Genomic DNA, 101219 nt, shown 5'->3' with positions numbered 1-101219 from the left:
AGATTGTAGAGATAAAAGCAATTTCAATAAGTAATACTCACTAGTATCTGTAACCATATCTCCTTCATACAATTCACCGGCTTCAGTTAAACATAATTCAACACCATAAAGAATGAGGAAAATATAGACTAATTTCATATTGGATACTTATTTTAAGTGTCCTCAGAAAAGCTGTGGGAAAGCACAAGTGGATTATATTTATAAATTAAGTAAACTAATTTATAGAATAATTAATGTTGCTTTTCAATAAAACAGAAGATGATAGATGAAACAATGATAGTTATATGTAATGAAAATTTCTTACACTCTAATTTCAAGCACGAAAAATCAAGGACAATGGCCCAATGTTAGCTAATGATCTCATGTTGGAACATGTTTTTAGTTTTCTAAATCCTGAGTATAAAAAGTTAATTTGCAACTAAGAAAAGGCACTAAGTGAATTACCTCAATAGAAATGTATTGCAATGTTTAATTAGTAAATGACTTATGCACTTCCAATTTTAGTAAAATTTTGATTTTTCGTCCCTGCCTTGTATTAACGTTATACATTTTTAGGCTATTAACACAAAAAAAGTATAATTTGTAAGAAATGGTACTTTAAAGTAGTTTTAAAACGCTGACGAAATATTTAATTGCTCTATATCTTACATATTAGTTTCTAATTACATGCTATTTTACAATGTTACAATTTTGGAACATTGGTCTGTAACGTATAGTGTATTATTTAAGATGAGGTCTCTAATATTATATGTATTATTATTTCATAAAATTCTGTTATTTACGCTTGCTATGCACATTTTAGTTTTCCAAGCTACCACTGGCATGACTGATAGATCTGCAGAATACAAATATTACCAATTTTCTATCTTTGAAAATAAAGTATTTAGGCGTGTTACGTTTTTTCGTTATATATGTCGTATCAACGATCTTTTATTTTTCTTGCTTTTCTATTACTGGAAAACATTTTTCTATTTTGGTTATGGGTAAGTACTCACCACTCCCATTAGTCAATTCAGTTAGTACTATTTCGAAGAATTTCAAAGGCAACAGTAGAAAAGGTGATCTATGCTCTTTACTTATAAAAAATACAACGAGAGAATGGGAGGTGTAGATGTGTTAAATTGAATTCTTGCTGTGTACAGATCGCATTTGAGAAGTAAAAATAGGTGGTAGAATTTGTTAGCAAATGCTCTACATATCTCTGTGGTGGCAAACTGATTGCTTCATACAGAAGTTCATGACAATGATACCAGTATATGACACACCTAGAGTTCGGAAGAGACACAACGTTATATTTTCTTTACCAGAAACCGAAAGTTCCCTCAAGGCCAGGATCAAGAAACCACCTTTCCAAGGAACTAAGGATTTCCGAGAACGGTTATTAGATGATAGGGACTCAAGAACGATGTGCCTTTTGCAAGAAGAGGACTACTAAATTTTGCAATGAGTGTGCTAAGAGACTACATGAAGGAATTTTCCCTCTATACCATGGAGACGTGCAGTGAAGTTTGGAAAGAATGTTTACAGACCACAACAAGAAAAATTGTTTGTGTTTTGTAGTATTATATTTTGTGTATTATTGCAAATATTTTACTTGTTTTGTATATACCTTTGACATGAATCCTGTATAAACCATAATTGTAATCCTGTATAATGAAATGTGTATGTTATTGCATTGAAACCATATGCATAAAAAAATAAATTATATCATTTGAATAAAAATTCTGTACCTGATAGGATTACTTTATTTGGATCTCTGGCCTTAATTATAACATCATTTGTAACATTAATTAGCGATTAGTAAATAAAAATATATTCGTAATCAATAAATTAGATGTTCTCAAGGTACCAGAGTATGTATACTGTAAGAGGCCACAGCGAATATATCGTGTAACAAGCCAATGTTCCAATATTTGAACTACTCAAAAACTACCTTCGAATTATCATCGCATTGTTTTTATAATGATCAATAATATATCCAAAACAGTGACATACGCAAAAATTAGCTACAAATATCAACTGGAACAAAATTCGACTTGACCATATCATCTCAGGTTGCAAGTCACAAGATTTAGTTCTCAATTTATTCTATAGATGTTAATATAATCAAATAAATTCAAAGAAAAATATTTAATCATAAATTGAAAATATAATACAACTATTTAAAAGGAAGATATATTCTTTTCGTTATACTTCACGATTATGTTCATGAGAGAAATAAAGACTATTTAGCCACTTTCATATATCCAAAATATGTACCAAACAGAATCACTTGACCAAACGACCCAATTTATGGGTCTTAGCCGCTCCAATCCATCTGTTAGCAACTGGTGGAACTACGTCCAGGTTAGCGACCAACGCGTGGTCAGTGCGCTGCGTCGCCCTATCGCTAGATGGCGTATCGGAAGCTTTCCAGACCTAGCGGCATTCACAACTTTTATTCAGGTGGCTCCGCAGTATGCCTCACGACGTTGAGTGGACGATGAAAATTGGTAAAACACAAGCCGGGAATCGAAGGTGACTAGGAAATCAAAACTTTACTTTATTCAAAGAAGAAAAGTCTTGATAAGTGTCACATTGAGTAGCATATGTTGTGTTCAATAGACACAAGAGTAATAATGCCGTTTACAGTGATTCAATATATCAAACCTTTTGAGAGATACGAAAACGATAGTAAAGTGATGCTATATTACATAAATTGGTGTATTTTACAGTATTTTGATTATTGATATACAATGACATTGCATTTTTCTCGATTACTTTTATTTCACTTTTCAAAATATATACATTCTCTAAACATACTGTAAACAACTATTCACTTAGTTACATCCACTTCCCTAACTTTTCTCTGTTTAAAACCTTACATATTTTCTTTTTATAAACTCTCAACTATCAACAACTAACTTATTATATTGCGAAGTCCATTATCAACTAGCTTGATATCCTCCAAAATACATAGCAACCATTTTCGCTTTTTCTTGTATTTGTCACTTTTGCGGTACAGTTCTAACACTAAAATACGTACATTTCGCCTTAAAGAATTACCCAAGCCTAGCCTTCTTCCCTACTCTAAGTCTCATTGTATCTCATACTCCTAATATCCTCTCCGGGTATCAACAAAAACAAACTTAAAACTTATACATATAACTACTTTACACTTCCCGGAATTCAAATCCTTGCCATTCCCTACCCGCTGTTCCTTGTTCTCATGTCTAGATTTTGTTTTGCTTCTCTTGGTATCTGATAGCACTTAATAACCTTTCGTTGCCAAATCAAAAGACGTTCTTAAAAAAAACTCCACTAACTCTTGTTTCAACGACCAAAAGAAGGGTACATTTATTAGAGAGGGAGTTCATGTTGAAATAAAACACATAAAAATGTTTTTAATATCCATGAAATTGACTTTATTTGACAGCATATTTTATGGCGTTAATGTGTGAATATGATTTGGAGCATGTGGACACTGCAGCTGACGTGTACCTGGCGTAATATAGTGGTACAATTTTCACACTTTCTTCGCAGTATAGTAGGATCTATTTCATCAATAACGCTTGGAGTGTTGGTTACCAAGTGCTCAAATATTTCTGGTTTCTGGGCGTAAACATGTGACTTTACATATCCCCAGACAGAATAATCTAATGGGGTCAAATTGCACGAATGAGGTTGCCAGTTAACAGGCCCATTTCCTTGAAATTAATCGTTCGTGAAATGTTTCTTTCAGTAAATTAATTGTAGCGTGCGCAGTGTGGCATGTGCCGCCGTCGTGATGAAACTATATGTCTGTACATGTGTGACATCGTTCGATTGAAGTTTGGAAAGTTAGTAATCATGTCTCTGTACCACTTACTGTTGATGAATTGGCACATTTGGATTATCGTCAACACTACACTACACACCATCAATCGCTTGTTATATCCGCACTCTACGACGTCTTACGTCATACGTTTTGTCATTTACAGTAAACTTATTGCAAAAACGATCCATAGTCTCTCGAATTAACCGTTCTGATGGACGATTATGAGCAGCGTACAATGCGCCTAATGCTCGATGAGTTTGTCCAAGTGAACCATGATTTTCAACATAAATTTGCACAATTTGCAAACGTTGCTCCGGCCTGAGTCTATTCATGATGAATTGTTAAACCAAACTAACCTCAAAACAACCGAGAGCTGTAATATCAGCTATCACAGAAAACAGTATTGCCACCCGACTCTAAAAGAAACATCCTTCTTATTCTGTAACATCCTCTATTTTTTTTATCTTTGTGAGTCTGGTACCGCTTTTAGGTATTCCTTAACTTTAGTGATTTCTGATGCATAGAGACAGATTGATAGTAAGTTATCACAAAGAAACTATAGTTCATAGTACGCTTAAAAATTAGAAATTTCAGCTATAATAATTTTCCCTTGGCTGACTTCATAACAACTACATTTTGTTTTCCATTGTTGCTCAATAACGACCACATGGTAGAAATACTTGAAACGTTCCCTTAATGTTTTTGTACCTCACTTGTTTACCTTAGTACAATATGGATTTCTCTATTATCCACCGAAGCTGTGGGGGAGCAAGCATATTAGAATTGTTATTGCTATTGCTCTGCTTTTGAGTAGATACGTACCCTCATGTCCAAAATGATGTCGCATATCTATAACTGTCCTTTTATAAGAATATAATTTGATAATGATTTTGGAGAGTATTTCTAATACTGATACTGTGTGTATAGTGGGAAATGTGTATTTGTGGTAAATATGATAGGAAAAAATTACAAATACGACAATTAGAGTTAGTACAATAAAATGTTGATAAATGGACAAGAAAGTTTTATTTTCGTTGTATCGTTCTTATTTACTGCTCTTTTGGCATGAAATTTGCCACATCCATGTCTTTGGCGATTATACACATACTAACATTTTAAGAAATACCGGGTGAATTCGTTATCAAATTATATTCGTAGAACAACACATTTATAGATATGCGACAATAATTTTGGAAATAAGTGTACATTAAAGAAGAAATCATAACAGATGTTACCTTATTAATATGTTACGATTCTTAACAAATTAAAATCTTAAAGGTATCCTACTACTCTAAGAGAAATGAAAAAGAAAATGAAAAGCAATATACACAAACAAAAATGCCTGGGACTCGAAACGGTGTCTAACTATTTGGAAGCTTATAGCATTTTAATCTATTCATCTACTTATCGTAACTCCCTTGAAAGAGCTTTCTAAAATTTACATATATTGAGCTTTGCAAGTGGTAGCAATTTGCTTCTAGTCAGCGAGAACATTTTATTTACTTTGGTTGTCGTATCTATGTGAGAAATATTCATTAAAGAAGCTATAAGCTGATATGTTTGGCACAGAATCAAGACACTAATAATACGTTTATATCATAGATTGGACATTTACGCCATTACCTTCTTTTCTTCCGCCCTTTAGTCAGATCCTTTACTGGAAATAAGTGAATTTAGCTCGGTACTAAAATATCCCTCAAATGTATGATTGTCAAGGTAGACGCAATTGAGCTTAATTTTGTTTTCTAGAGTTTTAATTTTGTACTAGCATCAATTACACGCTTCGATGAGTTAAATTAAGAGAAAATAGTAATGTGTTCTCTCTCAGTCATTTTTTTACTATTACTAAACCTCTCTATGATATCGGTTATATTTCTCTCCTTCTTACCATGTTGCGTGTCTGAATTAAGATTGAAACGGCATTAGAAGTGTCACGTTTTATCATAGTGATACCATAAACTATGGATTTGGCACTAATATCGGTCATTTTCGATGATTTTTATATATCTCCCCTCCCCGTCCCCCCAATTGCGGGGCTGAATTTGGACGTAAACCGGATCGAAAGTGCCACTGTTCATCTCAGCGACCTGAAAACTATAGATTCGACATTTTCGATAATATCTTCCCTTTACTTCCTCTCCTAAGTTGCACAGTCAAACTAAAATAATAAAAGTTATATCAGTCTCCAACCTCATCTATGTTGAAAACTTAATTGAGATCGGCCGGGTAGTTCAAGTTTTATAAAGTTTCATTTATTCTTATATATCTTTCACCTCTCCTTCCCGTCTCCTAAGTTCAAACGTCAAACAGATATGACAGAAACCATCTTATGCCCGAAGCTTATCTGCATTAAAACTTGATCGTGTTCGGTCGTCCGTCCCCTAAATTGCACCTTCAAAGTAAAATAACAAACATCATTCCCAGTCAGAACCTCATCAATATTGAAAATTTGTTCTGAATCGATTGGGTGGTTCAAGAGTTATTAAGTATTATTTATTTTTATATATTTCTCCCCTCTCCTTGTGCACCCTTAACTTCTACAATCAAACTGACATGACAAAAAACATCCCATGTTCAAACCTCCACTATGTTTAAAATTTGATTGAGACCGGTTGGGTGGTCCAAGAGTGATGAAGTCTAAAATACGGCCACTTCATTTTTTGTACTTTTGCACATATACATTGTGGCCAAAAAATATGCATGAACACCCACATAGGTGAAGTATAACATTCCAGTTTATTGATTTATTTGCTTCAGCTGTTCCAAGCTTAAGGTATAAGTAAAAAGACATTAAAACAAATAAGAAAGGAACTAAGTCTTCTGATGGTTAACAATAAGAAATAAATAAAATGCAATAAGCTGATCAGTACGGTACTGCATACCTATTTTTGGGCCACCCTGTGTATCTCCCCTCCACCTCCCGTATATTGTACTACCAAGAAAATAACAAAAATGACAAAACTGGAACGAAAGTCATCAATGTTGACATTTTGATCGAGATTTGTAAAGTGGTTCAACAGTTATTAGGTTTTATTTATTTTTATATCCCCCCTCTCGCCCCCATTCATATGTTCTACTATAAAAATGATATGACGGAAACCATTCCACGTTGAAACCTCACCTATGTAGAAAATTTCATTGAGATTAGTCGGGGAGTTCAAGAGTGATGAAGTCACAAAAACAGTTACTTTCATTTTTATTTTTGTGTATATTTATCTCTCCTCCCGCTCCCTTATTGTACCGTCTAGTAAAATGACAAAAAATGTACCATTCCTAAACGTTATCTATGTTGAAAATTTGATCGAGGTCACATTTGGTGGTTTAAGACTTATTAAGTTTTATTTATTATTATTATTATTTAAATCTCCCATCTCATTCCCCTCCCTTACGTTCCACCGTCAAGATGAAATTACAAAAGGTTTTACAGTTCCGAACCTCATCCATGTTGAAACTTTGATTGAGATCAGTGGGGTTTTTAAATATTTATCAAGTCTCAAATGTAGTTACTTATATTTTAATTATGTTGTTTTTTGTATATGTTCCCTGTACATTGCTCGGCCAATGTGAAATGATAAAGAAAAACTTCCCAGTGAAAATTTGATCGATATTGGTTGTTTGGTTCAAGAGTTATTAAGTTTATTTATTTTTTATAATTTCTTTTCCTCCCGCAATTGGAGCTCCACATTCACAATGAAATGACAAAAACTCTCTCAGGCCCGAACACCTGAATGTTGAAAATTTGATGAAGATCGGTCCAGTGGTTGAAGAGATTAAGAGTCCACAAACATAGTCACTTTCAATCTATATTTATAATATAGATTAATATATTTATTGACAGCATTTTCATACATGGAATGTTTTCTATCATCTTCATAAACTAATCTCTCAACTTTCGGCAAAGCGAAAAGTGCAATAAATGTGAGATATCATGAATTTCAGTGTATGCACAGAATTTGATACTATGAAATGTGCACTCTTATAACATCTAAAATCTAATATACTGATACAAAACATATTAATCCTACCAAAATCAGAAGGTTGTTAATATAATAAACAACCTTCTGAGAGACACAGTATATGAAAGATACACTAAAGCCAAGTGACTATTATCAAACCATTTTCTATCAAAACACAGCACATGGCTATCATGAGGTCTTTACCTTTAATATTGGCTCAAACATAGTTTCGTATTGGAGACACAATATATCAAGATAAGCTAGAAATATATATTAAACAATATGAGGTGGAATAATCCAGCAGGTTCCACAGTTACTGGATTCAGTTCTTGTTTATTGGCCAGGGCTATTACAAAGAAACAGAAGGGAAAAAGTAATGGCAGCTCTCAAAAGAAAAAAGCATCGATTCTCTTCCTATGCATCAAATTTATCTCGAAAGTATGTAAAACATATTTTGTGTAAACTATAGGAGAAACAAAATTACTGTGAAAAGATATTCCTCGACTACAGCGGAGACTCTGTTTTTTATGTGCTGAATATGCTCGTATAAAAGCTAGAAATACGCATGATGTAATGATTTTAACATATTGTGAAAATGCATCAATTATAATTATTCACAATTATATACCACAACTATTACAGAATTATAACTCAATAGAGTGTATAAGTACCTTTATAATAAATTATTTATAAATGTTTTGATATTGGTCAATTGGTTAATTTTTACTAGCGCAATGTGTTGAGAGATTTGAGTACATTCGTATAATGACTAATCTGTAGCTCAAGAACATTAAGGGGATGATCAGGAAAAGCTGACAAACCTAGATTTAGAGCAAACTATTGCAATGTAACTGACTTCTCTGCGAAATGGAACAAACACTCATAAAACAGTAAAGAACAGGAAATGTTACATTGTAAATGTTGGAGATCAATACCGATACTTTTGGGGAAAAATCAAAATCTATTTTGCCACTAATAACCAGGTAAAATCTCATCTTAGCATCGCTCTCAGACCTCTGACTTCATGTTCTATCTTTTAGAAATGCTTCTTTTGATCATCACTTTCTTTGAATACCAAACAAAGTATGCGACAGTCATTCATTACAACAGATGCCATTCAAACTGACGAGTACCGCTGTAATTTGCTTGTACAAAAAGAAGACACGCGTTGGCACATGTATTATATTGGGTTAAATGAAACTCTTATAATGTCTATTGCCAATAGTTGCGTATATGTTTATGAGAGCTTTAAGAAGTTTGTCTAGATTTTCCGTTGTCAGACCAATCTACAACTGACACAATGTCTTGAAAACAAAATAACTTTGTTATCTTCTTAATTTGGTCGTTCATAGCATTGAAAATGAGCTGATTTAGTTTAGTTTAGTATATTAATATTTTTTAGTAAGAGAAACAGAAATAAGAAAAATAAACTACTACAGCTAAAATTATAATTGTGTGCCAGTAAGCCATTGTCAATGAAGTAGAAAACAAATCAAGTTAAGGCGCCTATTCTTCATATACAAGCACGCATCTTACCTTCTTCCAGATTTGTGTGCTAGATATTTTGTTAGGTTTTCAAGTCAATAAAAAATATGTCGTCAATAGTTACTAACGGTAAGAGAATGTTGATCATGGTAATGTGTTTAGTAAAGTATCTGAAGAGACCAAAGCTCAAGTGTACAGCCAGGAAGAGGTGCCACAAGGCACACCATATAGAATTAGTTTCAGAAATATAGAAGTGGAATAAGTCCTAAACTAACAACAAACTAACCAGTTATTCCATCACTAACCAGAGGCGGAAAATGCACTGTCCTCTGTATGAACTTATGAGATTCATACATAACGTTAATCTTTTGTTCCAAGTCTCGTATCACGTTGCTGCTGAAAGGCAGCTACAACTCTACTAAATGAAATCAAAAAACATTCTTTCGAAACGCCGCTCAATGAGAGTTTGATCCAAGTAGGGCCAGAACTACGAATGAATGAAGATTTGAAACTCAACTAACTGCACTAAAAATAGTCCAAGTCTGATTGAAAGAAAGATTGATTCGTTTAAAACTTTTGTTCTTCCTCTGTCAGTGTTGCACGAAGAATTGTATTTTTAGGTAAAGATAAACGTATAACTTTGAATGCCCGTTAAAATATTTCAAATTGAATTCAAGTACATGTTATTTATCATTTCCTTGTTATGCTTTATGAAATGCTATAAATAGAAATGTTTCGACTTCATATATTAAATCAGTGTATTGTTTTGAATTTAATGTTGGGTTTATGCGACGTTGGCCTTTCGCCTTCACTTAATAATTTGGTCCGACCTCTGTACAAAAGGATAAAGCACTTTGATGTATTGTCTCTGGGACATGTAACGTACACGTCGTACTTTCACTAAACTCATAATCAAGGAGTATATACAGGAGAAGGACAAAAATTTTAAAAACATTTTATACAGGACAGAAGTATGGCTCTCCACTGTACAACACGTGTTGCGGTTGCCAATCGTTTTTTGTTTTCAAAGTGTCATGTTGACCTTCCCCTTCCGTCGGCACTAACCTCTTCACCTGTGAGTGTCGTGGTGTGAAAGTAGTGCGGTAAAATGGGAGACCTGACAGACTTATAAAGAGGAATGGTCGTTGATGCCAGTCTGGTTGGAGCTTCAGTGGCTATTGTGGCACATATTGTGGGTGTATCGGAAGGAACTGTGTCACGACGCATACAGAATTCATGGGGAAACGACGTCTGCAAAATACAACACAGGTCGAAAGACAATCCTGTCAGATAGTGACCGGAGGGCATTAAAACGGATTGTAGGAGGTAAAAGAAAGACCATTCCAATGAAAATTACGTCTGAACTCAATTCCGGTATACAGAGAAGGGTTTCATTGAAAACAGTGGAACCAGAAGTTCATAAAATGAAAATTCATGGCAGGGTGCTGTCGCCAAACCACTCGTCACAGAAGTAAATGCGAAGAGGCGTATAAAGTGGTACAAGAACCACAAGGCGTGGACTCATGAGCAGTGGAAACATGTAATGTGGTCCGATGAATCGACCTTCACCTTTTTTCGAACAGCCGGTCGTGTCTACGTATGGAGAACACCGTCGGAGGCCTATGATACAGACTGTCTGCTCCCAACTGAAAAGCCTGGGGGTAGTTCTGTTACAGTATTGGCAGTGATATTGTCATTTTCTGCCGGTCTCATCATAGTCCTGCGTGGAATGATCAATACTAAGGCTTATGAGTCCATTTTGGGGGAGAATAGTTTACCCATGGCCCAAATATTGTTCCCTGATGGTGATGGCATCTACCAAGTTGATTTGGTACTCCGTCACACTGCAAAAATGGTGAAATTATGGTTTGAAGAGCATGATTAAGAACTACCACGCTTCCCCTGGGTCCAACAATCACCTGATCTGAACATCATTCAGCCATTGTGGTCTAGGTTAGAAGGGCGTTATTGATCTCATTACCTTCCTACAGCATCCCTTAAGGAACGGGAGCATGTTTTGGAGGTACAATGATACAAAATTCCACACACCGCGATTGCGGATCTATATACGTCCAGTCCACATCGGATCCAAGCTGTTCTGAACACAAAAGGAGGCCCCACACCATACTAGGTATGATTTTCACACTTTTGCAAAGTTTTAGATTTATTGTCCATCCCCAGTATCTTTGTTACAACAGAAAAAGAAGACGAAGAAGTAGCAGAAGAAGAAACTATGTTAAGGGTGCATCAATCATTCGGCGAAGATATGAATTATAGCTGAGATTTGCCAGCTTCGAAAAGTATATATACTGTAAGGTAAATAGCGTAAACTTTCACTGAATTTTAGTATCAAAAGTAATCAATAATACATATTCGGTATTATATACAAAAATGTGTGTAAATATATTCTCATTGATTTTCATCTTATAACATTGTTTACTATATTGTTAAATATTTTTTTATTTATTTATTTATTTTTTTTTTTGCAAATTAAAACACAGATAATAAAGTATATTTAAGTCACATTACGGATTTTAAAATTTTCTAATGAAATATATAATATAGTTGAAAATTACAAAAGAGAAATAAACTTATCACAATGAAGTAGTTGTTACTATGTACAAAACTTTGAGAAATTCAGATTTCAGTGTTACTGTTCGTGACGTGTGTCTATTGTAATTGTTTTGATTAAAGAGGAGTCATGTTTCAGGTTAGTTATGAAGTATTTTTTAAAAATACATTTTAAATAAAATTAAATTATAATTCAGTGTATTATGTCTGGCAGAAATTTTTGTAGTAAGTTTTATATTTGTTTGCTCTTCTGTAGATTTCTAAAATTATTTTTATTTTTTCAAGGCTGACTCTATTTTTACTTTTGTGACTTATTTAAGTAATATGCATTTAATATATATATATATATATATATATATATATATATATATATATATATATATATATATATATATATATTCTAGATGTACATGGTGAAGAAATTACTGTCCCTTGGGGAAATAATTTAGGCTGTCGACAAAGATGTCCGAGAGGAAGGTACAAATACCATTTTCTTTCAACCGGATATCGATTCTCTAACAGATCTGAAAGCAGTTCATGAAAATTGGAAGCCCAACGATCGATGAAATAAACTTACCAAACAATATGTCAGCACACTTGAGCGTCATTCCTACTGATGGGTAAATTCCCGGGAAGATGTTTTTCAGGAATATTCCCTGGGAATATCCCCAGAAGATTCTCCAAAATGGGAATTTTCCGGGAATGTATGTACAATCAGAAAGAAAATTGCATTCATTTACCATATTACAATTTCAAAGATAAATTCGTTTTTATATCACAGTATATTATTACTGTTGTCCCCAGGGGAGTCTTTAGAATGTATATTCTGACCGATTTTATGTTATTTTATTAATATTTTATTATATTTAGAGAGTACGTAAAATGGATATTTATTTACAATATGTCTTATGAAAGTAAATATGTTTCAAAAATGGTATAGTAAGTTCACATACTTTTAAACCGCAAAACAGTCTAAATGTACGTAAGTGGATTTTCTAAACTTCTACTACTAATATCATAAACATATTAAATTTTTAAACGTTTTAAACAAATTAGGTCTGTAATATGGTAGGTGCTAGAACACACATGTCCCACCATTTTGTCAACATTTGGGCATAAATATGTATGTTCACAATATTTGCAAGATACTTTCCTGTCTTTATAATTTTACATGTAACATCGCCACACACGACTTTTCTTCATGTCCATTTCTCGAAATTCCATGCGCTAATTAATATGTAAAAGAAGTTCCAGTATCTCTTCTGAAATTCGAGGCAGGGAGAGGAGACAGACAGACGTCTATTACTAACGGTGGTTCAGGGTTTATTAATAGTACTTCGTTTCTATTTCTACAAAATTCTACATTACTTTACAAAATGGTTTCTTTTCATTAATTTTAAATTAGTACTTTGCTACTTTTGGCGATTGTTTAGCTTTGGCGGTTCAGATTTTGCACCTACTTTTTTGAGATATTCTATTCCGATGCGGTTTGTTTTATGGTTTCATACTTTAAATTGCGTTACCGACATTAAATTCAGACAGCATTGCAGGGCGAGCGTTAGTCAGTGAAGGCAAGTTAAAGTCCCGCACGGCACGTTGGTTTCTATCTTCGTTTCCAACAATTCACTTTCTTTTCTCACATAAATCACTTCGACTTACCTTTACGGTTTGTACAAATCCCCTACTACCCTAACAAAATTGTGTTCGATACTTTCTTGACTACTTGAACACCACTATCAACTCATTTCTTCCGTAAATCATCACACCTATTTGCTAGTTTTGGCCCCCTAATACTAAACAATTACTCTACTTTTTAGTGCAAATGGAAATGGATCTTAAAAATATCATATTATTAGTTATATCAAGTAATGTAAAGGAATCTTAATTTTTTAAACTTCCAAATTCTTTAAAACCTAGAAGTAAGTCATAACATATTAAAATAAAGTAATTAGTCATATAGTTCTTATAATTTGGAAGATAAAGTAAAGAAATGGAAATAAATTCCTTCCCGGGAATGTATAGGCCAGGGGAAGACACCCGGGAATATTCCCATTTTTTAAATTCCTTCCCACCGGGAATATTCCCACTGCCCGTCACTAGTCATTCCTTTCAAACGAGTCAGATAATACAGAAATAGGTCATGTATCTGAAACGTCAGCTGGTGAAAGAACGACACATGAAATAAAGAGGAAGGAAATTCATGAACCTCACTGATTAAAGATGAAACCTAGATACGTAAATGCCTGTTCTAATAAAGAGCGAGAAGTAGTTGAAGATATGCAAGCAGAGTGACGGAATGGATTCCTTTCAATTTTCAAGTTTTGTTTGATAAGGACGTGACTAATTGCATTATTAAAGTATCTGAGAACTATGCTAAAGATAATAATCGAGATGATTTTAATCTTACAACTTCTGTTCTCCAAAAATTATTATATTGACAGACTATCACACTATTCCTAGCATCACTCATTATTTGAGGAAAAACTATGGTAAAGAAGTACCTCTGGTACAGAAAACTATGCTGAGAAATAAATATCGATCTATTAAACAAAATCTCCATCTTGCTGACAATGCAAACCTTGATAAATCTGATAAGTTTGCCAAAGTTATGTTTCGTCTGAATATTGTCAACAAAAATTTCATCAGTTCGGGGTGTTCGGAGTGTCTCTAGATGAGAAGATGATTCCCTATTTCGGACGACATCTGTGAAAATGTTCATAAGATGAAAACCTGGTCATTTCGAATTTAAGACACGGTGCCTAGCATCTTTATCCGGCTATCTCTTTCAGGTTATTGCATACGGAGGTAAGTCAGGAATAGAGAATGACAAAGGTTTGGGTCTTTCAGCGAAGTTGGTCTGGACTTATTAGCTACAGTAAAACACCATGCCAATCGTAGAAAATGATTCGACAACTTTTTCACCTCTTATGACTTACTATCAGTGTTATGTGAAGGGGTATACTTATGCACCAGGTACGATTCAAGATAATAGATTGCAATCTTGCCCTATTACCCTTTGAAGGACCTTGCGAAGAAAGAAAGAGGGGCATTCGGTTATGAAGTTTGAATGGAAGAGTAAAACTTTTTCTTGTGATACAGAATGGCATTCCTATAGTCACATTAGCTACAAATTGTGAAACTGTTAATAGTTTAGCAACAGCTAGCAGATATAGCCGAAAACAAAACAAACGTGTCTTAATACAAAAACCAAAAGTTGTACAGGTTCATAATCAAGTAATGGGAGCAGTCGATCTTCACGCCCGTGGTGTTATCAACTACAGAATTGCAGTAAGAAGAAAATATGATAGTAGCCTTTATTGAAAGAATTGTTCACAGTAACGCTAGGAAGTTTTATAATCTACTAAGTGAAAAAGTGTCGCAATTAGAATGTATATCCGCAATAGTTATATTGCTTGTGTTTCGTAAATCCGAAGCACCACTGTCTGAAGCTAGACCAGCCGAAGAATTGCAATTAGAAGAAACTCACGTACCTTATACAAGAAGGGCCATCTTGTATAAGGTTGGCTTCTTCTATACAGTACGGTTATAATGGACACGTTGTAATCTCTCACCCACGGGATAAAGAAGATGAGGAGCTTGGTACACTCAGACAATTTATCTTTGCACAAATGTAATGTTCCTCCACATTCAAATTGCTTTCTGTCATTTCGTGAAAAGTTATTATGTGTAATTTCTGCAGTCCCATCAGTTTGTTCTGTACATTTTAGGTTTGTTACAGGACTCCAGTACAATGGAAATTAACTCGGAACAAGACAAAGTAGCATTACAGTAAAGTGAAAACAAATGGTGTACTTTACTCATTAGTAGAGTAACCCAAAAGCATAAGAAGTATAACAGTAATTTACACATATGGTTGGTACCTTGAACATAATTGTGGTTGCCTAAGGATCCAGAAGAAACTACTTTTAAAAGCTTAATAAAGCATAAATTTAGAAAATAAAGCATAAAGAACATTTTAAAATATATAGCACAATTCTTGGAAAATTCTGTTTGTCTGCAATGGAACAATGTAAACTTATTTTTAATTACGTACTTTTCGGTGTAATCCTTTGAAATCGAGAAAAGGAAAACGAAAAAGAAGAAAACTTTTCGCCAACAATGAATAAACAAGGTCTTTTTTCTAAGTGATACTGAGCAGTTATGTATGATGATTCAAAATGTACAAAAAGTTTACAAGAACTTCACACTATTGTTATGTGTACCTCTGGAACTTTTTGGTGGCATCTTTTACTTTCCCTTTCTGTATATATGCACCTCTAAGGCGCACACAAGTGATAAAAGAAAGTTACTCGAGTAGAATATATCTCTTTGCAGTGCATTAAGTAGAAAGTACATTAAATATGAAAGAAACTGGTTGCATAAGATATTTTAAAAAATAGATCAACATATTTAGAATGTTTAGTTTATAGTATATATTATACATTATACACGATTAATGTAAAGCAACGATTGAAACTAACAACAAAGCATAATAAAGCATAATTTAGAAAAATAAAGCATAATGTGGGTTGCTTTACTCATTAGAGTTATATATATATATATATATATATATATATATATATATATATATATATATATATATATATATATATATATATATATATATATTGTCAGTTTATTAAAGATATGTAGTCAATCATGGTCGTTGTCAAATAAATACATCTACCACTGGAAATAAAATGTTGCAGTGCTAAACATATGTAAAAAATTTATAATGTGTTTTACATTTCTATAATGAAGATTTTTATAGAAAGGTAGTGCTCAGACAAAGACAACACGAAGCACGAACGTTGCATAAAAATAATATTTTCCCCCAACAAGCAGTAGGACATGTTTCTTTATTATAATTCCTATTTAAAGAAGATCCAGCAGATTACAAAACTACCATTTGTTTCGAGTCTTCGTTATTATTTCTATTATTGGACTCTAATGAGTTTAAGTTATTAAGGTATAAAGCTGATCTTCCGTACTTGCATAATTGTGATTACTGAAAAATCAAGGAAAATACTGCGGCATAAAACGTTACCAAATAACTAAACTAGTATACGGATGTTGTTTTCTATAAATATAATCTTAAATTCTCTCATTGTGGCATAATTATTGCATTTAAGATATATTTCTTTTAATATTAAATTATGTCTAATTATTCAAGTTTTTCCCAATGTAATAGTAAATTTTCATAATTATGAATATTATATATTGGCCTTAAATAGAAATTGTTATACTAGGGATTTTTTCTTGTAATTTAGAATCTGCTAGTTTCATTATTAACTGCAGAAAACAATATAATTACTAACCTGCATTCGCATTCGAATATGAACTTCTTAGTTCATGTATCCAGATCTTTTATAGTATTTACTTGTCTAAGACAATAAATATAACATCTCAGTATTTGACAATATTGAATCATTTTGAACACAATCAAAGAGATAACAGGACTTTTGTATTTTATTTACGAACATGTTTTATTATATTCCTTCCGTATGTCATTTTGTATCTTTGCAACGAGAGTATTGTGAAAGTCATGCGCAAACATTGTGTTGTATTGTACTTTGGAGAGAAATGTCTTATTCTGTTACGTGATAATTCATCAACCAAAAATCCTATTCATCTCTCTGTTTTGATTCTTTTAAATAATTTACATTCTTTGAATAAGACGATTGCACAGAAAGTTATTTTTACACAATACATTTTGAGAACAATATTTGCAATGTCCATTGTCTGATAATGGTCAAGAATTGATATTACTGTGGCGATGATTCGTTTTCTCTCAACTAGAATCAACGTAAACAACTGACTGTATGCACTTGATTTATCGTTGGTTCTGCCTGAAATATAAAGATATTTAAAAATATCTTACTTTCTGTTAAAATTCTTAGGGAAATCACCTATATTCACAAAGACATCAAGGTTACACACCACACTACTAAAATGTTGGAACATTTTGATGTATCTAAATAATCAAATACGTAAACAGACCGTAATCCAATAATTCCCTATCCCTTTTAACTTAATCTTAGCCTTCCATGTAGTAATATCTTTCATTATATATATGAAACAGATTGCAAAGAGGCTTGATAGCATTTAATTCCCTCGCTTACTATTCTCAGGTGTGCAGCCACGGGGAAAAGGTGACCCTATATTTCCAAACTATTTCCAGCCCCGAAATTAGGTTTGTGTGGTACATGTATTTAATTAACTTATTTAATAGTTAATGGAAGTGAGGAACATTTATAATAAAATATGAAAATTTTATGACTACCAAGGTGATTTGAGGGTACTTGTCCCAGGAGGCCATAAATTTCATCTTACCTTTGGCTCGATTATGGACAGTTATATTACATTTTTGCCGTGAAATTTTGTTTCTCCCGAAAATGTACCAATGAAAGCCAAGCACCTTATGTGATTCTCATTGCCTCACAGTAATTTGTGACAAGGAGCATCATATATGATGCTCAAGAACCTGGATAATTCAGTAATTTGTGATATCAAGGATGAGCATCATATATGGTGCCCATGACCTCAGATAAAAATAAGGTGAGCATCATATATGATGCTCATTGCAGTCAACCTGTAGGTATGAAACAACTAAAATTTATCATATGCTTTATATTCACATTTCTCTAAATGGGTTCACATTGTGTGAATACACTACTCCTGTATATTTTTGCATAATAATATCCGAGTTGATATTTTTCGGGTTTTTGTCTTCACTATTTTCACCCACATAATTATCTTGTTACAAAGCATTTCACATTCCTAAATATAATGGAAATTTACCTTCAGAACAGTTGAACATAGTTGCTTTCCTTTCAAGGTGAAGAAGAGCTAGTGGTGCACTGTGAGACAACTCAAAATTGGAAAGGTTGCAACGTATACAAATATTAATTTTTATAGAATTTTATGTAATCATTAAAGTGCAGTCTTGGGCTAATTGTACAGTCTTCGGCTAATTGAATCGTTAAATTATAAAAGCCGTCATCTCCATCGAAGCTAATTTGAGGGGAGTGACAAACTAAACTAAATTAATTATAATATATGTCATATATGTTTATTTCCATTTTTATGAAGATGAAAAATGTCAGTTCTGCGGCCCAAAAATGAAAACAGCCCTATATGTCAGATGCATATTTACTAATTTAGTTTTGATTGTCGCTCCTCTCAAATTTGCTTCCATGAAGATGACCACTCTTCGAATTCAACGGTTGAATTGAAGTTATGTGCTTCAGCAATGCGGCTGTTGGTGATTTGTCTGTTATCTCTGCACTACAATTTAGTGCAATTTTGTTATATTACTTTTCTTTGGGATACGCATGATTTCAGGGAACAAAATATCACCTATATACAATGCACGAAATTGTGAATTGGTGCTCCTACATATACAATTGGAATGAACCAACAGAAACTATCACAGATTATCTGACTTGAAAACACTGGGAACTTTCTTCTCTTTTGATCTACCTGTAAATCGAAATCGGGTTCTTTGTCTTCCAACCAGGTGCTCTGCAATTTTGATCTACTAGAGACAAGTGCTAGCAATAATTTTATTCCTGAGGGATTGAATATTATAGATGTTAAGAATAAAAAAATAAGTTTAAATCTGATGTAAACTCAAGCTATTTGATCAAAAATAGTTAACAATTGACATTTTTAACCCTTGACCAGAAGTAACTCACTTAAGTCATCGGTATAAAATTTAGTTGGGGAACTAACTTTTGGGTTTCAATTCGGAGTGTAATGACAAAAATCAGATATTTCTCTCTGTCACCTTCCTCAAGATTACGAAGATATGATAGCGTCCATTAGCAGAACTTTCCTAACAATTACATAGTCACGCCCAGAAGAAAGATTATCATTGGACCTTTGTCGTCAGTGATAATAGGGTTCGCTACACTACCTTCTCCGTCACAAAATCAAACAGCTATGGAATAGAATTTAGGATTTAGAATTCTGGGCTTTTGGCATCTATGGCCATTTAGCCCGTCATGTATTAGGGATGCGAGCACACTATCCAGGGAAAGGGAAGAAAGAAAGGATTGTGGAAGGAGACAAGCGACCTGTAACCTATAAGTTATGTATCGCTGCGGTATTAGCCTGGTGTGAATAAGGGAAACGTCATTCAGGATGGCTGGCCTGAAAAAGGCTTTTACCACTTTTTTGACCAAATGCCTCCACAAGGACTTCCACCCGGGACCGTGCGCACCGGATGCGAGAGCGTTAGCAACTGCATTACGCAGAACTACAGGCCTAGAATAGTCGTGAACTACAGCAGAAAGAAGAACGAATTAACATAATAAGAAATTATCATTATGAATCAAGATGCTGCAAATTTTATAACGTTTTTGTATATTTTCAAGTATTTTTTGTTTTATATACTTTATACAGACACAAAATAAACGGAAAAGTCAGGTCACATACAGGTCAGGATGGATTTTTGAAGATCATACTCAAACTGAAGAAAATGTTCGCTGAATATTTTTTCTGACACCCTCACTGATCACCTGCCTGTCCTGCAGCAATATTGGTAACTGTCAAGACAGACAAAGAACATGCAAATGAATAGATGACAAAATATCGATAAATGAGACTATCTTCTCAGAGCCATCTGTTGTAGAAATTGGAGGACACCTGCAAGAAGAGGGATTACGAAATCCCGATAAACTTTATAGTACTTTCAAAACTTAAATATCAATTCATTCCCTCCTTATTTCCATTGTTTCGTATCTTGTCTATTAAAGTCGGACTACAACTTAAAATTAAGTAATGGAAATTGTTAGTTAAGTAACTTAACTTATTTGCATGCATCTAAATAAATTAGGTAATTCCTTTGTATTGTTGTTTAATTCTTTAGTTTTACTCAAAATCACCAGTTAACATTTGGTTTTCTAAAAGGTATCCCGTTCGCTTCTGATTCCTTTTTAAACTAAATTACTGTTCATCATTCGGGTAATTGTGTTATTGTCTATTGCAGTGCGCAACAAATTTTATCTTTTTTCGTGCTTCAAAAATGAAAAGTGCATTTTCTTATGAAATGAGGGTGCTAATTAAGAAAAAGACAACAAAATGCTGTATTAGTTCAGGTTTAAGTGTAATAACAGAAATATGTGTTAAAATGACTATTTTCAAATGTATCAACTCCCAGTAAGGATACAGACACCGAAATATAATATACCTTGAAAACTACTGTGGTTCAAAATAATGATTGTGCCAACTTTCATTGTAATATCTATGATGATTATGAGAGAAAATATTTTTAGTCCTTAAAAATACCAAATTTCATGTTGGGGAAAGTAAGATGCAAAACATATAAAGTGGTGTTGGTTCGTAAGGAGTTGAAAATTCATTTTGTTACAACGTTACATCTTCTAGACATGAAACAAAAATAATTTTAAGCAAGGATATAGTTCCTATGTGTTTTTAACAGAGTGTTTGTTCGAAAGAATGTTGAAGGGTTAATGAGAAATTAAAACTATATGAGCTGGAAGTGATAAACCATAACTTGCATGGATATAATAAAAGGAGCCGTGTTGCGTACTTTTTGTATTGTGGTTCTGGAACATGCGTAACGAGTGTGAAACAACAATCAGCAGGCATATACTTGCTCCAGATCCTGATTTTTTTTCTCGAGTGTAGATCTTCCTTTTGTAGATGTCCCTAATGTTCACAGTTTACTACTCCGCAATGTTTTGTTAAGAAATCTCTGTAGGAGTACAACATGTGTTTATTAATGACAAATAAGCCCCCATTTCTTGGTAGGAACATGTTAAATGTTCCACTAGTTCCTTATAGTTCTGAGACGGCTCGCTCTCGCTCCCCAAGAAAATTCGTCAACTCGTTTGAGAAAGAAACTCATCCAGTCTTGTCATCCTCTATCACTGCATCAAATTCAGGATCATTAAGGAGTTGTCGAATTTGAGTGGCAATAAATATTTTCTCTCTGATTATAGATTCAGTAATTTGTGAAAATTTACCACAATATATTTCAACGCATTACCTCTCTGCCTCATACAGTTAATATTTTTCCCATGAAGTTATCACTTACAACGTATAACATTTTTTTGGTATGTGGTTAAATAATATAGAAAATATTCCCTTCTTTTTCTCACAGCTGGAGTTAGCTGAAGTGCTGCACATTAGCTTATTTCTAAATTGTTTATATTCGGCTTTTCGTCCTATTAACATGACGAGCTCGCGAGATAATTGTTTTGTTAATACAGTTTGAAATCAATAACCCTTTTGCAAGCATATTCGTACCAAACTGACATAAGCGGCACTATATGAAACTTGGACCTAGAGGGTAACTTGGGATTCGAACCACTTCACTGAAATTAAACCTAAAACTCCCACGGAAAAGGGATGTTGCCTATTTGCACATCTACGAGGGAGCTCTGGGTGAGTAAATGGGTCAACTTCCTTTATAGAATAAAAAATCCCATTAGTACTTATATGCATATTCCCGTTATTAAATATGTATTTATTTCCAACTTGGCATTACATGACATTGATTACTTATATAAGATGTAAAGGAAAATAAAATATATATTAGACGTTATGCTGGAAGAATTGTTGTTTTAACGTCAATGATTGAAAAACAAAACTTGTCTTATCCACATCAAAGTGCGTAAGACGCATATCGATGATTTCATTTAGTTTACCTTCAGCTCTGTTATACTCTAACATAAGGTAAGTTTATTGCGTCATGAAACTTTGCAGTAAATGTAGGGGGTAAATACGTTTTCACTTTGTTTCTTAAAAGGTTTAACATTTTGACAAAATATGAGTTGTTTCTCCCCCCAATTATCTTCTATACTTCTTCGTATTAACTGTTACATACGATTCTCTTGACTGCAGACAAGGTTTGTATTATTCTTCTTTCTTCCCCATGGAACATTATTTCCTTGATTTCTGACTAAACTTCTGTGAACTAATGTTTCTATTATAACGTTACGACTGGCAACGATGTTTTCCAATTCGAATTGGTCATTCTACCTGCGTAGCTCCAAACTGACTTTTTTGATTTAAAAAATTTTAACACGTTGAACTGAAAATTTATAATTTTCTGCAACTAAGTTCACAAGTATATATATATGCGCTTCTAATAAATGTTGACTATAGCAGGGCACTTCTGTTACAAATTGTAATGACAAGTCCAAAAGTGCATTACCACCTGTAATTCTCCCTTTCCTGTAATAGTAGCCAACCCAAATACACTCTCGTTAGGGTGGTGGAGAATTAGAAAGCCGACGGACCAAATCTTAACTTTGTTAAAAATATGGCAGTGTGACAACTGCAAATAAGAGAATAAAATAAATTGTAAAGAATGATGCGCTTTTTTATAGTGAGGAAAATGGATGACATAAAAAGTTACATAATGTTCTTACTTAAGTAGTTCAAACAAGTCAAATGGTACGAAATAGCTATCAGACGAAAGCAGTTTTCCTACTTTTCCCGAAAAAAAAGTTATCGAAAGAAAATAAAAAGGTTACTTAATGTAAAGGATTAACACAAAAACCTAACAGCAAAATAATAAACATCAACACTAAGCGGAAAAAGGGACAAGCATAGAATAAGGTACAAAAGTGGCTTTGCAGACTTGCGACCCTGACATGCAAAATAGACAGATAAAATCCTAGTTGTATACCCAATTGTTATAATAATCCTAATAGTATAACAACAACAACCACTACTACTACTACTTCTACTACTAGTAATAATAATAATAATAATAATAATAATAATAATAATAATAATAATAATAATAATAATAATAATAAACTACTTTTTTTCAAGATCTCTGATTCTGGCAATGAGCATTTATGCATAAAGTCGGCATATGTGCATATTTTGACAATGAGCGATCCCAAAGGGCAAAAGTGGATGGGTGAGGAACACAATTTTTTTTTTACAAATTTTAGGTCAAAATTTGAAGTAGTTGGTTTTGGCAGGTGAACTTTTGTTTCTCTTTTTTCTAGAACAGAAAAATTCTGATGGCAAAGAAGTTCTATTATTTCAAATTTGAAAGTGGAATTATTTACATTGCAATTTGTGATTATAAAAAAATTGTCATTAGAAGACATTGTAAAAATCAAGTTGTATTTCTTTATCCATCGCAATTCTTAGGGACAACTGTACCTCGCTCCCCGAATATGAAAAATTACAATGTTGATATATTGATGTTACTCGCGATATCTAAAGTTGATATATGTCAATATCAATATGGACGATATCGATATATCGACATATCGCACATACCAAGATCCGAGATATGATGCAAAATGATAATAATAATAATAAATAATAATAATAATAATAATAATAATAATAATAATAATAAGAAGAAGAAGAAGAAGAAGAAGAAGAAGAAGGATATAGAGATGATATTTGAAACATTCATGAAGTCACTCTCAAAATGAATACGAAACTTGATGGTCAAATAAAATACTCAACTTCCAATAGAACTGTAGATCTCCAAGACACATTTAGCATACTGTCAAACGTTTAACACATGCTTTGTTTCAATGAGGTTCGGTTGCAAATTGGGTAGTGTTCATTCGACGTACTGATCCGAAATACATTCTAAAAAACTCAGTATGTAGCATATGTTATATCTTCCTTCCAGAATACTAATAAGAACTGAACGAAAAGAAAGAAAGAACGGAAGAAAAGAAACAAGAAAAAAGAAAGAGAAAATGAATTAGTGCTAGTTTACTGCTAAATTGTTATAAGAAGCACTGATATGTTCATATTCCAAACTGTATCATAATGATAAGTTACAATTGTTAAAAAGCAAAATTGGATGTTCCTTATAGATGAGGAAGACATTGCACGTTTCAAATTTCGAATGTGAATTAAACACATTAAGTAATAGCATGGAAATAAATTTTGTGTCAAACTAATAGAAATAATACTTTGTTTTGAAATAACCAAAGAGGGGACAATTTTCTAGTCGTCTGCGAAGATTTATCTGCTTCGAACATCCAGTTCCGAATGATTTAATCTCTTGCGAGTATAACGTATTTCACAAAGTTGGAGTCATTATTTTATGGGAAAAATTATATTACCTGGCAGGGAATCGAACCGAGATTTACCACGTTCAAGTCTTGTACGATAACAACTAATCCAACTATTGCTCTACCCAAACTTTCCTTAACAAGTGGTGTGGCGTTTTTGTCTGAGAAGGATAACATGAAAAGTGCTGCAGATCAATGAATTGTTTCGAAGTCCTGGTAATTTCCTTTCAAAACCATCAGTGCTAAATCGTCTCCATAATGATATAGGTATTCGCTTCCAAATTCTTCAGGATTGCTCGTGTAATAGAGACATGGGTTCTTTACGATCCCTTTAAAAAAAAAAGACTTGGTCCTGAACAAGATTTAAACATAGGTGGGATAACTGTACTGCTTGTCAACGTTACCTCTACACTATCATTCCGCATTAAACTAAAACCCAAATATTACTAACTTCAGCTTTGGCACGTACCAGCATCTTTCTGAAAGGTTACTTACACCAAAATGTATCGTGCGGGGCGCAATTTTAGGATCCCAAACGTATTCGCGCGCTACCCTCTATTATTTTCGGGAACTACTCTAGCCAGCAGTTTAACGGTGGTCATGTAAAATCTACAGAAAACATTGTGTGAGTTCCTAATTTTCCCAATTTGATGTTAACCCAAGCAACCCCTGTTGGGATTCTAACCAGTTCCTACTACTACTGCTACTTGTACTGTGGTTCGTATAATAAAACTGTAAGTTTATTTTAAAGAAAAATTGTTATAAAACTTTCAAAAACTTGTTATAAAAATAAAAAGTAAATCACTTTTTGAGTATTATTTTAAAGACAAATGTTTAAGAAAATTTTAAAGAATAAAACACAACTTTCCTTGGGCCGGTTTTGAAGCCATTCCAGAAACAAATTTTCATTAGTAGCATGCTGTGCTAGAGCGGTCGGCATTTAGCGTTTATTATTTGCTATATATAGGTCATGCATCTTGATATTATATATGCATCGACCAATAACATCAAAGGATAAATGATACCTTTGGTATCTGCAAATATGCGTGCCGGACATAAGTCCTTGTCCAGGTAATGGCGACTGCTTCGGATGCAAATGCAGAGTATAAGAATTAAATACATCATATATATAGTTTGTTGTGGAGAAGAAACTAAATTGGAAACCAAAGTTTTAAGAACAACTCAATATATTAATATAAACTGTAAAAGATAGATATAAAAATTACAAAATAAAAGAAATACAAAAGACGTTTTAAAACGAAGAAAGATAATGTACCATTTTGTAAGCGGATGCAAAGATACTTAACGTAAACCCTGTAAAGACGAATCGTTCATTGCATAGTGATCGTGGTTCACTGGTCAAGGCGCCTTGCCAGTAATAGCGAAGTTCTCGGATCGGATCCACGTCAAGACGTATTTTTTTCATTAGAAATTTACGGTGGATATTGATTGGCGATGAAACCTTTTATTATCTTCAGATATTAGAATACTCGGATGTTTCAATACTTTCAATATTTTTTCACGAATAATAATATTAACAATTATATCGTAGACGATTAAAAGTTAGGACTTTATTATCGTTTAGTTCATACCACTAGGAGCAGAAAAGTGACTTTTTGGCAAGAATAGTTCGTTTTTGTTTAATGTTGCCTTCGAGAATAGGCATTTTCCATCTGGTGGTAAAGCAAGACAAGCGAAATCGAGACGAGAATTGACATTTTATGACGGGACAAAGCTAACTGAAATTATCGTCTCGCTTTCAGATGAGAATCGAGATGAGACGAAAGGTATCTTAAATATTTCTCGTTTTATCTCGATTCTCGAAATAGTGTATGTCCATTCTTTAAGTAACAAATTCTTTGTAAACTGAATCTCATACTCTATTTTTGTTACTTCATATCTCGGAGTTCATCGACGTAGGGTGTGAGTAGGTATTTTTGTTGCAAAATTAACTTTGCATCTTCGAAAAGTTCTATTATTATATGCATTACTGTTTAGGGATAGTCAGTTAATTTTATTACAAAAAATTTTCTTAAAACGTACAGTAGAACACTTTCTATATGAAACGTAACTAGGACGCTTTGGTTTAAAATTTTTATAGTTGCAGAGGTGTATCTTGGTGATATGGACGTCCCGACTTTTCTGTAAGTTTTGACTAATTTTAGGTCAATTTTATAAAATGTACTACCATTATTGTTATTATTATTATTATTATTATTATTATTATTATTATTATTATTATTATTATTATTATTATGCACTATTATAATTACTGACGTTTTGTGAATTTAATGGTTCACGCTGTTCTACCAAATCCCACCCAGTGCACAAAGTGCTGCTAAACGCAGTGCGTGTAAGTTATCTCAGGGTTCTGTTTCATCACAAATGTTTATTCCACTATTTCTTTCATTCTTGTTATCGACGTTTCCTTTAGGTTACCCGTAACCACAGAACCTAAAACAGAAAAAAAAGTTTCTTACGGCTCTTGTGAGTTCAGTATCCCTTTTTTCTACATGAAATTTGCCTGGAAACCGTTCGTTTAATATTTAGCTAGTTGTAGGTTCTTACACAGAGGGTGGTCCGGACACTTTTTCCAAATCCAACAATTTTGTAGCTTTTGGCTAATGCTACTGGTAATTTTACAGATTGTAATACAGTTTGTCCTCATACAGAATTTGTCTTTTATATTATTATTATTATTATTATTCGCCTACATTTGAACTTGCACGGCGAAATTACCTTATGCTATTATTTCAGTATTTTCCTGGATTGTATGTTATTATCCTTATTAGTGGGCACTAATTTGTCTTTAGGTCGTCAAATAAGTGAATTCCGTTTTGCATATTGCTGTAAATAACCGTACAAGAAGAAGCTTGTTCGTTGGAAAGGTGAGGTTAGTAATATTCAGGTTTAGTTTTACGCGGCATGTTAGTGTATTCCTAACGTAGTAGAGGCACCAGAAGTACAGGAATCAAACGTTGGTTCGAGTCATATTCACGCCCAACTTGCCTTCCTGAAGAATCGACTTCTCATACTAGACGAGCAATCGTTAAGCATGTGGAAGCAAATACTTGTATCATGATAGAGGCAATTTACGAATGTGTGTTGGAAAAGGAAATTACCAGACCTAAGAAACAACTTATTGATCTGCATCACTTTTCATTAGAGATGCAAAAAAGCCGGCTTTCTTGAATCGATGGTCTTTTGCACATAAAGAGCCGGCTTTTTTGGGAAAAAACGAGAATTTTGGAAATTTTGGCTTTTTTCATTTTCATGATTTTTCTGTTTAAATAGCTTTCTTATGGTATACTCTAAAGTTAAATAAGATTCCATGACTTGAATGCCATATTTCGCTCTGGAATTCACCATCATGATGGATGGAGCACAGGGTTTATTAATTAAAGTAAACATAAAGTTCGTAGTATTTGAGAGCAATTTTAGAAGCTATTTAACTTTATTTTAACTTCTGAATTATAGACATTTTTCTTCTCTAGATCATTTCTTTCTAGTCATCCGTGTTTCACTTCTTAGAGCTTAGTACTCTAGCTTCTAGCACATAATTAAACTTATGTTTTTCAATATATCCATCAGAGCGTACGTTTTTCAATATGTCTGTTAGAGCGTACTTCCACATTTCCTTTATACTATAGCTGTCCAATGATTTAAAATAATCTTCCGGACACAACCTTGAATACCATTTGATAGAGATAATCAGTATCGGATTTAGAAAAGTATTTGGGAGGGATTTTTCTGAATAATGTTTGTTTTTTCTAAAAATTTCTAACTTTTATTTAAGAGGAGCTTAAGTTTATGAGTACAGACATAACAAATATTTCGTTTCGTTTGTATATTGAGCTATAATCTTCCAGATACAACCTTGAATACCATTTTATACTAATAATCAGTGGCGGATTTAGAAAAGTATTTTGGGAGGAGCTTTTCTTATTAATGCTTAGTTTTTCTGAAAATTCCTATTTTTTATTTGAGGACAACTTGAAGTTTATGAGTAAAGGCAAAACTAATATTTAGTTTGTTTTAGAAATTCCCTAATTTCGGGGTAGAGGTTTCAATCCGAAAGACATCCCCACCCTAATCCTCTTCGCAAACCCATCACTGCTGGAAATTAATAACAACAAAGATTTAAAAACGATTAGAAAGTAAGTCGGCCAGGACTCACAGTACACGCACTATCTCTACATTTACAGATGGAATTAAGAAAAACTTTTGTCAAAATGGTGGAATGCGGGGTTGAATCCCGGACTTCACGATAGAAGCGCGAAAGCTAACCACTCACTCATGTTTGTTGTGCAGTTGTGCTTAACATAAATGTATTATCTCTCTCTCTCTTTCTCTGTGGCCACAGAAGCTCTCCATTGACTTCTGTCCTTATCCAATTCAATCCAATTTCTACTCTGTATTCCTATTACTCCTAGATCCATCTTAATATTGTCCTTCCATCTGGGCCTAGGTTTTCCAAATGGACGTTTCCTGATTAGATTTCCAGTTAAAACTTTGAAAGCGTTCCTACTTTCTTCCATTCTGGGTACATGACCTGCTCACCTGAGCCTCCTAGACTTGATGACTCTAACGATGTTTGGTAAACCGTATAAATTATGTAGTTCCTCCTTATGAAGTTTCCGCCAATCCTCATTCCCGTTCCTCTTGGGTCCAAATATTCGTCTCAGAATTTTATTCTCAAACAATTTAAGTCTGCGTTCTTCCCTCAGCGTAAGCGGCCATGTTTCACAACCATAAAGCATAACAGGCATGATTATCATTTTATATATTTTAAGCTTTAAATTCCTTGACAGAATTCGCGACGACAAAATATTTTGAACTGAATAATAACAAGAATTTCCTGATTTCAGTTGACATTTAATTTCTTTGTGGGTATGATTTTGGTCTGGTAATACTGATCCAAGATATTTGAAAGTATCCACTGTGTCGAAAGTATTAATTGATATTTTAACTCATTTATAATTTGCCGTAACTTCCTTGTGAACTTCCTTGTATTTAGATTTCTCTGCATTTACTCATGTCCCCGCAAGCGTTTAATACGGCCTCTGCATTTCTTTCGATCGTTCTATCAGATTTACATCATCAGCATACACCATAACCTGGTGAATACCATTCAACTCTAGGCCCTGGTTCCTATCTTTTATTTTTCTTATAGAGTACTCCGGAACAAAGCTGAATAATAACGGCGATAACGTATATCCTTGTTTCAAACCAATCTCGACGTGAAAGCTCGCAGTTTTATACTCGGACTTTTTCTCTGAGATTAATTTAAACACTTTTTCGGTATTCCAAATTCTGTAAGAATGTTGTACAATGTTTCCCTCCTTACCGAGTTGTAAGCCTTTCTAAAATCAATAAACAGTTGATGTACTGGGTAATATATGCCAATGTCTTTTCGAGTATTTGTCGAATGGTAAATATCTGGTCGATTTCGACTAAATTCACACTGATAATCTCCAATAATTTCATCTGCGTATGGGGTCAATCTTATTAATAGAATGTTAAGAGAAATGCCTCAATAATTATTACAATCAAATTTGTCGTCTTTCTTGTGAATTGGAACAGTGATTGAGTCTTTCACTCATTTTAAATGTATTCCATAGTTTTTCTTTTTTATAAAAAAAGTTTCGTAACTATATGTTGAATTTTCTTGTTAAAAATTCAAAAACCTTCAGCATTGGGTAAACCGTGATGGTGGTTATATATTCTACAGCCTACAGCCTAAAATCTTTTTGAAATTCATGTTTATTTTCGAGGTTTCATATTATTATCTGCATCAACCACTATTTAAATGAGTTTTTTGTTGTAGAGAAGCGAAACAAAGTCTGCTTTATCAGTTTAAAGCAAAAGTTTCAAAAAAGCCCAAAATTTCCCAAGCAAAAAGGCGAAGCAGAAAAAACCGAGTTTTTTTTTCAAAAAAGCCGGTTTTTTACGAGCCTTTGCATCTCTACTTTTCATGTTATCCTTCTCAGAAAGAAACACCACACCACTTATTAACGAAAGTTCGGATAGAGCAGTCATTGGAGTAGTGGTTATAGTACAAGAAAAGTGGGTGCCGTGGCTCAGTGGAAGAGCGTTCACCTCTGGTGCTTGGGGTCCCTGGTTTGATATCAGCTCTCGCCATGTGGATTTTGTGGTCGACAAATAACTTGTTCGTGGATTTTCTCATTATCACCGTCACCTTTAGCCTAACCGGCATAATCGTCGGACTTTAAACTTAAGAATTTTTATTTTTCCACGTGCAAAATCTAGGTACGATTCCCCTCCAGGTAATATAGTTTCTTCACATAACATAATGACTCTAACTGTAAGAATTACAACATTATATCCGCAAGAGATGAAATCGTTCTGTAGTGTAGGTTCGAACCAGATAAATCTTCGGAGATGACTAGAAGATGGTCCCCTCTTTGGTTATTTCAAATCGACATTTTATTTCTATTAGTTTGACACAAAATTTGTTTCCATCACAAAATTTAATGTTTTATTCACATTTGAAATAGGCAAGATTTGCTTCATATATATGGTACATCTAATTTTCCTTATGAACATTTGTAACTTTTCATTGTGATACAGTTTGTTCTTTTAATATATAGGATGATTCTGATAGAAATTTAGCAGTAAACTAGTAAGTATAGATATTTGCTTCTTTCTTCATTTCTTTCTTTCTTTTCTTTTAGTTTGTGTTAATAGTGTGGTATCCAAGGTATGACCTACTGGCCTTATTAGCATGTATGTCAGATTAGTACATCCAATGAACAGTACCGGATTTTTAACACAACAATGCGGAAACAAAGCATGTGTTAAATTTTTGACTTTATGCAAGGTGTGTCTCGGAGATCTATAGTTCTACTGGAAGTTGAGTATTTTATTTGACCATCAAATATCGCAGTTATCTTGAAAGTGACTTAATGAATGTTTCAGCCATTATCTGTATATTCGTATTATTATTATTATTATTATTATTATTATTATTATTATTATTAGTAGTAGTAGTAGTAGTAGTATTGTTATTATTATTATTCCATCATGTCTTGGATCTAGACTTTTCCGATATTTCGATATAACGATATAGATATTGATGTATATTAACATTCGGTATCGCGGATATACCGACATCGATATATCAACATCCTATATTTTCGATATCGTTATTTGGGGAGTGAGGGATATGGGGCTCTAGACTTGCGATGGATGAAGAAATAAAACTTAATTTTTGCAATAATGTCTTCTAATGAAAATTTATTTATGACGACAAATTGCAATGTAAATAAATCCACTTGAAAATTTTCAATACTATATACTGGAACTTCTTTCCCGCCAGAATTTTTTTGTTCCAGAAAAGAGAGAAACAAAAAATTACATAGCAAGTGCATAAAACTTAGACATAAAGTTTATGTTAAGAAAATTTTTGTATCTTTTTCTCTGAGATTTCTACCCCTTTTGGTGTTTAGGCCGCTCATTGACAAAAATTGCACACATGATCGCTATATACCCACACGATCTTAGGCAAAGTCAGAAATTTTGAAGAGGAAATGGGTTTTTGATCATAATAATAATTATTACTATTATCGAGTTTACAACTAGAGTCACATATCTTTATCTTGCATGAGATGTCCGTAAGTCTGTATGCCATTGGCGTCTCTTATTTTGTATTTGTTTGCGTTCCGTGTGGATGTTTGTTTTTGTGCTATTAAGCATTTATATTAATCCTTTAGAGTATGTAACCTTTTTCTTTTTTTGCGAGATTTTTTTTTGAATAAGAAGAGAAAATGCTTTTCTTTTATATCTATTTCTCTCCTTTTTTGTTTGAACTGCTTAGGTAAGATCATTTTTAACTTTTTATGCCATCCATTGCCCTCACGATAAAAAAAGGACATCATTCTTAACAATTTATTTTATTCTTTTCTTTGTAGTTTGCCACCACAGTGTTTTTCGGGTTGTCTACTATTGCAGAAAGGGAGAATTGTAGGTGATAATGCACTTTTGGTTATATATATATATATATATATATATATATATATATATATGAGTGTGTGTGTGTATATGAGGAGTTTCGCACTACGTTGTGTCCCAGTCGATGACAAGAAATTAATATAAAATTTATAATGTTCCTAAGTTTCAGACATTTGCTGTGTTCGAAAAACACCTTTCTATGGAAGTGTTAGGCTATCGGAAAAGATATTGATTGTGAAAAATCGTACAAGGTGTTAGAAAATCGTAGTAACAAAAGAAAGGCGTTACTATGAATATAAATAATGAATAATTGTGTTGTTTCAGGAATGTAAGCCATAAGTGGCTGATGTTATGCGTATGTTTAAGAGAAGCTAGAGCCAAATGTTGGCGTTGATATTTGGGATTGAGTAGCTAGTGATATCATGTTAAAGAGCCAAGTGTGTCTTCTGATATTTTTAGGTATATGGTAAAGCCAGGTTTGGCTTATGTTATTGAAATAGTTTTGGGGATACAGAAAGGTTTCTCTATTAAATATAGTGGCATAAGTCAATTAAAGGTAGACTGTAAACAACAAGCGGTATAGTCGTTCATTGATAGACTCTGGTAGATTTTGAAATTTAATTAAAATAAATATTTTGGGCTTGTAAACAAATTAAACAATATCCTAACAGGAAGGTATGATCTGAACATACTGTTTCGTAGATTCAAACAGTTTACAAAAGTAAAGCAAACTGGATTTCTAAATTACAACTTTTTGTGCGCTAGAAATGGCTGTTGATTCATTTTTACTAGTATTTTGGACGTATATGTTACTTATTTTTCTGATATTCCATATTTTATAATTTTGTGTATCACAATGGATAATAAGTCGTTGGAATAATTAAATATTACATAGATGATAAAGATAAATGTGTATTTGTAATGGCATGCTTTTGTCGTATTCATAAGTAAGTGATTATTATTATTCCATACCTATTTTGTAATTTATGCTGTAAACGATAACAGGAATATATTAAACGTAGACAAATAGTGCTATTCTTAGCAACAAATCGTTTTCTTCTGATAGAGAAAATAAATTTAAATGTAAAACAATGCACATTGTTTTGATAATTCTTAATTAAGCATTTGATACAAATATTAGGTGAAAATATGTTGCATTCTCTACACCTCTCTCTACACCTCTATGTCAACCTGATCAATATACTTTTAAAAAAAATCCTTCTGCCTATGGTGTTTTTTCCGCTAGAAAAACCATATTATCTTGCTGATTAAGCTTTAAGTGAAATATTTGTAAAAGTTTCTTACATCATTGTTTCGGTCAATAGCAAAAATCTTTGATCAGTTCTGCGAGAGGCGAATTATGCATGAGGTCTTTTAAGTACCTTCATTGCTAGAACCATTTACATAACTGTTGAAACGTTATTAATATGAACTACGCAATGAAAGGAATTACTATGGATGCAATGAAAGGAAGCAAACTACTACCGCCAAAATTGATTTGTCTACAGGAGACAATGATAGAGACGAAGCTGATTATCTTTTGTTAGTAACGTATATTAGAAAGACAACATATATTAGAAATATATAGCAGTGGATGGAACAAATCAGAGATCCCTACTATCGGAACGTCCGTGATCACTTACTAAGGCGACTTCGTTGTGTAAGACTAAAGCTGTGAAAACGCAACGCCTTGTTCTCCCTAGATAACTATCCTTGTCCTTGTTCGACAGCAGTTGCAGTGGTAGTTTCACGACATTTTTTACATCCAAATGCTCGCCGATTCTATCTATTCCATGAGTTTTATTCCTACAAAATATTTTCGTATTCTTCAAACTCATCTTCAACTTTGTTGACATCAGCAATAGTTGTGGAAACTTAAGTTCAACCTTTCGTATTCATATTTTTATGTTATTGGTGAACGTAGCGTTCACTGATATGATTACTGAGTAAGAATCATTAAGAGAATGATCATATATTACTGCGTAATAATCATATAATCTATTATAATGAAAATTAGGATTACTTGATACTTCTTTTTACGCAATGTTTCTGTTTTTATTTATTGTATTTGGTAGTTTGAAGTGTCCTCCCAGTGGGTATATCACTAATCTTCTGTCAATACTTCTGTTTCGGAGTATACGGAAAGTTGTTAAAATATTAAATTTATTAGCATAAACTCTAGCTCAATGTTAAGGTACAGTAATTTCATGCAGATCATTTTCGTTCCAAATATTTTTTCTTTCAGATGCGTTTACATCAACAGAAAACATACTGTTTGTGAATTCTGACACTTTATCGTCGGAATGCACCCCCAATTACAATTACGCCACAATAATTTACTAGTAGTACAGCAAAATTAAAGTTGTTCTTTTTCAGCGTATATTCATAAAAATATGACAATGTTCACATCGTTTGAGAGACCTCTCGAGTGCTTAGAGTAATAGCTGTTCCAGGTTCGATTCCCGACGGAAGCTTTTGTGGATTAGATTTGACGTTAAGCAGTAGGTTTATGTCTCATACAGCATCGCTGCTAAAAGTGGCGCTAAACTCAAAAAGGAAAGTATCGAATCAAGTTAATATCGGGGGAAACGTAACAGAATATGCATTCCCGGAATAATCACGGTAAATTGAACACAATATTGTCTCACTGACTATTAATCACATTCCTAAAGAACGTTAGAATACTCAGAGGTAGGAGAATGTTCAGGACAAATAAAACAGTATTTTTATTACTCAGCATATTCTCACATGTTTCGTGTGATTTGTGTTATCAATGTATCAATGAATTATCAATGCTCTTAAGGGTAAATTTTAAGGCTTCTTGTGTCATGTGTTATATATATTTCTTTTAAAACTTTTTTTGCGATATTGGCTGCTCATTATTATTATTTACAATTTAAAACTTCCCTATTCTCAGTTGCATGTTTTGTGTAGTGTTATATTTTCTTTTTACACATATATACTACATCGTCCCTAATAGCACTGTAGAGTTTTAATAGTCTTAATCGATCCTTTAAGGCCAAGTCTCTAGACTAGCAAAAGTTTGCATTTACATGGTTGCAGACCTAACCAAGGCTTTAGCAAACTTGCTAGTTCCTTGATTTCAAACATGTCTCAGAACTGACGATAATACAAAATATAAGATTAACCTAAAAATTCCTTTAAATTTTCACACCTTCCAAGCATGACTCAAAATTTATAAATGGGAAACCCATATACAGAGAAAACCATTGAGGCTGAGATTAACACACATGCATTCTTGGGCAGCCTTCATTTTTACATCTGTTCTAAGCGAACACAGATTTATGATTCCATGTCAGAAGGGCCCGGACATAAGGGCGAGGACAGAAAGGCCCGAGTCAAAACTGCCCCGCGTCAAAAGAGCCCCGGTCAAAAGGACCCTGCGTCAAAAGGGAACAGTCAAAACGGCCCCGCGTCAAAAGGACCCCGGTCAAAAGGGCCCTGCGACATAAAGGCCCGGGTCAAAAGGGCACCGCAACAAAAGGGTCTGAGTCTAAACAGCCCCGCCTCAAAACGGTCCCGCGAGAAAAGGGCCCGAGTCAAAAGAGCCTCATGTCAAAAGGGTCCCGCGAAAAAGGGCTTGAGTGGAGAGAGCCCGGGTAAAAATAGTCCCACGGCCAGAAAGCCTGAAATCAAAACAGAAGTGGAAATCAAACATTCACGAGTGGATAGTGCCACCTTAGTAAGTAGAAGTGATTGTCTAATAGAAGGAAGAATATCAGTGGTTATTAGAGACAAAAACGAAACTTGAATGGTGGTCTTAATTTTGTTTGGTTGCTGTTTGTTCTGCAACAATCCCTATCGCTTAAGTCGTTTCTCGATGAAAGTTTGCTTTCAACCGCGTCTCTCTGAGTTTGTAGACGTGGAAGACCCTGGTTCGATTCCCGGCGGGATCACATGTGGTTCGAATTCCACCTTAATCACTAGGTCCACATATCATACAGCCTCCCTGCTGAAAGTTATGCTAAAGTGGAAATCATATCATATCATATCTCTAAGTTTGTATTCTCGAGACCTAGCCCAATCAGACTATCTATTAATGACTGTTCCCTTAGTTCTAAAATTCAATTTCTGCCCCTGAATCAAAGTAGAAAAATACGTATTATATGAATAATATTATCTTGAAAACGTTTCTTTAATTTTGGTGTAAGAACATCCATGTGGATCTTCATACAGGGTTAGTCAAAAGTATTGGTACAGAATAATAATAACGGCACGCGTGGACGGGGGAAAATCGAATGTTGCAATTGGTGTTATTGCAAAACTGCATTGGCTTGGAGTGTGGTCACCGTGGAAGCCATTTTGAATTACACTATATTGCGGATCGTACGCTTTTTAATGGAAAAGGCTATGATCTTACACTTCAGTTTAGGCTTTATATTTCCACAAATGTGAAGGTGAACTCATTTTTGACACATTACCATTTGTTTATGAGACAGGGTGTTTGACATATGTATCTAATAGAAAAAAGTATCATGACAGGGCAGTAACAAAGAGACAAATGGACAAAGGAAAAGTAAATGTTACAGATTGGTATTGGTGTTAAAACTGCGTTAAATGATCATGGCACCCAACTTGAATTCCGCATATTATATACCATAAAATATTTTCAAATAGACAGGGGTACTTGTGTCACATAAATTTAGGCTAGAATCTTGCTACAAACGATAATCTGAATTAGAGATGCGCACGAGACAAGATTCGAGGCTGTCTCGTCTCAAAAATGTACTGTAAATGTAATGTCTCGACTCGGATATTCTCAGGAAAATTCTGTCTCGACTCGTCTCGTGCGCATCCCTTACTGAGTCGACTTTTGACTGATCTCTATTCATTTACGCGATAGTGTGTGCTAAGTTTGACATTTGTTTCTAGTAGAAGAAAGTATTTAGACAGGTAACTAATAAATAGTACTTCATTGTGTTCTTAACGTTTCTGTTCGTTTGCTTACGTTTGTAAAATATTGAGAAGTTACCACATATGTATAACATATTTTAATAGTAAGTATATTTGTGATTAATTGTTACTTTACGACTATAAAGCAATAGAATGCTTTTAATGTGCAGTTTCGAATATTTGGTAGAGCTCAACAACGTCGTTCAAATAGTAGTGGGTGATAAAGATGTTTCTTCTGGTCAGTGTACTGTATCATGTAGAGTTAATAAGGAAGGATATAATGGTAGAATTGCTAGAAAGAAACCGTGTATTACCCAAATTAAGAAATATAGAACTTCCAGTCTGCTTTAAAATACAGAAGAAATATATCTTAACGTTCTTAGAAGGACTTCTAAATTTATCAAGATATTGATCCCAAACAAAGTATATGTTGTAAAGAAAAGATTGTTTAAAACTGCCCAAAAGTTCGTTAAACCCCACCACACAGTACCGGCTTTAATCCCATTGAGAATCCTTGGAACGAATTGCAACGTGAGGTCAATATATACGAGTTACGGTAAAAGAAGGTTTGAGAAAAGCATTACGTACAGATTGGAACAATATTTCCCCACACTACACCAGGAAAATTGTAACAACGATGCCGAAATGCTTAAAGAAAGTTATAAATCATTGTGTGTTTGCTATTAAATACTAACTGTATTAACTTGGAGGGATAAAATAATTTTAGAGGACATTTTATAGTAGTTTTTTTTTAAATAATATCTGAATATTTATGTGATCAACAGTGTCCACATCCCCATTCAATGTAGTTTTTGCAACAACACACACTTGCAACATTTGCTTTTCCTCCGCCACATTATTATTTTATTATCCTGATACTTTTCTCTACTACACACTAATGTCAAAAATAGCACACTTTCCTCGTAAAAGAATGAGGATTGGTAAAGAATGAATCATATTCTCGTTTGTAGGAAAATTCAATCCTAAATTGATGTGCTAAATATACTGATTTCCATTCAAAAAGATTGTGATATCCAATATGGCGAATCTAGGATGGTTGTCATTATGTCCACGCCCTCACTCAGTGTAGTTTTCGCATCAACCTGCAACCTTTTACTTTTCTACCTCTACGTGTCTCTTTGCTTGTCCAGATACTTTGGTCTAGTAGATACAAATTTCAAACGTAGCATCCTATCTCGCAAACGAATGAAGATAGATTTTTAAAAATGAGTTCTTCTCATCTGTGGGAACATTTTAGCCTAAATTGATGTGTCAAACCCACCTCTTTCCATTCAAAAGATATTGTGTGATATCAAATATCGCAGAATCCACCATCTGCAATATTTACTTTACCTCCGTCCACGCGTATCGTTATTACTGGTCTGTCGTAACATTTTTACTAACCTTATATTTTTTCGACATGTATATTCTTTCAACACAAATAAACAGGTACGCCCACGTAATATTTTTCATCTAATAAGTATTTTTATACCACTGAAGTTTTGCAGGCTATATCTCAGATTTCTTGACGTGGGGCCTTTTTGTTAGGGAGCCCTTTTGACCGGGGCCCTTCTGACCAGCTTTTGACTCAGGCCCTTATGACTGGAGCACTTTTGACTAAGGCCTTTCTGTCCTCGCCCTTTTGTTCGGGCCCTTCTGACGTGACACCGGTTATAGGATAGGAAGAGATCATATACAGAGGTACAACAGATATTTAGTGCTACATTTTCCGACCATAACCCAATTTCGAAGTCAACTGCCTAAGAGACCATTAAATGTTTTGCAGAAAGGTACCGCATGCGATCAGGAAGGCCGAAACAATGTAGCAATTTGGCAGTTTCTTTTAATTTACAATCTTTTGTGGAAATTGGGCATTCATTCATAACTAGAGTTGCTAACAAGCTAGATGTTTCCCAGAGTTCAGCGCAATGAATTTTTGTACACTATGTTCTTTATGTAAAGTCATTCTGAAGTATGATTAGTACCATACTAAAGAGTTCGATTAGCATATGTTAATTGCAGTAGTCAAACTTTTAGTATGACGCTAATCATAAGTCAAAACGACTCTGCATAAGGCGGTATAAGTTGAAACCCTAGGAGAATGCGTTTAGTGCATGAAATAACGGAAGACGACCTTGATCACCGCATTGAGTTTTGCGAAGTAATGGTATGAAATATCGATGACAGCAATATTGTCGTAAATGACATGGTATTCTCTGGTAACTTTCAGACTGTCAGTTTAACGTCCCACATTATGCCCTTCAGGATGACGATGATTGAAAAAAGTGAATGATGATGAAAGAACGGGTGAAATCAAAAGGAAACGAGGGTTCCCCGGAAAAACTCACGTATACAATATTGTCCACCACAACCTTATTTGGCCGGGAATCGAACCAGTAGTCCAACACACCAGAGCTAAGCGATCTACCACTGAACAACCGTGCCCCTCTCCCCCGTATTCTTTGATGAAGTGATATTTACCTTATATGGTCTGGTGAACCGAAAAAATTATCACTATTGGAGCGATGAAAACCCACATTGATGGGATGTTATTTCCAAGAACAGAAGTGCAGAAGCTACTGACAGAAATAAACTACATTCTTAATTAGAAATATTACGAATGATATAAGAGATATGTTAAATTAAATGTAGGAATGCAAAATATTTTTTTGAATACGAACTATCGTTTAATTAGGAATACAGCTGGTAAATAATAATATTGGACTACAAAGGTATTCAGAAGTCTTGCTAGAGGAAATATAAATATATTGAGTATACTATTATTATTATTATTATTATTATTATTATTATTATTATTATTATTATTATTATTATTATTATTATTATCGAATTGAAAATTCAATGGTGTATCTGAAATCAGGTAAAAGATCACAAAAAGTACGAGTAGCCAACAAGCGGTAAGAAATGTGTGAAGTATTAAGGGCTTCCATTGAGGGTGCCAGGTAAACATGATTGGGAGCCACTGATATACGATATTGCATTGAGGACGACCCCTTCTGTACACGTCGTTCTTTGTCTAGGGCTTACTGACATGGAATCAAATAAAAAATAATGAAACAAGAAGTATATTATAAACAAAAAATCCTTACTAAAAACTATTATATATATTTTCTCCACTAAATCTCATCAAATTATATATATATAGATATTTATAATATTAACAACTTGACTTCGGTGAACATTACATTATATATTATCGGTGCTAACCTAACACGAAGCCTTATAATAAGGATTTAAAAACAGCTGAAAGACCAATGACAAACATTACAAACAAATAGCAATTGTTTGTATTTCCTGTTGCATCTGATCAGATTTTATACGTATATAATTATTTTACATTACAGTATATTTTTTGAACAACTTTACTTTGATTAACATTACACTATGATCATTATATTTTAGAAGTACCAATCTTGCATAAAGCCTTACAATAAGATAAAAAGAGTGAAAAAGACATTACTAACAAAAAGTATTTTTGAGATAAACATATTACATTTATTATATTTGAAAAGTACTTACATACCATGAATCCTTAGAAAGAAAAATCTTCATATCTTGTCGATTAAATTGGGTCTAAAAGGGCCAGTGTCACTTTTTGGCAAAAAAATGAGATGTTCGTCAAATTTTAACGAATATAAATGGATATTTTCTTTTGCAAGAAAAGCAAATGTTAATATGAATAGTATATATACTCCAAACTACTTCCTGTTGACATTAGCCCGTTTAGTCCCAAGTCGCAGATATATAAAGTATGTGAACTTACATTGAAAAAATTCTGGCTACTTTAATCTGTTTTGAAATTCTTCCAACTTATATTGGACATAAGATTATTATCATTTTTGCTTAACTTTCCAAATGCCAAATACGATTGACATTTGTCTCAAACTGCTTGCGTGGATTGCAAATTAAAATTGTGAACCAAGCCACGAAGATAGTTCTCTAAAGGTCTTTGAGCATACTCCTGTACAATAGTACGTACTCGACTTGCAGTTACTCTGTATTTTTTTCTGCCGGTGGTCAATACTTGTCTAGCAACTACTATTAATTTGATCAACAGAGTGCTCCTTTAACCGTGCATATTCGACGATAACCGTTTACGATAAGATAAAATTCGTTGCGCCATATAATTTTATGATAAAATTACACGCATCTCTTTACTTTATTTCATAGTTCTACCATATTCACTTTTTAATATTCGGCAACAGTTGCCATCGAAATTCATAGTTATACGCAAAATAATAATAATAATAATAATAATAATAATAATAATAATAATAATAATAATAATAATAATAATAAAAGAATTACAATATCAATTACATAAACAATACCTTCGAATAAAGAAAAAATAACTGTCACGCTGGGATTCGAACCCGAGTCACTGAAATGGCAGTTCTCTGCTTTCACACTTGATACACATATAAGAAAATAAACTAGTAGCTATGTTACATAAACATAACACACACTATTTCTACACTTGTTGATGCAATTCAAAGAATGCGAAAATAATATCTGCCGGCTTTTCTTCTTTAGAAATTAGAAGTCACGGTGAGGAAGAATTGGAGTAATATAAATCGGGACCAGTTAAAAACAATGAGGTAACCTCATCTTGAAGAACGCTTCGCGATATTTTCCTCATTGACGAAGGTCTATATCACTTGTTTTTGAGTTAAAGAAGGAAACCTCGAGTAAGTCATTGTGACACTCATAAGGAATATCTCCTTATACGAGTGTTAGTACGAGTATTTTGTGTATAGTCTTACATGCAATGCTTTTAACTAGCTAATAGTTTAGGTGGAAGATGAAGTGACGAGGTGGGTAAGTTTTTAGCGCATTGAACTTATATTCGTCGGTCCCGCGTTCAAATCCCGGTCAGGTTCTAACTTTTTCAAATGTTTCAATTTCAATTTCAATACATAGTCAGTGTGACAACCAAGATTTTCTCTCCTCCAGAAAGAAAGAAATGTTGGAATGAGGAGAATTGGGAAAGGTCTCTCAATGAAGGCAATCATTTACTAACTTATTTCCAGCAGTTGTTCTAGATTTGATATTTTCGTCTACTTTCAAGCATTTTCTGATTTATGTGTGATCAGTGTTTTTATTTCTTTGTGTGGAGAGACTTTTGTTGTTGGGTGTACATAGATTTTCCTAACACGAGTAACACTATCTGCTATTGATCTAAAATATTCCAAGTATTTTTTCCTCTTTCTCTTTCTTTCCTTCTTTCCTTTTATTTCTTACTCCCGAATTTTGCGCCACCTTACTTCGGCAGCCAGGGTCGTTGCCCTGCTCAGCCGCACCATGACACGGCACTAATCAATACCTACCTGCAACACTTTTCTCTGTTCACATGAATCGTAACTGGGCTGTCGTAACAACTTTGACTAACACTGTATACAGATCCACATGTACGTTCTTTCAACACAAAGCAGGTGATGTCCACTGAATACTTTTAATCTAATAAGCATTTTTATATTTCTCATGCCTTTCAGGCTATATCTCAGGCTTTTTTGACGTGAGGCCCTTTGATCGCGGGGTCCTTTTGACTCGGGGCCCCTTTTGGATCAGGGCCTTTTTGACTCGCGCCCTTTTGCCGGGGACCCTTTTGACCAGGCATGTTTGGACGCAGGGCCCTTTTGACTCGGGCCCTTATAACCGGGGCCCTTTTGACCCGAACCCTTTTGACCCGGGCCCTTTTGACCGGGGCCTTTTGACCCGGGCCCTTTTGACGCGGGGCCCTTTTGACTCGGGCCCTTATAACCAGGACCCTTTTAACGCGGGGCCCTTTTGACGTGGGGCCCTTTTGACTCGGGCCCTTATGACCGGGGCCCTTTTGACGCGGGGCCGTTTTGACTAGGGACTTTTTGTCCCCGCCCTTTTGTCCGGGCCCTTCTGACGTGACACCCAGATTTATATGTCAAAGCTATCTGGACTCCAAGCGTAACTTGAAATTTACACTTGTCAAAGCCATACACAGCCTTAGGATTTCTAAAGTCAAGTCTATCGAGGAAAATCTAGGGCAAACTTACACTTATTGAAGACGTGCTTGCTTGGTGTATTAACTTCTTTATTAATTTGATGCTCAATTTCTAATGAGGAACATGTGGCTGCCTTTCGTATTATCTTAAAGGGTACAAATAACAAGTTTGCTGATCTTCCGATCAAACTCCTATTACTCTATCTACTAATATTGAGCTAAGTAATTTATTTTATTACTTATGTAAGTTTTATCAGAAAATATTGAAATATGTAAGTACTTTAAATACAATGAACTAAACTTCGATAAGAAACGCATCCTGAAAGTAAGAAGGCACAAATTAATATGATTTGCGGGTAAATGTGATTATCCATATTAGCCAAAAAAGATCGCATTGGCAACACGTGTCTGCTAGATGAGCATATAATTATACTTTAGTATTAATATGGACCAAATAAAAAGTAAAATGATTTCTTAACAATATAATTTATTACTGTATTATTAATATACACCTACTAAAAAGTAAAATGAACTCTTAACAATATAATTTATAGTTAAAACTGTTCTTTCTATTTATCATCTTCAGGACAAAGCGTTACTGTACATATATCTGTTTTGTTCTCACGACAGTAGCAAACATTGCAGGCATCAAGTCGACAAGGAGATTCTGTACAGGGATCTCCACACAAAGGAAGATCTGAAAAATAGATAAACAATCAATTATAACACTCATCTACCAACCTCTTGATGACGCCTTGGCTATTTAAAAGACAGTTCCTGGTTTCATCTACAGGTGACACTACTTTGAGTACAAGTAGTTTAGTTTCTTTTTGTTGAGATTTAGTTTTCAGTGTCAAGAGGTGAAAAACTGTCCCTAAACAAACAATTGAGGAGCACTATAACTCGACGGCTACCTAATGGAAGTTTCTACATTTATATTTCCAAGATGGCGTCGTTGAAATTTGACATGATGAGAAGGTGTGCGCGAAATGCCCCTTTTACCACTCACAAAAGATGAGTGTCTGTAATTTAAGTATTACTTTGTTTTTAGTCATGTATCAATTATTGCTAATATTTAATCTCTAGATCACAAACCTAAACTCTGATATATTTTACAGTCAGTTGACTTTCCGCTGTCACATACAGAGAGTAACAAAGTAACTTTGTTACTTAAGAATGTACAAATTACTACTATAGTGAAACCTGAGTTGAGTTGATTTTGAGTTTAACGTCCCGTTCAGCAGCGAGGCTATATGAGACGTGGACCTACTGATTAACGTGGAATCCGAACCACATGAGCTCCCGCCGGGAATCGAACCCGGTAGTGAAACCTGAAATACTGTTATGTATGTTTACGTGTATATGTGTAATTGTATATGTACGAATCCGCTTGTGGAGATCAAAAGTGTAAAAACACTGCCTACATTATATACTATTGACTGTAGGATGGGGTAGATAGAGTTGGGCTACTTGTTTTAGAATAATAAACTATAGGAAGTCAAGATAGCTATTTGGTTATATTTTCTTCCTTGTGCAGAAGAAAACACACAATTATTTACGTTATACATATGGTGGGAAAATTTTAGTCACACTTGCGGGTAATAAAACTAATAATTTCTCATTAGGCGAAGAATTATTTTTCTAGGAATACATACATTTAAGGCTGTCATTGCATTTAGTTTACATGATTTTGCTTTCATATATTCTCAACCAAAAGAGAGCTTAGCAAGTCCCACTCTCACTCATATACAATGGATATCTGCGAGTCCAAAGCAGTAAAAGCTTGCTTCTGAACACATATTTTGCTAATGCTTCAGTCGAGAAAACTTCTATCCCTCAGGCCTTCCCTGCCACATTAGAGTTTTAGATAACCGAATTTGTCTTACATATTTTTTTTTGAAAATAGATACTGTTTATGTTACGTACGTACACTTATGTTCGAGATTACCTTACTGAAAAAATATTTCCATATTTCAGCTTGAAATTCCATGAAATTTGGAAGAAAACGAATCCGATCTTGATTTACAAGAAATAGTTCTAGTTCCAACGGACGATGACTATAACACTGAAGAAGACAGGGGAGCTGACAATGAGACTGACATGAATCGACTACCGCCAAGAGTATTGAGATCTACTGTTGAAGTAAGCATTATTTCATAAGAATTTGAAGATGAAAACATGAAAGATACTGACAGGAAGAAAAGTATTTATAATAGTGGTGAACTTCCTTACGAAAAAGGTAAAAAAATAAGTCAGTGGCTAGGCATACAAATTTTATCTCTGAACGTGGAGTGTGGTCTGGGAGACATGATGTATTCACAAACAAATCTCGAGGGGGAGACAGAGATGAAGTTGTTTCCCAGAACAAATACTTGATGCTTTATCCTACAGAGTGCCAACATTTTTCTGATGACGTTATTGAGCACTTTTGTAAATGTCAAATAGATATGTTACACACACAAATCGTACAGTCGACGAAACAACAGATGCGAATAGAGTATATACAAGGTCTGTATGATAAGTAATGAGACTCGCCGCGCCGCGGCGCGCGTGTCGCTGGAGCGGGTTTGTCGGTGATGGAGGATGTAGGGGGGGTCCGAGCAAAGCAACGCACCGCGCGTCAGTTGGCTCCGAGCCTTAGTGGAGCGCGGACAAGCCTTGGACAAAGCCCTTGTGAACATTCTTGTCACGGCGGAAAATCAACAAACATGGAGGGTTCCATCGAACAGCGTTATGCGATCAAATTTTGCGTTCGCCTGGGGAAAACGGCTACTCAGACGCTTTCTCTCATCACGGAGGCCTACAAAGAGGAAGCCCTATCCAAAGCCCAGGTGTTTCGTTGGCACAGTGCGTTCCGGAACGGCCGGGAAAGCGTTGAGGATCTGGAGAGGGCTGGACGCCCGACAACAGTGACTACGGACGAAACTGTGGCAAAAGTGAGGGATCTCCTGAACTCAGACCGTCGATTATCGTTGAGATTGATTGCTGATGAACTCGATATGAACCACACAACAGTGCACAAGATTGTGACGGAACAATTGGGAATGAGAAAAATCTGTGCGAAACTGGTGCCGCGAGTGTTGACTGACGAACAAAAGCAACGACGTGTTGATTGTTGTCAGGAACTGTTGAACCTCATGAACAGTGACCCTAACTTTGAAGATGACGTCATAACAGGTGACGAGTCGTGGGTGTTCCAGTACGACCCTGAAACGAAACGTCAAAGCGCGGAGTGGCACACTCCTGCGTCCCCGCGCCCCAAGAAGGCCAGAATGTCGAAGTCAAAGGTGAAAACAATGTTGATTGTTTTTTTTGACAATGTGGGGGTGGTCCACAAGGAGTTTGTACCCCAAGGACAAGCCGTCAACGCCGCCTTCTACAAACAAGTCCTTGAGAGACTGCACAGGAGCGTCAAGCGGAAAACACCGGCGATCGCTAGCCGGTGGAAGTTGCATCACGACAATGCCCCTGCCCACACCGCCTTCTTAGTGACCTCCTTTTTGACCCGGATTGGGGTGGAAGTCCTTCCACAACCACCCTACAGCCCAGATGTGAGCCCGGCCGACTTCTTCCTCTTCCCGAAGCTGAAGCCACGCTTGAAAGGAACCCGTTTTGCAGACGTCACAGCCATCCAAGCAGCCGTGACCACATTTCTAAAGGACATGCCGGCTGCTGACTTCCAGGGGGCGTTTGCAGCGTGGAAACATCGATTGCAGAAGTGCATCGACGCAAGAGGAGAGTACTTCGAAAGCTTTTAAGTCCCTGTACAGATCAGATCAATAAAACAATGTTTCCAGACCTGGTCTCATTACTTATCATACAAACCCTGTATTGTGGTTCTGCTTTTAACAGGGTATCTGACACAAACATTCTTAAGCATGTTGTTGGAAAACAAGGCTGATACCCACAATAAGATTTTGCAAATACTGTAGTATGCGAAGAAATCGATTTTATGAAAAGTAGGTTCATATGTCAGACAATCTAAAGCTTCCAGAAAATAAAAAAGTGTGGCAAAGTTAGGACATATATTTCTCTTCTAAATAGGAAATTTACTGAGTTTAATAAAAATAAGTTACCTGAAATATCTATAGATTAAACCATGAGTCCTTATTTTGTCGTCATATCAACAAACAGCATACCCACGGTATGCCTTTGCAATTGGTTACAAAGTGTGGTCTGCTGCTACACGCGAGATATACCTGATGACATTTGAGCCTTACCAAGTATCTAAATCTGTTCATTTACAAGAAAAAGACGCATTCCGTTTGGGAGCTGTTGTGCTCGAGATGGGATCACGTCTGCCTCGTGAATTAGCTCCTCATAATTTGTATTTTGACAACCTTCCACTAAAACTTTCAAACTGTAATACTAGTGGAACACATTAGGGAAAATAGAACTCAGAAATGCCCATGTAGAAGACACAAATCAGATGAAGAAAATGAATCGAGAGTCGATGTTTCTCAAGTGCATCAAATACACTACGACTGTCAAGTGGAATGGTAATAGTGTTGTGGCTATTGCTTTTAAGTGTTACTTCTCACTGACGCTTCGAAAGTTGATAGAATAGGAAAAATATCAAATTGAATGCCCATCAGTTGTACAAAAATATAACAGATATATGGGAGGGTAGATAGGTTGGCAAACCTTTTCACAGTAAGCGCGTAGGTTACATTGGTAAAAGGTGATGGATCCTTCTGGTTGTGTTTGGAATTAATGCGGCGTGCAAAAATGAATGGCTAATATTTAGAACTACAGTCACTGGCCGTAGATTTTCGTATTGTGATTTCAGGAGAACAGTAGTGCTAACCTACTGCAAATAATTTGGTAACCTGCCAAAAGAAGTATTATGTGGGGGCATCACGTGTTTCTTTCTAGCAACGAAATAGTGCAACTGTTGACGATCACGATCGTGTGGATTGTCCCCAAACAAGATGCGATTTCTTCCATAAGACGACTAGAATAGTATGGGTAGGGTGTGAGGTTGGATTACATCAGCTTTACTGGTATAAGTTCCATTATGCCAATCGCTGAAATTGTTCAAAATCCGAACGCAAGGTTGTCAGAAAAGGCAAACAAAGTATCAGCTTCATACCTTAAGGTATTTTATGAACTGTTTTTGTTTGTGACCTTAATTTATGCAAGATGTATCCTGTAATGTGTGTCCAATCTCTTCCGTAGATTGATTTGTAATTGTATTCGCAATATATACATGAGGAGTATATATACTTACAATAAAATTTCATTGACATTAAGTTTACATATGGCATAAGTTTGTACTTGTAATGCCCAGTCTAACCTGTAAATCAAACCACGGTACCGGTGTCCCGGGGTATGAGTTTATCCAAAATAAAATTAAATATGTATTAATGAGTAAATTAAATAAAAACTTTTATTTGAGATAACTTTCTATCTTTATATATAACACCATGAGAAATGCTGGGTTAATAACAATCGTGGGTATTTTAACACGTATTGCTTTTTTATCAAAAAACAAAAATAAAAAAAACAATATTCATAAGTCAGAATATAGCAACGGTTATTTGTCCATATCTTTTGAGAAAGACTAGTATAACAATGATCTAATACTATTTCCAACAACACAAGTGTCCGGAAAGTATTATGATGGCTGTCAATGTAACCACTTTTTCAGATTTCTACTTACATCAATCGAACAAATCTTGCAATAGATAATAGAGAGTTGTTCACATAAATTTACGTTTATTCCTTTCATTAATTGCCAAACAAAAACTAATGATATTTGTGTTGCTGCGGAACAGCTATTGGAGATTAATTATGCAGTTGCTGAATGTTTTCTATGTCTGATTTCAAAGATATGTGGAAAAGGTTTGAGAACATTTTTACGAAAACGCAAATGAGATAACTTTATTTCACACTGTGTCATACATCTCGTTTATCTTAATCGATTCAACAAATTATTTCGATTGACCTAGTGTAGAACTCAGTTGTCAGAACGTTCGGGTAAAAGGTACATGATATAAGAAACCATTCTCTCATCCCGATATATTCCAACAATGAATGTGTCCAATTTGATTATTGAAGTATGATGTAATCACATTATAACTTTATGTAAGTGACACTATTGAAACCAGCAGCTACTATTGATATCGTAGTGTATTATTGGAAAGAATTTGACAAAGTTTACATAACTTTTACAATCTCCTAGATATTTAATAGCGAGGCACAAATAGGGGAAGATATGAAGTATCTATCCTCTTACTTAAAGGTATACAATATTAATAAATTATTGCTCAGCTTTTAACTTCCTTTATATATTAATGTATATTGACATCTTTCTAATATTTTACCTATTGGTTAAATAAAGTTATTTCTGACTTAAGGCAGAGTGCACAGTGTTTCAGTGGACGAATTCTTATATCCGATTCAAAGGTTTATAGTTCGATCATATACATGAGAGTGTTTAATGAACATAATTTTGCCTGCGGCTTTTCTCGGAGCTGTTGCTTTCCCTCACTCTTCCCCTGGTTCCATGTGAACAAAGAGCATAATTGTCACGAAAAGAAAAGAAATGTATTTTATTTCATGACCATTTCGAACCATTAGTTTAGTTTGTCCCCTAGTTGAAGTTTCAGTATTAGTTATATTAAAATATTATTGCTGATTTCATATAAAATATTATTGCTCTCAATGTAATTCTAAATAATATATTTGATGTGGCGATGTCGACATTAATAAAGAAGTATACCTAATTGCGTAATTTTGTATATTTTTTCTTACTCGTTAATCCATTGTTATTTCCTTCTTCTTTCCTGTATGCACTTTCATCTGTAACATTAGGCGAATTCTTTTCAATATTTTCAAGCATTTCGGCAATTCTTTGATTCGTATTTCTCATTCGTGGTGCTTGTTTCGATGTAACTCCAATCAGAATTATACAGATTGGGAAGAACACTTTCTTCAACTGAGTCATTCTGAAACAGAGAAAATATATTGGCAATTATGTATTAACAACATAAATTATATTGTATTCTAATTAAATTGCAAAGAGAAGTGGCGAAATATGTACTCACATTAGAACTAACAGTTATGAAGTAAAATAGTTTTTTGTTCACTTAAAAATATTTCAATGTCCCTACGTACATATGAATAACATTTATACATATTTAGTGAACCCAATAAAGCAAGTAGGTTAAGTCTGTATTTTTAAATTTAAAACGAGTGTTAACAAATCTTAATCGATTGTCCGAACATACCCTTCAATAAGTTTGGCAATTTTTGAATTTCGAGTAATAATTATAATAGTATTTCAGACTCCGGTATAGTACATTTTTCCACAAGTGAAGACTGGAAACAAATGCAAGTACTAACACAAGTATTTTATATTATTTAAATTATTTAAAATATTTATCAGTTTATTTTCTTATAAACATGTTTCCAACTCACATTTGAAATTAGAAACGAATGATATATAAATAATAATTAGATGTTATGTTACATAATAGTAAAATGGTTCTATATCTGTAACATAAACATTTAATGATTATGCATATACTTTTTGAATTTACTATGAAATCAAAGTTTAACAAATTAAATTTGCAATAAAATTTGATTTTAAAACAATTTCTTACCAACAACATTACTACCTTTATCTCGTTAAAAATCACCACAAAAACATATTTAAATTAATTTCTTGTATATGCTTTCTTAGTGTGTACTATTGTTAAATTTAGAGGACAGGAAGAAACACGAATTCGAAACAGAATCACTTTAAGATAACATAACCAATATTTTCACACTTGCATATTACTTTTAGTAAGGATTTTCTGGTTTCATATAGAGAACAATTAACGTGTTGAAATATTAAGGGATAAATCAGCTTTATTTGCAGTTCACTAAATGACGATTTTACCAAAGTATTTTCTATATAGGATCACATATTTAAAGATCACTGGAATTACCGCGCACCATATTTTCTCAGTTGTAATGCTACGAAATTGATCCAGGTTAGTGCTGTTATCTAGTTTAGATTATGAAAGACATACCGTATCAGCGAGGCACTAGTTGCTGCTAGATGTGGTTCATGGCATGGCGAAATGCTGTTTTGCTGTAATTTCTTCTAATTTATTTCGTTCGCAGATTTCGAGGTATATATCGAAACACTTAGTGCATTTTTATATTGTGTATACAGTGTTTTAGCGTAGTGTGTTAGTAGTAAGTTCATGATAAATCTCTTTATATGAAACGGCGTGAAACTGTTGAAGGTTCACTTTTTCTTTCTCGGCGTGGAATGGGGTAATTGCATGCATGTCATCTATTGTGGGTGGTATTGTCCCTTCAAGAAGCAGTTATCAAAAAACCTTATGCTGCGTTTCTTTTTCTTTTTTAAGTTTATTGCAAGTGCCATCACACTATATTAGGCAAACAGAGAAGTGCAAATGGACATTGGAACAGCTGCAAAACGCCATAGAAACAACAAATGGCGGAAGAAAATTAAAGAAGCAGCAAAAGATTTTGGGATACATGAAGCTACATTAAGAACAAAACTGAAAGCTACAACTGTCTGTTTTAAGAAAATGAGAAGAAAATCTGTTTTCAGCTTTACACAAAAAGTGCAACTTGCTAGCCACGCTTTACATTTAGCCTGTTTCTTTTGCGGAATGTCTCCAATTGAACTACGCAGAATCTAATAATAGCAAGCACTATTTTAATAAAGAAAATCGACTTGCTGGGAAGGATTGGTTGGAATTGTTTTTAAAGAAAATTTCCCCGCTAAGTTTAAGGAAACCTGAAGCAATTAGTATTAACAAGGTCGATGAATTCATTGAAGAAGAGGTGAAGAGGTATTTTAAGAACCTGACAGAAGTAACCGAAAATATTACCAGGACTTTTTTTTTATCCAAACGGAGTGAAAGAGCTCGGAGCAGTTATATCATGGGAAAACGGCAAAACCGTTACAAAGCTGCCAGGTCTTACATACTCCTATGTTTGTCTACCCAAGAAAATGCATGTCACGTCAGCTGCAGAAAGGATGACCTACTGGATATACCTACACAATATTCGTGAAGGAGGACCGACGCAATATTCGTGGGTGGACCAATGAAAAATGTTTCTTCGAGTGGCTGTAACATTTTGATCTTATTGCGAAACCAACCAAGAGATAATTCAGTCCTACATATTTTGGACGATCACACGAGCCATATTTCATTAGAAATTTAAAATTTTTGTAAAGAGAAAGGAATTGTTATGGTCACAATACCACCGCATAGCTCACATAAACTTCAGCCGCTAGACCTCACCATTTTTGATCACCTTAAAACATATTTAGCCAAGAATGCACACTGTTTGTGAGAGGCTACGTTAGTGAAAAATTTCTCCATATGACTTAGCCGAGATCATTAATAGAGCTTATCTGAAAGCAGAAAATATGGCTAAAGCTGTTAAAGATTAAAAAACGCGTGTATTTGTCCTTTGGAGCCGAACACTTTTAGAAAAGAAGATTTTGAAGTTGCTCAGCAAGTCCAAGCCGTAGAACTTGAAGATGAAAGAGACTTCTGAAGAAGTGAATTCGCAATTGCTTTCCGATGCCCAAACTATTATAGGCCTGCGCCAAAATGAAAAACCATCATCGACGAAAATAGGGCTAAATCGAGAAGAACATCAACTACCTGGAACATCATCACAACTTGTCCAACCGTCTTCTTTACAAAATCAGAATTTGAACGTCTCAAAGATTTCTCCTATCCCATCCTGGCAACTCGTCGAAATAACAAAAAACATTCAGAAACAAACAAAAAACAAACTTCTACTTCAACCAAACGAATATTGAAAGATACTGAATACACAAAGATCACTAAGCGAAGAAATCACCAAGAAAGCAAAGTTGAGAAGAAAACATGAAATTCAATGTTGGTGGAAAACGTGGAGACAACCTGAAGAAACAAATTAGAGGTAGGCCTAAACGTACAGATCTGAATTGTATAGACTTTTACTAATGTGTAAATGAATCGCGCAGGTCTGTACAGTCAAAAAAAGTTTTTGGAAAGTGATTCTGGTGCTAGTAACTAATGTGTGCCAATACCCAATGAAATGTGTGGAATTACCCGATGTAGTGGGAAATACCACGCGTTTCCCGTTTTCCACAGAATTTATTTTTACAAAACCTATGGAAATCACGGAGCACTACCAACGACCGAATATGAACCTAGAATGATTAAGTTACAACATACATTTTCTTCGTGTTAATTTGTTTGATTTGTAGTGAGATATTAGAAAATGTACCTTAAGTGCGTGGTATTACCCCACTTTCCCCTACCATTACTGGGTTAGCTTATATTTTCATCGTTAAAAACGTTGTCTTTTATGGAACTAGCAAGGAGAAGAATTAGTTACCCTCAGCGGCTCAGTGTTCTGTTGGTGCTAAACTGATGTCCGAGTACCTAATCTCATAAAATTATAGATGTAATGTGGAAAGGATCGTAAATCAACCTACCACTGAAAATGTTAACAACGCAAATATCTTTATTTCTCTAGTTAGGTGTCATAATAATAAACGGCAAACACTTTGATATGTATCGCGCTAATATTGAAAATAAAAACAGAAAAAAATGTTGTCACTACCTTTGCAAATACTAGCCTGTAGGACGTTAATAGATATTTCTACATACACTATTGTCTGTGATACTCTCGACGTACTTGGCAGAGTAACAGCATTGTGGAAATTTAATTCCAACTTCAAAATGAAATTAATAATACAGAATTACACAACCTTATTTAGAAATGAAAATTAATATTTTCCATAAGCTTAGCCACGCACTATACGATCTATTGGAATTGCATATATATTTTTACATACATAGTGTGTCCAGTGGGAAAGGTTCACGCCTCACACAGCCACACAAATAAAAGTTCCGTGTACCGGACCCAGGGTATGAATTCGATGTATATTGTTACATAGAATCAAAATTTAGAAACATCAGAACGATTGAAAGTGTATATTTTTATGGGGGGAAAACTTGAGTGATTTTAGATAGGGAAGAAACAGGTAACACAGCCATACAAAATAGTAAGTTCTGTGTGGCAACAATCAGGGTATGGATTCAATGATTCGATATGGATTCGACATAATCTAACTTTCGGAAACTCAGGATAATGGACTGTGTAATTTTTTATGTGTGAAACGTTTAACTATTTTTGGATAAGAAAGACAAAAGATTATCGCCCATAAAAAATATTACACAGTCAGTCGTGCTGGGGTTTCGAAATTTTGATTCTGTACATCAAATTACAACGAGTCCGGTGCACAGAACTTTTATTTCTTTGCTGTTTTGGCTTTGTTATTATTCCAAAGAAAAAAACGCGGGACCGAAACCAAGTTTCAATATTAAATAAGTAATTATTCATTATATTTAGTATATGCTCATAATTTGGTAGTGCAGTCTACTAACGACGCAAGCTTCAATTTCTTAAGGGGAGGCAATTGGAGGAGCAACTTTTTCTTTTCTTGTAAATCAAATATAATAGATTTACATTACTTAATCTACATTACATGACATGTCTGGGGCACATCCATAATTACACGGTTTCAGGCAATCAAAATTTAGGCGTACTCTCCAAATGAAAAAAACAGCTCAAATTGCTTGATATGATTTATGTTAGCTTTAGTAGTTTAGAAATATGCATGTCGATCGCTGTTAGTTTTAGTAATTTCCAGACTCAAATAGGACAATGTTGAAACAACAGTATTCTTGGGGAACACAATAGAATTAAAAATTAAATAAAAAAAAAAACATGATCACACAATCTGAACATTATTCACTGTTATTTAAAAGTTAGACTGACAAAAGGCTTTAGAATAAATTATGTTATTTATTACATCAATACAGTATATACTCTAAATTAAATCATTGCATATTTTGTCACCTCTCCTTTCGAAACTCATTATATTTCACTGAACATGAAAAACATGTTTTTGATGAAATCTGTTATATTAATAAATGAAATGTGCCATTTCTCAACCACGCTTAAGATCGTACTTTGATTTATGCATAAAATAGTAACATTGTTTTTTTTTTTTTTTTTTTTTTTGTTATTACTTAACATTTCTATTCTGAGCTCTGATGTTTTATGAGTGGTTCATTACTAGAGGTACCATTCTTCATCATCTCTAACAATACTGTACTTAAATCTTGGAACTACATAAGCGGTTTGTTTTATATCTGCAGTGTTGCACTCTGGTAAGCTTTTTCTCCCAATTTGCGCATGTACGTGTGTGGCCTCTATTTTGCTAAACTTTCAGTTAGAATGAGATGGACACTGGAAATCCTCGATGAGCTTTCCAGATACACAAACTCTGCCATAGTTTGGATGATTTCGTCCGTTCGTTCAGTAACTGCTGTTCCTGATGCTAGATCGTTTTCAACGCTCTGCCGAATACGACGAGTTGTTGCACACCAATTAAACACGTTCTTGCGATTCAATACCAGTCTACCGCAAAAATTTTGAATAATCTAAAATGTCTCTGTTACATGTTTGCCAACTTCAAACATAATTTGAGGTGAGTACGCTTCCCCATAGGTCCCTTTGCGACAGATCTTTAGTAGCTGCTGTCCGTGGAAAGCTCCGTACATAACGACTTCTCTGGTAGACATGACGAAAGATGTTTCTAATGATTCTGTGGCAAAAAAATAATAATCAGCTTCCCTACTGACTAGATTATGCTTATAGTGGATTTAATACAGCAACCCGCTTTTATTCATAGACGCTCACTAAACATGTAAGTCACCCTATATTGCAATGTCGCTGATTTATTATACACATGCGTCAGACTTGGCAGGGTAAGCTGTTGTAATTAAAGAAATATAGTCGTGGTGAGTACCATGACTCACATTAGTACCAATAAGGATTTGTTCTTTTTTTATTACACAAAGACAAATTAATCTGAAAACTATGAAACCACACGATAAAAGTAGAAACTAAAAATGAAACTCAGATGGATATGATAATCAACTTTAATGAGTTGATTATAGTTTTACGTCCCTTCCTGCAGCGAGACTATATGAGAAGTGAACCAACTGATTAACGTGGAATCCGAACCACCTGAGCTTCCGCCGTGAATTGAACTCGGGTCTCCCACGCCTAAGGCGCTTATGCTAACCGCTTAACCACAAAGGAGCTCGATAATTAATTTTAAGGGATTTGAATTATTACTTGGTGCTTAAGTAGAAGCATGTAGTCTACTGAATGCCAATCGAGGAGAATTAATGTTGCTAATTTCCAAATGGCAAAAGGGATGAGATTAACTTATATCGTTACGATGCTAGTACATAGTTGAAATTGCCCGGATGAGGAGTAACGTGTGTAGAGGACTGCTCTTAATATAATCTTAGGTTTATAAATTCAAGTTGCTGGATTTCCAGGAATTAATGATGAAATATATGAAAGAAAAGAGACCTCCTACATTGAAATTCTATTCGATTCTTATTGTGTTATCACCTCGTTAAAACCAGCATACTCTATTACATAAGCATATTGGATTACAGTCATAGTACACTGCATTATAAAACAACCAAGCGCATGTTCGTGAGCTCAATGAATGATGATTATGTTTAGGTTGAATTCTGTCAAGTTCTTTACAGAGAGAAATGATGCGGAAGTTCGAGGTTGTTGGAAATATTTCGCTTATAGGGAAACAAAATAGAATGTAAACAGCATAATAAGCAGGGATTGGAAAAATGAACAGAGTCGATAAGAATATTGTGTGACAACAGGGTATCAATACCTCTTTAAGATATTTTTTAAACTAAGTAATAAATGTTTACGGAATCGCTCCTGTTTCTCACAACTATCAGTGATGCTGCCACTTTCTTCTTTTACACCTACATAAGACAAGAAAATGAAAGCAATTTCGGCGTTCAATATAATAAGAGGACATCAAACATTAAACGTTTAAATTTAAAAAATAAGACATTTCCAAGCATTGATAAATATCTATTTAAGAGTTATTGAAAAATATGCAATTCCAATAAAGTGTATATTTTTTTTTTTTTTTGTATATCGGTATACCTTGAAAACATTATAAGGGTATTTCCAATAGCGATGAACAAATGGTGATGCTATCTTACATCTTTAAATATAAACTCATTTTGAATACTGCTGGGCAGTTTCTGTGTTTGTTGTTTCTATTACACAAGAGATTTTTAAAATATCTGAAAATACCTTGTTGTTTAACGTTGTTTAGCAGTTAACTACTACAAGCGTCATCCAAAAACACCTAAGGAACATATAGAAAAAAACTAACGAAAAACTAAGGGAAAAAACGAAGGTACAACAGAAACGACATATGGTATTTGTAAAAGATCTTTAACACGGGAACTCTTACTTTTCAATATATTCGACATACACATTCGAGCATCTCCCATTGCTTAATTCAATTTTCTTATAACGTCATTGTACATTGTGGCAGTCAGTTTATTCAATCATGAAAGACAACGCAATTTAGTTGATCTGTAATGGGAGAAATGCTTTACTGAATGAGTAAACATTCTTCTGTATGCAGAAAAATAATTCCTATAAGACTCTTGAGTTTGAACCAAAACGGCAAGACGTTGTAAAGGACATGAATGCTACTGATCTCTGAAATCTCCATATGTAAGTGAAAATCACAAATGTAGTAGGTGATTGATTGTATAAGGTGAGAAGTACATATGGTAACTATGATTATGCTTAATAGTGAATATCTCCTACATAGCAGATCTTTTACACCACATCGTATGTTTTACAACTATAAATACTTTTATTCCTGAAAAGTATCGTATTTTGAAGAATTAAAGAAATATGTGTTAATATCCTCTAAATGAGTTAAAGCTTGCTACTAGAAAATATAAATTCTCCAAATTTTCTTTCATGAATACCTGAAATGTAAACAGCGAAAGAATACAGCAATACACCTAATTTCTTTGTGAAGATACAACAATTTTCCTAAAACGAAAACTACATTACACCTTTCTTAAATTTATAACTTACTTTACCGTATACGATTATCAGGATTTCACAGACACAGGCAATGTAGTTAACAATATGAATACAGAATAACTAATATTTATTTCAAATGAAATCAAACTTCTATGATTGACGTTTTATTTATCCACTCTTTCACATTTGTTTAAGTAATTTCTTTTATTATTTCCTTCCAAGTTACACAGTAGAAACTCTTAAAACCTCTGATAGTCTTAAATATTTTAAAGAAAATATTATTAAGTCATAAATGTGATTTTACTTTTTTATTGATAGTTAAGGATTCCTTATGAATACTCGAATACATTTGATATATAACCCTACACTTGAAAATTCAAAATATGTATTTTGATCACGTGTAACAAATTTTAAATACCCATGAAGATAACTCTTTTATTACTTGAAGCTGTATATAACTTGCAGTCCTTTCTTCGAGTAGATTTTTTAAAAAAGCTTTCCTTCATTTTACACTTACTTTTACTGTCTGCTATATTAAAAATTTATAGATTTACAATATATTTATTGGAAATATAATAAATTTTCTTCTCACGATGCTTTCAAAGATAAACTAAATTAAATATCGAGTAAAATAAGAAATAACTTATACCTAAGGACATGTGCAATTAACAGTGGTGCTATTTCATTTTCTAGTGCCTTGTTATTCCAAATGTTAAAGTCGTAACTGGTTGAGAGATGACAAAAAAGAAACAAGAATCAACTTTCAAGCAGAATGAAAATAACATGCCATTACTTGTGTTCGTCGCTTGCATTACTATTTCCAAAACTTCTATCCAACTTATATATTTCAGCTTAGTTAAAGTTGTATTATGACGCAAATCGTCTTAATTTACTACTTATAAAAAGGGTAGTACAAAAGTCATTTGCATAGACAAAATTTGTTAGAACTGGATAGTCGCACACACACACACTGTATATATAAAGATAACAAAAATGCTGGTAATGATAGATCTTCAATATACAGTGTTGATTTTTTTTTCAAATTAGACCTGCTGTTTTGATTCAACAGGTTCAACATTGGTGTCTCAATTATACTTCAAAATCAAATTTGCCAGTGCAAGTGTTAAAAAGTAAGAGTCAGTTCACGCAATAATTGCTTAGAAGCCTAGCAAAAAGTACACCGTAGGAAATATATATATCACTATTCTCGGTTGCAGTAACTAGGATCATGTAGTCCAATGCAGGATAAATTACGGGGATAAAATCGTGGCAAGTTGAACGCTGGTTGTGGAAGTCGCTCAAGATGAGAAAAGTAAAATGCAATTATGCTACGTCTCTACATATCCAGAAGCAAAATTCCTGGGCACTACTGGAACAAGTGTTCAAATTGATATATCTCTTACTGGCAGCACTTTTGGATTTGGTGTGGTACACTACCACAAAATCAACAGTTCTTATGCAATGTCTACGTAAATGTCTGATATTCTTCTACAGGTAATGTGATCCTGAGTCTGGTTTGGAACACAGTTAGCTTTAGATACTCCCTCTTGTGAAAGTCTAATAGCACTAAGTCAGGTGACCAATGTTACCATGCATTCACCAGGAAGCGCAGCGTTTAGCAACTGACGTGTTTTATGACCGCACTATGAGGATCAATACTAATACTGAAAATACAATCAACGCTTTAATATCAAGAAAACGTCATCCAGATACGGCTAGAGTGTATTTTTCAGATTATGTAGGTATTGCTCTGATGTTAACCTGTTAGACAGAAAAATTCGACCTAATGAAACATTAGGTGAGAAACACTGCTTTACACTCCACACAATCACTCGAGTACGAGTTTGATATTAAGGTTTCACAACTATACGGGAACTACCAACATACTAGTCTTCAGTGTTGCACATGCTGACTCCACTTTTCATATCGAAACTAGGCTACACTCTGAATACGTTGCCAGTCTCTTGGTTAAGATGCTGTATTCGTGTCTTCTGAAGCCATTAACATATGACAAAGTCCTGAAGACAAACTTACAAATCACGTCAGCGTCTTGTGCAACCTTCTGTGTTGATTGTTTCGGATTAACTGTTACCTTCGAAGATATATCAATACTCATGAAGCACGAAGTTGCAATTTGCGGTCTTTCGTCTTTTAACATTTGAGTTATGCAATGAGCATCAAAATGTGTTGTTGGAACGTTGCTACCTGATTTATATGACGCCTGTGGTGCTCTTCTTCTGCTTCATTTTGAGAAATTTTAGCTGCATAAAGGGGTATCATTTAAACATGTTCTTGCATTGAATACATTTCACTTCCCGAGAACACAGAGGAAATAAATGGAACAAAATTACACTAAATTGCGCCACAGAAATAGCGTTAGAGACGATAGAGTGACTTGAGCCACGTTGCATACTCACGCAGCTGCAAGTGGCACATTAATTGCGAAAGCATTGCACTCTAGAGATAATAATTAAATTTAATGAGACGTGTAACAGTTGTATACTGTACACGTAGGACGTTTCCAATTATTTTCAGTTGTCTCACAGGTCTAGATACGTACTATTTGTTTTTGATCTTGAAAAAGCAAGTACGATCCACTAGTCTGATGAGAACTTTCCAGTACATTCAAAAAGGTTAACGTTTCTCAATGAAAGGATGACCAGTAGTACAACTGAACGTATCCTTCTCGCAAGGTTCCATGTTATGAAATGGTGTTCAGTGTTATGAGAATATTTAGCTATACAATTCCATATTAGAAGTGGGTTTCAACACAAAGACAAGGACTTTTTTCTGTCTCAGAGTTATTAAAGGTTCGTACATTATCTCGAGGTTGTGTGTTCCGCACAACAACTAGGTTCGGAGACGATAGAAAACTAATCTCGAGGTGACCACAACAAAATCGAACATGTGTCACCGTGTTGCAACCAGATGCCTTACTCCTATGGCGATTGAGGGCAGTATTGAAAGCATATTTATTCTTGATTGTGTTACAGTTCTAAATGTATGATAAGATAAGTTAGTTTGTATTATATACAAGCTCTAAAATTTAACTAATAATCATATATCTCATTGGAAACAGGAACGAACCGCGTATTTCTGTTTATCATTCTTCTCAAGGTAGTGGCCAAGTGACAGACAGGGAATGTGTGTCAGCAAACAACTGGGCAAGGGCAATAATGCCATTTAAGGAAAGTTAATAAAAATAACATAATCTCCCGACGGAGGAGTCTTTTACGATTAAAAGATGACATTTGCAGAAATAAGCACTTTAGATATCAGTACATTATTTCTTGTTTAGCGACGTTCCAGTACAGGAAGTAATAACTCAACATAATACTTTTTATGTTTGTATTAGTTAAAGTAATATTATTAGTAATAATACGTATCAAGGGAGGGTATAATTCTAGTATTACGTAAAACAGCTGCGTTGTTTTTCTTAGATTATGGATTATTTTTTCCGAACCATTTGTTATCTTGTTTCGAATTCTATGCTTTCTATCACCGCCCGCCTGTGTACCTCACCATCGAGATTTATGATATTCTTGTTTCTTCAAACTCGTGCAATTCATGCTTGCCTTCCATTCAATTGTGAACATAGTACAGGCAGCGCTTTTCTTTTAATTACAATTGGGCCGACCATCAGTGTATGGCCAAAACTGCTAGTCTAATTTGGAAAATTCCATCAGTTTTAATTGATAACCTAACATTTCATTTAATTTTATTGTAAACACATTTTCTCATTCCTGTAACCGTAGCAAAGTGTGCCTATGACAAAGGACTTTTGTCAAGTTCTGTACCATTTTTTTTAAAATCTTGTATTCATATGCTGAAACTAAAATGTAATTCAGGGGTATAGAAGCAAAACCTGTTAAATCTATTTATCAATTTTGTCATGGAGCGAAGAAAAAGTGACGCCCTTATGTTTCAGAACTGTTGAACATTTTTTTTTGTTTAGATTTCACTCATTTGCATTAAGTAATGACCACTAAACAGAAAACGTTCTTCAACAATTCTGAAACATTAGAGCACCAGCTTTTCTTCGTTTCCTGACAAAATCGAAAAATAGATTTAGAAGGTTTTGCTTCTATGCCCCTGAAGTCTTCTGTCTAAATGTTTAAATCATGTTTTATGTGATTTCTGCATTGAATATTTATAAAAACAAGATGCTATACGCTAATAAGTCCCTTGATCTACAATTTAATTTTTCGTGTGTGTCATACGATGTAGAACACATCTATCAGCGTTTTAATCTTAGATTTTATAATTCTTTAGACTGTTTCAAAATCACACCTACAGAGTGTCTCAAAAGTCCCCTGACATAGAGAGCTCTGTTATTATCAGAGTTATAACGTGTAAGAGCGGAAACCGTCTTCAAATATGGTATTTTCAATGTAAATGAAAGATTATTTTTAAATTGTAGAAGCAGTTGGGAGTGTACCTCTTTATGCACCCAATGTTGAATGAAAATGCAACGTTCCTCTTTAACTAGACACAAAATAAAAGTGAATGAAGTTACTGTTATTTACTCTAATGTGTCGTTTTCCACAATTTAATTTTATACGTGCCTCACACGATGTAGAACATCATCTAAATACAATACGAGTTGGTACACATTAAATTGAAGAATTAGTAGATAAACGAGATTTGAATAAAAAATAATCTGTATCTCTGAGTCGACACATCCTTCAAGACTATATGACTAAAATTTCATAATTGTCCTCTGAGTGTAAGACACACAATGATGTTAATAATTTAGGGACTGAAACTTGGAATGAATAAAATGGTAGGAAACTAAATATTATCTACAAGACACACATACGTGCTGTCTCTTCAACATAATACCAACTAGAAAACATCTGGTAATATCAATAGAGTAATGATCCCTTCCAGTATAAGCAAAGAATAGTGAGAGAAATACATTCCACAATGTCCATGAAAGGTATGATAAATAGATTAAATTATATTTATAATAAACGTTTACTTTGCAATGGCTTTTGTATCTTTAAAAATTGTAACGCTAGGTATCTCAAGCTGTTTAAAGAACATGTCATCTCAAAAGGAAGGTATTCGTAGAAACCGCTCAGTAATGTATTATATATAAATACATCACGGAGCCCTTTCCACTAAAGTAATAATAATTAAAGCGAATTGATTTTTTTAAAATTTTTTAAGCCATAAGTGTATATGTACCCGCGTACAAAAAACTTGTAAGATCTATTCCTACCTATTTTTCTACAGGGAGCTACTATTTCTTTGTTAACTACTATATCTCATAAAACAGACAGCTGCCATCAATAATATCAAGTTTTTTTTATTTTTTCATGGATGGTAGTTTGTACTATTTTTGATACTTTACGTCCTAGCGTCATCTTATGGTCACAGTATTTAGCGTTCTTTATTTCAAAGTGTAGGTGAATTTCTTTGTTTTTATGAATCTTATACCTTTACCTAGCATTCAAGGACATATGAATAGGAGTCCTGGCAAGTATTGAATCACCACTACAGCAGGGTCCTTCAGTGGATGTAATTGCACGTTTGAATTGTTTCACCATCTCTGGAAATGACATCCCACAAAAAATACATCCTGTTATTTTTCTCTATTTTTAAAGTTATATTTTACCCTGTCAACTGCTATACTAGAAGAAAAAGTTTTAGTCCTTTCTCTCTGTTTGATTGCTTTTTTATATTACCATAATAAAGAGGAGTTAATATTTAATGTGACATCATAGTCATGCTAGGCGCTCACTAGCGCATTTGTTCATTACCCCAGGCATCGGTACACTGATGTTTTTAAAGTTGCATAGTTTCTCGAAGATTTCACGGTCCATAAATGAACACTTTGGAAAACTAATAAAACCTTAATTTATTTTCATTGAAACAACTAAATACAGTACCAGTAAAATAATTACCCTTTAAAATTTGCTTTTATAATTTGTTTACTATCGTAAACTGACTGATTTATTCGAACAGTAACAGACACAACTGCTACTTTATGAGAAAATTGTATCCCAAAAGGCTGTCCTGTTATTAATACAAGCTAAAAAAAGAGAAAAAGGAAACTCTCAAGGAACGTTCACAATATAAGTGACGACAAATGCTAAGTTTTAGTCTTCAAATCGATAGACAACTAACCAATTAAGATAGCATCAACTGATTGTTCAGTATTCCGCGCAGCTGAAATAAATGTTAATACAATTTAAAACATGAATATGTCAAAGCAAGACATAAAAAGATAATTGGACAATGTAACGAAGGAGAGCACAACCTATGTATTAATGAGCAGAACTGAGTAATACTATTATATGAATGTTTTCTTCTATGGAAGTGATATCCGTAGAGAAAAATTTAGTGTTTTCTTCTAATTATATGACTTGAAATGCATTAATAAACAATGATTTGACATTTGTGAATTGTCTAATAGGCACATTCTATCACTCAATATTTAAAAACACATTGTTTAAACGTACCTTCTAAAGTACCAGACACTTGATCAATCAAAATATGACGTAGAAGTGATAAGGGATATTAACACAACATCACCGTTCATTTTGTACAGAGTGAAAGATGGAAAATAAGATGTATTGTCCAGACTTGCACCAGTATTCGCATTAAACAATGCAAAAAATAATATGTCTATCTGTGTGTTCCGTACTCTTTTCTCTACCATATTGCTTAAAGCGTATTAAGGGTAAACAAAATACATTGGATAGAATGTAAATAGTTAGAGGATCCATTTTATTAATTGTTTCAAGTTGAGAAAAGTATCGTTTGAAAAACAGGTATAGGTATAGGACGTACGTTTTGTATTAGATAAAAGAACACAGCAGGATTAAAATACCCTATTAAGTTGATTTATATACTTGACTTGAACTCGTAAATGACTAGTGCGAACATATAGTAACACTCTGTTATGCAAATAATAAATGGTCCAGGGCAAATTATAGTGGCTCTATTTTATTTCTTTTTTAAGTGTCTCAAAAACAGTCAAAAGTTTTGTTTTCTCAAACAGAAAACTTCAGTCTGTAATGATTTAATTCAGGGATATTCTAAATAAAATTGCCAGACAGAAGATCTCTATAACTTAACCACCACAAACCACCATACCTTTTATCACTATTTCTTTTTAAGATATTTCATACATATTAACAATTTAAAATAAAAATGTAATTTCTTTCCTCCTCTCTTAGTTAGAACTATCAGACCGGGAACTTATCTCTAATAATTTATTACAGACAAGTACCAGTTCTCATAGTTTGTAATAACTAAGGCCTGGGACATTATGCCCTATAAAACTGTAAAATATGTATGTAAATATGTCATAAAAACTTGACAAATGTCAGAATAGTTAAAAAAGTAAAACAAAAATGTCATCTCCCCGAAACACAGGAAAAAATTAGAATATCAGTACTTAATTTACAAACTCATTTTTAGGAAAAATTCTGTGGTTTCATTTTGTGGTATCTTTCAAAATGTTTTATTTGAACGTAGTTGACAGCTACATAAGGAACATTTTCCACTTGTGTTTATAAACAGATTTCTTAAGAAAAGTTCTGTCGAATTATTTAATGTTTTATTTTACTAAGGTTACGGTTACAAAAGGAACATTTTTCAATAAAACAATTATAGAAGGGTTTTGAACAGCAGTCGTCTTAACTTGAACAGCTTGTAACGAATGTTTGGATCTTGTGATTTCAGTCTGTTTTGGTTGAACACACACACACACACACGCGCACATAAAAGTGGAGAGAATGTATATATATATTTGAATGTCATACTATGCTATACACTTGAAAATGAAATATAAAGACCGGAAAAATCAATAGGCAAAAGTAATTTTAAGTATTGCATTGTGACAGGAAGACCTACTCTTCTGTGTAACTTCATCTATCATCTACAAGCAGCGACTTGTAGCGTAAGAATGTACTTTCCACATAGCATGAACTAAAAGGAGCAAACCTCAAACATACTGTATCTGCAAGTGTTAAATCTTCTTCATCATTTTTAAGAATTAATTCTCCGTCACCACTCAGAACAGCAACAATGTTGGTGAAAGGGCCATATATATATAATTATTGTTCAGGAACTTGTCTTTCACACTGAACTTGCCTTTGACCAAATCTGCTGTTGGTCACTTTGCTGTTGACAACTTTGCTCTAACATATTCTACGGTTTCAAGACAGTCTTTCACACTGACAAGGAAACCGATTCAAGTGTGACTAAAATTGTGGACGTGTTCATGCGCAATCGAAGTGTTTTTTGTGGACAATGAATTCCATCAAAGAGAGAAACCCTCGATCTCAACCGTTCCATAGATCAAGACGGGTAAGGAGAAAGCTGATGCTCTTATATTTCGTGAATTTTCGGCTATGTTGCGATTGAATACGTTTGAATATTTCGTTTCAACTTTAAGGCAGATGCACCAGAGCGAATAAAAGTGGTGTTGAATGTTGAGATGAGTGGCATAGCTTTTACCCAGGGCCGGGAAAAGAAGGGATTATGAGGAATTACAAACGGCATTCACATGGAGAACAAGATTGTATGATATTGCTTGGCTAATATATATATATCATATTTTAGTTCGTAGAAAATTATATATATATATATATATATATATATATATATATATATATGAAAATTTGTTATCTGTATTGCGAAAGGAAAGAATATGTTATTATATGAACAACAATACAAGCAGATCTTCGACACAAGGCTCCAAGAGACAAGTAAACCTTTTTTAATTACAAACGACTGCCAGTTTGAAACTTTATCGGTGAATTATGCTAATGTTCCTAATCGTTAATGTACTGCAAACACCAATTTTTGTTCCAATTTTGATTCGTATCGGTTGATAATTCCAGATATTACGATTATTTGGAAACTTTAAACGGCTATCATTTTCAATTTTTTTCAACGGATTGTTCCGATTTTCATCCTTGACTATTATATTCTAAAACACATTTTGGGCCATTTTTGTTCTGATCTGTTAATAATTCTACAACGTATAAATGTTTGGAAAGTTTGGACGGCCACCATTTTTAAAATGTTTCATCCTTATTGACCTGATGATGCATTTATTCGATTCAGCGTACCAAGAAACTTATACATAGACACCTTAGACGCCTATTTCAGGCAACAATGCAACTCCATTATTTTCGCCTTCCCTCTGCAAAATATTCTTCCCAAAGAATTTTTATGGACTCTTCGGTTTTGTAACCATTATGTCTAAGGCGACGTATTATTAAAGTTTCGTGGATGAAGGCATTGTTCATTTTTAAAAGACACATTTACTACGTCTACAAATTCAAAAATTCGAAAAATATCGGACCACCAGCTTTCTTCTTATTCCTCTATATCTCCAGGACGATTCTGATCGAGGATTTTTTCCTCTAATTTGCTTAATGCAGCACAAAAACACTTCGTTTGAGCTTAAACTCGTTCACAATTTCGTGTCACACTTGAATCGGTTACCTCGTGAGACCATTTGTCTCCAATCGCTCAAAGGGTGACACCAGAAACCAAAAATTTGCAGAAATGTATACAATATCATATCTTAATTTAATATTATTAACCAATTCCTGAACAATACTAATACGTGCTGCATCTTCAGTTTGAAATCAAACAAATATTTCGGCAAGAATAGGCAGATTGGCACAGTAATATTGAATTACTTTAAGCCATATTCCCCACCGTGTCACCATGTCCCACGTGGTGGCAAAGTATTATCCGGGACAGCCTCCTTTAGGGCCTGGCGTGATGATGGACACTTCAAGAAAATTTTCTTCATATTTGATACAATGCGATCTATGTTAGGGTATTTTGCTCTAATTTCTTTACATAGTCTATGGACTCCGTGCACCAGACAGATAATGTGGATCATTTTGGTATATAGAACTTCCAATCTTTTCCTGCTTTTACCATATACCTTGCTGCATCCGTTACAAATACGAGAACCCTGTCATGAGGAATTCGTTCTGGAAAAACCACCTGCATTCCTTTTTCAATTCAGCCAGTGATTCTAGAATGGTTAACCTTCTCCAACTGCTCAACATGCACATGGAACATTTCTTCAGACTGTTCCTTTTCCAAAATACCAAGCACAACATTGGCTATATATCGTCTGCAACAGTCTGCCGTTTCGTTCACTGATAACTAGAAATTTTTATTTTTCATTTTCTACCGGATATTTCACATAGTTTTACACTAGGCACTTTCCAGATAGGCCTTCTTAGTGTGGATTCGCGAGGATTTCCTTGTCACAGTATTTCTCAAAAAAGTCACGAAGATTAGGAGTTCCCAACTTTTACAGAGATATGTCAGTTACTACAAATGCTTTACACAGGTCCTTGGAGAAACACGACATTCGGTTGTCAGGGACGATGTGACATGTTGAAGTAGCGTTTGTGATTTCGCTTTCTCCTTACATTTTTTTATGCTCCGTCGTATCTAAATGTTGCAATACAGAAAATATTTTCGAATATCCCACACTGGATTCACAGAGTTTACAGACCAATATCTTTGTCATCTGTAGAGAACACATTGCTACAAAATTCTGCAACATATGCTCTCAACTTCAACGAAACAGATTGCTTCACAAGAGGCACTTTCTACACTTGCTCCGCTATACGCCTGGCTAAAACTGCAGATTATTTTGATTCAGGTAAAAATAGCTATTTTACAGCACAAAATGCTAGTTTGTTTGTTTTTGTTAAAGAGGAAAAATTTATAGAGGAAAGAACAGTTGTAATTGTCGTGCATACGTTCAACAATGACCAGAGAACTTTCTGCGTTAAACTATTTTAGGCGTTATTACGCAAGGATGTATTATTTTTTATGTATTATATTTTAAACTAGTAGAAAGCCAAATTCGTTTCGCATAGTCTGATGCAAGTTCAATCGACCACAGAGAGAATCCGGATTTTATTACTTTCGCAGAAGGCCTATTAGAAAAGTTAAGAAGTTATCGATTTGTTTGTGTAAGTATATTGTAAAATGTATATAGAAATATGTCCTAGAAAAGTGAAAAATATGTTTTCAGATTGGAAAATGTGGAAGATATGTCAAAATATGTCCTATCAACTTTGCTTATTTCAGCCGGTTTTTGCCTGATACGTGAAGATCTCACCCCATTATCCGATTTCCATTTAAAATAAATATACGTTATAACATAAACTCCTGGGCTTTAGTGATAACCTATTACAAACTAATAAGTAGAGGAAAGATATTTCAAACATATTTAATGTTTTATCTGTGTGATAGACTATTGTAATCGCTAGTGAAGACAATTGAAGATCTGCGTTTTTTGTTTATATCTTGCATCTTGTATTCATTGTTTCATTTTTCTCATTGTTATACCGTTCATTACTCACTTGTTTACCCAGGTATCTCGTGTTCATAACATATTTTCTTTTTTTATTATACTACTATTACAAGTTTTAGATTAATATTTCCTTTTGTAACAATAAGGAAATGTAGTAAGTTGCATTATAATATATTTAGAGATGCTTTTCCGACAACGTTTAAAAACAATATAAACATTGTCTCGAAAATGTTGAAAATATTAACTGGTGCCTGGAACTTTGTCGAGAGCGGATTGTAAAGGAAACTGAATGTTCATATTTTATAACGAAAACATACTCCCCTATACTTTGCTAATACACTTAAATGATTATAAATGAAACTATTTCCGTTGGATTTTATACAAATAATGTGATTTTTTTACTTTTTATAAACCATTCTTCCTCATTAAAATGTATCTTCATAATCTGCTTCATTTACAGATCTTTGTTATGAGCACTATTTACAGTACTACATATATAATGCTTCTTTTTAAGGTTAAAATTACAACTTATGAAATGAATTATTTGAAAATATGTTTGAATTTCTTCCCGGTTTAGGTATACGGATAGCCTTCCCACATGCACTGGAAGGACCATTATTACCTTGCATATTTTTTTTTTAATCTTATTTAAGTACAGGAGACACCTATCTTCTGCTACTTATTTCCCTTGAGCATACACCTATATAGGCCTACCTGAGGAACTTGCAGGAACGTATAATTAAACTAGATATCTAAGGTACAAAGGATTCTCCATTAAACCGGTTTAATAGTTAATATATACGCTAAGACAAACATCAAGTTACTTAATAAAACAATTCAACGAGTGCATTCAAGAGTAAGGAAAAGAACAAAGTTTAACTTGTGTGTGCTCAAATGTTTCAGATCAAAAAGTTGTCTTGAACCATGGACAGATATATGTTGATGCATCGTTCTCACGAATATAACTGTACATTTGATAATCATTCACATCGGTATGAAATTTACTCATATTGATCAATATTGTCGACCAATTTGAGCTCATTTTTACAATTGCACTAAAGATGTTTGTCGTCCTATCTCGCCCAATCTGTAAAAACGATAGGGGCCATTCCATTTTTCCATTTTCCCTATATCGACATAAATATCTTTGTTACGGGCATATTTAGGGCATCAAGTGTTCTTAAAGTATGCAACATGTAAACAAAATAGTTACTTTTTTGTTACGTTATTCAGGGGCTTGTCATGCAAATCAATCAAGAAAATATATATTTGACAATACGTCTCTGTTTCAGGTAATAAATTGTCATTGTAAGATATATCTTTAAATTTAGAATGAAAATGCATAATCGGTTTAAGAGAATTGATTTATTATACTCATTTTTCATCTAATTCTTCAGTACATTTTACCTTCGTACATGATTCAATCTTCCGGTCTTCACAGAAGCAAACGTTACAGGTGTCAGGTCTGCAGGGAGATGCTGTACAAGGATCTTCACAAAGTGGAAAACCTGAAATGGATACAAAAAATAATAAAATATTAATTAGGTTTAAATACATTTTTAATATAAGTATATTTAGTAGGTATCTATATTAATGATTGAGTGTTATTATTTAGTTCAAATATCTAACAGATTGTATAGAACACGTATTATACAAATCCAAAGTATGGTGAAGCAATGTCATATAAACATCCTTACATTTAGGTAGAGATCTATTCCTGAAAAATTTGTCCATCCTTTTTGCATAGATAATACTGGTTACTGGTTAAATAGATTACTTTCTCAGAATTAATGACTGACAAATTTTTGATAACTCATGTGCATTTATGGTGCAATTTTACTTGATAAGCGTATGAAAGAAGACAATATCTTCTTAAGAGTATCTTATACCTCTTCGCTTAGGTTTCTAACTCGCCATTTAATAACACGTAAATTTTGATATGGTAATTTCTAACAAAGTATTGCAGGTAATGTCTTTAAATTTTTAATAGAAAAACACAAGAGCTCTACTAATCCATCCACCGTCTCCAACTTTCGTTACATGAGTTAGATTAATTTGCAATATGTTCTTCAGTAAGTTTCGTAACAGAGAATAAAAACTATGCTGCAAAGGGTTAGACAGGGATTGCTGACCATATGTTTGTTTGTTAGCGGCTTTAAACGGGCGATCTTACCAGTAAAATCATGTTGTAATGTTAAATTGTCAGTGATTAGAATGGTCTGGACTGGGAGAACTCAAAACCATTTATTTCTATCTTTGACGGGTTGTTTGTTTCTTCCACCCTCTACAGCCACAAGAAGAAAACTTGTTTGGGTAAGCATTTTGAATTAGTAACGAAAAGCAAGAAGCAAAGATCAGAATGACACCACGGACGGATTAAAGGGAGGTGCAGTCACTCCTTCCGAGAACATTTCAATACTTTTAATAATCGGACTAAAAAACGAAAAATTGCGTAATTTAGTAAGGAAAGTTTGTTAAAGTATACAAATCAATAGGCGTTCCAAGTGACACAGCATTGTACTCCCTCCCCTCCCCTCCCAAGCTTCCTTCTGAAGAAGTTCTCTTTTGTTTCCCTGTTTGATATTAGCCTTTACACTTACACTTTCACTTTCACTATCCAGTATTCATCTTGACCATCCCATCTGCACAGCAAGGCGAGTAAGGTTTACGAGTACTCCCTGCCCCCTTTCATTTAAATGTTAATTATAATGAAATTTATCGAAATCAGTTAATCTCAACGAAGTTATTGGTACTAAAGGAAAGAAAGGCTTATACATATTCATTATTGCAATCTTGTCGCCTATGATAGCGACGTAATATCTACGAATACATGAAAAGTTAGTTTGAAGCTTTATGTATTTTTTCTGTAAATAAATGCGAATTTCATAATTATTGCATTGTCAAAAGTGAGTACCAAATCGTTTTAGGCTCGTTGTTCTTTACGAGGTTCCTAAAGATGTACGATTCTGCGCAGTCGCTCACCCCTTGAGATGCCTTTGCACCCGCACACATTCCTTCATCGTCAAGAAAATCTCCTCCCCTTCCGCTTCGTCAATAATGGTGAATTTGTTCCTCGAGTATTTGCTTATTATTGTAAGAGAAGTTCAAATCAGAATACTAAAATTTGTTTGTTCTCCTGGGTAATATGAGTAATCCGAATTAAGAAAGAAACGCGTAGTTGAGAAACGTGATATAAATTTGAAACGACGTTTCTACATAATGTTTATTTTACAAATGATAACATTTTACAAATATTTCGAGGAATCTGAAATCAGTTAATCAAAAATTTATAAGTATATGTGGCTTGAAAATTACTACCATTTATATCAATATTGAATTAGACCAATTTGTAAAACGATAACCATAGTTGGAAATAGTATGTATATATTTTTATAGGAGGAAACCTGTAACGAATCCTAGGTGATAATAATAACAACAATAATAATAATAATAATAATAATAATAATAATAATAATAATAATAATAATAAGAAGAAGAAGAAGAAGAAGAAGAAGAATTTTCCTCCCCTCAACCATAGGTTGATGGCAAACATGGAAATGTTAAAACTTTTCTCTCCCTAGGGAGAGCTGTTTTATAATTTGATAACGTCTCTTGCATCCAGATTCTATCTTTGGTGGGGCCACGGTGGCTCAGTGGTAGAGATTTCACCTCTAGTCATGGGGTCCTGGAATCGATCTCAGCTGGCACCAAGTCAACTTTATGGAAGATAAACAGTGTGTGTGGAGATTTTCTCGGCGTTCTCCCGTTTCCTTTCATTTTCTGCATTCCATCATTTCCTTCATTTCTCAACATCACGAACTCCTTTAACTTAGCCGGCATAATCGTCGGATGTAAACCTCAAAGTTTTTTCTATCATTGGTCTTCCTCTTCCTGGTTTTTCTCATGCTTTCTCTCTATCAACATAGTGATCCAATAGGAGTGCCGCATAAGATAACTAAACATGTGTTTCTTCTTTTTTCTATAATCTTCATGATCTGTCGTCCGTAATAACTTCCCTTACTATGTCTGCATTCGTTTCCCTTATTATTATTATTATTATTATTATTATTATTATTATTATTATTATTATTATTATTATTATTATTATTATTATTAATCTTTCTACGCGTACATCTCGCTTTTGTAGCAAGATTTTAAACTTTCGTTCTTGATTATAAAAATACATTATACATTATAAAAGTCTATACAAAGAAATGTATACTTCTTATAAATAGCATACACACATCCTACCATTGTAAAAATAGTACACATCTTACAAAAAAGAAATTATCAACGAAGTACGTTACTACTGTCACAGAACATTTGTACTGTGTATACATTGATATTAGTTATATAGACGGTCATGTCTTTTAATCACCTGGCTCCGCAGATTGTCTCACCACGATAGGCATACGCCAATAATTTGAGTATTATATCAGGGAATCAAACCTAGAACCACGCTAACAGGAGTGGAACGCTCTATCCACTAAATTATAGAACCTCTTTGAATGACCATATGTTTAAAATTCAAATGATCCTACAAAAAGCAATAATTAACGAAATATTTAACTACATTTCTAACACTAATTACACTTATACTGTGCATGTATTTATTTTAATTAAGTGATGGAAACAAGTAGAATGACTATAGGTCTGAAATTGTAAAGATCTTACTCAAAGCATTTTTGTCAACGAAATTCATTACTATTGCCAAACGACATTTATACTCTATGTACACATTTATATTAATTGCATTATAGAAAGGAGTAGAAAGATTATATGCATGAAGTTAACTCATCCAATACGCAATTACTAATAAAATATCTTAACATTGTACACTGATTACATGTACAGTACACTTTGTATATTACTAATACACTAATACTGAAAACTGAATAAAAATATTGTATGTATAAAATATAAAATTGATCCCTCAAAACCAATTTTTGCGAGTTCTAATACCATCTTTTAAGGAGATTACTTTTAGTTTTGTTACAGAGTAGAGAATCTTATACGAGAAGAATATATCATGATAAAGTGACATTTAACATCTGTTAATCCAAATAATTACTGCTCTTGTCTGTCTTCGAGTTTATTTTTGTTTCTCCATTCTAACACTGAGATTCAAGGACAGGAAGTGACCGTTCCAACCAAGAATCAACAATTTCCGGGATTATACCTGCTATTTCTATAGAGACAGCCCACAAAAGACCGAAGCTGTCCAAACCAAGTTTTTGAAAAAGAAATAAAGAAAGGAAGGAAATTAGAAGGAAATTAAGAGAGCGAACATTGTTTTTCTAGCCAGGAGCGCTCATAAATAACTAACTCATGTGGCGAAGACTAGTAGGGGTTCAGAAGGTTCGCAATTTCTGGAAAAAGATGTATCCATATACTGTACGTTGCCAAGAGTAAACGGAAATATATTTTGTAATTAATTTAAATTGATCAGAGCGTTAAAAAAATAGAACTCTCAGTTATTGTTGTTGAAAAATATCAGAAAAATTTGGGTTGGTACGAACGATATCTTGTTAAATATCCACATAGAAATATCTACGTGTTATCTTATTGGGATTCTGAAACACTTGCAAGTGGATAGACATTCCATTAATATTGTAATTCTTACACTTGTTTATTATGGTCGTTTGAGATCTACACTACTAGTTTTCTTTTTTTAAAGCTCAGAAGATCACTTGAACACAAGCATATAATTTTAGTCTTATTTTTGCCAATCTGATTTGTTTTTGTTAAAAGAAATCACTTGTCAAACACTTTCTTTTACTTGAAATAATCGTGCAAATTACATTCACGTAACATCAGATGAATACAACATGGTATTATTTGATATCATGATTTCAATATTGCTTCAAATTTCCCCCAGTTTCAAATGTCATGCATCTCAGCTTATGTATGCAAATAACAAAATATAGACTCTAGTATCTCTCGGCTAATAAATGATCGATTTTGATTGTTGCCAGATATGTCTGTGTTTCACCTCGGCAACTTATATTATTGTACAAGTATTTATCGATAAACTAAAGGCCCTAATCTTCAGTGTATAACCCAGTATATAATCCTGTCATTTTGAAAATAGTTTTTACACTAGTGTAAAAATCCCTTATCCATATGTATCCAATAGATGATGGTTATTGTTTCGTATATTATATTGTTGTTATGCCTATATATATCATTAATCGGGTTATATTGACTCAAGAAACACTACCACTATCAATTGATTTTCTTTTACCAATTGGCCTTCCACGGTGTTGTAAGTTATTATATTTACAATCAAGGGCTCGGGGCAACAAGTAGACAAGCCACACTTTTGTGAAAATCCTTTTATTTGTTTAAATGGTGTATTGTAAGTATATCTACATTTTTAAAAATATATTTCGTCAGATTCCGACACGATGGCAGCATTATCGTGACAGTCACGTTGTTGCCCAAAAGGTTTTTATTTCTTTTTTGATAAAAACAATGACATGCCACAGAGAAAGATGGCCTCCTGCAGCTGGGATAATGCTGCAAGCAGAAGAAAATTGTTCAATTATGATGATTTGGAGAGCAAAAGTAGTGGAGATTTGAGCGTGTTTGATGACATAACTGATCAAGACTCAGATTACAAACCGTCAGCAGACAATGCGTCAGCATCGAGCCAGGTAATTAAATCATATTATAAATTGTGGCATGTCATAGTATTATATCAAAACTTTTTGAGTTTTATTTTGCTTTCGGCTTATATTATAATGTTGCTATGATAGCTACAGAGATCAATGACGTGTTCATTTTCTTTTAAGTTTACTGGGCTAGTGAATGATTTGGTTAAGAAAAGTGGAATGTCTGAAGTAAAGAAAAAATTTCTTCTACTCATAACTCCTTGTACTTCTAAATACTCGCATTAAACAATTAAAAAATGCAAATCACGTGGCAAAGTTTTTCTTTACTCTAGGCACTCCTCTTTAATCAGGAAGTGGTACTAGTGTTCTGATTAATAATTACTCAAGATGACGTTCGCCTGCTGCATGATACGAATGAAACATTATTTAAAGCCTTCAATACAGCCCCCACTTTGTCATTTATTTGGAAACAGAATTATCACAGGTCGGAACATGTTTATCTTGTCACTATGATTCTTGTTAAGGGATTCTTGTAAATGCAACAGAGTAAATTCCATTTTTTCGCATCAGAAGTAGGGGAAAGAAGCCATAACATAAAATGTGTATATGCCTAATTAGTATACTATACAAAGATAAGGAGTGTGTACTTAGCAGCCTTGATCCAAAAATAAGAGTTCTTGGTCTCTAGCCGAGTTCTTGGTCCCCCATGTTCTTGCAAAAAATTATGCAGATCTAAACTGTCAGGTAAAGAGGTAGACATTTTTAATGGATTTTGGGATCTTGGTTCCTATGAGATACAAAATGCTTACTTATTTGGATGCATTAAAGTAAACCCTAAGAAGAGATCATATCCTTAAAAAAACACATTTCTTCACGAAAATTTACAGCCGAATACACAGTTAAAGTAAGTGGTGAGGAAATCAAAATTTGCAAAAGTGAGGTTTTGAGTGTTCATGGATTGCATAATTCAAAAGGAAGAATAAATTCTATTGTTTCTTAAGTTCCAAGTGGAGTTACAACACCCAAAGCGGATAGCAGAGGCAAGCATAAGAACAGGCCAAACAGAATAGACGAAAATCGACTTCAGTCTGTTAGGGATCACATAAACAGCATACCAAAGTACCAAAGCCATTACAGCAGATCGAATAATCAGGAAAAATTATTTTTTGACTGTGATTTATCAGTTTCCCGGTTGTACGAAGATTTTTACTTACCATGGTGCGCGGAAAAGGGCATTCAGAATCCAGTCAGTCAAGATGCATATCGTAGAATTTTTTTTGCACCGAATATAATATTAGTTTTAAATTGCCTAAGTCAGATACTTACAAAGTATGTGATATGTCGAGGTCAAAATTGCTGCTTTAAGATCAGAATGCAAAGAAGATGAAGTAAAAACTATCAAAAATGATCTGAAGTTGCACCAGAGGCGAGCTGAAGCCATGCACTACATTCTAGAAAGGGAAACTCTGAGCAAAGATAATAAGAAACTCGTGATTAGCATGGACTTGCAACAGGCCTTACCAGTCCCTAAACTCACTGCCAGTATTGCCTTTTACTATCGGAAACTTTGGCTATTATATTTCAATATTTATGATTGTACGAACGGAAAAGGTTACATGTTCGTGTGGAGCGAAGAAATGTGCAGTACTCTCATAAAATTTATAGCCACGAAGCCCGAAGTGGAGAAGCTTGTTCTTTTCAGTGATAATTGTCCAGGCCAGAATATGAACTGGACTATGATGGCTCTTTAGTTCCATCTTATTAGGGAGAGACACTTCAAGCAAATAACTCGTTACTTTCTAATATCAGGACACACCATTCTACCATCTGATAGAGATTTTGCTCTTATTGAGAACTTTCTGCGGAAACATCAGCAAATTTATAATCCTAGTATGTGGATGGACATCATTTCCAAAGTTAATAATAAGAATCCTTTTCACGTAACACGAATGACTCAACAGGACATATTAAATGTTGAAGCATTATTACAAAATGTGGAGAAGACAAAGAAAACGAAGTGTAGACGCCCAGTTGATTTCTCAGCAGCAGTTGCATTCAAATTTAATGCTGATTATCATTGCAGCTTTTTCATCAAGCAGCTGTTAACGAAGAGTACAAAGAGGTGTAATTCCTCAGAGTTGGTCGACTACTTTCAATTTCATTGGATAAACTGAAACCAAAATAAAATGCGCCACTAAGGATAAATAAGAAGAAACTTGAATATGTAAAAAGTCTTTTACCATTCATTCCTCCCATCTAAAACACCTACTTCCAAACGCTTATGCCAAATGATGATGATTATGAGAGCAATGTGGAACTTATTTAATATCTATAGGGCATGCAAAATTGAGTTTGTCTCTAATGTCATACAAACATGAAAAAAGTAAATTTAACTATAAGTGTAAAAAGAAAAAAACAATGTCTAATACTTTGTTTTGACTGCATATAGTTACTTCAATGTTTGGTTTTAGTGTTACAAAACTGCCCAAATAAACATTTTTCGTCCAGAAAAAAAATGGTTTTGAAAATTTATTTCATGAAGCATGTCATAGTCTTGCCCCAAAACTTTCATTTCATGTGTTATCTCTAAGCAAGAAAGTGACAAGCCACAAATGTTAACATTTTCTGCCCCAAAATAGCGATTTTTACAAAAATTTATTAGTAAATCAGACTTTAACTTGCAGTAACGTATTCATGATATATTGATGCATAAAGTAACAAATAGTGGCACATATATAATCAATAACAAGAATTATGGAGTTTTTTAAAACTTAAAAATCGCTGTACTGTAAAATTTGTATATTGTGGCTTGTCCACTTGTTGCCCCAAGCCCTTGAATTTTTCTAGTGCCAGCTAGTAAAAAGTTCATTTATACTACTGTAAAATACGTACTGATTATAATTGTATATACTGGCAGTGTGCATTTTCTTTGGCTAACAACTTCACCATTTAGCATATACTCATATAACTTAGAAACTTAGACATGCAGTTAATTTATTTCTGTTTAATTTGCTTTGTTTTCTACCTTTACCAAAACTTTTGGAATATACTCTAAGAAAAATAAACATTGCAACTTTTAAAAATTGCAAACTCAAGAATACCGTCGATAATCAGTCCTAAAACACAAAGCTTGTTAAGGCTATGGAATGCGATATTCCAGGTTTTATTTTCAATGATATAACGTATAAGTAAGATTAGTACTTCTTTATACATTGGGAAGGGTATTAATTAAAAATGAAAACTTGTCCAGCTAAACAACATTTCATTTTTCAAAGTTTAATGTTAGTTCATCTGACAGTAAATTACCAACCAAATCTCTAATGCTCGTAAGTATCTTGAGACTTGAAATTAAATATATGTCCAGAATTGTGCCAAAACCTTTTCTTTCTTATCTATTATGGCACCTTATTTATACTTCGAAGATCAACAAAGAGAGATGAATTTTTTTCTTTAGGGTCTTTAAAATACAAGTTTGTAAACGTATTTCTGAGTATCGTGATTATTCATCATTATGCTTCATATACCGTTAAGAGTTAGGAGAATACAATTTGTGACTATAAAGATGTTTTTATTAGTACACTACTTTATATAAAATAAACAACTCAGATTAGTGAAACTCAAAATATAATTAATAATACATGTACAACTCTAATGGTTCTAAATCTAAAAGAAAACTATACAATCTTACTTATCGAATCCGGATTTGATACTGGCTTTACTATTATACCCCTTGCGCTTTCACTACCAGTGCGACCAGGCACAATATCTTTTTTAATCCTTCCGATCACATATTTTACTTTCTTCTCTAGGTCCCTCGTTTTTGGCGGTTCCAAGGACGATGTAATTAAAATTAGAGTTGTACAGAATATGAGCGTCACTTCGCTCACGTGTGTCATTCTGAAATAGAAAGAAACGTTTGATTGACGAGATTCTTTTTGTTTTACGTTACGTTAGGTCACGTTATCCCAAATTTAAACTAACGAAAAAGAATATTACTAGTTTTCCTCCGAACAAACGCATATTCTACATTCACATGTAGCCTGCTCGACTACGAGCGTGTTGACAGAATTTTAAACTATACATACTAAATAATGTTTCTCTCACGGTAAATTGTACTAAAAGGAAATGTACTAACTAGGGAAGTACATGAAGTGGTATGCGGGGATCTGCATGTGTTATATATCGTTGGAAAGGCCGCACATGTGAAATATCTCGCTTCAATGCGGACTGTAGGGAGCGTGGCGGTCCTTGAAAGATCAGAACAAGGCTTGCTCCGAAACACCAGAAAACGTGGATAAAATAAGAAGCTATGACGTAATTGTTTTGAGACGTGGTATATATAGGTTTGGAAGGAGGCTGAATGCGAATGTGATATCAAATGTTTACAAATCAAAATGGCGGATCAAACAGGACGGACACAAATACAAAGAAACATGCTATGAACCTTAAATCAGGTAGGTATATGGAGATATTCGACATGGCTGTGTATGAATCGGATGCTAAAATGTAAAATTCAATATGGCAGACAAAACGTAAAACACTGTTGGAACTGAAAGCCGGTAGGTAGGGGTTTTCGTGGTCGCTGAATACGAATTCAATGTTAAAAGTGCAAAGTGCAATAAGACGCATCTAATACGGTGGACAAAAGGTGCAAAGCTACATAATGGACGTATGAGTATCAAGGCGAGCCTGGGCTCCGTCTCGATCTCCTCTCGATTTGGATCGCTCTCGAAATTACTCTCTGTATCAGTACCATCCCTACTACGGAGAGTGGACATTTATCATACATATTGCGCACAAGTGTACACGACATAATGTGAAACCGGAAAGACAGTTATGGAAGTATAATGATACCCTAACGCTTACTTTCCACTGCCATTGTTCGAATCTTCAGATAGTATATGAAAATAAGTGCAACATGCAATACAGAGGCCATTCAAGCGAGATATTATAGATGTGAAGATTAGTCGATGCAGTTTTTCACGGATTTATGACACATGCTGATCCCTGCGCATCTCTTCGGTGGCGGGGAAGGAAGTTGGTAGTGAAATAATTATTGTCTATGATTATCTGTTCATATCATAAAACTTTCATGCGCACTACAAAGACTGCTCTGCATTCTGTACCTCAATGTTGTCATGATTGTATATAGTAAAACACGTTCCATTTATTGTAAAACATCATCTACGTGCCCACTTATGCACTATAGGTATTTTTCTACTACATGTGTAAGAATAACATATGTCCGTTCTGTACATATCTTTTGTGCGTTTTGCGTCCGCCACATTCGATCCGTCATATTGCATTTTGTATGTTTAACATTGAATTCGTATTCAGCGACCACGAAAACCTCTATGTACCTGCTTTCAGTTCCATAGCAGTATTTTATATTTTGACCGCCATCTTGTATCCGCCGTTTTGAATTTTACACTTTTAGCATCCGATTCATACACAGCCATGCCGAATATTTCCATATACCTGATTTGAGATTCATAGCATGTTTTGTTTGTAATTTGTGTCCGCCATGTTGGATCCGCCATTTTGATTTGTAAACACTTAGTGTCAGATTCGCATTCAGCTACCTTTCAAACCTATATATACGACATCTCAAAACAATTACGTCATAGCTCTTTATTTTATCGTCATTTTCTGTTGTTTCGGAGCGAGCCTTGTTCTGAACTTTAAATGGCTGCCACGCCCCCTACAGACCGCATTCAAGCGAGGTATTTCACATGTGAAGTGTACTCGGAGTAACCTTTCCAATGTTATATAACACATGCAGATCCAAGCATACCACTTCGTGTACTTCCCTAGTAAGTGTTTGAAGTGAATTCATATTTAACTTTCCTATTTCTCTTTTCTCTTCCTTTGGAGTACAAATGCATTCATAGACTCCCTCTTTACAATATCACTCAGTACATATCAATTTCAGAAGGTCATTCAATTGAATGCCTTACTCCCTAATTTCCACTTTGAGATGGCAGCTTACCTTGGTATTCTGGAAAAAGCTATTTCATGTGACGGAAGAATGCAGATATTTTTGAATATAATATAATGATATTATATTTATTGCATTTATATTTATTGTAGATCATTAAGAGTTCAATAACCAAGTGTCAAATTCTAGATATCAATTGGTGTTGAGAGAATTCAGGTACAAGTTCTACAACAGTACAAAATTGAAATTGACACTAGCTTGCCCGTAAATCTCCAATAGCCTAATAAATGCCCTGTAGAATCGTGATTTAGGCATCAGATACGTACTGTGCAGATCCGTGTTCGAATTCAGGTCGTACTTCTTTATTTCTATTATTAAACTGATTATCATTGTTAATAATTTTGTTTCCTTTTTCATATTCAGCTTGATTTTTTCTTGATGCTATAAATAAAATAAAATAAAACCAAATACCAGTTGACGTTAATTGTTTCGGCAATTCTGGGTTTTCATACAAAAAAATATTGTTATTATTGTCCACTTTTTAATGACAATTATGCGTACTCATTATGTACAATACATAATCGTCATCTTCAACCAGGAAATTCGTTGACATTAATGCAGTGCTTATGCTTTCGATCGCGTCACAATTACCGACAATGATCTCTGCAATATTAATGCAAAAATTTTCTCTGTGTTAGTGACAGTCAAAGTTTGCAACATTCTACGAAGGATAGCTAACTCCTAGACATAGTGTAGTACAGTATTTACATCGTAAACTGAAATAAAGGAATCAGTAGGACCCAAGTATTTACAGTTATGATTTCAGAGGTGAGAGCTGGAAGAATTTAACCAGTGGCTGCAAAATTGCATTCAGGGAAAATCTGTAATCGTCTTCAACAAGTTTAACACTATTCTTGCACCATGTCTTTTACACCTTGTTTAGTGAAAATCCCGTGGAGAAAATTATTTGATATCAAATCTGAATATGCTTCTGCATATGAGAAACAGATCATGCCGGATATTGTTTATCAACTTCTGTGATGTGATTGCTCTTAACTCCTGGAACGTGTCTCCACCTACAATTATAAATAAAACTCTAGTTGCTGTTACAAACACTGCTTCCGCGCTATCTACGTACCAACATAAGTAATATATATATATATATATATATATATATATATATATATATATATATATATATATATATAAAAGCTCGATAAATATATGTGTTACTTTCATAAAGATTTTATATATTTAAATTTTGTATGAAAAACTGTTTAAAAGTTGTCAGGGTTAAAGCGAGTATTTCCTGTAGCATGTGTTTTGTTTTAGATTCGTTCGAATTTGACAACGAGTTCTTCTGATTGCAATTATCAAGTCAGACCTATTTCAATCTAATACTCTGTCCGATCCCGGGTTAATTTAACTCTTTTTTTTCTTGTATGTCTCCAACGTTTCTTCTCAGCACGTGACTCCAATCTAATACCGCTTATTGATCTGGATCCGAAGTGCCAATATTTACAGTTCCTTTGCTTCTTCTTCTTAATTTCTTTATTTTTTTGGAATTTACCTTCGATTTACAGGTAAAGCTGAAAATTTGATTAGTGTGTAAGCTTCCTTGGAAATCGAATATGCCTAGAAGTCATCATTAGAACCTATTTTAGTGTATACTGTCTTCTGTGCTTGCATCGTTCTGTTACTTCCTACTAATGTTCTTACATTAACAGGCGGATTGTTTACAAAGTAACGAAAATAGTCTCCTTTCTTTTGGAACCTTAAATTTGACATTTAACAGGGAACATCGGTTACCAGTCGACTTATGGAATTATATTACTTCATGTACATATTGGACACATCAAGTTTGTCCAAACCTGTTTGATGTATGGCGTCAGTCTATGTTCTTCTAAAAAGTATCGTGTTCACAGAATGATGAGATATCTCAGTCTTTGAAAAATGTGTCTGATTAATACTTGAGTTTCATGGAATTATTCTTTCTTTTGTGACCGTATTTTCAGAATTATTTGAGAGATCCAAATTGATATCATTGTGTCAGATGATTTGAGTTACCGTTTACCTATTTTCTATTATGATATCTATTCTTGACACTTGCTATATTTTCCTATTATTTACTATCTTTTCCATGACATCTGGTTATTATGTACTATTTTTACTTTTTCCATCATTTCAAAGAGGTCAAGTTAATTTTCGCAAGAGCTCATGGTGATTAGCTTTGGATAAAATTTATTTATGTATTTATTTGGTATGAATAGAAACAAATACTGCATTCGTTGATTGTCAAATGTTATTCGAATAGTCAAGGAAATAAGGAAATCAGTTAATCTGTGACTAAGTAATTAAAAACCTAGATTTTTATGTAAATTGTATGTAGCAGAAATATATAGATTAACTCATAATATTCACTTACATGTAGCTAAATATTATTCAGGAAGATTCTGTAGAATATGCTTTTATTGTACAATTTAACTCTCATTCCATTCCAGAACGAAAAAATATCACTACTAATGAGATACTAATTACAAATTTTGCTTTGGACGTATCTTCATAATTTGTATATTATTATTTCTAAAGTACGGGACGTTATTTCTAAGGATATATCGTAATGAAATAGATTAAAAATCACTAAGTGGAAATGTTAGCTAGAAAAAAAATCATTCCTAAAATATAAAAGAAACATTTAAGTAGTACTTAATATTAGCTTAAATAATGCTAGAAAGGTATGCATTACGAAGGCATCTTACTACTTATTCTAGTTTATATACGTAACATCTAACTTTAGAATATCCTTCTCCAAATTCACCACCATACTTACGCAACGTACACTAACAAGCAACGTACAGAACAAGGCACAATCAAATCCGACTCAAACTTCGCCCAGAGAACATATAATAGAAAAGAAGAAAAAATGCTAAATTGCAGCTGCCCTCACCCAGAAACACCGGAGATATGCTCCGCAACACAACGCACCACGCGATAATATGATATAAGGTAAACGTCGCAAGATATCCGTTTATGTCGGAAACGGAAAGGATGGGCAGCACCAGAATATCAAGATATTTGATATGCTATAACACTGACTAGGCGGCCATCTTGAAAGCCGTTATCTTGGATATAGCGTAAGTTATTGAAATGAGAAGCGGAGTGTATGATATATGGTAAGGTAAAATGCAAAGGAAAACCAATGATGAAACCGCGAAAAACATGGTATGGACGGGACGAAGTGTAGAAGGCTCGGGCAAAACAAACGTGTATTCGAAGGGCAGAATAATAGGGCAAGACCCCACGATAAATGGTACGCGACAAGTAACTGCAACAGTGTCTGTGCATGAAAGTGCATCCGCCTTGACAGATTATGCCTTCCGAGGATATTGGAATTCCATTTGGTACAGTGAACATCACAATCGCAAACCGCGGTACGAGCACTCGTTTGGAGACTACATAAGCTACAAAGGACTATCTCTTAGGGAACAGCAATTCGACACCTCACACCGGAGTGTAGTACATACCATCTTGAATTGGTGATCAAAAGCACAACCTACCTGTGATTAAAGCCCACTTGTGGACACCGTTTTGTATGTTTCTTGTTCAGTTTTCTTGGTATTTGGTGTAAGCAAAGGACATTTCGGCCCACGTTTGTTTAAACAACACTATCTGAAACAAAGTGTGTACACATGAGAAAGACCAGCAATTTCTAGCTTACATTTCTTTACGAATGCTTATTTTCCTTTGCGCGGTTTGCTGCACTGTTTCGCGACGGTCTCAAATAGTCACAATATCAGGGAAAGGAAGCATTCTGCATTGACTCGATGAACTCCATGAATTCCATTCCAGGACTGGCATTTTTCATCTGTACAAACTTTGTTTCAGATAGTGTTGTTTAAACAAAAGTGGGCCGAAATGTCTCTTGTTCACTCGAAACAAGAAAATTGAACAAGAAACGTACAAAACGGTGTCCAGAAGTGGGCTTCAATCACAGGTAGGTTGTGCTTTTGATCACCAATCCAAGATGATATGTCCTACACTCCGGAGTGAGGTGCCGAATTGCTGTTCCATAAGAGATAGTCCTTTGTAGCTTATGTAGTCTCCAAACGAGTGCTCGTACCGCGGTTTGCAATTGTGATGTTCACTGTACCAAATGGAATCCCGATATCCTCGGAAGGCATAATCTGTCAAGGCGGATGCACTTTCATGCACAGACACTGTTGCAGTTACTTGTCGTGTACCATTTATCGTGGGGTCTTCCCCTATTATTTTGCCCTTCGAATACACGTTTGTTTTGCCTGAGCCTTCTACACTTCGTCCCGTCCATACCAATACACATATGTTTTTCGCGGTTTCATCATTGGTTTTCCGTTTGCATTTTACTTTACATTGATATATCATACACTCCGCTTCTCACTTCAATACCTTACGCTATATCCAAGATGGCGGCTTTCAAGATGGCCGACAAGTAAGTGTTATAGCATATCAAATATCTTGATATCCTGGTGTTGCCAATCCTTTCCGTTTCCGACATAAACGGGTATCTTGCGACGTTTACCTTATATCATATTATTGCGTGGTGCGTTATGTTGCGGAGCATATCTCCGGTGTTTCTGGGTGGGGGCAGCTCCAATTTGGTATTATTCTTCTTTTCTATTATATGTTCTCTGGGCAAATTCTGTTCCGAACGCCAGTTATTTGATAGGAAGTAGAATCTGTTATTTTAAAATTAAACAATAAAATTTCTACTGCTAGTTACAGAATCCCTACTTTTATGTTAAAAAAGGCAGCGAAAATAGTATCTTCCCCACTTGCCTGTATCATATATTCATCTTTTAAAAGTGGTACGTTCCCTACGAAATTACTATCATCAATCATAAAACCATTACACAAGAAAGGAAGCAGATATAAAGTGGAAAACTACACATGAATTTCTCTTATGTCAGTATTCTCTACAATATTTCAAAATGCTTTCTTTTCTAGGTTACACCAACATTTAAAATGTAATAATATTATTTGCTCATCTCAAAATTTTTTTTTTAAAAAAAAGAGAGAGATCAACCCAAACTGCTATTTACGATTTCGTTATGTACGTCATACATGCATGGACACAAAATACTATCTTTCGGTGTCTTCTGTGACATGACGAAAGCATCTGATTGCATGGCTCAAAAGATGTTATTAAATACGTTGTACAGATGCGGTATCAGGGGTATTCCACTATCGCAGATAGAAACCTATCTCTCGAACAGAATACAAATTGTAGAAATATGTATGTAATTTAAACCAAGACTCGAAATATATGAGTAAGCACAAATCAAAATCTGAATATATCAACGTAGGTGTTCCACAAGGATCAATTATGGGACCTATATGTTTTTTCTCTACACAAATGATCTGCCAGACCAGCTTAGAGGCACTAAAATTGTTTTGTATGCAGATCATACAAACGTCATTATAAAATCAGAACCACACAAAATCCAAAAGAAAATAGAAAACAATATGTCACAAGTATTTTCCTGGTTTGCAAATAGTAATTTATTTCTAAACTCAGACAAAACTTCCTGCTTATGCTTCCATTCTAACCACGCTAAATTGACATCATATCCAGTACTTCGAATATACGAGAAAATAACAAAGCCAACCGAAACAGTCAAGTTTCTTGGTTTCTGATAGATAATAATTTGTCCTGGTCTCAACATATTAAAAATTATGTCGTGAATTATCGTCTGTAATTTTCCTAATAAGATTACTTATTCCCATTTTAAGTAGAAATGCCGTAACAGCTTACCATGCACTGTTCCACAGCAAAATCAAATACAAAATAGCCTTTTGGGGTTTGTTCACTGAATTTAAGAAATTTTTATATTCCAAAAGAAAGTGATAAGAATAATCAATAATACTTCATATTATACTTCTTGAAGAACGCTATTCAAAGACCTAAATATTCTTCCACTTCCTTCCTTGTATATATACGAAACATTACTTCTGTCTACAAGAAAAAAGAACTGTACAAAAAGGATTCAAATAAACATGGATATAATACGAGAACGAAGTCACATCTCAAATTCTTCTTCATAACATCACTTTCTTTTCGAAAACAATTGCCTACAAAAGTGTACAACTCTTTAACTCTTTGCCTAATCAAACTAAATATCTTTCCAAACATGAAAGTTTCAAAAAGTCAGTACATACTCTGTTGTTAAATCACTGCCTTTATAGTGTGGAGGAATACTTTCAAACTGATCTAGGTTCTGCTAAGTCGTAAATGTAATTCTTGTACACATTATATTTTTTCTACTTTGTGAAAAAAGAAAATGCTTAATGGGTGAGTTATATATATCTTAATATTCCTTCCAAGGAAACCACATTTTCATGTTTTTCTATCACCTAGAAGATATTGTAAAAGTAGTTATGTTTTTTACAATAATATGAATATATATACTGAATAATATCACTGACATGTTCTATACCATATTGCAATCAGCCAGTGTAAATGGTCATTGAACGTAACAAAATTTAATTCAATAACCTTATCCATAAAATGAATGTAACCTTTCCGGAAGAGAGAAAACGCCTCCAAGATACAGGATAATGACTGCTTGATTTCGTTGATTAATCTCGTAAATTCTGGATTACTTATCCAAAAATCTTTAGTGCCAACTATATTTTACATATTGTATATACAGTTTTGTTTGTATAATAACTAATACAAATTAAGCAATATTTAAAATCCTATGTTATTGTTTAATGTACTTCATTTTCAGTGAGAATCAAATGTAGGAGTTTTTTCGCAATAGCATGAATTAACTAATTAATCATTAATCAATTAAAATAAAATTAAAGTCAATTAATAACAGGCAGTTATTGACGAGAAGACTATGAGTTATGTAAAATAATGAAACAGAAATCATAACACCAACGGCACACAGCTAACCATAATGAAGAAATCATCTATAGAAAGAAGAAAACCATTAACCTCTGGCAAATCTTTTATTTTTATAATGGAAATAGAAACCTAAACAGCTCAAAATAAGAAATTACATATACTAGATAAGCATATCCCTATATTCCAGTATAATACTTATAGAAAGTACTTATATTATGCTATGATCTTGGTCAATACACACTAGTCTAACTTGTTCTGGTTTCTACATAATTTATTAACTTACTTTAACATATATGTAATGTGAGAGTCCACTGATTCACTCAGGTCACAAATACGGAGTCAGTAATGTTTGCCTTTGTACAATAATATTTGACATTGATGACTGTTTATTTATTTATCGTTGATTTAACTGTGTATTTTCTTTATTTTTATGGGTTAAAACTCATAATAAATCCGGAGTATTTCTTCAAGATATTAACTATTTTATGAGCAATAATTTTAGTAGAAAGTTAGATAAGTTAAAGCATATACATATTTTATGATGTTTTCGTATCCTAAAAAAAATACAAATTTCTCATTGCTAACAAAATGAACACTAGGATTTTAAGCAACGAATAAAATGATTCCAGTTTTATTTAAACATTATTTAATAGCACTTGACTCAGTATACTGATTTTTTCATTATATATAAATAAAAAATAACAAATTGCACATACGTTTCTGGAATGTACGAATTATTTACTTACTTGATATAAAATCTAGCTTTTGTCTGAGTAAATAAGTAGAAACTGTGTCTAATCCACCAATTCTAATATTGTCGAGTTTAGTCTAACGAAAAGAAAACTGTAATATTTAGAAATGAATAAAAAAGAATCATACCAACAAAATGTTGGATGTAGTAAAGTGAAAGATACTGAAAGTACGACTAAGAATATTTTATACATGCATGAAAGCAGGCATGTTCTAGTTGTAACAGGAAGTGGGCCGACCACAGAGGACCCACTGGTGTCTACGTCCGTACGAGACAATGTGTATTTTTTACAAGAATTAAATAGTCATATTCAATGAAGAAACTCGTTCATCGTACACGAACATCACAAGAACACAAGAACTCTTATAACTGTAACAAAAAGTACAAGGAAACCACAAAAAGTGTAATATCATTTTATTGGGAGACTTGATCTTTCATGTTCTGAATCAATATGAATAAATATCATACTGCGCGATAGAAGGTTGGAATTTTTTTTTTAAATACATGTAATATGGTATGTAATAAACGCATTTTAAATAACATATCAGACGGTAGGATGAAAGCATTCAGTGGACCGGAGTCGGTTCCGGGGCCGGCTGTTGTACATAGCTGCATTAAGGTATGGTTCATGGGTAACAGACAAAAGTATCATAATGACACAGAGAAAGTGCATTACTGGTGATATCTTGTATCTGTTGGATGTGTGATAAATGATAAAGTAATCGTCAGTAGAGTGGTGACACTTGGGGAGTTTTTTGATCCACTTCGTATGCGCAAACTGTTGCAGTTCCGATTCCTGTTCCGACTCAAGTTCCAATACCTTTCCCGTTTCTGGAGCAGACTACGCATCAAGTAGCTTTTAACGGCTATGACTTAGTGTAGAGATTACATAAGCATGAACACCACTGGAGCACTCATGCGAAGAAACATTTCAGTTTCAATTACACACAACAGCAAGACTATGAAGATAGCAGAACGACCATGACACTGCCGGTAGTGTTTTTTTTTCAATCACTATAACATTAGGGATGTACTAGTTCTGCTTTACGAGTACTTTTTGTGATGTGAAGAAAAGACTATGACAGATTATTAGAGCAGAGATTATAAAAATAACAACAACATAAGCATAAGTCTGGTTTTTCACACAGAGACAAACACACGGTTTACGGAGAACAGACACGCGCTAAAGTGACCAACACATATGGTTTACATATAACTCAAACCCGCTCCAGTGATCAACACACACACACACACACGCAAACACTCATGGTTGCGGATGCGCAGTAAAATTACAGATCCAACTCTCACTATCAGTTCCGATTGAACACTACCAGCAGCAGCAGACTACAACATAGAAGATTATGACCACAAAATAAAAAGGGTACAACATAGGAATATAATCACATGTTCCAACTTCTATTGAACATAGTAGAAATTACATGCGATTTAGAAAGGCTGGTGTGTCTATAGCCTTCTACGAACACTGTTTTCATTTCCATAAAACACATATAATGTCTACCCATAATACTCGATTCTGGTGTGAACGTAGTAGAACTATGGTTCGCTCGCCTCTAGCAAGCGGTCTCCTTTAGCATAGCTGGCATAACATTCAAGCTTTCTTTCTGTTCCTCTCTCTCACACACACGCACACTTGGTTTATGGAACAGTTTGTAGCGCAAGCGCAAACTTTTCCGATTCCTTTTCCAGATCCGATTCCTGTTCCGGTTCCGTATACACGACACAGGAGAAGCTACAGCCGACTACGAACATAGTAGCCGCTTTAAGATTACACCAAAAGTTCTACGGCATAGCAGCAACAGACTACGCAACAAATTCCAACTCCCAGTCTAGAAGGGCTATGACCACTGACAGAAATGAAGAAGTGGAGGCATTTGGTCATATTTCCTAAATAACATACAGAGTCTGCCCCGTTATACTCATTCAGTCTTTTATGACGTAAATAATGAAGCAGAGAATGAAACACGAACACACACAAATACATGGTTTACCGAGCCCTTGGTAGCGTATGCCCAATAAAATTGCAGTTCCAGTTTAGTAGAAATAACACGCATGCCTAGAAACAGTACTCACTTGTTTTTTCCAATTCCGACTCCGGTCCCGACCCCTGTTTCAAGTACACACAACAGCAGACTACGAACATAGCAGAGCAAGTGAGTTTCTTGTGGCCTTTTACAAAGACGTTTATTAACCGTTATGAAAGACTATGACGAGACTGAGAACATACAAAGTCTAGCCTCTTTCCTCGTTCACTCTTTAGGTAGAAAATATTGAATCAGATATTAAAACATATACACACGCACACAGTTTACGAAGCACTTGATGGAGCACACGCAGTAAAATTAAAGTTCGAATTTATTACTAACCACGCACATGCACAGGAAAAGCACAGTTCCGATTCCGATTCCTGTTTCAGTTCCGGTTCCGATAGCACACAACAGCAGCAACAGCAGACTAGGAACATAGAAAAGCTAATAAAAGATAATGATCAACCTTTTAACGCCTTACATACAAAAATCTTATAAGGCTACGGTACATTTTCGCATGGACCGTATTTTCCAGCCCCGAAAGCTCGTTCTGTTTTCAAACCCCTTTTTAACAGAGGATATATTCTACCACATATGAAACATAGCAGAGGTGTATTTGTTCTCTTTATTGACAGTCAAAATTTAGGGGTCAAAGTCCTATTTGGAAACGAGTGACAGACCTGGATCCCTCAAATTTGTGCTCGGCGTATACGACATCGGTACAAATTTGGTGGTGGGACCCGAAATCTCAAAAATTGTGACCGGAAGTGCAGTTTTATGGTTTACAGTTTTATGATTATCTCTTTGCGACTCTCTTTGCGATTCCTAAGCAGCGCACCGAGTTACATAAAAAATGATTTTTCAAAATTTTCAAACTTTAGGGATCAAATTCCTTGGCAACCAGTGACAACAGCTCACTCACTCTCTCTCTCTCTCTCTCTTTCGAACACCACACTATTGGTTTACGGAGCACTTGGTGGCGCATGCACAGCTGCAATTAAGTAGAATTACACACATGCGTAATCTGTTCCGGTTCATGTTCCAGTTCCGGTACCGATTGAACTTCAAGTACCACTTCTGGTTCTATATACAAAACACAGGAGCAGCAAAAGACTAAGGACATAGAAGAACGAGTATGACATTGGAGGTGTTGTCTTTGCAGCCTCTTAAGACCACTTTTTTCAAACCGTTATAGAAGACTATGATCTATTTTTCATTCCCTAAATGACATAGTACTGGTTAACTCTGTGTATTTGGTGAGCTACTACCAGCTGGTCGAAAAAGTAATACAAAACTCTGAAGCCAGTCCTCCCGTTACGGGACAACGGTCGTAAGCCTCACGTGAAAACAATATTGCATCCGCCGTACTCCTCTTATATTGTACCTGTTCCATTTCTTGGAAACGCCAGTTCAAATACCATATTCGCGATGGAATACATGGCCTTCCAGAATACTATTGCGTTATAAAAATACTATGCCATATTGTAGATTACACACAAGAAAGGCATAACAGGAACCCCTAGAGAGGGCTGTGAATTCTTATTGAACATAGCAGAAATTACACAGACTGCAAAGGCTATAGCCTATTTCGCAAGAAATATTCCTCTAGAAACGTTGTGACGTTGGCGGCTGCGTTTTATTAATAGTTGTAAAAGACTTTGACCATAAATAACATTCAATAACTAGCCATATTACTCATTTATGGTGTAAAAAAGACTATGCCACACTTATTTATTAAAAATAACAGCATTATAAGTGCAGTTATTCAGCTTACACACACACACATATATATGGTTTACAGAGCAGTTAGTGTCATGTGTACAGTTTCTATTCATGTGCCAGTTCCGGTTTCGATTGAACACAGGAGCAGACTACGCAACGAATTGCTTTTTACGACAACTTTTTTCATCCTCTAAAACCCATACAGTGTCTACCCGTATTGGTGTGAAAAAATACTATGGCATCATAGTAGAGGGGAGATAAAAAATAACAGCTGCAATGTCTCAGTGGTAACAGGCTCAGTGGCTACGTCCTCAGCTTGCGTGTGCTAGATAAACCAACCTTATTTAGCTCATTTGGCATAAGTGTGGGACGTAAAACTTTAAACTTGCATTTTAGCCGACAAACAGGCATATGGTATACGTGGTAGTTCTTGAAGTATGTTCAGTTCCAAATCCGGTTCCAGTGCAAGTTCCGGTTCCAATTACACAGGGCCAGACTATTGATATATTTAACACAAAAAAATATAAAAGAAAAATAAAAAAGTTTAATAATACTGTATTTTTACCCTACGTAGCAAAGTAAAGCTAATAAAGGAGAATGACTTGTTTGTACACCTTTGACCCAGGGCCGGATTTCCCAATAGGCCCGGTAGGCCTGGGCCTATGGGCGCAAGCTCCCAGGGGGTGCACGGCAGAGAGAAAATAAATATCTAGACATAAAAATAAATTGCCATAACTTAATTGATTTTTTGAATTGATTTTTAAAAAATCAGGCTAATAAAGCATTCTGATTTTGAAGTTCATTGGAACAAATAATTGTTGGTAAAGTATGCATCAACTTCGTTACAACATTGATCTCAAACACGGGAGAACTGGCTGTTTTGTTTTTACTTATTTACTTATTTCTTACTACAGTTTTTTTATTTGTTTGTCCAAATGGCTAAATTAAACAAAACCAAAGTTATTAACCAATCTTTTGTTAATACATTAACGGTATTTTGTTAAGCACAGAACCAAGTAAATAGAGTCCTGATATAATTATTTAATAGAGGTTTTTAGGAAAGTTATTTTAACCAGACTAGGGGGCGGTAAAATTATTGGGCCTAGGGGCGCTTAACTGCAAAATCCGGCCCTGCTTTGACATCTAAGTAACATAGCAGAAATTACAACATTTTAAGCCTTAATATGTAGAGATTTTTATAAGGCTATGGCATATTTTTGAAATTCCTATTTAACATACCAGAAATTACACAGCCGTGGCAGCAAGATTTTTCTGAGTTACAGGCGAGTTTTCTGGTACAACAGAATTGTAACTTGTGCTGTGGTTGTAGATTTTTTTTTTTTTTTTTTTATTCTGCATGTAAAGATATAGGACTCTAATAATTTCGATTTAATTACTTTTGTGGAGCTCAAGAAGATGATATGACTTATGTGTAGTTTTTGAGGTGTTGCGCGGGAAATGTACTGAAGAATACCTTCATTCAGCAGTTTAAGACTACGTATTTAGAGATTACTGCAGCGTCCCTGACGACGTACAGGGTGGGTACAAAGTTCCTTCCAATAGACCACTGCATGTGAATTGGGTGGCACAGTAGCTCAGTGATAGAGCCTTTGTCGTTGTTGCGTGGGATCCTTCGTTTGATTCTTTACCAAGTAAGTTTGTGGGAGACAACATTTTGTCCTCCCGTTTCCTCCCACTCTCTCATTCCACCAATTCTTTCATTATCCTTTAGCCTAAAAGGCATAATCCTGAGTCGTTAAATTGAAAAATTAAATTTAGGTGTCAGAATTCAAATATTATATGTAGTTAATGCTGCTACGAATGTGTTATTTTGGTTCAAAAAATAATAACAGACTCCCTGTTTTTCCTACACCTATATATTTACTACAATAGAAGAAAACCATCCCGTGTGTTTTGTTCACTGTTCGCGGCATGGTGCATTGGGAACTACTACCAGCTGGTTAAAGCAGTAATACAAAACTTTAGGGCCACTCTTCCTGTTACGGGATAACGCTAAGCTACATGTGGAAACAATTTTGTATCCATCATACTCCCTGGATATTGAACCTGAACCAGTCCGTGGAAACGACAGTTCAAATACTTTGTTCACGATCACAAATATTTGATTGCATATAACTCGAGATCCCTATATTTTGTGAATCGTTCCACATATTTAAAATGTAATTTTAGTTTAATATTAGACCATCACGTAGATTATGTACAAAAATGAGACAGCTCGCTGCCAAAATGGAACTTCAAAATTATTTAGTCGTGCCTCATTACGAAACCGGCAAATTGACAACTGGAGCTCTAATATTTTCTTTACAGGTAGCGCTAGCAAGGTGAACCAAGTCGGAGGAACCGGAACAGGAATCGAAACGAGTCACAACTGAGTTCCGATTGTTCTGAGTTTGACGCGCAACACTCTTACACCTTAGGCATTCGGAAAGCAAAGAAGAAATGACAGTGGACTTTTACAAAGCTTAATGACGCCGTCATTAGAAACGTAATGTTAATATATAAAAATTTCGAGAAACGCTTGCGGGGTAATTGCTACAGTACTGTAGGAGAAGATAGACGAGTAATTGCTTACGTGACTGACTGTAAATTACATATGCAATTTTTAAACTTAAATGTCTTAGTTAAAAAGTGGGAATTACAAAAGCTTACTGGAAAAAAAAGGCATGGAACAATTGTTTATTGCGTTGGCCCATGTACTTACAGAAATTCCTGGTGCGCGTGCGTTGCCAACCTCTGAACTGAAAATAATTCGGTCATACGCACTCCAAATATTAAGAAAGAATGTCATTAACGTATAAACAGTGCGCGAGTCAAAAACGTGAAGAACTTTGTGCCCGCCCTACTGCTAGCAGGAGAAAATGTACGTTAGAAAATAGTGTATTTTTGTAACGAATTTCCATTTCCCGTAACTCTGGAGATTTTGTCTACCTCTAGCACTAATCAATGAAGAAATTCGATGTTACCATAACAGTACACATTTTGTCGTGACAAATGTTTTAGTATAACTTACAAAAGAATTTCACTGATATTCCATGAGTCGAGACATTGGCAACGTTGTGATGGGGATAAGTAATTTGATTGCGTCCATAATTGTCGTTAGATCGAAGTCAAAAATAACTCGGGAAATTTTTGAGATTTTATTTTCAGATTCGTTGTTAAACAGATAAGAAAGCAACGCTGGGCCACCAATTTTGGTTGCATTTTCGAACCAAATTTAGTAACTTCTTTTCTCTTTTTTACGACCTTACTGTAAGAAGCTCAATTACTACATTGATGTTAAAAATGAGCAAAAAAGAAATAATTTTAATTATATAATTCTTAGTTTGGGAAAATATTAATCACTGCGGTTGCAGCATATTATTTGTTTAGATAAGTATAGCCTAAATAATTTTGGTATTAGGTCGCCATATAGGCCAAAGCAATAAACAATTCTTCCATGCTTTTATTTTCTGCCGTAAGCTTATGTAATTCCCACTTTTTAACTAAGGCAGTTAAGTTTAAAAATTGAATATGTAATTTACAGTCAGTCGTGTAAGCAATTACTCGTCTACCTTCTCCTACAATACTGCAGCAATCACCCCGCAAGCGTTTCTCGAAATTTTTATATAATAAGATTACATTTCTAATGACGACGTCTTTAAGTTGTGTGAAAAGTCCACTGTCACTTATTCTTTGCTTTCCAAATGCCTAAGGTGTAAGAGTGTTGGGTGTCAAACTCCAAACAATCGGAACTCCTTCGTGACTGGTTTCGATTCCTGTTCCGATTCCTAAGACGAGGTTCACCTTGCCGACGCTACCTGTTAGGATTATTCTAGAAATGCGGTTGTCAATTGCCCTTTAGAAAACGCCGGTTTCCTAATGAGACACGACTAAATTATTTTGAAGTTCCACTTTGGCAGAAAGCTGCCTTATTTTTGACATAATCTCTGTGCTGGCCTAATATTAAAACTAAAATTAAATCTTAAATATGTGGAAACGTTCACAAAATATAGGGATCTCGCGAGTTATATGTAATCGAATATTTGCGATCGCAAAGAAAGTATTTGAACTGGCGTTTCCAAGGAATGGAACAGGTGCAATGTCCGGAGAGTTTGGCGGATGAAAAATTGTTTCCACGTGTAACTTAGCGTTGTTTCGTAACAGGAGGAGTGGCGCTAGAGTTTTCTATTACAGCTTTAACCAGCTGGTAACAGTTCCCAATGAACCATGAAGAGAATAGAGAGAAAAACACACGCGAAAATTTTCTTCTATTGTAAGAAATATACGGTAGTAGGAAAAAAGGAGGGAGTCTACTACTATTTATGGAACCAAAATAGCATATTCTTAGCAGCATTAAAATTGTCGAAAACTACACATAATAATTGAATCTCTGGCTACTTCATTTTAATTTTTCAATTTAACGGCTTAAGATTATGCTTTTTAGGCTAAAGTATAATTGAAAAATTGGTGGAATGAGAGAGTGGGAGGAAACGGAAGGACGAAATGTTGTCTCCCACAAACTTACTTGGTAAAGAATCAAACGAAGGATCCCACGCACCTACGATAAAGGCTCTATCACTGAGATACTGTGTCATCCAATTCGCACCAAGTGATCTATTGAAAAAACTTTGTACCCACCCTGCACTTCGTCGGGGACGCTGCAGTAGTCTCAAAATACGTAGTCTTAAACTGCTTAATGAAGGTATTCTTCAGTACATTTGCCGCGCAACATCTCAAAAACTACGCCTAAGAATCATATCGTCTTCTTGAGCTCTAGGAAATGGATTAAATCGAAATTATGAGTGTACTCTGTCTTTACATTGGTAATGTAAACAAAATCTACAAACACAGTGCAAATTACAGTTCTCCTGTTGTAGCAGAAAATCCACCTGTAGCTGGAAAAAGTTTGCTGCCACAGCTATGTAATTTCTGGTATATTAAATAGTAAGTGCAAAAATATGCCATAGCGTTATAAAAATCTCTGTATATAAGGGGTTAAAAAGGTTGTAATGTTTGCTACGTTACATAGGGATGCAAAAGTGTAAAAAATAAGTCATTCTCTTTTATGAGATCTGCAATGTGAGGGTTAAAAAGTGTGCTAGTAGCTTTTATTAATAGTCTGTTATAAATTTTGTTATGTTAAACATGTTCGCAGTCTGCTCACGTGTGATCGGAGCCGGAATTGAAACTACACAGGAGTCTCCAACTGCCCCATAAATCATATATATATACAGGGTGGGCCATTTTAATTAATCCACGGAAATATCTGAAAAATGATAAAACATAGAAGAAATGTTTGAAGTAAACGTTATATATTGCTAAGGGGGAAAACCATTTCCGCCAAAAGTACCCCTCCCCACCCCCGAAAATGAGGGTAACGGTGGGTAACGTTGAAATGTCAAACGGGAACATGGGTCGAGTAATACCTCGTTCGAAAGGTCTTGGAAAACTAAGTAACGCTGTACCAAAATTTGTTTCATGGAGCACCAGTTTCAAAATGGCCGCCATGATATAGTTCGGAAACTCCAGTAGCCGTAGTATGAAAACCATGGGAGGTAAATGAATGGAACAAAATTGAAATACGTAAATATCATAGGGCATATCGAATGGTGTGGTCCCTGTGATCCCAGTGGCCTTCCTGAAGGGGTCTTGGAGGCTAACTTCAAGATTTCAAATAGTAACATGAGTCGAGTGGTACCTCGTTCGATAAATCTTGCAAAATCAAACATCTTGCAGGAGAAAACGATTGAGGTGAAATGGCAGTGTTCTCAAAAGGCCGCCGAAACATAGTATCAGTGTCAGAGAAAAGGTTTAGTATCCGTAGTATGAAAGCGATTGGAGATAAATCAACAGAAGAAAAACTGGAGTATATAACTGACATAAGGCACATCGAGAGGTGTTGTCGGGGTGACTCCACTGAAAGGTATCCGGGGCCACCTTGAAAATTTAAAATAGCAACTTGAAGCGAGTAACATCATGTTACATAGATGAATATCAAACAGCTTATGTAAGAATATTTTCGACATGAGACACCGTTTTCAAAATGATCGCCAAGACATGGTGAATGTGTCCAAGAAAACGTCTAGTGCCATTAGTATGAACACGGGTAGAGATAAATGAAAATAACGAAAATTAAATAGGAAAACCACGGAGGCGTTCCAAGGCTCGAAAATGATACAACAGAGATAAAAATGTTAGAGTAAAATTGCCATAATGTATAGAAAGATATCCAAGTCCTGCAAAATAATCTTTTCCTGTGCTCTGTATGTGAGTGGGGTGGAAAGTAACAGTGAAAGTTCAAATGAGAACTCTACTTTAATTCGCAAATTAAGGCTACCTTACAAATAGGTATGGTATGGTTGAAACATTGTTTGCAAGGATGACGCTGTAGTGGCTAAAAAAGGCGAAATTTTATTTAAATGGTAACGCATATCTGTATGCCTAAGTATGATTTGATGCGAAAACAGAAGGAACGTTATACGAAAGATGGTGTCGAATAATTCAGTTGCTGGAACTTACAAACGTGTGAATTTGCTAATCTCCGTCGCCACAGAAACTTTTATGCAATGCGTGCTTGTTATTCGGAAAGCATTTCGGGGATATACGTACAAACTGTTTCGTCCCTCAAGCTCACAATATGACATGAGTGCTAATAGTTAATCAAAATGTAACTGTGGCCAAGGGCGCCCATGTTGTGGTTTCCAAGGGAGGCAAGAAAAAGCGACATTTCAAATATAGTTTCAAATTTTGCTGTAGCTATTCTAAAAATTTTATTGAGTTTTCATATTCCGAAGCACAATTTCCTCTAGGGGGGCGAGAGCCCCCCTTGCCCCTCTTATGGGCGCCCTTGACTGTGGCCATCCGCATTAACTGAGTGCACTAGTTCTCTATCCCTGAAGTCTGCCTTCCAAACAGCACTGGGTAAGTCAAGCGTACGCCCGAACCGTTGTCCGGTCGGACATTGAAATTTTGAAGTTAGCTCACAAGATCCCTTCAGTGAAGCCGCTGGGATCGCAGGGGTCACATCGTTCGATATGCTCTATGATATTTACGTATTTCAATTTTGTTCCATTCATTTACCTCCCATGGTTTTCATAGTACGGCTACTGGAGTTTCCGAACTATATCATGGCGGCCATTTTGAAACTGGTGCTCCATATGAAACAAATTTTGGTACAGCGTTACTTAGTTTTCCAAGACCTTTCGAACGAGGTATTACTCGACCCATGTTCCCATTTGAAATTTCAACGTTACCCACCGTTACCCCCATTTC

General features: G+C 34.5%; 2 protein-coding genes across 3 annotated transcripts; both read right to left on the bottom strand.

Annotated features, from left to right (window-relative positions):
- Nucleotides 1-44282: 44282 nt before the first annotated feature.
- LOC145691739 (uncharacterized) lies at nucleotides 44283-58844 on the bottom strand. Its single transcript, XM_081767071.1, has 3 exons — nucleotides 58723-58844; nucleotides 50479-50672; nucleotides 44283-44419 (listed from the first exon to the last, which is right to left on the bottom strand). Exons 2-3 carry the CDS (start codon nucleotides 50669-50671, stop codon nucleotides 44292-44294), a joined length of 321 nt encoding a protein of 106 aa, XP_081623197.1. The 5' UTR covers nucleotide 50672; nucleotides 58723-58844; the 3' UTR covers nucleotides 44283-44291.
- A 12502-nt stretch (nucleotides 58845-71346) lies between these two features.
- LOC145691738 (uncharacterized) lies at nucleotides 71347-96896 on the bottom strand. Of its 2 annotated transcripts, none has more exons than XM_081767069.1 (3): nucleotides 96670-96896; nucleotides 80291-80499; nucleotides 71347-71496 (listed from the first exon to the last, which is right to left on the bottom strand). In XM_081767069.1, the coding sequence occupies exons 1-3, from the start codon at nucleotides 96723-96725 to the stop codon at nucleotides 71363-71365; spliced, it is 399 nt and encodes a 132-aa protein (XP_081623195.1). In that variant the 5' UTR covers nucleotides 96726-96896; the 3' UTR covers nucleotides 71347-71362. The 2 variants fall into 2 exon arrangements, with proteins under 2 accessions (XP_081623195.1, XP_081623196.1); XM_081767070.1 differs by lacking the exon at nucleotides 96670-96896 and adding an exon at nucleotides 89713-89761.
- Between the last annotated feature and the right edge of the window lie 4323 nt (nucleotides 96897-101219).

Source organism: Thermobia domestica, chromosome 8 (assembly GCF_964235325.1).
Source record: "Thermobia domestica chromosome 8, izTheDome1.hap1.1, whole genome shotgun sequence".
NCBI lineage: Eukaryota > Metazoa > Arthropoda > Insecta > Zygentoma > Lepismatidae > Thermobia > Thermobia domestica.
The sequence above is the reverse complement of the archived record's forward strand: the minus strand, read 5'-3'. Positions and strand labels throughout refer to the sequence as shown.

Bases quoted from the DNA above. Each gene is read 5' to 3' on its own strand.
- LOC145691738 (XM_081767069.1), bottom strand. From the start codon at position 96,725: ATGACCGAATTATTTTCAGTTCAGAGGTTGGCAACGCACGCGCACCAG. The intron at 80,500-96,669 runs GTAAGTACATGG...TTTCTATTTCAG, and splicing joins CACGCGCACCAGGAATTTCT to AATGACACACGTGAGCGAAG. The intron at 71,497-80,290 runs GTAAGATTGTAT...TATCCATTTCAG, and splicing joins ATCAAATCCGGATTCGATAA to GTTTTCCACTTTGTGAAGAT.
- LOC145691739 (XM_081767071.1), bottom strand. From the start codon at position 50,671: ATGACTCAGTTGAAGAAAGTGTTCTTCCCAATCTGTATAATTCTGATT. The intron at 44,420-50,478 runs GTAAGAAAAAAT...TCTATTTTTCAG, and splicing joins AAATAACAATGGATTAACGA to ATCTTCCTTTGTGTGGAGAT.